At 42.3% G+C, this 144179-nt stretch overlaps 2 protein-coding genes and 1 non-coding gene across 11 annotated transcripts in view; 2 read left to right on the plus strand and 1 right to left on the minus strand.

Moving 5' to 3' along the window:
- Positions 1-11239: 11239 nt before the first annotated feature.
- PCYT1B (phosphate cytidylyltransferase 1B, choline) lies at positions 11240-56366 on the minus strand. 5 transcript variants are annotated; one of them, XM_048863305.2, is made up of 9 exons: positions 56152-56308; positions 52997-53126; positions 42615-42714; positions 38738-38854; positions 36134-36285; positions 33992-34070; positions 25450-25592; positions 20574-20762; positions 11240-14806 (listed from the first exon to the last, which is right to left on the minus strand). In XM_048863305.2, the coding sequence occupies exons 2-9, from the start codon at positions 53030-53032 to the stop codon at positions 14594-14596; spliced, it is 1029 nt and encodes a 342-aa protein (XP_048719262.1). In that variant the 5' UTR covers positions 53033-53126; positions 56152-56308; the 3' UTR covers positions 11240-14593. The 5 variants fall into 5 exon arrangements, with proteins under 5 accessions (XP_048719262.1, XP_048719272.1, XP_048719253.1 ...); XM_048863315.2 differs by lacking the exon at positions 52997-53126 and having other exon boundaries at positions 56232-56366; XM_048863296.2 differs by lacking the exon at positions 52997-53126 and having other exon boundaries at positions 56152-56366.
- An 18284-nt stretch (positions 56367-74650) lies between these two features.
- The window catches only part of POLA1 (DNA polymerase alpha 1, catalytic subunit), a 359222-nt gene continuing 289693 nt past the window's right edge, over positions 74651-144179 (plus strand). For 3 of the 5 annotated variants that reach the window (XM_048863346.2, XM_048863383.2, XM_048863372.2), the window contains exons 1-24: positions 74651-74794; positions 91800-91924; positions 98772-98868; positions 99685-99765; positions 103883-104001; positions 104311-104373; positions 105667-105765; positions 109619-109814; positions 110011-110167; positions 111199-111377; positions 114493-114605; positions 115056-115172; positions 120476-120550; positions 122362-122500; positions 126272-126426; positions 128923-129007; positions 130672-130733; positions 131488-131577; positions 132962-133078; positions 134347-134522; positions 134967-135096; positions 135568-135687; positions 142445-142541; positions 143520-143644. In XM_048863346.2, the coding sequence (XP_048719303.2) occupies positions 74767-74794; positions 91800-91924; positions 98772-98868; positions 99685-99765; positions 103883-104001; positions 104311-104373; positions 105667-105765; positions 109619-109814; positions 110011-110167; positions 111199-111377; positions 114493-114605; positions 115056-115172; positions 120476-120550; positions 122362-122500; positions 126272-126426; positions 128923-129007; positions 130672-130733; positions 131488-131577; positions 132962-133078; positions 134347-134522; positions 134967-135096; positions 135568-135687; positions 142445-142541; positions 143520-143644 (2745 nt within the window). In that variant the 5' untranslated portion in view covers positions 74651-74766. Of the gene's footprint in view, positions 74795-87973; positions 88083-91799; positions 91925-98771; positions 98869-99684; positions 99766-103882; positions 104002-104310; positions 104374-105666; positions 105766-109618; positions 109815-110010; positions 110168-111198; positions 111378-114492; positions 114606-115055; positions 115173-120475; positions 120551-122361; positions 122501-126271; positions 126427-128922; positions 129008-130671; positions 130734-131487; positions 131578-132961; positions 133079-134346; positions 134523-134966; positions 135097-135567; positions 135688-142444; positions 142542-143519; positions 143645-144179 lie in introns of all 5 variants that reach the window. The other 2 variants (XM_048863364.2, XM_048863354.2) reach the window with 2 other exon arrangements.
- LOC125630695 (small Cajal body-specific RNA 24) lies at positions 142949-143082 on the plus strand. Its single transcript, XR_007354748.1, has one exon.

The following is a 144179-nucleotide window of genomic DNA, read 5'->3' on the forward strand; positions in this document are numbered from 1 at the left end:
TGGCAGTAAGTCTTCCTCAAGGCTCAAGAAAGACACTGCTCCTCCCTGAGTTCCAGCCACGGAGAAACGGCACGTTCCAAGGCACAAGCATAACAAGAAGTTGCATAGAATGCTGGACACGCTGGTCCCGGTCACTGAGCCTCATACCCCCTCTTCCTTGGTACCACCAAAGTCATGAGACTCATCGGTTCCAAGACAGCCCTCTGCCCCCATTCTGGCTCTGGTTCCATTGGTGGAATACGTGCCGCTGGTACCAGGGAGACTAGTGTTGGCTCCTGGACCGCATGAACTGTTTGCCATAAATGAGGTGAGATTCCCGCATCTTCCAGTGCATTCGCCTCCAAAGGGACTCCGCTCTCCTGCTTTGCATTTGCCATCTTCAGGTCATGTTCCTGAGCACTCCCCTGCGGTTCACTCAGTTCCAACAGCTCCGTTGTTTGAACAAGGGTCAGGTGCACTTTCTCGGTGTCTGAGAACTCTGTGCACATAGTCCACCACTCCTGTACCAACAGCGAGAGCATCCAAAGTCTCTGCCTGCCCAATGGCAATATCCTCCCTTCCCTCAGCACAGGACCCATTGATACCCATCTCCATTGGGACCGCCCCAGCAACCGCCAGATTTTCCTGGTTGGCAAGACTGGGGATCTTGGCCCCAGTATCCACCTTCTCAATCCGCCTGAGAGGAGTCCCCTATCTCGCCACTCCAGCCTTCATCGAGTAGATATTCAGAACTGGGGTTGGCAGTACTGCCAGATCTGAAGTGGTTCCCTTCCTCGTCTCTGGATGAAGCAGCATCAACTCCTCCCCTCCCCGGATGACTACCACCAGTTTCAGGCCCTGTTACGAAGGTTGGTTAAGGCCCTCCATATTCCAAAATCCATTACTGGACATTCTGCATGAATTGGTACCGACCAGAGTGACACTACCAATCAGTGCTACCATTCTCCAACTGGCCCAAGCAACTTGTTTGTCCACCCCAAAGGTGTATACCAGCGAAGGGGTCTGAGTTTTTGTTTGCTTACCTCCACCCAAGGTTATTCAAGCTGCTACTGAGCAGGCCAGACAGTAACACCCATGTTCCACTCCCACTGACAAGGAGTGTAAAAAGACTGGACCTTCTGAGTTGTAAGGTCTTTTAGTCGGTCTGCCTTCAGTTCTGCATCTCAAATTACATGGTATTGCTTGCAAACGATGACTTTTTGAATTTTGGCCAATTACTAGAATTTGTGGATCAACTTCTCCAGCAGGACCATGCTGTGACGGGTTGGATCACAGAAACCCCCTTGGGGATGCCAAATGATGTGCCAAGACTACTTCTGCCCCTGCTTTCCCTGCCAGTTTGGGACTCCAGCACCCTGTCTTGCTGAGCCAGACATGCCAGTCTGCTCCAGCACAGACCCAGAGTCTGAACCATGTGCCCCAAAGCTGCAGACTTAACTGAAAGCAAGTTAAGAAGTGTTCCTGTCTTTAACACTCAGATGCCCAATTCCCAATGAGGTCCAAACCCCAAATAAATCCACTTTACCCTGTATAAAACTTATATAGGGTAAACTCATAAATTGTTCGCCCTCTATAACACTGATGGAGAGAGATGCACAGCTGTTTGCCCCCCTCCCCCTCAGGTATCAATACATACTCTGGGTTAATAAGTAAAAAGTGATATTATTAAATACAGAAAGTAGGATTTAAGTGGTTCCAAGTAGTAACACACAGAACAAAGTGAATTACCAAGCAAAATAAAATAAAACACGCAAGTCTAAGTCTAGTGCAGCAATAAAACTGAATACAGATAAAATCTCACCCCCAGAGATGTTTCAATAAGTTTCTTTCACAGACTGGATGCCTTCCTAGTCTGGGCGCAATCCTTTCCCCTGGTACAGCCTTTGTTCCAGCTCAGGTGGTAGCTATGGGATTTCTCATGATGGCTGCCCCTTTGTTCTGTTACACCCACTTATATATCTTTTGCATAAGGTGGGAATCCTTTGTCCTTCTGGGTTCCCACCCCTCCTTCTCAATGGAAAACCACCAGGTTAAAGATGGATTCCAGTTCAGGTGACATGATCACATGTCACTGTAAGACCCCAAGCCTTCATTCCTCCCAGCCTGACTCACAGGAAGGCCTGCCTGCAAACAGAGCCATCCACAGTCAATTGTCCTGGTTGATGGGAGCCATCAAGAGTCCAAACGACCATTAATGGCTCATACTTTGCATAATTACAATCGGCCCTCAGAGTTATATTTCATATTTCTAGTTTCAGATACAAGAATGATACATTTATACAAATAGGATGACCACTCTCAGTAGATTATAAGCTTTGTAATGATACCTTACAAGAGACCTTTTGCATGAAACAAATTTTAGTGACATCATATTCACAGTCATTGGCATACTTTCATAAAATCATATATTTGCAGGCTATTTTAGGGGAAAGCAAATTGGTTGCCAGGATGACACTCCAGGCCATGGTAGATTTGGTGGACATGTCTTTGAGCACTGTGGCCATAGGGATCATGATGAGGAGGGGGATCCTGGTTACAGTCCTCTGGTTTCCCAAGGGAGGTACAGAACACAGTCAAGGCACTTCCCTTTGATGAATCGCTCCTCTTCAACCAGAAGATGGATGATTCATTACACTCAAAGACTCTAGTGTGACCCTGTGATCGCTGAGCCTTTATACACCAGCACCTAAGTGCAAATTCTATTGCCACCTCCTGCACAACAGTACAGAGCTCCTCCATTTTCCCATCAGCAGCCCTATGAGCCTTCCCACAAGTGTCAAAAGACTCAATGGTCCCATCTACCTGGGCCATCACCACAGCCCTGGACATCACACACTCTATCTTCATGTAAGTGATATTTCTGAAAGCATCTAGGGAGCCATCAGCCACATTGCACCCCACTGTTCTTGCACCCCACAACCTTTGGGGGTCATCTAACTATCTTTCTATCAACCTGGAGTGCAAGAACAATGGACAAGTGGGTCCTGGATGTCATTCAAAAAATAACTATACAGTCAAGTTCATGATGCTACATCATCCACATTCCTGAGCCTGCCTCCAGGACCATTCTCATGATAGTATCCTTGCTCTGGAAGTGGATTCCCTTCTACAAATAGGGACGATAGAGCCTGTGCACACAGACTTCCAAGGGACAGGCTTCTACTCCACCTACTTCCTGTTTCCCAAGAAAAAGGGAGGATGGAGACCAATCCTAGATCTGTCATCTCAACTGCTTCATATGCAAGTCAAAGTTCCGTATGGTCACACTCATACCTTCATTAGAAAGAGGCACATGGTTTACAGCACTGGATATGCAAGACACTTTCACATAGTTATCCACCCAACCCACAGATGATTCCTGAGGTTTACAGTGGGCCCTTGGCACTTCCAATACAGGGTTCTATCATTCAGACTCACGACTTTTCCCTGGATCTTCACCAAGGTGGTCTCCATAGTGGTCGGCTACCTCCAGTGTCAAAGGGCCCTCGTCTTCCCTTTTCTTGATGACTGACTGCTAGCAGCACAGTTCAGACACAAGGCTCGAGCGTAGACTTTCCTGCTGCTTCTACTGCTCTCCTCCCTGGGAATCAGTGTAAATGTCAGAAAGTTGATGTTTGTTCCCACACAGCCTCAGGAGTTCATCGGGGCATGCATTGACATCATCTCTGCACATGCCTATCTACTTATGGGACAGATTTCAGAGTAACAGCCGTGTTAGTCTGTATTCACAAAAAGAAAAGGAGTACTTGTGGCACCTTAGAGACTAACCAATTTATTTGAGCATAAGCTTTCATGAGCTACAGCTCACTTCATCGGACGCATAAAGTGGAAAATACAGTGAGGAGATTTATATACACACAGACCATGAAAAAATACACATTGTAAGGAGAATGATCACTTAAGATGAGCTATTACCAGCAGGAGAGTGGGGTGGGGGGAGAGAAAACCTTTTGAAGTGATAATCAAGGTGGGCCATTTCCAGGAGTTAACAAGAACATCTGAGGAACAGTGGGGGCGGGGGGAGGAATAAACAAGGGGAAATAGTTTTACTTAGTATAATGACTCAACCACTCCCAGTCTCTATTCAAGCCTAAGTTAATTGTATCCAATTTGCAAATGAATTCCAATTCAGCACTCTCTCGTTGGAGTCTGTTTTCGAAGTTTTTTTGTTGAAGAATAGTCACTTTTAGAGTAGGGGCATTAGGGGACGAGAGCTGAGGAAGCATTGTTCTAAGTCAGCCATAAAAATTTTAGCATATTGTGGGGCCATGCGGGTACCCGTAGCAGTGCCGCTAATTTGAAGGTATACATTGTCCCCAAATGTGAAATAGTTATGGGTGAGGACAAAGTCACAAAGTTCAGCCACCAGGTTTGCCATGACATTATCGGGGATACTGTTCCTGATGGCTTGTAGTCCATCTTTGTATACATCTTTATAATATTCATAAACCAGTCGGAGAACACTTCAATCTCTCTGGTCACTCGATTTCTGATCTCAAAGTGACTATCCTTCAACAAAAAAACTTCGAAAACAGACTCCAACGAGAGAAATGGCCCACCTTGATTATCACTTCAAAAGGTTTTCTCTCCCCCCACCCCACTCTCCTGCTGGTAATAGCTCATCTTAAGTGATCACTCTCCTTACAATGTGTATTTTTTCATGGTCTGTGTGTATATAAATCTCCTCACTGTATTTTCCACTTTATGCGTCCGATGAAGTGAGCTGTAGCTCATGAAAGCTTATGCTCAAATAAATTGGTTAGTCTCTAAGGTGCCACAAGTACTCCTTTTCTTTTTACTATGGGACAGGTTCCTGATTCTGCTAGAGCTGATTGCTTTGGTAACCTGAAATCCTTTGGTCCCAGCCAGAACTTGCCTTTCCTTTCTTGGCCACATGGTGGCATGCACAAAAATGTCACTGCCTTTGTTCATCTCCGCTTCTGCTGTCTGAGAGAGCACATTCTCTGATGCTCCACTCGCTACTGACTGTGCCCCCAACCACCCACCCTGAAGCTCTTTCCTCCCTTTGGTGGTGGACAGACCCAGACTGTGTTCATAATGGAATGCATTTCCTTTCATCCTCCCCAAGCATGAAGATCATTATGGATGCATCGCTCAATGGATGAGGTGCCCACATAGGCAAACCTATGACGCAAGGAACTTGGACCTTTCAGGAATCCAGGATGCACATCAACTTTGTCCCTTGTTTACACATTTTAGTATAAGAGCATCAAAAAGTCAAATCCAAAATTCTATCGCAGGCAAACAAACAGACCTAAATACTAACACTCTTCCCTGCCCTAGGGGAACTGTATGTGCGGGAGTTAGTTTGTAATGCACTTGAATCCAGAACTTAGGTCTATGCTGAATAAAGTGAGAGCTGCTTTTCAACTTGTCTCTGCTTGGTGGTGTTCTTCCTCTTGACTGTATTTCCAGACTAGGTTGCAAGCTGGCTGTGTTGAAGCCCTGCCTTGTATTAATGCACATGCTCACATGCCCTGCCAAAAAGAGTGACGTTTGCCTGGAAAACATTACCAACCCACACAGCATACACAGTAGAAAACTGCATCATGTATCAAAAATCCGTTCCCAAGCAATTTGTTCATTGAAGCAATGGTTCCTGGAGCTCTTTAAATTCTGCTCTGTTCTACAGGTGTCACTCCACTGAAGTCATGGGGGGATGAGCATACCAAGGTGTATGACTGAAAGAAGGCCAAACCCAGGAGTACATTGTAACAAGGGGAGTTTTAATCTCGGCCACACTGTTTTTGGAAGGGGAGTATGGAGACTGTGCTGCTTCACTTTGGTTGATACAGGAGCTTTATTTTCTGTGGTCCACCCTAAAGAGTGGTTCTACTCTAAAAAGTGCCTTAGAGATATTTCAGTTGGTTTAAAATCCTCTTACTGTAGTTGCTCTTGCAATGACTCTCATGGCTATCTGCCCTCTTGCTTCTGGTTCAGCACAGCCACCAGCAGCATTTCCCCAGGTTAATGACTGGCGGGAAGAATGACCTCTTCCTGGGCTTCACAACAGAGAGGGCAGAACTTTGTGGTGGCAGAGCCACCAGGATGATTTTTAAACCAATTTAGAGCATTTCAATGTAAAACAAGGACAGAAAGGAAGGGGCTGACAGGAGGAAACACAGCTAAAGACAATTTGAGCAGGAGAAAGGAAGGGAAATGGTGTGAATAAGAAAGAGGTGACTCTATTAGTCAATCCTGCAGTCTTTATGTAGGCAAAACTACAACTTAACTTAAGGAAATCTTGCTTGAGTGAAGATGACAGGATTGGGCCCATATTAACATGAAAGAAGGAATGAAAAGGTCCAGAAGGAGACTATAACAGAAGATGAAAAGGGAAGAGTAGACAGAGCAACAAGAGGCGATCAGGCTGGCTGTATGCCTAGAATTCATTAAAATAATCACATACTTTGGAGATGGCAAAAAGTCCTGTTAGATCTTTGAGTCTGTATCCCTGCCTATTCAGGATTACTCCCTGCAGTATGCCATCTCATGTTTGACTACTTTAGTTTTAAATGTCTGTCTCTTGATATTCAGCTAAAATTTTCCTTGTATGACTTTCTGCCTATCAGTACCCTCTTACATTACTCTAAATATTTCCTTTCTTTCATTGGTTCTCAGCCCCTGAAATATTTGTAAATGGTCATTAATATTCCCACACAATTGTCACCTACACGTTATATGTGTTTAGCTCATCTTTAAAATGTTTCCTGATAAATTAAACCAATCAATGCATGTCTGTGTATATTAGATTAGGGGTGTGTGTATAGACAGATATTGTATGTGTTTAAATATGTATTACGCAAGTATACAGAACTGAACACTGTATTCTAGATGTTTTCACATCAGAGCTATGTGGAAAAGAGCTCTCTCCTTGTTGCTTTGTGATATGATCTCTGCCGATTCAGACAAATTATCATTAACCTTACACACCACACTGTGAATGTCTATAAATCTACTTATCTCTTCAATACATGCTTCTTCCTATTACTGATTTCCAGGTTTCTACCTCCAATGGGAGTATGTTTCATTTTATCCACCTAGCCCCACACTATTCATACACGTTGCGCCAATTTAAGTCAAATCAGTTTTAAAATAAACTTACTTACGCCAGCTCAAGCTCCTGTGTAAACACTCTTTTAAAAGTTTACATTTGGTTTATGACTCATTAACTTATTTTGGTACCTGGCTGAAACTGGAGGAGATAATTGATATATGTTGGGGCACCGGCTACCCTCAGTGCCTATTAATTTCAAGATTGTTCTCACCGGGGTTTGCAACACCCCCCAGTTCACGCTGGTATAACTGAGATAAGAATGAAGCTTGTTGTCTTCAAAACATCAGGGTCTTAAAGACAATGGGGTCAAAAACTAGTAAATGGTATTTGTGTGACAAATGTATTGAAGAATTAAGAGTGCAGCTCCCTCTCCTGGAGCTGGATTGGCTCTCAAGCAGTGGTTCCCAAACTGGGGTTCATGAAATATTACAGGAGGGTTTGGGGGAAAAATTCCCTAATGGCAGACAGGGCTGTCCCTAGGGACCCTGGGCAGCATGGGGCCCGGAGCCCCTGGACTTCCAAGAGCTAAGCAGATCAAAGCAAGCATATCTATCACACTGAGGAGATTTAAACTTCAAGACTCCTGATAAAAAATGGAAAGGGAGGTGGATATTTTTTGCTGTTTTTAAAATTAAATAGGCAGCTAGTATTGTTTTTAAATTATTATGCAGAACAAGTTTAAGCTTTGTTGTAACGTGCGTTGTTTGCCTGGACTGCTCAAGACCTGAATGCTTGTGTAGGAGGAGCTCTTTGAGTTGGCTTCTTAGATCCCTTCACGCTGTTTCGCATCTGATACTCCTTGATGAAACATAGGAGCCTTGTCTTAGAACAGGCTTATTCAAAGTGATACAACCTATGAAAGTGAGATCTTGGAAGCCGTTTTCATAATGTAATAAAAATACTGTAATGATAAATAATAATAATAAATAGTGTGTAATAAGCATGTCATAAAAACAAATTTTATATTTCCATGATCACTGCTTTTATCATTTATACTCAGGTAAAGGAGAAAATCCCTGGAAATATTCATTTTTAGGAGGGGGTTCGCAAGACTTGACAATTTAGTGAAAGGGATTCACAGGTTGTTAAAGTTTGGGAACCAGTGCTCTAAAGGGTTCCTATGAGTAAAAGTAATACAAATTATTTTGGTCACTACTGTTAAGCAACACACACAGGAAGCAGGTCTGCTGTGTGAAAGTCAGTTTTTTTAAAAATCCATCTTATCCAGGGGAAAAGTTTGTGTAACCAACGATGATTCTGGTGGGGACTTGTACCTTTAAATCATTTGTTTCTCTGCCCTTTTCAATTATTTTTAAAATCCTTATTTTTATTTTAGAGCATAAAATGTATCTCCAGCTCGTACATGCTCTTAGCTCTTCTCTGCAGCTTCCACCCCCCCCCCCCCCGCCCCCCATGCTCAGGGATAGCTATGACTGTCAGAAGAATGTTTCATCTGCAACTGCTAAAGTAAATTTAAGATCAAAGAAGGAAAAGAGTGAAATCAGGGTCATGAGATGTTTGACTAATTTTTAATGGGGAAGAGAAAGGGAAAGTCAAAAGTGTTGTGTTGTTTAGAGCTTCAGCCAGGCCAAAACTTTCCTATTGAGTCTTTAAATAATGGTAGTTTCAAGTAATCCAGAACACCCAGCAGTGCCCTGAGTGCCTCCACTGTGAAAGCTAGGGGAAGTGTGTGTGTGTGGGGGGGGTAAATCAGGATCAAAAGGGAAAGCTAAGAGTAGCTCAAAGGTTCCACTGCATCTGGGCAAAGACTAAGGAAGGCTTGAAACTCATGATATATGATGCTGCAGCATACCTGAATACCAATATCTAGGCACCAGCGGACAGAACTCTGTTGATTTTGAGTAAAACTGAAAAACCAGAAGGATGAAAATGGTGGACACATGGAGCCCATGGCATCTGGTTAGCAGAGCCAACAGCTTTAGCCAGTGTCTAATTGTCTATAGACCAAAGACCCGGTTGACGGCAGCCATTATTGCCTTCAAACATAACACCGCCTCCTACCCCAGCTCTGTCCTCCCTCCCAATAGTTTTAAAATGTTGACACTGAATGATTTGTCTCTCAGACCTAAGGAAGTGGGGAGTGGGGGTGCACACAGAGCCTCTGACATGGGTGGAATTGGGGGGCACGTGGCGCACCTGTGAAGGTGCAATGGCGGCATACATGGAGCCCCTGGGATGGTGGAGAGAATGGTATGGGAGGAGAGGGACAGAACCGTGGTATGTGGCAGAGCAGCAGATGGGGGGCACATAGAGCACCTGGCCTGAGGAGAGGATGTGCACAGAAGGGGCGGTTCAGGTTCAGGAAGCTCCTGAAAGAAATGTAAGGGGATGGGAGAGTAGTGCACAGAGAGCTTGTGTGGAGGAAGGTAAGGAGTCCCCTTGGTGTACACAATCTACTTGGCCTACAGAAACAACTGTGTGACCCTCTAGTTTAGAAAACACGTCTTTCACTAAATGTAATTGAATTTTCTTGTGGATTGCAGCTCTTCAATTCAGCAAGGTACTTGTGCACATGTTTATTTTTAAGTAAGTAAGCAGTCCCATTGACTTCAAAGTTAAACACATGCTGAAATACTTTGCTGAATCAGGGCTTGTAGCGAGAGGGGAGTGAGGGAGAAGCTGTAATAAAGAGGTGGGGGGGGAGGAAAGGGAGTAGATGAAATATCTATTTCAAAACCAGCAACAAAAGATCCTCCAAAACCCAGCCAAGAGCAAGCACCCTTGGCCCAAACCTAGTGGTGGTGAACTTGACAAAGGAAGGAAATAGTCTTGTATGTGGAAACTAACTTTTCCATGTCTACACTAAGGGTAGGGACTGATTCTTGAATATAAATGCCCAGATGTTTTAGAATTGCATTATTTTAAATTCATTGCACCTGTAGCCTATCGGATGGTTTGGGTTAAGAATAAGTAGAAGTTAGGAGCCTCAGTGGAGAGGAATACAGGAAACTGAAGATGCTAGTGTGAGAAGTTAAAGGCAAGTTGGAGAAAGTGCGTTATGGGAAAGTAAGAGTTAGCAAAGACATGACCATTATGGTTTTGTTATAGCTAGTTGAAGCAAGGTTTTTCAATGTTTTTAAGAATTATAAAAGTTTGATTAAAATGCTATCTATATTGATAGTATGGGAAGGACATTGATGCAGCTGTTAATTTAAATAATGTATAATATAAAGAGCCAATAAGTTTGTGGCAATATAATTATGATGAAGGGGAGTTTAATGTTAATTAGCAGAGTTATGAAGTATAAAAAGTAGTTTTGCTAATTGCATGGGAGTTCCAATTAACATCATGGGTAGGGGTGGGTGTTTCCAGGATTACAAGGTGTACAGTACTTCATTCTTGTCAGTGGACTGATCATTAATACACCATTTCATCTTTGAGTGTGAGTGTTTGTGTATGTGGTAACTGCATGCCTATCTGCCTAACTAATCATCTTCCTTTTGAATAAAGTTCAGTGCTATCCCTAAAGTGTTTCCTAGTGGTCCTCTCTAAATACATTTTCTGTAACTGACCTAGACGTTTGAACCTGAAAGCTAAGCTGGGTTTTATTGCGCCCTTATCTTTAACAACTTAATATTAATTGGAAATTAATTAAAAGGTTACATGCCTACCAATTATGGGTGCCGTCTAACAGAAGCTATACTGTAGCAGAAAGAGAGTAAAATCCTGTTTTCTACTCTTTAATTAATTGTATAACTATATATAAGAGATGGCTACTCCCTGCTTGAAGAGCTTACAGTCTATCTGGGACGAGACAAAACATGGGACAGCGGTGCAGGTGAGGGAGGAAGCAATACTGAAGACAGCCACACAGGACAAACTCCTGGAAGAAATGGGTCTGTAAGTGGTGAAGGCAGGTGCTTGGCGTAAAGGAAACACAAGGCATACACTGCAAAGCTAAGAGTAAGAGGAAGGTTGGCAAGGAGCTAATAGGAGAGACAATTGGGAGGTGGATGAGTTTAGCAGCAGGGGTTTGGACAAGTCAGAATGGCTGGCTGTGCTGTTTTTCAGCTCACTTAGTATTGTGGCTGTAGAGACAGGGGATGTCCATAATGGAGCCACTGGGGTTAGAACATGGGCTTGATGTTACCAAAGAACGTTCCGGCAGAGCCGTAGTAAAATAAAGAAGGCAACCTGCACTCTCTGTTGTATTTAATTTATTTTCCCCATGGAGCTTGGGCTTATAAATAGGAACACAATAAAGCAACACTTGTTAAAAATAAAAAATGAAACCCAGTGATGACCAAAAAGTGCAAATCATCATCTGTATGTCCAGAGATGGTAAGGAGGTTGCCTGTCTTCTCTGTGCATGGTGGATATACGCATGGAGGGTGGTATCCTTACTAAGAGAACAGGCGTTCGGGCTTAGTCTTATCCCAAACGCAGACCACACGTCTGGTACAGGTATATGGCTTTGTCACTCGGTAAACCACACGTGACTCTGGGAGCAATAGTTAAGCTTAAAATGAGGTCATTCTGGTGAGTGTCTGTCCTGTTTCCCATTACTAGCCAAGCAGTTTAATTTTCCTCCAAAACTTTGCTGAACAGAGGGCATTGTTTGAACAACAAAAAAACCACCAACCCTGACAGCCTCAATCTCATTTGGACAGGGCTTCTTGGTATAAACAGCACCGTAGAGAGCAGGCTGTTCTCACTGTGAAGGGGTGGTTTGTGATGGGAAAAACTGAGGAGTGGAGAAATCAGAAGAACAAACAAGCACACCCTAGGGATGAAATTACAGTAGCTGGTTGCCTAAGGTGAACAGGAAGGTTTTAATTACACTATCCTCTCTCACAGGGCAGGTGGCAGCCAGACACTGTGGCCCTCTTGTCATTCTCACTAGTAAAAAGCAGTGAGTGCCCCTGGTACCATGATAGCTGCCTGTTGTTGCAACTCTGTAAAGGGACTGGTGGTGTCTCCAGAAAACCAGTTACTCAGCAAGGATGTCTCTCCTGGAGAGAGAGTCAGATAAGGGCTGGGCTGAGGTTGCATATGAACAATCAGCTAGGCCTTGCTGGGTGGATAACGGAGTACTTGGCTAATAGAGGGAAAACACGGGGCTGGCTTGGGGGCCTGGTGCTAGAGTCCTTCAGTGGCCCACCTGGAAACCGCTGAGGGTGGGGCTCATTACCAATAATTTCTAACTCTGCAGGGAAAGGGAATGCAGCCAGAGGGTAAACTGCTGCCAGGACCTTGATATACATGAACACACACTGTACATTTACACACCAACACCTGTTTTTCACAAACTCCTATTCTTGATGCCTCTCTGAAATGTTACTGTTAGTCTGTTCTTCATGAGCTGGAGCAAAGTCCTCTTCTTTTGCTGGTTGATCTCACCCTTTTTAATCCCCCTGTCTCTCTCTCCTTCCCACTGGAGCTGTGTTGTCCTGTCTGTACAGGAAACCAACAAAATGAAGAATACTAAAATCTACAGTAACTTTCACACTGTGATGTGCTCGCAGCATGAAGGAAGCAAGTGAAGCAGTTGGCTTTTGGCTACTGTTGTCCATGCCATTCCTTGTTCTGGCAGCCGGGCAGGCTGCAAATTGGAATTTATTGCAGGTTTAGTATGCCTTGCTGGTTTGGTGCCCAAACCACTCAGTGGACTGGATGGAGAAACACTTGACATGCCAGCATAAGAACATAAGTAGGTCCAGTACAGCAGCCTCTAGAGCAGTGGTCCCCAAACTTTTTACCTTGTGCCCCCCCTTGGGGCCAGGAGTGGGGGACATGGACAGGAGTAAGGGAGCCAAGGCTGGGACCATAGCTAGGGGCGGGGTGGGAGTGGAGCTGGGTGGTGCTCCCTCGCTGCCCCTGTGGGGGCTGCCTCCCCCAAATGTTCCTCCTGGGCCCCCTAGGGGGGCATGCTGCACAGTTTGGGGACCCCTGCTGTAGAGGTGGATCGAGCAGATCATTTCTCTGTAGTGCTGTCTGATCAGTTTCTAATCTAATTTTCCAGGCTGGGAGGAACACGGGAATCTTATGGGAGGTAGTTCAGCCAGCCACAGAGCGGTATGTCACACAATCCAACAGCCACCCCTCCCAGTGGTTGCTGATCTGGCGTAGATGGAGTATGAGGGAAGTCTCATCTCATGCTGAGCTGAGAGGCTGGTGATTTCAACATGATCGTGTAAAAAGAAGGAGAAAATTTCTTAAAGTTGATGTTTTTGTGGCTCCGTTAGGGATATGAGGATGCTCTGAGGGAAGGAGAGAAAACACCAGCATCCAATTCTATGTATAAAGTTTCGTTATTTTCCAGCTGGGCTCCCCATGTTTGGATGTATTAAAGGCAGTTGCCAGCAGGAAGCTAACTGGATCCCAGACTGGGAATGCATATCCATGTGTGTGCATGCATGTACTGTATACATAGCTGTAAAAAAGTACAGTCCGTATATGCTTTTGTCTTGTTTAGAGATATGCCAAAAGTTTTAAAATTGATCTGATTGATACATGGGATGGGTAGAAACGCTGTTGCATAGACAGTCGGTTGATAACTGACATCTCCAAAGGCGTGGTAGTCCCAGGAGAAGTGTGGCTGAGGGGCTTTGGTTCCTGTGTATTCTTAAGGTGATCACTAAAACAGCCCAATTCTTTAAAATATTTTCCCCCCAGACAAGAAATCCCAGCTAGAACATTCACTGTCCTACACTGCAACCTTCAAAGCAATGTCACAAAGAAAACCAGAACACAACAGGTGGCTTCTGAGGCACTAGGAACAAGGAGTGAGATTTGCTAAAGCAAATTGGATTCACACTATATTCACCTTTGCACATGCCCTGACAAAGGCCTGGTCAGCAAACATTCATTAAACTCAATCTGTTCAATGCATCTCCAGTGCCGACTGGCCAGATCCCTGTTGCACTGGCCTGGTTTAGTTTTTTGGTGGCTTTTTTTATTTTGAAAGAAAAAAAACCACATTTCCTGTAACAAAGAAGCTTTTTGCTGCTGTGACATCACACTGGCAGGGCTCAAGTTTAGTAGGGTGACCAGAGAGCAAGTGTGAAAAATCAGGACACATTTTTTTTCCGAAGGTGGAGGTATAGATGCCTATGGAAGAGCAAGCCCCTAATATTGTCGGGTCACCCAAGGTACATGCAGAGTCCAGAAGTGGCTCAATTATCTCTTCACGCAGTGCTGCTGCTGTGCCCATGCTGACTCAGCCTAGCTCAGGGGCTGAATATTCCCCTGAGTGCAATTTCCCCGAGGTTCTTGTCTGGCCCTAGCAGCTGCAGCAAGTGGTGACTAGTGACAGGTACTTACTCCAAGGTCATGTGTGTGTTGGTTGTCCAGGTGTGTCTGAGCCCCCATGGGGCAGAGATGAGCTGTTCCTGAGATCTCGTCCCTTGCAATGCACCACTCTCCTTGCAATGCCTTTTCCTACAGTGCACTCGCCTCTGTTAGAAACAGCTGTATGTAGCTCCTCTCCTCCCAGCCACCTGCAGGTTATATGAGTGGTGGTATCTTTATTTTTTTTTAATTGTTTATTTTTCTTTACTTCTCATCCTCATCTCCTTCGCTCATGCTGCTGATGGAGGCTGAGGCCGCTTTCGGAGAGGAAGGGGGTGAGGCTTTATTGAACACCCAGGGGGAGGGCGGCGACGGAGAGCGGGATGGAGAGCGGCCGCGCGTTGGACTGCTGGTTGGGCTCTGCCTCGGCGACAAGGCCTGGAGCATTCGGCCACTTCGCTCCTGAAACATCTGTTTCTGAAAAGCAGTTTGAAAAAGAGACTGTGTGAGTCAGGCACAACAACCAGGGGGTTGGGTGCTGGGAGGCCAGTTGGGGATAGTTACCTACATAAGGGGAGAGGTTCTTTGACCTTGAGGAAAGGGAGAGGCTTAACATGCATTTCTGCTCTGAAATATGGCCAGTCAAAATGGCACCCTGGAGTCCCCTGTGTTGTTGCCTCTCACTCATTCCAGGCAAATGCTCACACTTTACAAGCCAAATGGTTTGGGTACCCAGCAAACTGGTGTGGATGCAAAAGTGCTGCTGGGAGCTTTCCAGCTACACTACACATCCTGCAGATCTCTGCAGAGACGCTGAGGGCAGAATTTAGTTAGTTGTTCGATTCCTGGGTGAGCCAGAACAGACTTCGTTTCACTCTCGCTTAGCTGGGCTGGCTCCACTGTACCAACAGGAGTCAGTCAGAGAAATATAAAGTCAGATTGGGCAACCTGGTGGTTATTCACAGAGTTGTCCCTTAGGTAGGGCGAATCGGGGCAACCACTCCGGGCCCCACACTTTGGGGGGCCATGTGGGCCAGTGCAATTAGCCGGTGCAGTCGGTCCCAGAAGTGACGGATTAGTCACTTCCACCCAGGCCCCGCACTTCCCTAGAGACGGCCCTGGTTATTCACATCTGAAGTCAATGGGACTACGCTTATGTGATGTGTGTACAAACCGGCCTTCACTTTGTTGTTGTAGCCAGCGGAGATGACTCTGGATACAAGTATGGGGTGAAATCCTGACCTTATTCAAGTCAGTAGGAAGTTCTCCATTGACTTCACCCATGGAATAGATCTTTTGAGCAAAACAAGATGCCACATTTTGGTGTAGTCACTTTTGAGAGCAGCAATGTACTGTTAAGTTTGTGACAAAGGAGACGTGGAGCTTAACCTTCAAGGTGGAGTGGGGAAGGTGCTGTCTGGGATACTTCTTTTGGAGCTCTTACTGCTGCCTGAGTCACTGAATTGTATTGGTAATTCTTTCAACAGCTTGCAGCTGGACTGTGCTCTTGTTCAGGGCAAAGTGTAGCTCAGGTGTGACCGTGTGTGAGCTAACACATTGTAACTAACATGTTTCTAAACAGCAGCAGAGGCAGGGTTGACACTTTTGACAACAATGTTAACAACCTTGTCCCCTTCTGGGCTTCCTTCGAGGATTGGACCACAACCCACTAACACGGTTTGAAAGGTGTTAAACCCTGTTTACACCATTGTTTAGAAAGATGGTTAGTTAAAATGTGTTTGCTCGCACATGCCCTATATTTTTAGCCTGCACAGAGCAAGTGGCTGCTTGCAGCCCGAGTTCTAATGAAAAGAATAAGGCCTTATCTACCTGCAAAAGTTGCACCACGAACCTGCTAAACTGGTGCAAACTCTTATTTTTGGCTAACGAACCTAAATAAGCCTAGTTTAAGCCAAAATAAGTGTGTCCACACAGCCTTTGACACCAGTTTAACTAACATGATTTAAAAGCACACCTTAAGTTTTTGCCCCAAGGCTTCCTCCTCCAGAGTATTTCCACGCAAAATAAGAAGAGCGCTTTCTAGCTAACAGTTCTGCACAGCAAGTCAAGGCCTTGTCAGCCAGCTCTTGTCCAACAAAACTGCGTGACTTGCTCTCTGCCAACTAGCCGCAACTTCATCTGGCAGTGTTAAGCTTTTGGGTCACCTTTTGTCTCATGAAGCTGGTTTTCTCTCTGTCCAAACTCTGAGCCCTTTTTGCTGCCAGAACTTCTCCTGGTCAGAGCTGGACAATAATCTCCAGATGAATCCTGCCCCACCCTCTCATGGCTAGCTTCCACTGCTGCACGGAAGATGGAGATGTGTCCCCCTCCTGCTCAGTGCTAGAGTTCCAATTCTGTGCCTGCCGAATACCAGCTGGATCTACACATCTAACCACAACACACATAACCCATACAAATACAGGCCAGAAATCGTAACAAAAACCTTGGGTTGGATTTCATTTTCCATTGCTCTAAAGAGGAATAACTGGCAAGGTGTGTTATGATTTGGTTTTTAACTTTCCTTTGAAATATGTGGTACTTGCCAGTGCTGGAGGCAGAATAAGGGTTAGATGAATGAATGACCTGCTCTAATATGGCACATCATATGTTTCTAGTGCCATGCATGGCCTCATGGCTGAAGTACAGGAATACAGGAGATCATCTATTTCAGCTGTGCCCAGACATCTTGTGTGGTTATGTAAATTGCTCAGTCATGCTATAGCTCTATTCTCTATCAGGGATAGCAATACTTTTCTATTAGACCAGTCATAGGGCTATGAGAAGGATAAATCTATGAATGTGTATGAGGTGCTCACATACTATAACAATTAGTATGATTTCAAAAACCATAAGTAGCTAGTAGCTAGCAATGTTCTGATCATACAGCTTGCTGAGTATTTTCTGCTTTTCTTTTCCTCTTGGAGGACCCAAGAATTCCATGATTTTTCTCAATTTGGTTTTTTCCCCCAAGTCATCAAGATCTTGTGCTGTGGTGACCTTCCTTCTGGCCAAGAAGGTTGGATGGCTCCCTTTGGAGCTTGTCAGATCTACTACAACAGCAGCGAGAGGCATTGCTGAAATGAATGGAAGGCCCTTCTGACTTCTGGGGACTAAGCTAGTTTCTTCCACCACGCTCCTGGTTGCTACTGGCCCAGGGAGTGAAGTACCAAACTAGAATAACAAATCTCAATTAACTCCAGAGCCCCCACACCAACCTTATATTTTATCTTCTATTTGAATAGAACTCTAAAAATTAACTAGCTATTATCAACTTAATGTCACACTCTGCCTTCAGCTGCAAAACCAAATGGTAGAAGAGGATACAACCCCAGTAAATTCAACTTCAGCACAATATTCAGGTTGGTATCCCTCCCACACCCATGGCCATGTGTCTCTACTCCTGTCCTGCTCTCTAGGTTTGAACTATTCAATGCTTTGTAAATCTCCTGGGCTAGCAGAAAGTTCTTGCTCTTTGCAGTAGCTTCCAGCCTGCTAAGTAGAGGACCGGTTCGGGCAGGAAAGGGTCAATAGTGTGACTAGTCCAGTGCTGTCAGAATGTAATCAATGCTGGCAAAGATCCCAAGCCTGTAGCAGCATCACAATCAGTTTCAGTAGCAGTCCCAATGAGGGGTTTTAGTGTGGAGGGTTAAGAGAGGAAAGTGATGTGGTCTGGCTCTGTAAAGTATTGGTGCAAGAGTCTTTGTTGGGTTTAGGAAGTTCTATGGGGCTGTGCAAAAGTTGCATTTACTGTGTATGGAAGTCTCATTTTCTTTACAAAATAAAAGTGACCAGGTAAAGAACCTAAGCATTGGAAAACTCCCTCTGAAGGTCTGCAGCTGCTGCTATTTGAGCTTCTGATTCTACAACACACTATGGACATTTCAGTGGGGTCATACTGCCACAGTTTACGGTCAGTCTAATCAAAATCCAGGATCCCGCATTTAGTGCACAATATACTTTCAATCTGGACCCTGAAGCCCACATATGACTGACTTCAGGCTCTGGCCAGTCAAACATATTTCCAGCAATGATCAGGATTGCTCTCCACAAGCTGAGATGTCCCAGTTGGGGAACTGAGCAGGTTGCTCTTTAAACTAGTTTCCTATAATGTTGCTCTATTTCTGAGGGACTTTTGTAACCATTTTTATTTTTTAAAAACATGGACCTTTTTGAACATCTTTCTTCAAATAGTTCAGCCCAGAGCAGCAGAGGCTGTAATACTCACACCACCAGCAGGTTTGTGCAGGGAACTTGCTCATTATCTGCTTTACGTTGTACTGCACTACACAAGTGTGAGATTGCAAGACCGCTTTCGGTCTGGCTCTTTTCCTAGAGTTTTATATCACATTCACTATTATTGTATCACAGCACCTGTGGGACTATCTGAAGGAAATAAACTGTGTATAAAACTATCTTGGTGAACAAATTCTCAAATGAATTCTATCCATCCTTTGCAATTTTGAAAAACAGCATTTTAACCTTTTCCAGAAATTATATATGATTTTAAGTGGGTTGCCCAGCCCTTAGTTTATCTTTTAGAAAAGGGATGCCAGCACAAAGTGTATTATTTCACAAATAGTAATTATAATAATAGCATATTAATGGAATGCAAATTACTGATCTAGGAATATAACATGCCTATAACTATTCCTGGACTTTTAATGTCAACATTCAAAGCAACATCTAACTAACAATGATGTGGCAAATTAATGTTAATAACAGTTTTGACACTAATAACAAGTTATCATTATTAAAAAAACCAACCAATTTCCAGTTGCCAGGCTGAAGATGATTTCTGAAAACACCTCAGTTCACTGTCACTAAAGCTTTCCTTAGAACAGTGCCAGCTCTGATTTCACTCTTTACCAGAGGCTTTTATGGGACTTTGCTCTGCAAATGTGTCTGCATAAAATTACATCTGGTTTCCTACTCTGCATCTGCCATCCTAAATCAGAGAGCCAACAAATATTCTTTAGCAGGAGTTTTAGCCAACTGCTTTTCACTAAGGAATTTCAGTCTATAAAAATATCTAATGTTGAAGATAAAATATTTCTCAATGGTATTTTTTCTAGTGCTTAGAGCAGGGAACTGAGTCAAGGCCCTGGCCTCTATTCCTAGCTCAGCCAATGACTCAGAGCATGGCCTAGTATAGTGCAGATGCCACTTATCTTAGCAAAGCAGTTTTGCCAGTAATGCTTATTCCAGCCACATGAAATGAACTATATTGGCAAAAGCACATGCTTGCTGGTATAACTGCTTCTGCACTAGGGGCTTTTGCTGGCACAGCTGCACCGATCAGCTCACATCTCTTCACACCCCTGACCAACAGAGCTATGTTGGCAAAAGTTTGCAGTGGAGACCTGGCTTTAGGCACTCTACCTAACAAATAAGCCACACTCTCTGTTCTGAACAGCTTACAGTCCAGTTTTAGACATGACACACTAAATTAGAGTAACAAACGTGGGGAATGAAGGAAAGGGTAGGCCCAGAGGTGCAATTTTGTGTGACTCAGTTAACCCCTCTGTGCTTCAGTCTCCCCAGCTGTAAAACGAGAACTGTAAATAATCCTATGACCACCTTTGGGAAGCTCCATGAAATCTCTGGATGAAAGTGGCTGGGTCAATTGTTCACAAAAAGAAGTGACTTACAAAAGTGCATCTTGAAGCCTGGCCTAAGATGTGTATCTCTCTGCAGGCATCCCTATGAGTCTGATTATTAGGGACTGAAATAATTTCTCAGTATAAATTTACACCTGACTACAACATGACCATTTTTATATTTATTATGCTATTTTAAAATATTGCCAAATTCAGATTTTTAATGTTTCCCTGTCTCTTTATTGCCATTTTCTGGAGTATAAGCTTTCCCTGGTATAGGTGCATAACTCCTGTTTATTGATGATGCGGGAGGGAGGGGGAAATAGGCCTCTGTGTATAAATGTACAATGTATCTGTTAATACACAGTACTACCTAATGCAGTCTTACACTGTAACATACTTGGTCACTACATAATGTTGGTAGTGCCTTTTAAAAATACAAACGCAGAAATTGGCCTGAAAAGGACATTGGAAGCGGGAGATGTTTGCACTGTGGTTCTAGTACATGTTGTGGGATGAAATGAGTGGAATTGGCACTGACCTGCTAGATTGGCTTTCAAAACAAAGACTGCAGCAAAAGCACTTGCTATGGGTCTGTGTTAAGAATAAATCGAAGGCAGACAGAATTCCTGGAATGAAGTACCTACCCAAGCTCCGTCGGGTCCAAACAGCTCTAAAAAGTTGCCAATGAACTCTCTGGACTTCTCTTCCCATTTCTGAATGAGGTCATGGCTCTTCTCTTCCACCTTATTAACAAATTCTTTTGATTTTTCCTCTACATTTTTCACCTTTTCTTTCATTTTGTCTACTTGGTTCTGAAAGCGATATTTCTTTTCCTGTTTGAAAAGTATGTGTGGACAGACAAAAAAATTATCAAGTGGGTTTGGGGAAAGAAGAAAGCTTGTTAATTGTGCTTAAATACACAGGGCTTTTTCTGACTACTATTGTGTAATATTTTAATATGTAAATGTATGGCTGTTCTGAAAATATTTATCATTTAGTGCTTATCATGTGTTATGTTCCCCAATAGAAAAACAGAGTTCTAGATACATTAAAATAGAGTGTTCTTTAAAAATAATGTCAATTTAGTATTCGTGCAAGTAAAGAACTAATACCCAGGCCTGTAGCAGGCAACATGCAAATTTCCCCACACTCTCTTGCCAGTGCATCCCAATACTGGCTTGCAGCCCTGATGCTATCCCAGTCCAAGGTATCTCCTGTGAAGAGATCTCTTCAAAACAGAAGAGAATCTTCATGATTGTGGCTTTGGATAATCAGCGGTCCCCTGGTTATACCTGAGAGGTTTGTCTAGGCCAGAAGGCTAGCTGACCAAACAGTTGAGGAGTGGAGGGAAAGAATCAATGTTCAGAGATCCGCTCAGCTCATCGGAAGAGAAAAAGAATGGGCTCTCAGCGCTGCTAAGTGCCTCAGATTCAAAGCTTTAGTCTTGAAAAGCTTCTAAACTCCTCAGAAGCACAGCCAGTCATGCAGAGCTTAAAGGCTCTGAAGCTCTGTCTCTGGAGATCTTATGAGCTCTGTAGGAGCAGAGCTTCAGTCAGTTCACAACCAACTTTTGGCGGCCTGGGAACTTCAGTTAACTGGAATTCGAGTAAATCTGGATTACACAGTAATTAACTAATTAATTTTCCTCTAAGACAAATGTTCTTTAGCTCCACTGTGGCAGCTTAACCTATAAAAGTGCAGCTTTGGTTGAAGAAGTGGGAGTGTAAATTTGGCATCTTATGACTCAAGAGAATCTACTTCCTATGTATAGCCAGTCATATTTTCCTTGCTGGTCTTGTTAGTATTGCAGTTAGGTGAGTGTGAGATGGATTTTATTCCAGCTCAAGCATCATCAGTAGAATTGTTGAAGTCCAGTTGCAGAATCTTTATTAGTTGTGAGGAAGAACAAGCCAGAAAATACGCAGCTTGACTTCCAGCTTCCAGTTTGAGTTTTCAGGGTTGGCATTCAGAAAACTTTTTGTAAACCTGTTAATTAATCAGATATGATAGGGAGTCATTGAGGTCTTGATTTTTCAAATGTGGCCATGCAAATGCATACACCAAAATATGTGAGCATTCACACACCTGATTTACATGCACAATTCCCACATTGCAGATGCAAATTAGTTTTGTGCTTCTGGTGCAGCTCGTTAGTTATCTGCATGCTTAAATATCCAATTTGAGCAGGCAGTTATGGTAAGTACACAAAGTAGACGCATGTGCACACACCCCACACACCCACCCACACACACACCTGTGCACTTGAACTTTTAAAAATTAGCACCATGGGACAGTGAAAAAGGAGCTCTACAATGCCATTTTAGAGCTACTTTCAGAGTTGACGTGTGCTTCAAAGTTTACAAGTTCTAACATAGGCCCATACTTTTACTAAGTCATTTTTATGCTAAACATTTAATGGAACTAGCAATTGCATTTTATCTTAAACTCAAAATATTAGCACCTCCAAGCTGTTGCTGACACAGAAATTCAAAAGGACACAGGAGCATTTGTTTTTCAGCTTAGTAGGACTAGCCAAAGTGGCTAAATCAGGATAACCCCACCACCCCAAACCCCACAGTTACATAAGCAACCAAGCCTTAATTTAGGAACGCCAGCATTTTGATTGTCTACTGGTCCCTTTTATTTGTTTTGAAACACTAGAAGCCCTTGGAGAAGAGCAGAGCGTCTCCTGTTAAACTAGTTTCACAGTAACAGCCGTGTTAGTCTGTATTCGCAAAAAGAAAAGGAGGACTTGTGGCACCTTAGAGACTAACCAATTTATCTGAGCATAAGCTTTCGTGAGCTACAGCTCACTTCATTGGATGCATCCGATGAAGTGAGCTGTAGCTCACGAAAGCTTATGCTCAAATAAATTGGTTAGTCTCTAAGGTGCTACAAGTACTCCTTTTGTTAAACTAGTGTAACCCTAGGCCAGCAGGGACTTCAGAACGCATTAGGCTAGGTTGACACCATTATGCTACAGACCTTGCAGCGACAGGCTAAGGTCATCCATGTAGCTGCTCTTTGCAAGCCTGAGAGAGCTCTCCTGTAAGCATAATTAAACCACCCCCAATGAGCAGCAGTAGCTATAATGGCAGGAGAGCGTTGCCCACCGACACAGCACTGACCACACCGGTGCTCCTGTCGCTGTAACTTATGTTGGTAAGGGGGTGTGTTTTTTCACACCCCTGACTGACAAAAGCGCTAGTGTAGCCATAGCCTGAGTCTCTAGAAGTGGGGTGAAGAAATGCCGCATGTGCTATGCAACAGTAATACCCTCTGACCAGTTAAGAAACAGATTTGATGAGCTCCAAAGCAAATTCACACCCAGTGTTCCTCTGTCTGAATGATGGCTGCAGTATTGATCCTCCTGCGTGGATAGTTACAGCAGGGAAAATATGGGGAAGCCTCTAGGTCTAAAAGAAGGATACATAAGATGCCCCTACTCCCACCTCAAACATGAACATAGAAACTAGCAGTACAGTAGACCTGGACTGAGAATGAAGGTTCAGAGGGAAAATCTAAGGATCCCAAGGATCCACCTAAATTGGAATGACCGATAAATCTTGAGTCACTGCCTGAATTAAATTAGTGAGCCCCTTCATGATGTGCCATTTCCAGGTGGGAAATATAAGATCCAGTGCTCCGAAATGAAATGAAATATGAAACAAAGACCAAGAAAATGCCTATGTCTGTGTTTCCAACTCCAGCTGAGAGGTGCATATTACAAAAAAATCTATAGACTGTCTGATTTATTCTATCTCAAGTACGGGAGAATTGTGCCACTCAGCCTGTCATTCCTTGGCTTGAGAAAGGGCCAGATTTACAAAGGTTCTTAGGTGCCTAAAGAGACAGACAGGCCTTTGGTGGGACCAGTGCTTAATTTGTAATGAAAGAGGTGCCAGGGCTCAAGCAGTTTTTTTTACTTTTTACTGACGCGGCAAGCCCAGAGGTGCTGGGGCTATGAACCACCAAGCCGAGAGATGCCGGGGCTCAGCCCTGGCAAGCCCTGATACAAATTAACCACTGAATGGGACTTACCAAAGTGCCTAATCAAGATAGGTGCCTAACTCCCAGTGCAAGTCCCAGGGTCTAATCCCACACACACAGTCTGTCCTCATTGCTTAGAAAATATTTAAGGGGGCACTCTTCAAAATTACATGTCTGTCTGAAATAAGTTTGTTTGCTCTTGGAACAAGTAACACTTCAGATTACTGTAAATGAACATTTGGAGGGAGAAAAATCTTCCCCCCCCATTGCCTACTTTGTGACCTGATAGCATTTTATTTACAGTTTCCCCTGTTGCTCATATGGCTCTTTGACACAGCAAAAGGGGGGATAGATTATTAAAGAAAAAGTAGGAAAATATAATTGCAATCCCACAAAAATTGGCAAGGTGTAAGACTTGACAATACTTTTTACTCATTTTTTTCAAAATTGGCTAGACATCTGCTTAAGTGTTTCTCTTTAGCAAAGTGCTAAAGTGAGCGCTAATGAAATAAATACAACGATCCTGTACATGGCAAATAAACAGGAGAAGGACATTTTGTGATGCACTGTCCTTCCTTTAACATTTTTTCTCATTAACTAGCTGTAGCCATTCACAATGTCCTTTTGTAATATGGCACAGGAGCTTTTCAGCATTGTCACTTTCCCGGGGCTATGCTGCTAAGACTTGAAAGAGAAAATGGCGGAAGGGAAACTTATGTTTCCTTCACCTCTTTACCCTTCTCCTGGACAGTACAGAGAGTTCTGTCATTAGACGCTGCTTAATCCTCCAGAGCAATCCTCAGCAACCTCTGAGCTTTCATATTAGCTCTCTAATTCATTCCGTTCTGCTTAGGTTTTGTGTCACATGTTATATGACTTGACACACTGCTCTCTGACTTCTGCAAAATTTGTCAAAACAGTGGCTCACCACAGATTTCCTTTTTCACCCCCTGGGCTTACACTGGACCCTTTAAGCTTACTATAACATCTTTTTTTTCTTTTCTTCAATGTAATTGCTTTGTAGAGGAAGAAAATTGATTGCAGACACTTGTGCTTTCCACGCCTTTTCCTTCTGATCTCTGGCATTTGGCCACATCACAGCAACAATAAGGAAACAAAGTCAAACTGCAGGCTGCTTTTTGGAGAGACTGTGACTGTCTTCCTTACCTGATTGGAAGCTTTTTTTAGCGGCAGTGTTATTAAATTATCAGCAGCTCCATGAGAAGTATGCAGTAGTTCAGAAACATAATGGGAAATTGGGAGTATTGGCTTTACTTAAAGAGCTACAGTTTCCAAGAACTATGCCAAGTGGTATATTTGAAACTGATATTTGCCAGGACTTCTTAAAAATAAATCTCAAGCCCACCAATGTTCATTTTTCCCAGTTAGTTTTAACTAACTCCTGCTCTGTTTCATCTCCCATGTCAAAGACACTAATTTTCCTCTTGTGCATCTTAAACCCTACTCCAAGGTTGGGCTTCTAATGGAAACCCTATCAGAAGAGGGAGAAGAGAAGATGTGCTTACTTACATTTATAAAACTAACATTCAGCTCTTTGGCGGTATATCCTCTTTGGAGGTTGCGTCGGGCATAGACATCATAGTCTCGTACAATTCTAGTAATGATGTCTGATGTTGAGATACCTTCAGTTCTCTGTGTTGGTACAAACATTCCTGGTGAAAGTGGAAAGCAAAGAGAGATGAATGACATGACAAGACATCACAGCAGTTAGGCAGGGATGCATGTTTTAGCATGAATGCTCCTGTGGATAAGGTGGGTAACTGGGAGCTGAGAGATATGCAGTGAAATTCTGAAGCTAATGGGAGTTTTGCCATTAATTTCAATGGGCCCAGGATTTCACTCATGTGTTCTAATCCTGGGTCTGCCACTGGTTTCCTGTATGACCTTGGAGAAGTCATTTAGTTGCTTTGTGCTTCATTTTTTCAGCCTGTAAAACGTGTATAATATTTGCCAGCATCCAGTGTTATTGTGAGGTTTAGTTGGCTGTCTGTGGCATTATAAGATCTTTAGATTGAAGATGGGCAAATTGTTATTCTCTATTGCTATTCTCATTCCCTTGAGCTCTTTGATTCTCTCGTATAGCAGAGATTCTCTATTGCGCTGAAGGGGTAGTACAAAGGAAGTGTTGTTTGCTTGTACTCTTTCACAGGAAGAGGAAGTACAACCGGGGTGGTGAAGAGCGCTACTTATTATTATTACTAGCTTATTTCCTCTAAATATTTGACCAGTTTTTAACTGTTTGCCATTAAGACTAGCCCATGAGTACTGTTAAATAAAGCCAGAGGCAGAAGCAATATTAGCAGTAAATGTGAATACATCTTCTGTACAGCATTGAGTGAAATAATGCACACCATGCAAAGATGAAAACTCAACTCGTAGAGCCAGTGTCTGGCTTATGAAGTAGAGATGACTGTGTTAAGCATTCCAAGCTCTCATCTAGGGATAGGCAAACTAGTTTGAATAAAATAATTCTACTGGTCAACCTGGAAAAAGAGTAATGGCTTTGATAGTTCAGTGTGAGTTAACGGCAATTAATCGACAGCCCTAGTAATGACCTAAGTAGGTAATGGAGACGGAGGTTAGGCCACCCACTACATGAGCCTTGGGCCAGCGGAGCTCAGGTTTCACACTTCCACTTGGAAGGGAGAGCAGTTTAAAGGCACTGTTGGTGAATGATTCACAGCCCAGAGAGGCATTATACTGAGAAAACACTGTTCTCCCACCTTCAACTCAGAGTGTCATAGAGATGGAAGGATATGTAAAATATTAAATAATAAAGGGAGGAGAACCTCAGGGCATTGTCTGGCCCAGACTTATGTAGGCCAGATAGAAATGCAAAGGGCCCGCACTTCGAGGGCCAATAGAGTAACCGTATCCAAACAAGCCAAATAAAGCTCCAGATCCAACCATTTGTTTTAACAGTTTATATAGGAAAGTGCAGGTGATACGGAGTTGTGAGGCTGGACTGGAAATAGTCTTGTGAAATAATAGTACTTACTACTTAACGACTTAAAGGATTGTACAAATATTAAGTAATTAATCCTCACAATGCCCCTGTGAGGTTGTCACGGAGATACTGGGCAATGCTCTGGAACTACTCCATACGAAGCCAGTCAGGACTCTGGGGGAGCTTCCTCTCTGTGAGCAGACTGTCTCCAGAGCAAGAAGCTTACACAGCTTCGACCTTCCTGAGTCTGACCTCAGAGCATTCAGCATCCCCTTCCAGACCGTGCACTTCCCACAGCGAGTCCACACAGGCGGGGCTCCTGGGGAAACCAGAGGATCCTGCACCCTAATTCCGCAGTCAGACTTGACTCTCAGCCAGCCAGTAAAACAGAAGGTTTATTAGATGACAGGAACACAGTCCAAAACAGAGCTTGTAGGTACAGGAACCAGGACGCCTCAGTCAGTCCGTCTTGAGGGGCAGGGAGGCCAGAGCCCCAACTGGGCCCCCCTCCATTTCCCCAGCCAGCTCAAAACTGAAACTCTCCCATCCCTCCTCTCACCTTTATCTCTTTCCCGGGCCAGGAGGCCACCTGATCTCTTTGTTCTCCAACACCTTCAGTTGGCACTATTGCAGAGGAGGGACCCAGGCCATCAGTTGCCAGAAGACAGGGTGTCGGCCATTCTCTGTGCATACACCATCACACTTGCCCTCTAGGGCTCTGCAACAATCACACACCCTTATCCCACCACCTAGATGCTTAAGAACTGCATAGGGGAAACTGAGGCACCCACACAGTATTCAGAGAAAACATTAAGAACATTCCCACTTCGTCACAGAGATAAGTAAGCATTGTTAGCCCAATTTCACAGGGTTCAGGGAGGGAATCAAGAGGCAACAACCTCTCATGATTTAATGATGAGCACATCATTTCCCCCCTCTATATTCTGATTAATATTCTGCTAAACAGTTTTAATCATTGTCACAATATTCTCCCTAGCATGCTTTTCAGAATTGCAGCAGTTGCTAAGGAAGCTATTATGGGAAGCAGTAAAACATATCTAAGCACAGGTTAGAGCTAAGAGCATGCCTGAAAAAATACTGGCTTACAATTGATTTAGCTTAAACCACATTTTTAGTCAGGTTTCACAAACAGACCCTGGCATGTAATATTGGTAGGAGAGCAATGCTTATGTTTCTAGAATGAAAATGACTCTTTATTAAGGGAACTATTTGCAGACATGCTGCATCTGCAGCTAGCATTCTAGCCACGTGCACACAGACTGACTTCTTGGCACCTCCTCCAAACCCTCCCTCCTGTAACCTGTGTTCCTCCTTCCAAGTTTCATGCAGGTTGCTACGAAGTTGAAATTTTTTTATTGTCTTAAACAAAGCTATCTTTACAATAGGAGATCAAGAATCACCCTTCTGACCAGCTTTTACCTGCTGTTAATCTCTGTTACCTGTCCCATATTCATTTTGTGTGTGAACCTTCTACTGCTGTCCAAGGTAGTTTGGTGCAAGAATCAAGTGCAAAACATCCAACAGAGATCCACAGTGAGGATAAGCGTGGACGGGAAAGGAGAATCAGCCCATACTTTTCTTAAAATGGGAAATTGATGCTGGTTAGTCATTTACTGAATGGTCTTCAATGTTACTAGCTAAACAAGTCACATTACTGACTGTCTGGGGCATATGTAGGACAGATAACCTTGCAAAACTGAGAAATAAAATTAAGCATGGTTCAATACAACTTTCTGATCTATTGCATTTCTATCAATCATCAATTAAAAAAATTAAGGATTTTCTGAGCCCACTGCATAGTTCCTTTAAAGCTATACAGTCCGTTTTTATTAAGGTTCTCCTCATCTATTAAATCTGGTTGTCTCCTTTTCTTCCATTCCCCTCACCTGTTCTAATGCTATTGTTCTTCAGCACCAAACCTAGCCTCCTTTCCATGGTGTTGAAGACCCAATTTGCTGCAGAAAACATGGAAGGGGAAGGGGTGCAGACCATGGAGAACTTTTGTAAAGGGCTATACAATCCCCATACACAGCACTGCTCCCCAACAACTCTCTACATGGCAATGTGAAAGGGGTTGTGGGGCTAAGGAAAGTGAGAAGTGACTAGGTTCACAACTATGCAGGTTCATTGACCAAATCCCACAGGCCAGGAGGACTGACTGCAGTAATAATGTTTTCATATGGTGGCCAAGGATATCACCTATGGAGATTTCAAAGCATTTTACAAAGGAGGTAGGCATCACATGTGGGAACTGAGGCACAGCGCAATGAAATGACTTGCCACACACCAGGCCAGTAGTAGCTCTTGGAATAGACACCAGTTCAGTGCTCTCTTCACTCAGCCATGATGCTCCATAGTCTTGGGGAACAGATTCCATCTCCCTCCATCCCTTCAGAGATCCCAAACACACATCTGCTTACTTCAATTATCTAGTGAAACCCCTCAGCCAGAGCCAACGTGAGATTTTAATGTAAAATTAAATCTGCAAGCTGGGCTGACCATAGGAACAGGAGAGGTGGCGTTACTGGGAAACCTATGGACACAGCACTGATTCCAGTTACAAATAATGGCCATTAAAAAAATTGTAAAGGCTTTTTCTGCTCCCTTTTTAACCAAATGTACCTGAGAAAGCTAACTAAGGTCATAGGGGAAGAGTGCAGTATGCAATTGTACCAGTAACCCTTTGTGATGGGGACTGGCCTTTGAAACCTGACCTAGGTTATGTGACTTAAGTGAAGAAAAAGTTACAATTACTTGTCAGAACTGTGTCACACCTTTGTTTTACAGTAATGGAGAAGTAAGTGTTGGCTCCATGCAGCAGCCTGAGAATTGCTAGATTAGCCCTCACTGTCAGCGCTTGCCAAAGACTGATTAGTAATGATACTGTAATGTTTGACTAATAGGCTCTTAATCTGTTCATTTTTGACAATGTGAATTCCTCAAGGAATCAACACATAATTAACCTGTTGGTCACTGCATATTGTGTGTTCTCCTCTGTTCCCAATCCTCACAGGTTGTGAGTCTGTTACAGCGCCCTGTTTGACAGCCTGGCACTTTAGCTCAATCGTACAGGCTCATGCTTTTAGCTCACTACAAGGTAATAGTTACCAAACACAGTGAGCGTTTCACTTAACACTTGCAAATTACCGCATAGTAGATTCTGAGGCCCTAGGAAATTCTCGAGTGCACACATTGATGTAGGCTGGGAAGAGGGAGAAGTCTCACGTGCCTGAAGCAGTCTGCTCCAGAGAGCTGTGGGAGGAAGGTTTAATTGCTTCCCTCTTCTGCAGTGTTCATTGTGTTATGATAGCTGCTCAGGATAAAGAGGCTTTTGACATCACAATGGTTTAAATTTTTGTCACAGGGCCTGTCAAGTTTCCTTCCCCACTCTGAACTCTAGGGTACAGATGTGGGGACCTGCATAAAAGACCCCCTAAGCTTATTCTTACCAGCTTCGGTTAAAAACTTCTCCAAGGTACAAACTTTTCCTTGTCCTTGAACAGTATGCTGCCACCACCAAGCGTTTTAAACAAAGAACAGGGAAAGAGACCACTTGGAGACATCTTCCCCCAAAATATCCCCCCAAGCCCTACACCCCCTTTCCTGGGGAAGGCTTGATAAGAATCCTCACCAATTTGTACAGGTGAACACAGACCCAAACCCTTGGATCTTAAGAACAATGAAAAATCAATCAGGTTCTTAAAAGAAGAATTTTAATTAAAGAAAAGGTAAAAGAATCACCTCTGTAAAATCAGGATGGTAAATACCTTACAGGGTCATCAGATTCAAAACATGGAGAATCCGTCTAGGCAAAACCTTAAGTTACAAAAAGACTCAAAAACAGGAATATACAATCCCTCCAGCACAGCTTATTTTACAAGCCATTAAAAAAAACAAAATCTAACACATTTTCTAGCTAGATTACTTACTAATTTTATAGGAGTTGTCAGTCTGCATTCCTGATCTGTTCCCGGCAAAAGCATCACACAGACAGCGCAAACCCTTTGTTCTCCCCCCTCCAGATTTGAAAGAATCTTGTCCCCTCATTGGCCATTTTGGGTCAGGTGCCAGCAGGGTTACCTTAGCTTCTTAACCCTCTACAGGTGAAAGGATTTTGCCTCTGGCCAGGAGGGATTTTATAGCACTGTATACAGAAAGGTGGTTATCCTTCCCTTTATATTTATGACAGGGCCCAATCCATCTCCCATTAAAGACAAATACAAAGAGTCCCATTCACTTCAGAGTTGGACTGGATCTACTGCCTCTGAAGCCACAGATCACATGGCAAATCATTTGTCCGACGTGGAGGAGACATAGGTGCAAGAGAGCAGACTCAGCAGATCTAGTGAGTCAGCGAGCATCACAACAGTAACAGAAGCCAGCAAGGCATTTAAAGGATTGATTTTTTTAAAATAGATGTAGGATGGAGAAAAAGAGCAACATCCTATCATGATAACATTCATTTAGAATGGCAGGTGGAATATTCTGTCAATTGTCTGACTTCAAGGTGGCATGAGAAGGGGGGAAAATGGGTTTGTGTCTTTTATTTTTGTTGCTTTATGATACAATTTTCAAGCCTTCTTTATGCATTTGTTTTTTTCTCCTTACTGATTTTTGTAATAGAAATTGGGGCCTTTTCTGCCTATATTCCATGGCAGATTCTATGGATGAACATACCTAGGGTAGAGGCAGTCCAATATGGACCTCCCAATGCAGATCTAGTTTACCTGGGTACTTATTAGATACTATGGTGCTGAGTACTATAGAAATAAACAGTTTTTGAAATATATTTAAATATCTTTTTGCTAAAGAAAAGGAGAGGGAAAACTGCTGGGAAATAAAATGAACTCGGGGTTTGTATAAAAGTTGGCATTCCTACCGCAATGGGAACTTTGCCCATGCTGCACATTGGTCAGATTTTCAAAAGAGCTCAACTTGCTCTTAGTAGCGTCAGTGTTCAGCACTTTTGAAAATCCAGCTAGACATTTAGATGCCTGAATGGGATCTGAGGTCTTCTGAAAACCTGACCCACTGTGTTTGTATATGCTACGCTCACCAAAACTATACGAAAAGAACAGTATTGAGGTTACAAAGTCAAGCACTCAAAAGTTAGGAAATGCCAGAATTAAGGTCGTCTGTTCAATCTTAATTCAGATCTCTTGTTCAGTAGAGATAGTTCAATTCCTATGAAATTCTGCCAGAAACCAGGCAGGTTTCCAACAGAAGCCTTCCTGCCAGGCAGATTTTGGAACCTTTCTGGTTTCCTGCCACCTCTCCTGCTGGCTCCTCAGCAGCCCGTGTGGTGGACTGACAGGGAGCTGAGAGCCTGGGCGCCCCAGCTCCCAGTTGCTCAGCAATCTAGGCTTCTCGGCTGCCCAGCTTGTCGAATTTCAAGTCCCTGCTCCAAAGTATAGAGGCACAAGAGCCTCTCAAAGAAATGGTCACCAGAATTTATTAACATGGGTAAAACAACATGTATTTCCCTCGCCTTTTTCTTGGAGAAGGCCAAACTGTTTTGGCTGAAATGTTTCAAAAAATTCAGCCTGAGGTGGATACCTTAGCATGGAAAGCTTCAGCCCAAATGATTACGGTTTGACAAAGTTATAAAGCAACCAAAACCATGGTCTTATAATGGGAAGTGTCCGGCAACCTTCATAGTAGGTGGTGCTACCAGTTCTGCCTATAATATCATTGTGTAATGTATTGTATACCTTTAACAGCATACACATACAAATCCATACTCACTCGTTAGCTATCTGTCATAAACTAAACAGTTAACAAGAAAAAAGAAAAGGAAAACAAGATTAGCAAATACTATATTCCGCAGTGGCCTTGATTTAATATTGGGTTATGGCTGCAAGGCCCTGGTGTTGAAAAGTAGGCCTTTGGAGGGGTGGGGATTGGAATGGCACAACCGCCAGTGGCCCTGGAGATGGCCAGCATACCCCAAAGAGAACAGTGTAACCCAGGACCGGATATGGCCAGGACAACTGGCGGGCGCACTGATTTAGTTTATCCCGGTGGGAGACAGCTACCAAACCCTGATCAATTACAACATGCGCTGACAGAATTCATTAAGGCCACCAAACTGAGTCCCTGATGGACCAAGGGAGAGAGCAAATTCGACACCGTGGGACTCTGCACTGAGAATACCTAGACACCTATCCTTACACCCCAGGAACGAAAGCTATGCTCAGCTGGTCTCAGCTGTTACCATGGACACTGAGGAAGATGCAGGGCTTGATTCTTTATTGTCTTACGCCTGTGCAAAGTGGCTAAACAGTGTCATCAGATCAGATTAATCCATTCATTTACACCAGCAATGTGATTTACACCCGCAAATGTAAATGGTGCGAGGCAGTGGAGAATCATGCCTGTTCTCTCTGTGGCAAGAACAGTTACTATTTGCTTCATTTAAAATTAAGGGTCCTTTCTGTTTTATATGTTTGAGCTGCACTATGGTTGGAGAAGGAATGTGAAAGGGGCTCACACTCAAAGACAGACATGAATGAGCTTCTTTCTCACTTATCCTAAGGCCACATTAAACTCCTTTAAGGCCCTCTTGCAGTGCCAGAGTCATGTAACAGGGTCCTTGGTGTAAATGCGTATCTGGTCCTAATGATTTTTAATTGCTAACTGTACATTTTCCCCATAATAGGAGTCACACTTGTGGGTCAGAATAGAGCTGCACCTTAGCCTAGGGAAAACAGATGACTTAATGTTGGCCATGGTACTATAGGTACATGGGAAGTAAACTCCTTTTCCAGCATTTCAGTACTACTTACGAACCATCACAAATCACAACAGTAACCAAAGCAGGAATGTTTACCGCCAAACCAAATGGCTTCCGGAAGGTTACAGTTGTAACCTATTTTTGTTTATCCAGCCCAGGGCATCACCGGTGGTTTCAAGAACCTTTCTGCTGAAGTCAGCAGCACTTACTTGTTGACTGGCCAGAAAGGAATGTGCATTTATCTCTGTTTTCCCTCCTCCAGCAGGTGTGGTTACACGGCTGTAAAATACATAGATGGGCTTTAAATAAAGGCTGAAATGGAGAGAGTTAAAACAGAAAATTGCCCTCACCTGCTTCCTTTATGTGCTTGTACACATCGTCCGAGCCAGCGGAGGAGTATGGAATGTCGTCATGGGCTACAAAATCAATCTGCAAAAGATACAGGAGAAGAAACAATCAGATGCAGCCATCAGGTAATCTGCACTGGTTTTGGAAGAGCAGTTTCTTTTCTGAACTGTGTTTGCCTGCCTTTGAAAGTCTCATCTGAAAGGTACTACTCAAAACATTGCACTAGGGGCTGGGGCTACAACAGAGCGCACCATGTGGAATTACGGTAGCACTCAGGACTTTTGGCTCCAAGAGCACAGGTATAACATACCCTTGCTTTGTGTGTGATGTCATTCTCTATGCACAAAGGATAAGGGACCTACTGCTGCTACTGTCACCTACAGGAGATCTCCTTTTAGAGAGTTGACTTTTAAAACTGAAGGAGCAGGGTTTCTATTCCCAGCTTTCCATATTTGTATGTATGTGTTTTGTTTATCTAGAAACTGTCTATCAAACTGTAGATTCATTACAAAGGACTATTTCATTTGAGCTAAAGTAAAGTCCAGTGAGCTGTAGCTGCATTTGGGGTTATATACACTGTAGGGCAGTCAGTAGGGTGCTCAAAAACTCACATGCACTTGACCAGGTCTGAAGTTCTATCCATTAGAGGACAATGGCACACGTACATACTTTTGACTGATGATGGCAAATCACTGGGAGATTTGCCTTTGATTTGGTGGGAGCAGTTCAGGGGCATCATTTCAGAAAAATTCAGAGGCAGGGGGCCAAGTTCTGTCAGTGTTTAGAAGATTATATGTGATTGTATTATATCCTGCAAAATCTGGGGGGAAGGACAACAAAAGTGGAGCTCAAAGAGCTATGAAAAGTTTGAGGAGGTCAAACCAAGGTCGGGGAGAGCACTTGTCCCTCTTACCCCACAGCAAATGATGACCCTGCTGCAATTGATTCTTCAGCAGCTCTATGCCACCTGAGGATCCCCCATGCAAATCAGCCCACGCACACCGAATAACTGGGCCCCAGGTTTTTCCTAAAGAGAGACTGAGCCCTGGTCTACCTTACAGAGTTAGGTCACTGAAAAGTTTACATCGACCCAACTCTGTGAGTGTCTACGCTAAAATTTTGCTCCCGCCAACCTAACTCGCCTGCTATACTGACTTAATAGCTCCACCTTCGTGTCAGTGTTGACGTAGTTAGGCTGATGCTGTGTCAGTGTAAACATTGCATTGCTTACATTGACAGTTGCTAGCTTTCAGAAGCCGTCCCACAATGCCCCACACTGACAGTTCAATTGGTGCTAGCGCTCCTGGTGAGGATGCACACTGCTGACAGAAGGAGCAAAGTGTCGATACGCACAAGCAATGAAATTACTGTATGCTGACATAAATTGGATTAACTTAATTTTGTAGTGTAGACATGGTCATATATAGTTTGTTGCTAGAATAGTCCCTTACATCTGCCCCTGAACATTAACACAAAAGAGTATTCTTATTTGTTACAGTTAGGCTAACAAAATTAATCTAATCATTATCCACTTGATTAATCCAGATGTGGGACACCACCATGATCTCTCATCCTATTGCTTTAATCCAAATCCTAAAAAATGCTAACTCTGTTCTTAGCATTTATTTGGTGGATATCACTTGCCATGGCATCAAGAAGATAACATGCACTTCACTTATAGTATAGCCTCAGGAGTTAGACTTTAACTGTATGAAATAACAACTGGATGCCTCCGAATATGGGAGTACCTGGCAAGTTGTGGGTATTTTCAATCCTTAGTCACTTTCTAACCCATGGAAAGTCTCATGATATAAATCCCTGATGTATGCTTAGCTCCAAAAGGCAGGAGATCTGAGAAGAGTGTCCTGTTATCACAGGTCAATGAGTTAAGTTTGCATTATTGACGCGCTGGTACTTTGAGTCAGTCTCCAAAAAACAGAATACGTGCCCACTTCCACTTACATCAAAAAGAGCTAGAGAACAGAAAGTTTTCTGATTTAGAACTGGCAGGTGATTTGTAATAATTGGCTGTCAGGAATTGAATTACTTAATTTATTCCAGCTAATAGAATCTCATATCCTTGTTATGTATTCCCAGCAGTTAATTTACAGAAGGAAGGGAAGGGGTCTGGAGAAGAATGGTACCTTATGTTTTTCTAGGAACTCCGGTGTGAGCGTCCATGGAGCATCTCTGATGACTTCATCTACATAGCGACAGTGTCTGAGTGCCTCATACCGCTCGGTTTCATTCATTACAGTGAAGCCTTTGAACTTGTGGGTTAGATCATCACTGCAAACTGACATAAGAAAAATCAACAAAATATTTCTATGTTAACTTTGCACAATTAGCGCATCTGGCCGGTAAGAAGTTTCTGATCAATATCCTTATTTTAAAGTTGTTTGTTCAGTTACATTCCATTTTCAACCCAAATAAAGATGTGCCTCTTTCTGTCTTTAGAACAGAGACCAGAAGTTCACGCTAAATAGGAGGAATGCTCTGCAAAGTTCCAGAAATTTGCCTACACGTCTCTAAATCACTGTTGGACAGCTATATTGAAACCAGCACAAATTAATAGCAAACAAGTGCAGTCATAGTGGCCTGGGCTATGGGTTCAGCAGATTTCACAGCATTTGAGGTTGGACCTGATCCGTATTCAAACAGGAAATCTCTGAGGAAAGCCCAGCTGTGGGATTGTAAGAGGCAGTGTGCTCTTGAGGAATGTTGCATAGGATGTGGACTCAGGAAATTTTACATTCTAATCCTGGTTTTTAAGAAGCTGGGAAAAATGGCCTATGTCCCGGGGTTGTTGTGTGGATTAGTTAATGTTTGTGCAGCATTCTGAAGGTGTAAAGAACTATACAAATGCTAAATCTTATTATGGCTGCAGGAAGGGTTATTGATGACTCACCAGCTGGACACTCTCCCCTCTGTATCAGCGCTGACCTAACACTCCAGTATGGTGCTGGTGGATGCTCTTCTGCTGAAGGTGTCATTTTTTGAATAAGATGTAAAATAGAGGTTCTCACTACCATGATCATTAAAGATTTTAAGGCGCTTATACATAAGCAGGAGGAGTACCTTATTGCTGGAGTCCTGGCCAAATTCTAACTCAAATAGTTATATACTCATCTAGACTTTCAAATGGGTAAGGGATGCCTCACTTCCCATTACGGAGTTGTGGTGTATGCTGGCAACAAATGTGCCACAGGTCAGTGCATTTTCAATAATAAGTGGAAATATCTCTCCATGTATTTATTTTTATTTACAGTCTGTAAATCACCTTAGGGTCTGGTTCTCCTCGAAGAGACGTGCTCTATCAATGTTACTGATTATCAGGAGGTAGCATATTTAGTTTATTTCTGATTTGTAGAAAATATTTCCTTTTAATTGTGCCTGTCCACCTATGGTACACACCCATCAGCCACCAAGGGCTTCTTTCTGGTTACCACACTCTTCTGGGCCTATTGGTTTGCAAGTTATTAGTGAATTACTTTAAAAAAAAATCTTAACTCCAAATAAATGTTTCCACAACAAGAAATATGACAAGATGCACACAGTAAGACAGGTGACACCAGACTTTGATGCAGTGCAAATTTTATGTGGGGATTGATAGTTGACAGTTTTCCACACCCACCAAGAGACAGCACATTATTCGGGGAAACTGATGAAGATGGTTGAAAGCTTGCTCCCACACCCAAAGAACAGTGGGTGAAATGCTGGCCTCACTGAACTCAATGGAAATTTTGCCATTAACTTTAATAGGGCCAGGTTTCACCTCATAGCTCCCTCCCCAGTTTGAGACAAGGTCCCCGACAAAGAGCAGCTCCCCTATGCATTCCCATCTGCTTTCCCTCTACTCTGTCTGGGTCAGCTGGAAGAGCATGGGAGAGCTCTTAAGTGTTTCCTCCATTATGGAACAGATCTTCCCACTACCTACATTTGAACTGAAATAATTTAAGTATAAAACCAAAGTGTGAATAAGAACAAGATGCTGCTTTTCTAATTTTTTTTTTTTTTGGCAAAGCTGAGGCAATGATACAAAATAATTCCTCACATTATTCATTTGAATGTTTCAATGAACTCATTTGAGTCACACTTTGTTAATGTTTGAGCAGTAGAGTTTTATTTTTGAAAACCAAATTTCAAAGCAACATGCACTAGTGTTCAAAGACACCAAAACTTAAATGCACATGTGCAAGTATTCACATTAGATGTGCTTGCACAATCATCCAGTCAGGAAACAAAAACAATACTTCTCTGATATATGACAACTTTGGAATGTATTTTATCAATCCATAGACTAACAAATTCAAAAAAGTTCCCCAAATAAATGAAAAAGAAATCAAAATCAGCTCATGGATGTTTTGTGAGCTGAAAAATATGCTAAAAATCATTAATTAGATTATTAGTTATAGATTATTCACTCATCTCTACCATTTTATACTCCTGAGACTGTAAAAAAAAAAAAGATAAACACTGGTATGGAGACATTCTGCCCTCAGAGTCATGCAGGCATCTCCCTTTAACTAGACTGGGAACTGTGCATATGCAGCTCTATGACTTGACTCTTACTTTGTTTGACATCATTTTAAGTCCAGACTATTTTTTTAAGGTGTAAAATACCATCAAAACGGGAAGTAGTGCTCAAAGTCAGAGTGTATAAACAGCTGCAGTCGAGAACGTGGCAATACGGCTCCTCTGCTACTGCATAATAGAGCCCAAAATCCAGTAAATAGATGTGTTCTTACCTCCTACTAATAAGTAGCTATTTGGGAAGAGAGTTTTGGCTTGCATAAGAGCTCTAGCATGGCCGGAGTGGAAGAGGTCAAATATCCCATCTGCATACACTCTAACTGGTCTGTCAACTGTGGGGAAAGAAACACAACAATGATTTTACTGGAGGATAGCTAATATGATGACAATTTTTAAAAAGGGCTCCAGAGGTGATTCTGGCAATTGCAGGTTGGTAAGTCTGACTTTAGTATCGGGCAAACTGGTTGAAACTATAGTAAAGAACAAAATTGTCAGATGCATAGCTGAACATAATTTGTTGGGGAAGAGTCAACATGATTTTTGTAAAGGGAAATCATGCCTCACCAATCTACTAGAATTCTCTGAGGGGATTGATAAGCATGTGGACAAGAGGGATCTAGTGGATATACAGTACTTAGATTTTCAGAAAGCCTTTGACAAGGTCCCTCACCAAAGGCTCTTAAGCAAAGTAAGCTGTCATGGGATAAGAGGGAAGGTCCTTTCATGGATTGGTAACTGGCTAAAAGATAGGAAACAAAGGGTAGGAATAAATGGTCAGTTTTCAGAGTGGAGAGAGGTAAATAGTGGTGTCCCCCAGGGATCTGTACTGGGACCAGGCCTATTCAACATATTCATAAATGATCTGGAAAAAGGGATAAACAGTGAGGTGGCAAAATTTGCAAATGACACAAAATAGCTCAAGATAGTTAAGTCCCAGGCAGCCTGCGAAGAGCTACAAAAGGATCTCACAAAACGGCGTGTCTGGGCAACAAAATGGCAGACGAAATTAAATGTTGATAGATGCAAAATAATTCACATTAGAAAACATAATCCCAACTATACATATAAAATGATGGGGTCTAAATTATCTGTTACCACTCAAAAAAGAGATCTTGAAGTCATTGTGAATAGTTCTCTGAAAACATCCACTTAATGTGTAGTGGCAGTCCGAAAAGTGAACAGAATGTTGGGAATCATTCAGAAAGGGATAGATAAGACAGAAAATATCACATTACCTCTATATAAATCCATGATATGCCCACATCTTGAATATTGCATGCAGATTGGAATTGGAAAAAGTTCAGAATAGGGCAACAAAAATGATTAGGGGTATGGAACAGCTTCCATATGAGGAGCGATTAATAACTAGGACTTTTCAGCTTGGAAAAGAGATGACTAAGGGGGGATATGATAGAGGAGTATAAAATCATGACTAGTGTGGAGAAAGTAAATAAGGAAGTGTTATTTACTCCTTCTCATAATATAAGAACTAGGGGTCACCAAATTAAATTAATAGGCAGCAGGTTTAAAACAAACAAACGGAAGTATTTTTTCACACAATGCACAGTCAACCTGTGGAACTCCTTGCCAGAGGATGTTGTGAAGGCCAAGACTATAACAGGGTTCAAAAAATAGCTTGATAAGTTCATGGAGGATAGGTCCATAATGGCTATTAGCCAGGATGGGCAGGGACGGTGTCCCTAGACTCTGTTTGCCAGAAGCTGGGAATGGGCGACAGGGGATGGATCACTTGATGATTACCCAGAAGACAGGATAGTGGGCTAAATGGACCCAGTATGGCCATTCTTCTGTTCTTATGATTTTCAGCTTTAACAGGAGTTATGTGTAAATCCAGCTGATAAGTTTTGGCCTCTGGTAAGAATGTTGTGTTTTTGTTTTTTTTCTCCTCAGATATGCAGAATTACAGTGGGTAATTTTAAAATGTTTAGTCTACTTACTCTTCTACATCCTTTGGAGGCTTCACAGGAGGTGACCAATCAGAGAGGGGCTGGGCTGACCCATATAAGAAGGGCTGCAGAGCAGTTTTGGTCACTCCCTGGAGCTTGAGGAGGGAGGTAGACTGGCTGCCTTGGAGGTTGAAGGCAGTAAGCACCCTGGATAGAGCAGTGCTGCAGGCAGCGATCCAGGGATATAAAGGCAGCTGCTGGTGGGCCACAGGGATCTGCAGGCTGAGGCCCTGTGGCAAGGGCAAAGAGGGTGCTGTGGCCGTGGGGAAGTGGCCCAGGGAAATCTACTGAGGAGTAAGAGGGGGTGCCACAAGCAGTGGCCATCTACAGGATCCTTGGGCCGGGACCCGGAGTAGTGGGCGGGCATGAGTCCTTCCCCTGCCCTCACTTGCCACTGAGGAAGTGGCTAGACTAAGGGACTGTAACATTCCCCTGGAAGCGGGGAGTACAGAGTGCAGTGGCACAGCTGGAGGGCTCTGTCACGAAGATAATGCCCTGGTCCTGGGAGTGATGTGGGTCCCTGGAGCAGAAGTGACTGTGATGAGATGCCACCAGAAGAGGGAGCCCTGGCTAGTAGAGCTGATCCCCAGAACATCCAGCAGGCGGTGCCTCAGTGGTGAGTCCCATCCCATCAGAATCCTCTTTACTGTGTTCTCCCCAAGTTGGCCTCTTATTATCCTCCCTTTTCCCTGAATTCTCACTTGGAAAAAAGGTCTTTTTCCTGTCTCACTCCCTTTGTGTCATTTCACTTTTTTCTCTGCTCCCTGCCTTTTTCTTTTCCTCAGCTTAATGCTGTACACACGTTTGTTTCCTCTTGCAGCTACACCTTTCCTTTTCCCTCAGACGCTTCTCCTTTCTGATTAACCTTTCTATCTTTCCCATTCTTATTGCCTCCTCCTGTTTGCTCCCTACGACCCATCTCTTCCTGAGCCCCACTCATCATGCCCTAGCACTGGGCTGCAGGCCTAAAGGGGTCACTGAGCATCATGCCTGGCCACTTTGCTACAGATAGGAAGTCCCTGTACAACTGAAAGACAAACAACTGGGGCTCTGAGCTCCAAAGCTGCTGCTGCAGTGCAGCAGAAAGGCAGGTCACGGCTCAGGATGACCATATCTCCCATGACTCAGGTGAAATGTGGAGAAAACCATGTTTCTTGGAAAACTCACCGGGAAGATGGGGATGCTTCCTCAAAGCAGGGTAACAGGCAGCTTTTTGGGGCCCCCTGTAAAACCATCAGCTGGGATCCTCCCCACCATCTGAAAGGTCCATGATCGAGAGTATTACCTACCCTAAACTCCTCTGCCATGATACCAGATTAGAGGGGAACAGGTGAAGTGTTTAACACTTGTGTTTGTATTATGTAGAAAAATAGTGGATCAACATTTCCATTTAGACAGGTGGAGGGAGGAACTTGTAATGTGGCCATCCAGAATCTCAATAAAGGGAAAGGCTCCCTGATTCCCTAGGGCTGTAATTCCTGTCAGTCATCATGAATCAGCTCATACCCCACACCATTTGGAACTGAAGAATGGGCGCCAAACATCATACTATCATTGTGGGGGGCCCTGATGCTATAGTATTGCCTGCACTGCTGGCCTTGACTGTCATGGTAATGTCAGAAAGCAAAAAGTGATTTCTCACCACTATAGATACTCAGGCAGAGTACATATATACACTCATAAGCTGTGGTGCTGTCAGAGGAGATATATCACAGCTGTGATGCAGAAGCCATGAAGTGTGTTTCAAAATGTGAGGAAAACACTCATTTTAGCCAGTATCCCATATGATTTCGGTATCCAAATAACCTGTGTGTTGAGATTTGCTGAGTTACCTCTTATGTCCAAATCTCACTCCCCAGCATTTTTATACCTGTTGAGAAAGTAACCCTGTACATTTAATAACTACATTAAAGTGTGTGGGCTGTATCATTAAGAAACCATAAATATCCTTTCGTTACACCTCCCTGAGCCCCAAGGCAGCACACGCTGCTCCTCCTTCTCCCAAATGAAGAGTGCTATTGTAATAGTGAAATACTTTCACAGCTGAAAGGCCATGTCTGTGGAAGCTGCTCTTAGTCCTGTTAATGCCGCTGTCGGCAAAGTCTTGATTAATTGGATGTCTCACCTGGTGTTCCCAGACGGGCCTGAGTGATGGTTAGTTTCTCATGCGGGGCTTGGCACTGACAGCTTATTTCATCAGCAAATGGAGCAGGTGCAATCAGAGTCTGGAAGGCAATGGAGGGGTAGAGACAGAAAAAAAAATTACATGAGCAAATATCTAGTTCGTTCTTCAACTAGGAAGACAAACCTGAATCATTTCATTGTATGTCAGCAAGTCCTAACTGAGCATAATGATGGCTTGTTTCCTTTTTGAAATCACTCATGAGCTCACACAATTTATACAAAAAGTGCCAATTAACCACTGAAGAGACTATGGTGTTTATAAAACACCTTGCAAACTAAACCCTGGTCTTAGTCAAGAAGCTCTAATGTTTTGGAAATGGTTCAGGAAAATAAACAATCTATCCACACACTGAATTCAGGTCTCTCTGGCTACAGGCCCAGAGTGTAAGAAGCTTAGTTCTTGGACTGTTGATTGTATGAGCTTTCTCTTTCCCTGGGCTATGTCTTGTGTACTGAGGAAATCCAAAACAATCAGCTGGCACAGTAGCTTGTCTGCTGGAGAACTCAATCAGGGTGAATAGGGTTCCATTTTCCTTAGCATCTTTCCTGCAATTTTCAGATAAAACATCTACTTTTTGCTATTTATCATTTGTGAGCACGGGATGGTTGTACTCAGATCAGTGTCCAAATGCCCAGAAGATAAAACACTCACATATATACTAGAAGTAACTGAAAAACTGATTAGACCCTAGGATTTTGGAAGACACTGACTGACTATCTCCTCACTAGCTTTTGAGTGGATTGGGCACAAACTCCACCCACTGACAGAAATTAGATATAAACTACCTGTGTTGAATTTTTCATCAAGCAAGGATCCTTGATACTTCATTTTATTATTTATAAAGGGCATAGAAAGCTAGGGCTGGACTAAGGTAGGAAATCCCAGTGAAATTCTGACTGATTTATCTGGAATTTCTTTCATTATTATTTTTTGTATTGAAGTAATACTTAGATACCCTGAGATCAGAGCCCCATTTTATTAGATGGGGCTATATATACATATAATAAGAGAGAGTGCTTGAAGAGTTTATTCTTGAAAAGTACAAGAAAGACAAAGGGTGGGAGAAATGAGGTGGTATATCCCTATTTTACAGATAGGAACCTCCTGATGCAGCGAGAGATTAAATGTTTTGTCAGGAAGTTGTCAGCAATTATAACCTCTGGTATTATATGCCTGGCACCTTGTGATTTGATATGGGGGGGAAATACCATTTGCTTGTTAGTTTTGAAATCTCCATTAGTTGAAAGTAGTAATCAATTAACAATAAAAAGGTTTTCTCCTTTGTCAAATGCAAATACATCCCCTATTAGTCTTTGGGATTTCATGGCCTTGCATCATCTGTCTTGTTTTATTGTTCTTTGGAAGAGACTGAATGGAGCACACTAAGTTGTCCTATCTGTTATTTGAGCACTCATCATTGGCCATAACAAAGTATTTCTTGCCCTTTATTTACATTTTTCAATACTTAGAAGACTGCTGTGTCATTTAGTGGGCATTTCTCAGCAATGCTAGAACACTGTGTCTGACTCCTTTTACCAAAAATTGCCCACTTATCTCATTTATTTTCTTGGAATGGCTGATATGGTTTCAAGTTGATGACTAACTTTGCTCTTAATTTAGGCCATTCCTGTAAATATTATTTTTTCTTGATGATGAATCTCCATACTTGACAGGCACTTGCAATGGGACCCTTTGTTTCTTGAGCTGAGAGGGTGGTTTCCACTTTACATAAAAGTGAACTCTAGGATTTGTTTGTAGCCTATCTTGGTTGGGATTCACCACCAATATTGCTTTTATAAAACTCTCATCACTCCTACAGATTTAAAAAATCTCATGTATTGCAGTGAAGCAGCCCTACTTTCACTGATGCCTTCATCATGTTAAATGTAACTGCCAAAATTAAAAATAAAATATGGGAAAATCAAACTTTCTGTTTGGGTTCTGTGGAAGGGAATCCTGTTCAACTAGCTGCCTACATAGCACACTGCACACTCGTTTCTTTATTTTCTAATCACTGTCTTTTTGCTTCTGTCTCCGTGATTGTTGAGTGCTAAACTGCCTTTTTATCTCCAAGCAATGTCAAGTTACACAACATCCCACACAGGCTGCTTCATACTGGGATAAAGAGGAAGGGAGGAATGTTAAAACAATAATGGCCATGGTCTGAGGCCTGCAACTGGTAATCACATCCTAGCTAGGTACAGGCTGTTTCCTGGAAGATTATTTGAAGAAAATAGGTCTGGTTTGCAGCAAGAGATTTTTTATTTCTTTATTTATTTTTTGCGAGTCAGAGTAAACCTTTTACCCATATACATGTCTTTTTCAATACTGAGCAGCTTTTTCTCTCAGCCCCTACTAAAGCCAAGGACATCCTGTTTTAGCTTCCCACTAGCCTGGGTCTTGTTAGAAAAGGTCTTGCCAATTCTTTTCTTACCATGTGCCCTCTTGACCTTCAGACATTAAAACAGACAGTAATTAGGGACAAGAGACTAAAATCAGGAATATGTCAAGGAGGAACACACATTCAGAAATGCATAAAAATGTGCTTCTAGATCAAACAGAATACAAAGAAGACTCTCAATTGGTACCTGAGGCTGTGTCATTGAATCTAAACTAGGAAAAACTTTCGCTGAACCGAGTCACTTTTGAAAATGGAACTTGGCCATCCAAGTTACTTAGCCCTGAGAGGAGCAAATTGGAATGCCGAAATACCTTTAAAAATCTGGGCATAAGTGCCCAATTTAGCCCTTGGCTATAGTAATTGTAAAAACAATATGAAATCATCCTGACAACACTGAAATTCCCGCTCCGTTCTAACCAGCTTGAAAACTGTTTCAGCTATACTGGAGCCATAGTATAGACCAGGCTTGGGTGGCCTGAACTGTTTTTATTGAATTGGTTTCAAAATCACCTTAAACCAGTTCAGCAAAATCAGTGGTTTTGAAATCAGGTGAGTATAAATTTTTCAGGCCACCCAACCCTATAGCTCCAATTAGTTTTTAAAATGGTTAGAATTTGTGGGGAAATCTCCCTGGTGTAGACAAGCCATCTCTCTTTAGCCTGAAGATCCCTGTGTACCAGCTGAGCAGTGGATCTAATTTTGCATGCTGTCTCCCGGCCTATCAAATTTGGGTGTGGAGGATCTGGCATGATGATTGGTTTGAGATCCACATTACCACTGCACCTGGTTTCTGTCCATTCAAATAAGTAATTTCTAAGGCAGTGTTTCCCAAACTTGTTCTGCCGCTTGTGCAGGGAAAGCCCCTGGTGGGCCTGGCCGGATTGTTTACCTGCCATGTCCACAGGTTTGGCCGATCACGGCTCTCACTGGCCGCAGTTTGCCGCTCCAGGCCAATTGGGACTGCAGGAAGTGGCGCGGGCCGAGGGACGTACCGGCCGCCGCTTCCCGCAGCCCCCATTGGCCAGGCACAGCGAACCGCGGCCAGTGGGAGCCGCGATCCGCTGAACCTGCGGATGCGGCAGGTAAACAAACCGGCTGGGCCCACCAGGGGCTTTCCCTGCACAAGCGGCAGAACAAGTTTGGGAAACACTACTCTAAGATACCCATGTGTTCTTGGCTCAAATCACTAGCTGTGGCTGACAACACAGATCAGATTATTTAGTTTCTTTTTATTTGAGTGTACAAAGAATGTTGCAATAACAGGGCTTGCTTGCTTGCTATGTCCCCACCAAGGAAATATCTCTCTCCATCCATTTGCCAGCATATTATATTTCAAAGAAATTTGCCAACCAGGACACTGAAGGTAACTCTTTTCTCCCCATTTATCCACCTGTGCCAGTGACTTCAGAAAAACACTGAGCCAGAGAAAATGTAAACAAATAATATTTTAGTTCAAAAACAAGAGTACTAATGAACAGTGTGGTTAATTCTGCCATGGTGGCATCTACCCGGATATAGTTATCCAGGAACTGCCTTCTGTTTCTGGTGCAATTCCCATGCCTGAAATTTGCAGTGAGAGGGTTGCAGAATATAGCCTGGCTCCTTATTTTTCTTTCATCTGTCTCTTCATGTTTTATGCCTTGATTGTTAAACCCTAGCTGATTTACTGTTGAAAAGGACACAGGTGAACAGAGACAATTTGGAGGCAATAATTTATAGAAAATTTTGGAACTGACTTCCTCATTCCGCCCCCCCCCCCCCAAAAAAAAAAAAGAGAATAGTTTTTATAAAGGGTTTGAGTTACCTTCATCTGACTCTATGTGCTAGCGAAGAATTCAAATGTCTCCAAAGGGGAGGAAAAATCATCAGAACTCTTGCCAGGAGAAGCCCCCAGTCCGGATTACTTCCTTAAACCAGTAAGAATAGACCTGTAGGCCCAGCTTTCCCCTTCTTGCCAGGGAAACTCTCCTAGAAAGTTTCCCTGATCTCAGATTATGAAGCGTTTGCTGAGATTTCTCCAATTCTCTAAATAAACTCATTCAATACAGTGAAACTGGTAGAGCTATACAAGGAGGAATTTGGCTTGTGGATTCTAAATCAGATGGCTGTCCAACAATTATTAAAGGCACACTGTCTAAATATATTTTACAAAGTGCTGTTACTTGTAACCCCTACAATTTCTGTAACTTTATGAGAATGGGGTGGGGAACTGATGTAAGGAGCTCTCTCCCCTTCCATCTATTGAAAAACTGAGACAGAAGATCTGAGGAGCCGATTATATTTGCACAGATGCACCTACTTTGTGTAGGTGATCAGCAGAGAGACCTATTTTAAAAAATGATCAATTTTGGCTGCTTTGGGTTAAAATGTACTTTAATTTTGGGTGCAGAGGTAATGAAATGTTGATCCTTACTGTATAATGAAAGGGCAGCAGAACTGTCCTTAGCCTGCCCTAACTGATGGGGGTTACCCTAAGTTTACCTCATTTGCTAAGCAGGGGGTAAGGATGCCAAATCCAAGTGAAAGTCAGAGGGCGTGGAGACAGGGGTTTCTACCTAGTGGTATGACCTCTTTTTAAGGAGTCCTAGATATCATTTGATCCTCCCTCTCCAGTGTTTAAAAATAGACTCCACTGAGAGTCCTTATTTCTGCTCAGTAATCACTACCACTGAAATCATTCAGCAGGTCTAGGGGCCTGAACATTAGACCTGGTTTGTGGACAGTGTCGTGGTGAAAAGCAACACAGATTCAGCATCAAGTGAGGTTCCCCACTACCCAGTGAAATCACTAAGAAGTGGGCTAAGTGGTGGTTAGCATTCTAGCATTGTGGCTAGAGGCAGTGAGCAGTGTAAGTGGCAAGCGGAAGCAGCAGTGAGGAGTGGCAGGGATGACAGCGGCAGGGGTCACCCGTGGCAACGCAGGCATCGCTCAACCATTCCCCTCCCTTCAGGGGTGGGAGGTGAAGCTGTATCAATGCACCACTGGATTCTGGGACTTTGCTGACTTCACACAACAAACCGTGAGTGGGTGCAGTGGAGGGAAAGGGGAGTGGCATGCTAATGGCCATTTGTCCATTGGACTTTCACGCTGCACGGTGGAAAACTGAGCAAAGGACACTGCCCAAGATACCGTTGAGGCAGGTGTTTACTTGTAGTTTGCATGCTTTTGAATCACTGTGGTGTTTTTCCAAAGTAATACTGTGTTCCCTCTCTCTTGTAATAAGTTTTCTTTTGTTGTGCACACCCTCAGTGCTTGTGAGCAGGGAAGTCTTGCCTCTTAGTGTATGTCTACCCAGCATTTCAAAACCCACAGCTGTGAGTCTCAGAGCCTAGGTCTACAAATTCGGGTTTGTGCTACGGCATTAAAAAAAGCTGTATAGGCATTTGGGCTTGGCCTCTGAGGCCCAGAGAGGTGGATAGATTTCAGAGCTCCAGCCCCAGATGCAATGTCTACAGTGCTGTTTTTAGTGCCATAGTGTGAGTCCTGTGAGCCTGAGCCAGTAGTTCTGGCCTCTGAGACTCATTCCTGCAGATTTTAAAACGCAGTGTAGACATTCCCCTGGATGCCTCTACGGGTGGTGATTAGTTTTCCCAGTTTTCTGAGTGGGGATTCAAGCTGGTTCTGGTTTATATTGTTAAGAGGAACATTATAAAAATGTTAAGAGGAACTGTAGATCTTGAACTCGGCCCTTTTTGCTGCCACCACCACCTTGGAGGTTTTCAGTTGGTTTACTTGATATGTTTGATAGCACTTAGTGTACAGTCAGTTTCATTATATCCCTTAGAACAGGGGTGGATTGGGTTTGTTTGTGTGGGTCTTTCACACAGCAACAAGGGAGAGAAAACATTTTTGAAAATAGGAAAATGTTGTAAAACCACAGAATTAGCAGGAGGATTCAGGGACAATACTTTACACTACTTTTATCTCATTTTTTAACTCCCTACATTTCATGTTGACAGTCTCTTAAAAGCAGAGAGAGACTTTAGACCAGTTCCAAACTGAACACTGATTTCAATGGAACTAATCCCATGTATATAGACTACTCATGTAAGGACCTGTAGCACTGGACCCATAGTTTGCAAACAGTGACTACAAATCAGGAACATGAAAATCTGAGGGGAAAATTTAAAGCAGTTTTCAACATGTTTGTTAATAATAAAATACTACCAAAAATCTTATAAGTAACTGAAGAATGAGAAATATACACATGCTGGGTCTATAAAACATTAGGCCTAAAATATGAGCATTCCTTGCAGATGAAGAATCTCTTAAGGCAGCGGCTCTCAAACTTTAGCAACCCAAGGACCCCCACTTTGATTTAAAATTTTTCACGGACCCCCAGGCCCCACCTCCACACCACCCATTCCCCCAAGGTCTCACCCCTGCTCCTCCTCTTCCCGCTCCTCCCTTTCCCCTCCTTTACCCCAACTCTTTCCACCCCTCCCCCAAGTACCCCCATCCCCACTCCTCCTCCTTCCTCCCAGTGCCTCCTGCATGCCACTGAACAGCTGTTCAGCGGTGTGCAGGAGGCACTGGGAGGGAGGGGGGGAGTTGATCAGTGGGGCCCATGGACCCCAGTTTGAGAAACACTGCCTTAAAGACTATCTAGGTCTGCCTCTGGGTAGTCAAGGAATGCCTCTTGAAGGACCAGGTGTTCAGGGAGTGAATTTTTACTCCTGGGGGTAGGTGTCTGATTTAAGATTCTTTTTTGCATCTATTATTTCATGATATTACCTCACAATTATAAATTAAAACTAAATTACCAGTAACCATGACCCAGCTGAGGTGTATTACACTGCAGTTACAACTTAACTGCTCCTTTATCTCTGTGTACCTCCAGGTAAAGATTCTGCAAGTGGAATTTAGTTAAAAGTTCTGTTGATGATGCATGAACCAAAAGAGAATCCAGCTCATTCTCACAGATTTCTATTGACTCTGCAGTGCCAATATGAATAAAGAGTAATTCGGAATAATCTATTTATATTTTTAATAATATTTTTAAAAAATTCATCCAATTTGCAAACAATCCAGACAGGCTTTTTCCCAAGTACTATCTGGGTTCATCCTCCATAAAGTCATGTTATGCATTACTAATCTTTGTGTAATAATTATTGACTGACTAATAATCACAAGATGCAAGTATAAGTTTCAGAAAGAAAGGAACAATGCAGAAAATTCTTCCCATCATTTTACAAAAGCACATGGTGATATGTATAGATTCATAGCTTTTTAGGCCAAAAGAGATCATTATGATCTAGTCTAACCTGCATTTCAAGAAGTGGTTTCTGCATCAAGCCCATAGGCTCTAGCTCAAACAGAAATTATCTTTTAGAAAGTATGATATATTTTAGAGGTATGTTGGGTCCCAAACTCAAACAAAGCACAAGTGAAAGAACCAAATATGTACCAAACATCAGGTACACAAGATGGAAACAGGCACAGTTCTGCAATTCAACACTGCCTCGGTACAGACAAGCATTTCATGGGAGTTAGCCACCAACACAGAGCCACAAAAGAACAACCCAAGAACAATTCTTTCATCAACCTAGCAGCATCTACTTCTGGTCTTAGGTTGGCTTACTTACATCACACGGGGCATGAAGTTTTTCATGGCCCTGATCAATGTAGTTAAGCCGACCTAACTTTATAGCGTAGACCAACCCTTAGTTTTGGCAAACCTTTGTATATAGAGCTGGCTGTGTTGGTGGTTTCTATATATGTATTCTGACAAATGTGAATAGTTCTTAGCTCCTTCCTATGGGTTTTTTCTGCTTTAGTATTTTTTATGTAGTAAATGCCTTGCTTTTGTTGTCTAGTTACAGTAGCCTTTTTACTCATCTTCCTTTAGGCTGTGATATAGACATTCACAATAACTGAAAAAAATATTGTTTGAGAAATAGACAATGTTCAACTGAAACAGCAAGTTCCAAATAGCATAACACACATACATGTGAGCAAGAAATACAATACATTCTGTAGTACATAATATTCGCACCAGTTCTCCTATGCTGTGTGTGACTCTTGTAATGACATCTCAGTAGTTCTATATATCTGATAAATGATGCAACGTCTTGTTGCCAACATAATTTAGATATGTAGCAATGGTGTGACTCTTAGTGAAGTGAAAGGCAAATCACACTCTAATTTTTCGTGGTGATGTGCTGCAGGCAAAGAAAAAATATTTTAAAAGTGTGCCAAAGAAAGTCATGGACATACAAAGGAAGGCCAGATTTGACATCCTTTTTAAATTTTTGGTCCAAAACAGCCAGAATTCATGAATACTAGTTTCGGGTCCAAATACAGTACACACCTTGTGCAGGGCTAAGATCACCTACATTTAGTCAAACCATGTCTCTTTTAAGCTTCAGGCACAGCCTTATTACTCAGTCATCTGTTCTAATGCTCCTTTTCCATGACAGCTGTACCTCAGCATAGATCCAAATTGAAGAAGCGCTGATGGCAGGCTCCCTAAATCACACCACATTGTGGAAACACAAAAGGATGGCTGGTTTTGTAACTATAATAAAGCCCTTTATATCTATAATGTTACTAACTATAAAAGTTAAAATCATATGCATTTGTTGAGGAGTTTACTTGTGTGAACTGGTAAGAATATCTGAAATACTTCTAGAGCTGTTATGTATGAAGCATCCTGAATCACTATTTAAATATCAAATCAGACAAAAAGGAAAAAAAGTCAGAGATCAAAATATTGAAAGTCAAGGCCAATACAATTTTTAGATATAGCTTCTTCAAATTTCATACTTAGTCGCATCAGTGGGAATAATCTCTGCAGCCATTATAGCTCTAGTTTAAACCATTATTATAGCTTCACTGAGTGAGACTAATATATACTAATCTTTCTCATCTACTCTTAACTGAAATGTTAGCATTTTTCAAAACTCCTGAATAATTTCACCAACACAACTAGCATATTTTAAAAAAAATACTGTAAAAATTATTAAAGCCCCTAAGATCAAAAATTTCAAAAGTTTCTAAGTGACTTGAGAACCTAAGTCCTCTTTTCTAAAGGAACTGAAGGCATTTAGGAACCTAAGTCTCATTGAAAGTTAATGGGACTTAGGCTCCCAAGTCATGTAGGTGCTTTTGAAAATTTTACTCCAAGAGACTTATTTTGGAAGGAAGAGACAGACAGTATGAGTAAAGAAAACTCCCACTGCACTTCAGTGAAAGGTCAAACCAAGTGGTAGTCCTTCAGGATTGTTTTCAGGTAAGTTTCTATGTGTATTGTTTTTTAACTTCAGAACTGTAATTATAAATTGCCATTGCTTCTTTTTGTTACAGACACTGTCTGGGATTGTCTCCAACCCCACCCGTGAGCATGTGAATTGTCGTTATTATTTAATATTTAGGTTGTGGTAATTCCCACTGGGTGATAGATGCTTTCCAAACCCGGATAAAGACACAGGCCCTGTTCCTGCAAGGAACCAGGAGCTATCCACAGGGAATTAATTGCAGAATCAAGCCCAAGACTGCATCATCATAAACAAACTAAATAAATAGGTTCAAACTGCTGCATCTTCCAAATTAACTCCCTCCCTCTCCCTTTGATCTTCTCTATTCCACATGCCTCTGCTTCCTAGCTAAACTAAGAGCCTGCTTATACTGTGGATTTTTAGCCACCTGAGGCTAAAGGTCACTGAAGGTGTGTGAAGAACGGAGCTATTAATTGGCAGGCAGATGCATGAAAATAGGGAACACAGAGTAGGAGAATTAGAGGGAAGGATGGAGCAGGGAGTATCTACTTCAATATGAATTCTTAGTGGAGCCTCTGACTGACTTTTTTTTTTTAGTTCAAAAATCCCAGACAGCATCTGCAAAAAAAAGAAAGTCATGGCAATTTAAATAAACAGTCCTACCTATAGGAAAACCTCATATTTCAATACACATTGAAACTTACCTGAAAACTGACTTCAGTATCTCCTGCTTTCCTCATTCACTGAAGGACACAGAAGTTTCCTTTAGTCCTACTGTGACACTTCCTGCCAAGATGGCAGCCTCCATGACATAAAGTCAGAGGGATTGACTGACTGAAAAAGAAATATTTACATTGTGACAGATATTAATTAAAATATTTGCTGTTTTGGGGTATCAAATAAACAATTCTTTTTTTAATTAAAAAGCCAATAACAGTAAATATCTACAATACAAAATATCTATTTATGAAGTCTACTAACTCCAATTCCTTCTGTGAAAATATGTATTGACCTATGAAAGTTTCATTATTAATTAGTGGACACTTTCTTCAACCATTTCATGTTTTTTGATCTAATTTTGAATTATATGTATATTTAGATTTAAACAGTAGTTTTTTTTTAAAAAACCTGCCTATACAAAGAGTTCTGGGTGCCCTGACTATTCATTACTCACACACCAACATAATGACCATCCAGCAGCATGAAAAAAATAATTTGAAAATAACACAAACTCAGCTCACTAATATTACATAATCGCCTGATAGCAAATTAAAATACAGTGTAATAAAATTATAGTAAAGTTCTTTTAATTAGGACTCCCCAGTGGACAGCCTTGTATCCCGGTTAAGTGGCTGTCCTAGTTAATGGTCCAACTCAACTCCCATTGACATCTTAGGAGTTGGTTCAGCAACTAAGAGAAGAGGCTATTTAAAAAATCTGAAAAGACTTAAAATGAAATCCAGTACTGGACTGACTAAGAATAATGGACTAGATCCTCAGCTGATGTAGTGGCATAGTTCCATAGTTTTCAATGGAGCTATGCTGACTTACACCAGATAAGGATCTGGTCGCATATACACTACTTTCCATGTTTAGTTGATCTTTATTAGTTCTTTTAATCTTTATCATTTTTGTACATAAAGAACAAAGCTTAGAAATTCAAGCCTTTTATTACTCTAAGTTCCATTTAACCCTTCTGGGCATTGGCTATCAATATTTCCCCTTTAAGACACACTTTTGCCAAAAGAGTTCTGATTAAGCAGCAGTCAGGACCATTCACTATCATGTGGATAGTGGATTGTATTATTAAATATTCAGGACTATTAGGTAGACTATATTGTATTCTTAAATATTCTGACTTTTCCTCTATTTCAACATTGGCACATTTATTTCAGCAAGTATGGAGGTAAGGTAGATATGAAGTCCCACAATCTCATCTTGGAAGTATGAGTTTTCCATAAATCTTTATTCCAAGTATCTCTATTGTCATTACTGATTTATTAATACTCATGAAGCTCTAAAACAGATCATTATGAGTTCCTGTTTTGCTATGTACTCTGGTTACCACCTTCATTTCCATAGGAATTCTACTGGAATGACATACTGTAAATACCTGCTTCACACTGACATTTCGTCCTTTAAATTCTTTTTATGTGACAGGATAGAAGGGATATAATGTATTCAAAAGGGCTGTATTATGTGTAAGAAAAACCTTAACAAACAGCATTAGTAAACACAGTGCAGTACAAACATTTTTAAAAAAAAACCCACCCAAAGCCTTTCCATTTATAAATTAACAGGTTTTATTTTTAAAAGTTGTTAGTTCATTATAAGAAGAGCTAGTGGAAAATGTTAATTTAGGCCAACTCCAGCAACTGTTGCTATTTGTCAGAACAGTATAATATTTGAAATATAGTGTTAAATGTAATTATTGAAGTTGGATTCTTTAAAATTGTTTTAATTAAGGTTGTGTTTTAATTCTGGTGGTAAATGATCTCATTTCCAGTGCTAAATTATTGCATAAGTCATACAGTGTCACACCTTACTGATATCCATTTCTTGGGCTTCTTTCATATATATCATCATTATCCGGGCCTTGTGGTAACACATATAGGGAAAGGTTAACAATTACCCTTGTCAAGAATAATAAACCAGACAGTCTTATATGCAGAACAACAATAAAAACATTCCAAATGTAAGAAAGATTAGCATATGAAAATACACAGCTCTAGGATGTTTGCACTTAGGATGCAGCACCCTGAATGGAGCCTGTGCTTGTTTGACTGTGAAGTGGCCTGGTCTGCCTGAATGAGCCTTTTGTCACCTTCAGTCAAAAACTAACAACTTGTTTAATTATTACACACCTTCCCAGCCCCACAAAGTCCCATTTCTCCACACTGCACCTTCAAACAGCACTCTTTTAATCAATTGGCAAGCTCCCCTCTCAGATATAAAGGATGGGTGGCATTTACCATAATTTAGAGTGCTAAATTCCATTAGAAGCCTGTCCTCCAAAGTTCTTCATGACTTTAGAAAAGCAGCAAGTAACACTTCATTATCTTGTCTTATTTGTTAAAAAGCTGAATCCTGCCTGATGCAGAATGGACCTGCAGAACGCTGGGAGTGAAACTGAATAGTGATGGTGGACGAGGGTTGAATTCAATACATCAGACATACAGGGATAAAGGAATGCTCTACCGTATATGCAGCCGGCTTCTCTGAATGCACTGTTGTCATACACTAATTAAGACCTGCAGCTCTTCTTTTAATGCAGCTTTCCCGAGTCACATGCTTTCCATACCCTGAAGTGAAATCATGGATGCGTACACTGGCAATCTCATTAGAACCTTTTAGAAATGTGGGTGATCTTGCCATATCATTCCGTCCCCTGGCCACCCATGCATCCTTAATTCACTGTCTTTTATTTAGGGATATGGCAATTCTGCTTATCTGTCATTTTATTTCCCAAAGTCAGCACAAAGACAAAGAACAAGCAAGGATACAATGAACAGCTTGCTGTAAATCTGAACCTAAAAAGGCTAAAGAAAAATGCCATTTTTACATTTTCTGACAGGTTTTGTTATAGAAAGAGACCTGCCATAACAGAATATTAACCTCTTCCTCACAGTCAAAAATACAATAATCCTATATCGTCTGTAATTTTTCCACAGCTGGTACAATAGTTTTTTGTAATCCAAGTTCTCCCAGTGCAGACCCTAAACACAATCAATTGAGATAGATTAGGCTGCAGCTGAATTCATATTTACATGTTAAATCTTTGAACAATTGATTCCTTTACATTCTAATAAGGCAAAGAGCTCTTGGGTGACAAATACATGCATCCTTTGTCTTTACTTACCAACCGAGGCTGAGGGCATGTGTGTTCTATCTCCTCCATGGTTTCTGAAAGAAGCTCATTAGAAAGGGATTTTGGGATACCTGTTTCTGACTCAGCATCGGTGGTGAGCACTGGCATGGCCAGTGAATGTTTGTTTTTCTCCGCGATGCCCTCTCTGCTGTTCTCTTCGCAGACAGATAATGTTTTTCTTTGTCATGTAATTCCCTCCCGCACCCCCTCACCTTTCTTTTCTCTCCCTTCCCTTGAGGAATTAAAGGTTTTTCTTTCAAGGAGAAGTGAAGAGGAAAGGCCTCAGTTTATCACTATGACAACCAGCCAGCAACAGAGCAGCTGGTGTGGGATACAGTATTCCCATTTGCATGATGTCTTCTGGTTGGTTCCTGTCACCATAGTACCACTCCATCTGATTTATGTGCTGTATTGATATTAGATGATACACACAGCACCAGAACTTATGGGAGGAGGGGTTGTTTAGCACTATAAGACTTTGTTAATGTGAACAAACACAGTTCACTCTACATATCAGACAACCCCCCCTTCCCAAGATACATATTAAAATTCTCTCAAATTATACCCCCCTCTGGCATGATTAATAGAGAAAGGTACTCATTTTTTGCATGTAACCAAGCTTTAATTAGTATTGCACTCTGTTGGAGATTTATAGACAAAAACTGAGGACCACATTTTTATATATGGGGGACTAAGATGCATGTGCAAAAAAAGTGTGCATTTATTGCACGTACAAAACCCATACTTGCAGGCACAATTATAAATTGTTACATACAGATACCAGATATGCATGTAAAAGCTTATTCTAGAGTCTAGGTGATTCCTTAAGTCCTGGCTGAGACACAATGGTAAGCTGATGTAGTGAAGCTTGCATTGCTACTGTCCATGCACAGGGTGTAAAACTGGGAGTCAGCCAACTGGCCTGACTCTGCCATTAGCCTCCTATGTGACAGGGATAAGTCACCTAACCTACATCTGCTTTGATTTTCACGATAAAGTGGGATAATAATACTTTACTTTGAGATCCTTTACTTTATTTCACTATAACAGTGCAAAGTATTATTTTTCTAAATTGAAATCACAAGGCAATTAACAGCTTGATATATCTGTTAACTAAAGATCAATGACCTATACAGCATTCTGTGTTGCAGAGGATGTGTTCTACTGACATGGTAATGCTGTTTATAAAGAGAGTCTTAATTTACCCAAAAAGAAAAGGAGTACTTGTGGCACCTTAGAGACTAACCAATTTATTTGAGCATGAGCTTTCGTGAGCTACAGTCTTATATGGCTTTGCTGTTCTTACTTGACTTGTGTCTTTGTGTTTCTTTGGTGCTGAAAGGACAGCTCCTCCAAGTGGAAACTTTACTTGTGGCATCAATTGGTGAAAAATAGATATAGAGAGGGACAGGTTATCCGGCCCAGTTCATGCTAACACTTACCGTATTGCACTGTTCTTAATACTCTATTTCCAGTGTCTTCAATGGCTTTGTCCACTGGTGATTGATTATTGATAGAGCTCCATTTTTGCGATTCTTTGTGAGAGCGCAAACAAAGACCAACTACTACTATTTTTACCACCATGTTATCTAGACCTGCTCATCTAGCCACAGCCACTCACACTAGTAAGCACTGCACACAGTTGTAAATGTTTGAAGGCTTGGTCCCTAGCACACCACTAAAATCTGCAATGCTATGTTTTACTAAAGGGACTTGAGAGTTGGACTTTCAAGGTAGCTTGAAAGCAAAAATCTACTGCCCTTCTTTTTTGACATTTTGGAGGGAAAACAGTCAACTCATATCTCTTACATAATTTCAGACTCGGGTACCTCTCCAAAGTCAAATGACTCAGAATACAAATTCTTATCTGTGTTACAGTCCAAACCCCCGGCTGGACTTAGTACACAGAGAGAATGAGAAATCTGAGAAACTCTGAGTGGCTTGTCCTTCATTGAGTTAGTCATGGAGCCAGTAGTAGAATCTTTGATTAACATGTTTATTTACTTCTCCCCTTGATGGAATGTATTTCCTTGTAGTTCCTGACACTTGTACTTAGACCATTTATAAGGATGTATTGAATATGATGATATTGGCATTTATTATCCATTGTAGCAAGGTAAATTGGCCTTCCCCGACATAGACAGGGAGGAACCACTTCCCGTCCCCTAGTGGGTGAAGCCATGCTGGGCCTGCCCCTTGTGCTGGAAGTGGAGGGCGGAACAGGAATTATAAGAGGACAGGCCTCCTACTCAGTTGAGGGAGAGCCAGTGACGGAGTCAGACGCTGGTCCCTTGCTGTTGGCCCGTGAACCAGGGACTGAACTGTATCAACTCTGCTTCTGGAGGAACACGAGGAGGAACTGCCATCTGGCGAATACCCCAAGGAGCTGCTGGAATTGCCAGATGCCGAGTACCCCAAGGAGCCCGAGTGCCTGTGAGGAATGAAGCCCTATGACTAGGTAGGGGAAGGAAGTAGCCCAGGGAAACCAGACATTAGTCCGGTTGTGTTTGCTGAAGCTACAGTCAGCATGTTTTTTGGCAGGATCCCCGCTAACCCAGTGGTGGGATTTCCCGCCACAGTTAGGGCCCTGGGCTGGGACCTGGTAGAGTAGGGTGGGCCCAGAACCCTCTACCCCCTGCTGCCAAACCCACCCCTCAGATGGCAGCCTCCCACCTTAGGCCGCATGGCCTGTAATTGTTTGCTGTCTACCCCAGCCAGGGAGTTCGGCCATAGATTGCTTCTTCTCTGCCCTACCCAGGGGGCTTGAGCCTAACTGTTTACTGTCTGCCACAATCTACTTTTTCTCTGCCCCGGATGTGGAGCTGGGCCACAGACTGCTTCTGCTCAGCTCCAGCCAGAGGGCTTGAGCCTAGCTGTGTTTGCTGCCTGGCCCAGCCAGAGGGCTGGCTATAGACTCCTTACTGATTTACAGTGCTAATCCCCTGTTGATTGGCCCTCAGCCGTTAAGTGGCGTAGTGAGGCATAGTGGCCTCCCTCTGATGCAGACAGGGAAGAACCGCTCCAAGCCCCGACATCCATAGTTGTAGATTTCTTTCCTGCTTTGATGTATATACTTTTTTATAAAAGACAGCAGGAGGACACAGGGGTTAATAATGTATTCTTTTTCTTTAAAATGTCTTCACCTTATGTGGAAAAGTCTTATCATTATATATGCTTGTAGTTTTTGGTAATAAAAATTGCTATTTTGATGTAAAGGAAATTTATATAGTATTCAACAAAAAGTATTTGTGTTCTAGATACACAGAAAGTGGCACAGTTTTAGGAATTAGACCTTTGATCCAAAATATGCCCTCAGCCCAAAATATAACCAAATATTTTTACCACAGCGAAATATGAATTAAATCTCTAACCTCCAGTGAATAGGGTAGGAATCTGGACAGTGTCTTAGGAATTGACTTGTTCTTTAGTCATCCTGTACGGCCATTTTATGACACATAGGTTATGGGTTTTCACTACTGATATACCAGATTTTCTCAGACTTGTTGTACATAGCAGTAATGTCAGGATAACTTTGAGTTGATGCTTTTGTAATGAAGAAAATACATTGGTTGGCTTGAAATGTAATAGGCTGAAAGATGTGGCTTTCAGTAGCACTTAGCCACTGTGGCTACTTTTAACTTTTATTTAAAAAATAATTTGAAGATTTTGTTGCTCCAATTCAAGCTTAATAAAGGAAAAATAGAAATTAGAGTGAGCTGACACCATGATGAACTATAAGAGAACCATGACTCAAAACTGTTCTTCATAAATAGGCAGCTTTATTTAAAATGTCATATCAGACATGGCACAGGCTGTAGAGAAGAGGAACTCTTCAAAAGAGAAGGGGAGGTGTGGATGAAGAAGAGGAGATGAGACATGGGAATGTAAACCCGTGAAAATGCAAAAAGAGAGTACAAGGGAGAGACTGGATTGGGGAAAGAAAGGAGAAAACACATAAAAAAGAGGCAAACTCTGAACAAGGCAAAACATGTTTTGTTTTGTTTTTTGTTTGGGGTTTTTTGTTTTTGATGTCACTAAACCCCCTTGCTGAATCTTTTCTCTTGTAATTAAGTTGCCTATCATTTATTTTCCCTATATACAGGTCTCAAAACACTATTAAAGACATTCTCAGGGGAAATAATTATAAACATGATTAATGAAGCACCATGACCTTAATTTGTTACTCATTTCCTTAAGAAACAAATGCAGTGCTTTTTAGGGTAATACTCACCCAGATATGGAAAGTAAATGCAGGGCCCTTCACATCATGCAGTGGGGCTGAGTAAGGTGGGGACTTGGGCAGAGTGTTGACATAAAGCAGTCCTCTGCAAACTTTTCCAGGCATGCCAGTTCTTAAAAGACCAGTGTGGAGAGAATAACTGGCAGAGGCGGGAGTACCACTCGATGTCTACTCAGCTGGACCCAGTGGTCCAAACCCCTCTCCATCAGGGAGTACAGAGGGGACGTAGCTATTCTTCCAACTCATTGGCTGTGTGTGAGTTGGCAATGTAAATTTCTTCCCATCCTTTTCACTCTCCTCTTTAGTTAATTGTGCAAAGTCCATTACTCTAGCATTGTGCAGGGAAGGGTGAATTATACCCTTATTTCATTTAAGGTCTGCATGTTAAATCTTGTCCACATTCTGATTTAGTAAGTTTACAGTACAGCTATTTTTTCATCTTATGGTAGCATTAAAGAATAATGGTTCTCTCTTGCAGTAATACTACAGCCTATCTAAACTATACCAATGATGCAAGATGGAAGTGGAATATCCTCTTGCTGCTGCTCATTGTATATCCCGGTCTGGGGAAAAAGTCTTGATTAAAATCTTTTGTCATTTGCCTGAACAGAAAAAGTAATTAATAAACATATGTTGCCCTTTAATAAAGGCTTTTATTATGGATTAGGGTTCTATAGAAATATGATAGGGTTCTTTAGAAAGTATTCTAAAATATATAGAATTGTATACAGCATGATATCCTTTCTATAGGCTTTTTGAGTCATTCTACAGAAGGGATACAATTTTCTATAAATTCTCTAGACTTAAAGGCCCTGTGAAAAGGTTACCAAATTAACTTCTGTCAGATTTTTCTATAAGCATTTCATCCAAAGATTTACATAGGGTTTATAAGCATTATTTAAGCCTCATAAAACACTGAGGTAGGTAATGCTATACCAATTTTACATATTGATAATGGTCTTGATCCCAAAAAGCATTTAAGCATGTGCATACATTTGCTCATGTGAGTAATCCTATTTACTGCACGGGGGCCAGACTGAGAGACAGTAGTTAATGCCCCAATCCAGGACAGAACTTATGCACATGCTTGCTTTTAATCATGTGTTTTAGTGCTGTCCTCAACATGATGCTTTAGTGAATTGGGTTCTGACTGATTTGCTTGAGGTCACAAAACAAAGTGATTTTCTCACAGACCTTAGTTCTAACCCTTGGACAACAAAGGTGGCATTTCCATTATTTAAAAATAATAATATGACCTAAAGTGAGAAGTCAGGAAATTCCAAGTTAAGAGAAACTCACATCCTGGGGGAAGAAAGGGAACAACAGTAAAGGTAGAATAGCAGTCTTCTATGAGTTAGTGAGTTTTGTTTGTTACCACTTGGATATCATTTTTAATGGCGATTCGGTAGTCCATATTTTTGGGTTCTTGTTTTACATACTCATGTTTATGGCTTTTGAGATATCTTACATATTTTAAAATCTGAGTCTACTCTGGAAAGTAATGTAAAAACAGCACCTGCCTACTCAACAGATTTGCCTCTGAGTCATATCTGCTGACTGTAGTGACAAAATAAGATTTTTATGTCTTTTTACTCCTGCTAGCTCTGTACAGCTAGCACAGCAAGGAGAGTGAGTTGGATTCTATTCCTTCTTTTGCATCAACAACAGGGCCACTGATCAATTTCCAGTCATTTGCCCTAGTACAATCCCACTGGACTCAGTGTGTGTGACAAAACGTGTGTGTATATAAATAAAGTTTGCTTATTTTCCAGTATTCCTATTTATCTGAAAACATATTTTAAATGCACAGTTGAACTAGGTATGGTCAGAAGGCACAAAGCCTGTAAGATTTAATTTACTTCTAATTACACAATTTAAATTTATAGGCATATTCACTTTGTACAAATAACTTTATCGCAAGGTGAATTATCACAAGGTCATAAACTCCTGAAAATAGGGGCTTTTAATAGCGGCCCTGATACACATTTTGAAGAAGTTACATGAAGATCTTTGCTATGGTAAGGGGTCATGCACTCTGCATTTTTTGCGGGCCAAACTCACTGCACACACCAGGGGCTCTTCGCTTCCTCTCTACTCCCACCCACCCCATAAACACACAAGCTCTGATGTGCCATTTTCCCATTCACCAATATTTAAGTAACTCAGTGCTACTCCCCACCCCTTCCCCCAGGCCAAGGTTCTGTGTGCCCCCTATTCCCCTTTTCCCCTCATACCAGGGGCTCTGTGTTCCTCCATTCTTCCCTTTCTCCCTCATATCCCATTTTGTCCAATGTACCAGGTCCCCCAGTCTCCCCCTGCCAGGGGTTCTGTGTGACCCTATTTCCCACTTTCCTCCATATCCCCCATTACCTCTTCCACCACAGCAAAGTTTCCCAATCTGCCCCTGCCAGTGGTTGTGTGTGCTGCCCATTACTCTTTCCCCCATATGAGGGTTCCTCATTCTTCCATCCCCATGGCTCTGTGTGCATGTCCTTCCACTCAGGTCAGGATTCCCCAATCTCCCCCTCACCATGCCAGGAGCTCTGTGTGCCCCCATTCCCCCTACTGCAGAGTTCCCCCATTCTACCCATGCCAAGGGATCTGCGTGTATCCCCATTTCCCCTTCCTCCATACCATGGTCCCAAACTCACCAGCCAGGATGTGTGTGTGTGCCCTACTCCCCCTGTACCAGGATCCCATATTCTCCCTCCCCCATGCTAGGGCTTCTCCATGTATCCCTATTCCCCCCTTTCCAACTCCCCCCCCCACAAGGGGATTGGACTGTATATGCACTGCTTTTGTAAACTAATTTGGAACAAAATTCCAGTTGATGAGCAATTATAGTGGATTTCCTCCCGAGAGGATAACAGTTTGAATCTTACACTTGCACTTCTTTCAGATACATAAATAGCTGACCAATTAGTGTTAAGACCAAGTAGACCTACCATTTCTGTCATTAGCTGAGTGGCTGGCTTGATTCTCTTTTCTGATTTTAAAAGCAGGTTTTAACTTATCTGTTGTCAAGGAAGGACAGATTGCCAACCAAACATTTCTGCAGTCAGACTCATCTGTTGAATGCACAGGGATGAGACTATGAAGCATTTTGATGAACTCAGCTAGCTGTTAATAGGCTATTTCCTCTGTAGAACCAAAGACATGGGTACAAATTATATACACACGTACAACTGCCACTTTGGCTTCAGAATTTGGCCCCAAGTTAATACTAGAGTTGCACACCAGAAATTTACAACACAGCATTTCAACATTTCCAAAATTGGAGGCCTTAAGAAGAGTTAAATTAGAGCCTTTATCTCCCTATTGGTTTGAAGAACAATGATTTCTTCTTTTCTTTGAAATGCTCTAAGACCTCCCCTGCTTTGGAGCAAAGACTCAAAATTCTTCTTCGTGTCCAAATTCTATTGCTTATTCCTCCTCAAGTAACCCATAGTGGCATCTCTTACTCAGTGTGCCACAGACAATTCAAAGCTCAAATTGGCCTGATCACCCACTCAGGTGTTCACAAAAACAAAATCACTCAATGATGTCATGGTCATCTTTGAACTCAAAGGATCAACAACAACTATACTCATATATATATATATAAAATCTAAATAGCACAGCCTATTATTAAGGTTTCCTGACACTTCCTATTCTAAGACCCTGTGTCAGGTAAAAAAGGTAAAAATCACCTCTGTAAAATCAGGATGGAAAATAACTTTACAGGGCAACAACAGATTCAAAAACACACAGGATTTCCCTCTGGGCCAAACTTTAAAGTTACAAAAAGAAAACCAGGAATACATCTTCCTCTCAGCACAGAGAAAATCACAAGCCAAAACAAAAATAAGCTAACACATTCCCTTGCTAATACTTACTAATTCTAATGGAGTTGGTTTGCTTGCTTCCTTAATCTTTGTCTGGCAAGCACACACAACAGACAGACCAAAACCTTCCCCCCCCCACTCCCCGATTTGAAAATATCTTGTCCCCTTATTGGTCCTTTTGGTCAGGTTCCAGCCAGGTTACCTGAGTTTCTTAAATCTTTACAGGTAAAAGGATTTTGTGCCTCTGGCCAGGAGGGATTTTATAGTACTGTATACAGGAAGGTTTGTTACCCTTCCCTTTATATTTATGCCTGTTTTCAGTTGCCTATAATTTTGCCAATCTTTAACCATTTGGGCTGAAATTTCCCAAGCCTGGTGTCTGCATCAGGCTCAGTATTTTTTAAAAAATTCAGCTAAAATCATTTAGCAGTTTCCAAGAACAAGGCTAGGAGCTAATATGTTGGTTTACCCATGTCAAATAATTCTGGAGACCTTTTCTTTGAAATGCTCTAGGACCTCCCCTGCTTTGGAGCAAAGACTCAAAATTTGATAGGGGGAGAGGCATCTGTGTCAGGGAGGTATCTTTTGCCATCCTCACGCAAATCCACCCAAATTTGGGCAACTTATAAACCTTTGAAAGGTCACAATTTGTACATGCTCAGTAGAGACTTGTTAGGTTTTAGCTGCTAAAATCTCTTAACAGTCCACTCTTAATGAGTATGTTTGAGACTTTCATAGCTCCTAGTGCTGACTGGACTGTGTGTGTGTCATTCCCAAAGAGCTGCTCTGACCTAGGGTAGGGCTGGGCACTGGCATTGAGAACAGAGAAGAGACAGGAATGGGACAGGGACAGGTTTTAGGAGCAGAAGGAGTCAAGCTTGGGGGAACTGGGCAGAAGAGTCTGTGCCCACTTCAGCACACAGAGCCTGGAATGGGATCCAAGATTTCTGAGTCTCAGCGTGCATCTGCTGTCTGAATATATTTGTGAAAACTACTAGCTAAGTGTATTCCTCCTCCCTTTCTAGTGGTAGTCCACATAGCAGATGACAACCTACTATTGCTCTTAGTTACTCCTGTAGCTTATGTAGCAAAGGTCTGTGTAGTGGCTATAAATGTTCTAAGCCAGAAGAAGAACCAGATAGTGTCAATATGATGGCATGACAGCTTTTTTTCTCAGCTTACAATTTAATAAATTATGAAATTACACACAAAAGCTATGCTAAAAGGACATTTATTAAGGTTGCAAAGTCAAGCACCCAAAAGTTAGGAAATACCAGAATTAAGGCTGCCTGTACACCCTTAACTTGGCTCTCCTGGGAATATGTATAATGATGGTTTTTAATTACATGATCATATACTATGTTTCCACAAGACTTTGCCTCATTCATTGAATAGAAAGTCCTGAGCTTCTTAACTTTGTGTGTAGACAAGGCCAAAGGTAGAGCACAAGAGACTGTCTACTTCTACTAAATAGTGGTGTTTTGGATAGAATGGAGTGGCTGGAGAGAAGGTGCTGTGGGAGATGGGAAGGAACATAGTACAATTTCCAGCTCGCAAATACTAAATGTAAAACACAATTTTAATCTAATATAAATTCCTATCCAACACTAGGCTTCAAGTATGCAAGCAACATTATAACCCTCTACACTGATGATATATTATTTTAGTAAAGCTTTACTTTAGTAAAGTGCTGGCTTCATCCAAGCACACTCACAGTAACTTCATGAAAGTTCCAGGACTATTTTTATAGTTTATTTTTTGCATTTTACTCAGAATGGACAATAAAACTAGAACATTTTCACTTCCTCGCTCTCATGTACAAACACAGTGTTGGTATTTTTGTGGATTTCACAGCTGTGTTTGAAGTGAGCTAATATGGGCTGGTATGCCACACTGGTACATCCCACCTTCTGACAAATCAAAGGAGTCATGCCGTAGAATTTGCAGAAATGGTCTTCTTTAAACATCAAGAGAGGCCATGTGGAACCTGAGAATAGAATAAAACAAAACAAACATGGTCTGAGACACTGCCCTGAGCATAGCCACATTGGGAAGACAGTTTCACAAAGAAAAGGCTGCAGCAAGAGACTGATACAATGTAGATAAAGCAAACCATGATCCTGATGGGAAGGGAGGAAGACAGACATACGAAGGGGTTTGCAAGCCTAGCTAAAGTGTGAAGGTTGGGAGAGGTTGGCAGGCAGAGGGAAAGGTGGAGTGGGAGTCATCATTTTCTTTTTCCAGTTTTAGCATGGGGAGAATTTTTGAATAAATAAAATAGCAAACTATTGTCATTAGGCTAAGTTTTGTTTAAAAAATACCAATATCTATATGTATGAACTAGAAAGTTCAACAAGAATGAAGTTTGGCTTGCGTAGTTTCACTGTCCAACTGATTGAAATGCAAAAGTAACCGAATATAAATGGTGGAAGCAATTCAGTGTTTAAGTTTTTGTTTTGATAAATTAGACCCTGATGCTGCAGTAAGATCTACAAGGGAATGATGGTCCACACACACAAATCTAATGGCAAGTCTGGAGCCTTAGTGTGTTTAGTAGTAAGCTACTAATTATTTGAAATATGTTATTTGAAACTACATGTTTTATCATGATGATCTCCTTTTATCTGCTGAAAAAACTTGAATTAGTGAGCACACAGATACTGAGCTAGCTCAGAACTCACATCTATTTCTAGTTCACCAGTGGGTGTGTATTTGATCTTCAGCCAGGTCTTGGATTGTAACAGCCGCTCTGCAATAATGTGCTACTTATATATTAATTGCTCATTTTTGTGAAACTGTAGAGTGAGAGTGCTGAAAGTGGTTAAAACAGAGATTTTCATGCTGTGGCAATAACTACATGCTTTGAAAGACATTGGCACCAGAATTAATTGTTAGACATTACAATAATGTAAAGGTTCATTCTCAGTGAGTTTGCACTGGCTTGTCTTCCCTATTTAATTTACATTATAATATTTTGTACTTTTCTTCTCGGTTTGGATGGGAATAGAGTTTTAAATAGTCAGGTGGCCAGATTCCGATATCTGTTACAGCGGAGGTTTTCAAACTGTGGGGCATATTCCACAAGGGGGGCACAGAGCAACATTCCGGGGGCTCAGGGAGGGAGTGCTACCTCTACCCTCTGACTCACAGTAGGCCACCCAGCCTGTGGGTCAGTATCAATGCCTCCATGCCCAGTGCTGGCTCTGACCCCAGAAACCATCACATGCACCTTCTGCAACCCTAAAAACCTGAGAGGGGAAGGGTAGGTATTGGGGAGCGAAACCAAACATTGCAACTCAAAGGGGTGGGGAGCTTAGCTCAAAAAATTTGAAAACTGCTTTGTTACAGTGATGTAAATCCAGTGTCACTCCATTAACGTCAATGGAGTTATTTGGATTTAGTCTAATGTCACTGCACTAAGAATTTGGCCTATGGTTTTTAAAATGTGTTCTCATCAGGCTCAGTCCATGCTCTTACTCTTCTTTGACTCTTTCAGTGTCACTAATGCAGCCAGGCCATAAAACAAAAAACTGTGGATGTCACCATGCCATCTTGAACTTTACTTTCCAGCTTGATAGTCTACTGCATTAGGAACAGTTGGAATTTAATGGCTTTAAGGCTTCATGTCTGCACTTCAATTTCCATTTCTCTTCAACCTGACCCTAACAGGTGATTTAAAGTGGAGTATGAAGACAGTGTCTAACAGACAGAAGACCTGGTAAGCAGGTAGATTGCTGCAGTTTAAATATAGATGTTTGACCATAATATTACATAAACATAAATGAAAAAAATACACGCTTCTTTGTGGTGATTCAATCAGTTAACTATACATGAAAAATAACATGTTTTGGAAACAAACATAACACCTAAGTAGGTGGCACATATACGGGAGGAAACCTTTCTTATCAGGATCCTTATCTGAAACCTGTTGTTTCATCTATTCTTATTTTAAAGGTGTATTCTTCTAAAAATTCCTTGCAATACTTCATTTTTAAGGGTTATGTTAGTTTAAATAGGTCACGTTGCAATGTGGTATAAATAGCACAGTTTGATAAGTCATTCCTTGATTAGTTACAAAGTGCCAAATTCATCCCTGATGATAATGGAGTTACAGCAAGTCTGAATTCAGACCAATATATAGAAGAGATAAAAGAATTACTGAACTATACACACTCCGTATGTGTGTGCATGTGCATATATACACATGCACTAAAAGTTATATGGTATATAAAAGTGATAAAATAATGGTTAGACATTTCTAAACAAAGTATGGCAGTGAAATTTGCTAACACTGCTATAATTTATGATCTGCCTGCATTCTATTAATATATTACTCCTGCATTTTCAAGAGATTCTAACATTTACAAGTATAAACTTGGTGTACAATACCTCAACCAGGAAGTATTATTTTAACTATTTATCTTACAATAATACTTAAGATAAAGTACATACTACAACAATAGACATAAAGATGAGCTGATGAAAAAAATCTCTTTTTAATTATTTTATTTGCTTTTCTTAAAGCTGTAACCATAATTCCTAATTTGTTCTATTCATAACCTGTATGTTTGTTATAGTTTGCAGAAAAAACATGAAAAAAATCTAAATCACCTTTTGTTGAAATTTGGGTGCATAGGTATCCTGAGTTTCCTCCTCTGTCCTGCGTTTTTGGCAGCCTACTATCTTCCTTAACTTGCTTCTCTCACACTTCTCTTTGCAGCTTTCACACTTTCCCTTGACCGAACCTTGAGTTACTTTGAGCACACAATGAAATTTCCACTTCTTGCACTTAAAACAAAGGTGATGCAAAATAATTGTTCAAGAGAGGTTAAAGATCAGCTCCAACTAATCTGCTGTGATAAGGCCATTTAGCATTTGAAGACCCAAGTCTGACTAGCTGTTATTCTTTTCTGCAGCCCACAGTCCCTTTTTCTGCAGCACTTGTTATGCTCTGGGAAACAAACTCATTGCTGTTGTGCCAGAGCTGAATGTCAGAACTGGCCCGGCATTAGTGAAAAGGACATTGTTTAATCTGCACTGTCCCACGGTAGAGCTTTGGCAACAATTTGTTTGATAAATTAACTGTGCCATTGTGTACTGGCTCAAATGCTGGTACTGCCTGAATGACAGATGTTCTTCTGGTTGTATGACAGATGACAAAGAGCCAGAAATGGATTTACTTTGCTTAAATTAAAAAAAAATGTTTCAAAATTCAGTTCAAAATTCCAAAGTATTTTACAAAGGCACTGAATGAACACAAACTGTTGAAATGGTTTACATATTTTACACTGAATTGATCTGAGGGCAGAATTTATGGGAGGGGGCTGAGAGACGGGTAAAACTGATGTTGGGGTTGAAGTGATGAGGGGCCTGGAGGCACAGAACTTATGTGAAGGGAGAGCAGAGATATGGGCAGAACTGGTGTGATATGGTAATGTGGCATGCAGTGTTGTTGTAGCCATGTTGGTCCCAGAATATTAGAGAGACAAGGTGAGTGAGGTAATATCTTGTATTGCACCAACTTCTTCTGGTAAGAGAGAAAAACTTTTGAGTTTACACAGAACTCTTCTTCCTGAAGCTCAAAAGCTTGTCTCTCTTACCAGAAGAAGTTGGTCTAATAACAGATATTACCTCACCCACCTTGTCATGCTAACGTGGGGGCAGAATTTACTTGGGGACTGGATGGGGACAGACTGGTTTGAGGGTTGGCAGCAGGATTGCCAACGCTCCAGGATTGGCCTGGAGTCTGCAGGAATTAAAGATTGTCATGTAATGAAACCTCCAGGAATACATCCCACCAAAATTGGCAACTCTAGTTGGCAGATGTAGGAGTGAGAGCTCCTGCAGTAAGAGCTACAATCACTTTACTCAATAAATTTCAGAGAGTTGGCATCAATAATTGTCATTCACACACTGAGGCCAGACAGAGGTAGTTCAAAAATCGAAAAGACCAAAAAACCACAATATAATCTTCTCTCTCAAACACACGTGTGCGCACACACAGAGACCCCCAACATGATGTTTTGGGGTTTGACTCATGAATTTTGAACCTTTGGGATTGGCAGTACTGGACTGATTTCTTTTAATGTCTAGTTTGCTTGTCATCCACTTTTCCTCAATGATATGATCTTGTGTTGTACACACATTAAAGAGGCAATGAATACACAGGGGAAAATGTGCACACATCCAAGTGGAAGAGGGTTATTTATAGGTAGCTCAAGAATTTGTTTTACTTGTCTTCAATGTTCCTTCATGCTCTAAGACTCAGTATGGCAAGGAGAGTCTGATAATGTTCTGATAATGGTAGGTAAAACACTCGTAAACAGGTAAGAAACTAGGATTAAAAATTAGCATTCCTTCTTTCCTCACAGCACAGGTTCACTAATCTACATAAAGGAATGTCCAATCCATTGGCAGAGAAGTAAAATAGTTGTTATCAGTCTGTTTTAGAACCATAAAGAGTAGCTCTTTTAGATTTTGGAGAATAAACCATCTTGTCCTACTTACCATTTCTGTAATGACCTAGCACCAGCGGGGAAACAAGTATATGATGGTGCACATCCTACTCATTCAGATGCTGAAAAGACTAAGGGCTATAAACAATCTGCGCATCTAGGAATTCTCACACCATTTCTGGAGTTACCGCATTTCTCCCTTTGTGAGCAGCATGTGCATCTCAAATGAACGCAATCTGTATACAAATGAGGGATTGAGTAATATGGGTAGTGATTGGTCAGCACTGTTGGTAAACTGCCATTCTGAAGAAAAGTCAAAGGTCACATCGCAATAGAAAATGCTGACCACAAAGCTTCACTAGGGCCCTAAATATCACTTTGTTACAGGGAGATCCCACCAGTTGAATCATAGTAAAGGTTTAGCAAAATCTCAACTGAGTCTTTTAAAAACCATTTCAAATAATTTTTGTGTCATTTCAGGTTAAATGTATGATTTTCCAGACCCAGCTTTGCTCCTGAGTTGAAGCTGGGGCACTGATGCATGTGACTGAAGACATCTGCGTAGCAATAGGAGTAACACAAGCAAAGTCGAGGTATGCTCCTGCAGTTGTGGGCAGGGAGAAAGGAGACAAGGCTCTTTGCCTTGTCCCGAGTTACTTGGTCACTTTAGAAATCTGGTGCTAAGCAACAGGAGGAAATGTCTTCCCCCGAATGAGCCCTCTGCCAAGAGTCAGCATCTTCCATTACTGGCAAGATTGATGCAAAAGGCCAGTGCTCTGCTTTGCTTTCTGACTTAGTTCCAGATAGTCCTTCCTACCTCTGCTCCCACAGTGTTGTGTTCAGCCATTGAAATGATGAATTGGAGTACTTGTGGCACCTTAGAGACTAACCAATTTATTTGAGCATGAGCTTTCGTGAGCTACCGCTCACTTCATCAGAACTTGTGGCACCTTAGAGACTAACCAATTTATTTGAGCATGAGCTTTCGTGAGCTACAGCTCAGCTCATGCTCAAATAAATTGGTTAGTCTCTAAGGTGCCCCAAGTACTCCTTTTCTTTTTGAAATGATGAAGTTATACAAGCCACAGTTTCTGCTGATTAGGAATCCTGCAGCTTCTTTTGATTTCAAGGCTATAAGGCCATTAAGGACCCAACACCTCTGCCCTGTGGGGATCCCACAGGAGCTGGAGGGCCTTTGCTACCCTGACTTTATTGCACTGGTGATGTAGCACTGTGCAATTCCACAGGTGCTAGTGAAAAAAAAGGCTGCATCCTGCTTACCAGTATTTCCTGTAAACCCTGCTCTCAGAAACCTAGGAGGGGAAGTATCAGAGGGGTAGCCATGTTAGTCTGTATCCACAAAAATGAGGCGTCCAGTGGCACCTTAAAGACTAACAGATTTATTTGGGCATAAGCTTTCGTGGGTAAAAAACCCCACTTCTTTCGATGCATCTAAAAAAGTGTGGTTTTTTTACCCATGAAAGCTTATGCCCAAATAAATGTTAGTCTTTAAGGTGCCACCGGACTCCTGGTTGTTTTTCTAGGAGGGGAAGTTAACATAGTGGGTCAAGTTAATCCTTGGTGTAACACCACTGATTTGAATTGGTTTACACTGCAGCCCACGTTCAAATGGCTCAATCTCTTCTGTCAGGTCTGTTCCTATGGTCAAATGGTGAGGATGAAGACTTCATTTTCTATCCATACACCGAGTGAGCTGTGAAATGTTAGTTTTAGTGTGTACACACGTTTATTATTCTATGACTGTAGCACCTAAGAGCCCTACCCAGGGGCCAGCAGGGCACGTGCATCCCTCTGGGCTAGGTGCGGGCTGCAGCAAATAGCAATGCTGGGCCGAAATAGCTCTTTTCTGAAGCCTCCAGCATGAGTTTACAAATTGCAAATTATTTCCCCGGAGCCAGGACGAGAAGAAAGCCCCATAGCTGTGTCTTTTCACTCCCTTCCCCGGACACAAAAGGCCTCCCCCGGAACTCAGTGGCGACCGTCCCCCAGGAACGCCTGTCCATAAATAGAAAAGGAGTACTTGTGGCACCTTAGAGACTAACCAATTTATTTGAGCATGAGCTTTCGTGAGCTACAGCTCACTTCATCAGATGTTTACCGTGGAAACTGCAGCAGACTTTATATACACACAGAGAATATGAAACAATACCTCCTCCCACCCCACTGTCCTGCTGGTAATAGCTTATCTAAAGTGATCAACAGGTGGGCCATTTCCAGCACAAATCCAGGTTTTCTCACCCTCCACCCCCCCACACAAATTCACTCTCCTGCTGGTGCTAGCCCATCCAAAGTGACAACTCTTTACATAGTCAAGTCGGGCTATTTCCTGCATAGATCCAGGTTTTCTCACATCCCCCCCACCCCCATACATACACAAACTCACTCTCCTGCTGGTAATAGCTCATCTAAACTGACCACTCTCCAAGTTTAAATCCAAGTTAAACCAGAACATCTGGGGGGGGGGGGGGGTAGGAAAAAACAAGAGGAAACAGGCTACCTTGCATAATGACTTAGCCACTCCCAGTCTCTATTTAAGCCTAAATTAATAGTATCCAATTTGCAAATGAATTCCAATTCAGCAGTTTCTCGCTGGAGTCTGGATTTGAAGTTTTTTTGTTTTAAGATAGCGACCTTCATGTCTGTGATTGCGTGACCAGAGAGATTGAAGTGTTCTCCGACTGGTTTATGAATGTTATAATTCTTGACATCTGATTTGTGTCCATTTATTCTTTTACGTAGAGACTGTCCAGTTTGACCAATGTACATGGCAGAGGGGCATTGCTGGCACATGATGGCATATATCACATTGGTGGATGTGCAGGTGAACGAGCCTCTGATAGTGTGGCTGATGTGATTAGGCCCTATGATGGTGTCCCCTGAATAGATATGTGGGCACAATTGGCAACGGGCTTTGTTGCAAGGATAAGTTCCTTTATAAGTTCATTTATAAGAATAAATGGACACAAATCAGATGTCAAGAATTATAACATTCATAAACCAGTCGGAGAACACTTCAATCTCTCTGGTCACGCAATCACAGACATGAAGGTCGCTATCTTAAAACAAAAAAACTTCAAATCCAGACTCCAGCGAGAAACTGCTGAATTGGAATTCATTTGCAAATTGGATACTATTAATTTAGGCTTAAATAGAGACTGGGAGTGGCTAAGTCATTATGCAAGGTAGCCTGTTTCCTCTTGTTTTTTCCTACCCCCCCCCCCCCCCCAGATGTTCTGGTTTAACTTGGATTTAAACTTGGAGAGTGGTCAGTTTAGATGAGCTATTACCAGCAGGAGAGTGAGTTTGTGTATGTATGGGGGTGGGGGGGATGTGAGAAAACCTGGATCTATGCAGGAAATAGCCCGACTTGACTATGTAAAGAGTTGTCACTTTGGATGGGCTAGCACCAGCAGGAGAGTGAATTTGTGTGGGGGGGTGGAGGGTGAGAAAACCTGGATTTGTGCTGGAAATGGCCCACCTGTTGATCACTTTAGATAAGCTATTACCAGCAGGACAGTGGGGTGGGAGGAGGTATTGTTTCATATTCTCTGTGTGTATATAAAGTCTGCTGCAGTTTCCACGGTAAACATCTGATGAAGTGAGCTGTAGCTCACGAAAGCTCATGCTTAAATAAATTGGTTAGTCTCTAAGGTGCCACAAGTACTCCTTTTCTTTTTGCGAATACAGACTAACACGGCTGTTCCTCTGAAACCTGTCCATAAATAGCAACCCTCTCGCCGCTGGCGCTAAGCCAGGTCGTAACTTGCAAGTCAGGGCGCAGCAACCACCCACCTCTCCCCATGAGGCACCCGCCCGCGCCTCTCTCCTCCAGAGCCGGAGCCACAAACACATAGATTACTCGCAACACCCAGTGCGCCCGCGCGCAGCTGCGGCTCCTCCCCTCGACCTGCACGAGAGGGTGGAACAGGGCGAAGGGGCGGGCTGCAGACAGACGGGACTCGCCGCGGCTTTTGATTGGCTGGCCGGCCGGCCGGGGCGCCTGGGTCGCCTCTCTCGCGCCACTTTCGGGCGCGTTGGCGCGAGCGGAGGGTGCGTGGTCTGGGCCATGGCGGAGAGCGAGAGCCGGCGCGGCGGTGAGAGGCGGGCGGGGCTGTGCGACTCCTGCAGGGGGGCTCGCGCAGCCGGGGGGCAGGGTCTGCATGGCGGCGGTGCAGGGTGTTGCATTTGGGCTTCCTTTGAGCTTGTCTCCTGAGTTCCTGGGCGGGGGTGGCCGTGCTGCAGGGTCTGGGTGGGGCAGCTGGGAGTGGCCGCTTTTGGTTTTTTTTTTTTTGGGGGGGGGGGACATACTTCATTGGTGTCTCCAAGATTCTCCTTGGAAGATGACAGGGAGGGTGTGTTGAAATCGAGTCTGTCCTAAAAAAATAAACACACCGGCGTGTTAAAAGAAGCTAGTGCTGACACTGGTCTCCGTCGTCCTGCTGAATTTGTGGTTTTGCATCACTTTTTTGTTTGGTTTGGGGTTTTTTTGGGAGAATGTTTTTTTTTTTTTTTTTTTTCCCGGGCTGGGTTTTAAGCTCCTACATAGAGGTAAATGTCTGTACCCGAAATGCTGTCAAGTGCATGGAGTAAACACAGGGAGGAGAGAACTGTAATCCTTTTTAATTTTAAAGAAACCTGCTGTTTCATGAAAACATAGGCATGATTTTCATCGACACTATCAGACGTGTACTCCTTCCCCCCACCCCATCCCACAAGATGTCATTGTTTTTAGGACAGTTGTCTGTACTTGATAGGTTGTGACTTTCCTCATTATCATCACTGTTTTGAGCCCTGAATTTCTTCACTCTCTAAATCTAGTAAAATCAAAATTGGGGTACAGAGAAATTGTATTCAGTTTGCTTAGAGTGAAAATACCTCGTATATGCAAAAAAAGTTTAATTCTGTGTATTTTACGTAAATATTTTTTGAATGGCTGTTGTGGCTTAACAATAACTAAAAACCACTACTATTTATATTATAAAAGGAGTACTTGTGGCACCTTAGAGACTTGCCAATTTATTTGAGCATAAGCTTTCGTGAGCTACAGCTCACTTCGTCGGATGCATCCGATGAAGTGAGCTGTAGCTCACAAAAGCTTATGCTCAAATAAATTGGTTAGTCTCTAAGGTGCCACAAGTTCTCCTTTTCTTTTTGCGAATACAGACTGACATGGCCGCTACTCTGAAACCTATTTATATTATAGCGCTTAAGAGCCCTAATCATAGATCAGGTCCCAATTGTTCCAGGTGCTATACAAACATGGAACAAAAAGATGGTCCCACCCCTAAACAGTTTACAGACTAGTATAAGATAATGGACAATATGTGGATACAGACAGACTGGGGGTACCAAGAGAGAGTGACAGTATTGGTTAGCATGATGGGCAATGGCCTCAACATAATAGCAACCTAACCGTTATCAAGTTTTTATTTTGGTAGGTATCACAGCAAAGGAGAGTTTTAAGAAGATTAATGTGCTAGTTTTGCAAATGTTTATGGGTAGCTTCTCCTAAGCATGAGGAGCAGCATAGAAGAAAGCATGATGTTGCTTGATCAAAAATTTAACAAGTGGGCAATGGAGGCTGGCATCGTGGGCGCATTGGAGGCGGGAGTCGACAGCTTGATAGTGAGGGAAAGATGGTAGGTAGAGTGGGGACAAATAACTTATGTTTGATGCAATAGAGAAAGAGGAGCCAGTGGTTGGGTGCAACAAGAGTGGTGACATGGTCAAAGTTAGGAAAATAATCTTTGCAGCAGTCTTCTGAATGGTTATAATTAGGGCCCTACCAATTCACTGTCCATTTTGGTCAGTTTCACGGTCATAGGATTTTAAAAATTGTCAATTTCATGGTTTCAGATGTTTATAGCTGAAATTTCAGGGTGTTGTAACCTTGAGGATCCCAATCCAAAAAAGTGTTGGGGTTGGGAGTCGTAAGGCTATTGTAGGGGGGATCGTGGGTTTGCCTTCCTTACTTCTGTGCTGCTGCTGTTGGGTGCTGCTTTCAGAACTGGACCGCAATGGCCAAGCTTTAAAGTCCGCACCACCGCCAACAGCAGTGTATTGGGGGGTGGATTACCATACATTTTGGTTTTCCCGGCAGCCTCCCACACGGGCTGGGGCGGCTGACAGCCACCCTCTCTTCTACACTGCCTTCAGAACTCTGCTCCTAGCCAGCAGCCATGGGGGACGCATTTTCTCCCATGATGCTGCAGCATTGCCCCACCCCCTGCCAAAGAAATCCAAGACCTGCTCTAGGGGAACCCAAATACAACACCTCCATATAGACCATGCCCCCCCCCCCCCAATTTTTGATGTCTGTGCTGGTCTCCTCTTTCTGTAGCTTTACAGAGGCAGAGCAGCATTTTGATGCTGCTGCTCTGGCCATGCCCCCTCAGCCCTCCCGCTCATGGGCGGACAAATTATTCCAAAGCTGTAAAAACTTGTATCAGTATTATAACAAATACTTCAGAGGCAACTGACCAACTATGTTCAGTGGACCAAAAAAAGAGGGGGGAAGATCACACGGTAAAGATACTACTCAGCATCAGACATATTGGCTCATAGCCATTCAGGTTGGGTAGCACTGTGGGAGATGCTATGAATTTGATAGGGCCCTAGATATAAGCAGGGCAAGATTGTGCAACGAGCTTTTTGAAGGTGTACCACTGGGTCTGCATGAGCCCCATTAAAGTTAGTGGGGGTTAACCTCTGTTGATCTTTTTGTGGGATCTGGACCTCAATGATAGTGCTTTGCGAACAGTAACTGACAATGTGCTACTTTATTACCTAACTATTTTGGTTTAGAACAGGTCTTTACATTTTTATCAGTTGTGCCGGCTAAAAGAATAAATCTGTTAGTCTGACATTAACATGGGGGCAGGTCTACATTAGAAGTACTACACTGGTATAGCTGCACTGATACAGCTATGCTGCTGTAATGTGTCTGGTGAAGATACTCTGTGCTGACAGGAGAGCACTCTCCCGTCAGCATAATTACTTCACCTCCGCAAGAGGCGAGAGCTATGTTGGTGGGACACCCACTAGTGTCCGATCATCAGCCATTGGAGATATTTGCTACTAGCAGTCACAGATGAGCTACATGCCATTGTAGGCAGTCTCATCATACCATCCCCTCCATAAAGTTATCAAGCTCAGTCTTGAAGCCGGTTAGGTTTTTTGCCCCCACTGCTCCTCTTGGAAGGCGTCAAGGTTCCTTCCCCACTCTGAACTCTATGGTACAGATGTGGGGACCTGCATGAAAAACCTAAACTTATTCTTACCAGCTTAGGTTAAAAACTTTGCCTTGTCCTTGAATCCTATGCTGCCACCACCAAGCATGTTAAACAAAGAACAGGGAAAGAGCCCACTTGGAGACGTCTTCCCCCAAAATATTCCCCCAAGCCTTACACCCCCTTTCCTGGGGAAGGCTTGATAAAAATCCTCACCAATTTGCATAGGTGAACACAGACCCAAACCCTTGGATCTTGTCAAAGTTTGACTCAGACTCACAATTTATCAGACCACTCTGTTTTATTAGCAAAGCTGCTCTGCTAATACATTTAGAAGTGAGCCCCCCGAGTGGGGCTTGTCTCTTAATTTATACAGTTTTTTGGAGAACAAGTTACAGAGAAGTTACAGACAAAAGAAGAAAAAGATTTTAGTCACCACCCTTTGAGATCCCTGAGACCAGTCACGTATCTTCAATTACCTGCTACCCTTAACAATCTCCTTTAACAGCTTCCAGTTAACTTAACTAATTGCCCTTCACACCTTCCATTCTGATGCCTGCTTCTTAGACGTGCTGGCTCTATCTTAATTGCTTTTCCATTCAAAAGCTAACTGTCCCTACCTGTGCTCCCTCAGATACTTTGTAACATGTTTTGGCATGCCCTCTCATATACAATGTATCCAGCATGTCCCCTTATACAACATTATACTTATACAATGTTATACTTCCACAATCCCCCCTTTTGGTCAAGGCTACGCCCATGACCAATGACTTACTGGATTCCATACATCAATCATTCTTTTTCATTACTTTCACTGGTGACATTTAACAACATTAGATTAGCACTCTGGTTAGCAGTAACCTGATGGATGGTGTGTCTTATGCAGTTTTGGATACAACAAGAAATCAATTGAAAACACACCAAGATTATTAGAATTCCAAATAGGAAAGTCAGGATTCCTTGAAACAACCAGTTTCCCAGACTAGAGAAATTGAATAAGTTACTTATCCATTTCCACAAGGAACTTGGTTCTTCGTGGGGAAGGTATGCAATTTGCTCCAGATGGCTAGCACGATTTATTACCTCATTAGTATTATCAGGTACGTATACACAGCATTCTGTTCCAGTTAAAGCACAGGTCCCTCCTTTGGCTGCCAGTATTATATCTAATGCCCGACGGTTTTGGAGGGCCACTTGTCGTACCGCTCCTGCTTCTTTGGCTAGAGCTTTTAAGCTCTCTCCTGTTTCATTGGCCATGATCTCAACCACCGCTTGTAACCTTAAAAGCCTTTTTGCATGGTGGATTACCCTCCTACTGGGACTAAAGAAATGGCAACAGCTTCTTCCCAAGTTAGGGGGCTTATGTTATCCACATACCATTTGGCAAGTCCCTCCTTTTTCGCCTGAAATTACAGAGACGATTTTGTGGGAGGGATTGAAGCACCCGGAATTGTGGGAAAAGCTGAGCAGGATAACAGATACCTGACCAATTTGCTGGTAACACAGTGTAAGCATTTTCCCCACAAACCCAATGATGTCCCATGAAAGCTGGGAAGGGTTGACTGCAACCCTTTGACATGTAAGAATTTACGAAGGAGGAATAGTATCCCCCAAAGGGCACAGGATGATTTTCACTGGGAGAAGAGGTAGCATTCACATGACATTTGTAGATGGTGCTGTTTTTCTCAGGGAGGCTGTAGGAGGAGCAAGAGATTGAATCTTTGGTTTGGTCCCAGGTTGAGAGGAAGTTTATCTTTCCATACCCGGTTCGCCATTCTCCAACCTTGTTTGAATAGTCCCATACACCATGGGACACGATGTATTGGAGACAGCTGCTCCTCCCTAGATTCAGCCCTGTCCCATTACACACCCAGCACCAGTGGCCCTTTCCTTTCACCACACTTATAAGTTTAGGAACATATGTTTTTCCCAGCCCCCAAGTGTCATTTTCCTTCCATGTCCTTTTAAGTGGATAGGGTTCTCCAGCAAGCTCTGAGGAATTCAAAGGGATTGCCATGGTGGGGATACTAGCTTGTGAGTGAGCTGGGATGTGGCTGCAGACCCAGCAATTAGAAATATTCAGGATCTGAGCTATCTGCACCTGTTGTTGGATGAAAGAATGGTCACTGTCACTCTGGATTCCCCAGACCTTCAGGACACAGTAGCTGAGGATTAAGCTTCTCAAAGGACACATGTTGGAAGCAGGACCCTTTCTGGTTCCGACAACCCCTTTCGAGGGAACCGCAGTCACGGTTTTACGTCCACCAGGCAGCAGGCGCTAGGCTCACTACTGCTTCTTGTTTGTTGGGTCCTGCTGTCTGTTTACACTCTGCTTCTGGCAACCGTTACGAGAGCGCAGATTGTAAGGTATTGCAGGCTGTTCCTCTTTGTCTTCTGGGGTTGAAGCTGGTTCTGCGTGGTCTTGCAGAGGTGCTTGGTCCCCTTGAGGTGGCGCTGGCTTACACTGTGAGGCGTGGATCCATGCAGCGATGCCGGATAATTTCACTGCTGTCTGGGTGGTGAGCAGTACCTGGTATGGACCCTTCCACCGGGGTTCCAAGGCGTGCTTCCGAAGGTGGTGCCGCAGGTAGACCCAATCACCAGGCTCAAGAGTGTGACAGGCAGCAGAGGTGGGTTCCGTCGGCCAAGCTGCTCGCACCTGCGAATGGAAGGAGCTCACAGCTTGGATTAACCCTTTGCAGTACTGGAGGAGCATGCTGTTAGTTAGGTTTAGGTCTGGGGCTGGGGTAATAGTAGCCATTGTTCGCATAGGGCATCCCATGATGATTTCAAATGGACTCAATTTGTGTCTCTGGGATGGGGATGACTGAATTTCCATAAGGGCCAGTGGTAAAGCCGCTGGCCAGTTTAACCCTGTGGAACTACAGATTTTTGCCAGCTTATTTTTAAGCACACCATTTCGCCTTTCAACTGCCCCTGCACTCTGTGGATGGTAAGGGCAGTGCAACAGGTGGGTGACATGTAATACCTGGTTTAGATGTTGAACAATTTTTCCAGTAAAATGTGTTCCCCGGTCACTAGACAAAGTGGCAGGAATTCTCTTGGTAGGGATAATGTGGTTTAATAGACATTTTGCAACGGACAATGAATCAGCTTTGCGACAGGGAAAGGCTTCAATCCAACCCAAAAACAGACATATTATAACTAAAATGAATTCATATTTCTGACACTTTGGCATTTGTACAAAATCAAGTTGCCAGTGTAGGAAAGGTGCTTGAGGCAAACCCCGGTACCCTTGTGTTACTTTTACAGATTTGCCTACATTGTGGCTTTGACAAGTAACACAAGCGGCACAGTGGCGGGTTGCAAAGGAGCTGAAATGGGGAGCCCACCACCCCGCCTTACTCATAGCAGAGGCCATCCCCTCCTTGCCGACATGCGAAACACCATGTAGCAGGGCGGCTAGAGACAGGTAGAGTGAGAGGGGGGCTACAAAGGTACCGGTGGGTGATCGCCAAAAGGGATCAGAATGCAAAGAGCAACCCAAAGCACTCCAGGAGTCTTTCTCTGTTTCTGGGGCAGAATCCTGGAGCTGAGCGAGATGAGACAGGGATGGTGGCGTTACAGAGACAGAGAGGGGACCAAGAAACGCTTCTGGTGAAGGTTTTATAGTGGCGGCATGTTTTGCAGCAGCATCAGCAAGTGCATTACCTTTTGCCACCTCGGTGTCTGCCGCTGAGTGGCCAGTACACTTAACAATTGCCAAGGTAGACGGTAGTAAAACTGCATACAGGAGGGCGGCAATGTAGGGGCCATTCTTGATAGGGGTACCAGTAGAGGTAAGAAAACCTCGAGCCTGCCAGAGGGTGCCAAAGTCATGCACAACCCCAAAGGCATACCGAGAATCAGTAAAAATAGTGGCAGAGAGCCCCTCGGCTAGAAAGCAGGCACGAGTTAGAGCAATCAGTTCAGCCACCTGGGCAGAGGTCACAGAGGGTAAGGGCGCAGCTTCTGTGTTCTCAGAGAGAGAGACCACAGCGTACCCTGCAAGAAGGTGGCCTTGGTCATTTCTATAACAGGACCCATCAGTGAATAATACCAGGTCAGAGTTAGGGAGAGGTACATCTGAAAGGTCGGGGCGCGGGACAGTGATGGCGGAGACAGTTGCAAGGCAGTCATGGGGTTCACCATCACTAGGTAAAGGAAGGAGGGTAGCAGGGTTTAGCCGGGAGCAGCGCTTAATAGTGATATGTGAGGCTGAAAGCAGCAAAAGTTCATACCTAGTGAGGCGAGCAGAGGAGAGGTGAGCAGTGTTGCGTTGCAGAAAGAGAGTTTCCACAGAATGGGGAACCATGAGAGTGAGAGGAGAGCGGAGGACAAGGGACTCAGACATCTCAACCAGGCGCGCTGCAGCAGCTACAGCGCGTAGGCAAGGGGGTAAACTCTGGGCTACAGGGTCCAAGGCTGCAGAAAAATAAGCCACCGGGCGATTTCTGTCACCGTGCTCCTGAGTAAGAACCCCGAGGGCACAAGCAGATTGTTCGTGACAGAAAAGGGTAAAAGGCTTGTCATAGTTAGGTAACCCTAAGGCAGGGGCAGAGGCTAAATTCTGCTTAAGGGAGATGAAAGCAGCATTTGCTTCAAGTGGTCATTGCATGGGGTTAGGTACAGAGGATCGAGTGAGTTCTTGGAGTGGTTTAGTCAGAGAAGCATATTGGGGAATCCATTGCCTACAGAACCCTGTCATACCTAAGAATTTTCTGACCTGGTGTGGAGAGCAAGGCTGGGGAAAGCTAAGGATGGCTTGTACCCGGGCTGGATAGAGTGTACGGGAGCCCTGGGAGAGAAGGAAGCCTAGGTAGGTGACAGAGGTTTGGCAGAGCTGCAATTTTGTGCGAGAAGCCTTATGACCCTTGTTTGCTAAAGCTGTGAGAAGTGTTAGTGAATCAGTTTCTGAGGCAGACAGAGAGGGGGAGCACAGGAGTAAGTCGTTCACATATTGGATCAGTGTGGATCGTGATGGGAAAACCAGATCAGCGAGATCCCTGGCTAGGGCTTGAGAAAAATAGGATGGACTCTCTGTATACCCCTGGGGAAGGGTAGTCCATGTATATTGCTGACCCTTGTAGGAGAAGGCAAAGAGATACTGGGATTCAGAGTGAACTGGGACAGAGAAGAAAGTGGAGCACAAATCTACAACAGTAAAGTGGGTTGCATTTGGAGGAATAGACGCTAGTATTGTAGCAGGGTTAGGAACCACTGGAAAAGAAGGTCTGACAATACGGTTAATAGCTCGAAGGTCTTGAACAAATCACCACGATTTGCCATCAGCCTTTTGAACTGGGAGGATAGGGGTGTTACAGGGGCTGGAACAAGGGACAATAATTCCTTGTTCTTTTAATGCAGATATAACTGGAGCAATCCCAGCCTCTGCCTCAGGATTCAAAGGATACTGAGACAGGCGAGGCAGAGGATTGGAATTGTCTACAGTAATCCGAACTGGGTCAGTATTTAGTCGGCCCACTTCAGATGGGTGAGATGGCCATAGGGAGGAAGGAACCTGAGAGATTAGGTGCTCTAGGGATGGAGTTAAGGGACAGCAAGGGACTGGAGTGGAGAGGGAAGTTTCAGACAGCAGGGAGGCTACAGAATCTCATACGGAAGACTGAGGGATTTGCAGATAGACACCATCTGGGGAGCAGTAAATAGAACAGCCAAGTTTGCATAGCAAGTCCCGTCCCAGAAGGTTTGCAGGGGTGGAATCAGAGAGAAGGAATGCATGCCCCTCAGAGAGGGGACCGACCTGAACAGACAAAGGTTTTGAGAGGGGAAAAGAGGTAGGGATCCCTGTAATGCCAACAGCAGACACAGATTTTCCAGATCGGGGAACCTCAGGCAAGTCAGTGGTGCGGATTGTAGAAAGAGAAGCTCCAGTATCAACAAGGAAAGGGAGAGAGAGATCATTTACAGTCAGGACACATTCTCCAGTAGGGGACAGAGGTAATAAGGGAGCTAAAACTTTGTGAGGTTCCCCAGCATCCCGTCATTGTTGGGGTGAAAAATAGGGTTGGGGATCAGCTGGAGGAACCAGCGGGGGGTTCACTTGATTTCCCATACAATTATTAGGTCGTCTTGGACACTTTTTTTCCAGTGTCCAGGCTGTTTACAGTAGTTACAAACCCCAGTTAATCCAGCCCCCCGCCCCCTTCCGCAACCCCGTCCCTGTCCCCGGTGTGGTCTGCTTAGTCCTGAATAATGCTGTATCTGCAGAGCCATTAACTTTTGGGAGGACTGCTCCTCCTTTCCTTTTAAAGTGCGGTGGCAATGCTCTGCTACTGCCAGCAATTTGTCCATGGTTTCAGTCTCCCATCCCACACTTATTCGTTTTAACATGCTGCCTGTGGCAGGGAGAAGACCATCAACAAATGCATGTGCCAAGGCCCCCTCCCCATTTACATCGGGCTCTTGTATTCCTGAATGTTGTAGGAAAATATCAGTTAGCCGGGACCTATAGTCGCCTGGGCTTTCTCCTTGCTCTTGCTTACAGCAACGTATTGCTGTCCAGTTTGTTTTAGGAGACCACACTTTGGGAATGGCTTGATGCAGGCGCTTCCAAAGAGCCATACACCGGTCTCTGTATGCCGAATCTGGGCCAGTACTTTTTATGGTTGAGTGGCGTGCCTCAGCTGGCCAGTCTGCAGCAGCCAATCATTTTTCATAATAACTGGCAGGAGCTAACAATTTACACAGTTGGAGGAGATCTGTCTCAGAGGGTTCATAGGTTTCACAGATTAACAGAAACTCCTCAGCAAATTTGACAGAGTTTTCCTGTGGTTTGGGAAAACTTTTAACTATAGATAAAAGTTCCGTACGAGTCCAGGGTTTATAATCCCATATGGACTCACTTTCTCCCATCTCTCATGGCTCCCAGATTCTCACACACACCACGGGGAAGACGGATAGACACAAAGACAAGACAGTCCTCAAACCGGTTAAAGCACAAAAATAATAATTACCTGAGACGTCTGATTCCAGAAGCTGGATCCAAAGACCCCTACCCGAACAGAGTGGGAACCAACAAGTTCAATGGCGTAGACTGCGCTGCTGCTGTGTACCTTTCTGTCTTGTGGAGGATCGCTTGGACTAAGCGTCCAGGCGCCGGCTGCCACGATCGTCCTGCAAGGCAGTCAGGGATCGCACAGCCTCAGTGAAGCTGCTTGCCATCTCGGTGGGACCTCCAAATTGTCAAAGTTTGACTCAGACTCACAATTTATCAGACCACTCTGTTTTATTAGCAAAGCTGCTCTGCTAATACATTTAGAAGTGAGCCCCCCGAGTGGGGCTTGTGTCTTTTAATTTATACAGTTTTTTGGAGAACAAGTTACAGAGAAGTTACAGACAAAAGAAGAAAAAGATTTTAGTCACCACCCTTTGAGATCCCTGAGACCAGTCACGTATCTTCAATTACCTGCCACCCTTAACAATCAAAAGTAAAAGAATCACCTCTGTAAAATCAGAATGGTAAATACCTTACAGGGTAATCAGATTCAAAACGTAGAGAATCCCTCTAGGCAAAACCTTAAGTTACAAGAAGACACAAAAACAGGAATATACATTCCACCCAGCACAGCTATTGTACCAGCCATTAAACAAAAGGAAATCTAACGCATTTCTAGCTAGATTACTAACTAACTAACAGAAGTTCTGAGAGTGCATTCCTGATCTGTTCCCGGCAAAAACATCACACAGACAGACCCTTTGTCGTCCCCCCCGCCTCCAGATTTGAAAGTATCTTGTCTCCCCATTGATCATTTTGATCAGATGCCAGAGAGGTTATCTTAGCTTCTTAACCCTTTACAAGTGAAAGGGTTTTGCCTCTGGCCAGGAGGGATTTTATAGCACTGTATTCAGAAAGGTGGTTACCCTTCCCTTTATTTTTATGACAGAAGGCTGTTCCAGAGCTTCACTCCACTGATGGTTAGAAACATTTGTCTAATTTCAAGTCTAAACTTGATGTCCAGTTTATGTCTATTTGTTCTTGTGTCCACATTGGCGCTTAACTTAAATAACTCCTCTCCCTTCCTCGTGCTTTTATAAAGAGCAATCATATCTCCTCTCATCTTCTTTTGGCTGGCTAAATTCTTGGCATCTCCTTTCATAAGACAGATTTTCCATTCCTCTGATCATCCTAGTAGCCCATCTCTGCACCTGTTCCAGTTTGAATTAATCTTTCTTAAACATGGAAGACTAGAATTGCACACAGTATTCAAGATGAGATCTCACCAGTGTGTTGTATAATGGTACTAACACTTCTACGTCTCTGCTGAAAATACCCTGCCTGATGCATTCAAGCACTGGTTGTCAGTGAAATAAAAGCATAAAGAAGGAAGTTAGATGTCTAAAATAACCTTCCTTTCCAAATCATGGATAGTGACAGCTGATGCACCCCTAAAGGAAGTTGGGTGGCAGCTTAACAATTGTCACCTTTCCCTTCCTGAGTCTACTATAGGTGCATTATTACCACAATCTACCTATTCTGCAGCTCAGCAGCTCCCACAATCCTTGATGTCTGAGCTACTCTCCTCACTCAGCAGCTTCATGGCGCCGGATCAGCATTTTGGCGCCACTGCTTTGTTCATGCCTCTTCTGCGCCCACTTGCAGCCAGATTCTCTCCCTCCACAGCAGCGTGTGGATGGCAGTTCTGTTGCACCCACCTATCTTCTACCTTCAGTGTGGTTTTTTTTGGAGGGGGGGGCAATGATGAGCCGTGGTCTCACACTAGCCCTTTCCTTCTCACTGGGTGGTTTTTAGTCAGATGACTGAACCCACCTGGAACCTTCTTGCTTCCAAACCTTCCTTTGCACCCTTTTGGTATGGCTGAGCAGTCTAAAAAGCACTGAACAAAATCTAAACAGTGCTCTGTCTATGAGACAGCCTTTCTGGCCTTGGCAGATGATGAGATGTGCTCAGCCTTCGGTCCCTAACTCTGTTAGGTCCCAGGGCCATGAGTCGGGCAGACAGGTGGGATCCCCTGCTCACCAGAGCAGCTGCAAGTCCACCGGGAGGAAAATAGACCAGGAGTTCCTGAGCAGAGCAGGGAGAGACTCCAAAGAGAAGGAGTACCCCATGTTGTTCATTGTTCAAAAGCATACGGGAGGAATCCAAGCCATAGACTCAAGTGATTCAACAAGTGGATGAAGAAAACAAAGTTTCAGATGGAGACCCTGACCTCTGTGGTGTCATGCCTGTCCAAGGAGGATTTTCTGACTTCAGTGGATCTGGCAGACGTGTACTATAGTGGTCCCTCGCTCTCCAGTGGGGAGGGAGGTCACTCTGCCTCACTGTATTGGGCGGTAACTCTCAGGCTTGGGTCACGCTGGCGGGGCCGAGCCATAAGCCGTCTATAGTTCTGTGGCCTATAGAAGCAAACAAGCAATAACAGTCTGGGGCACTTGTCCCCACCCTCAGTTGGGGCAGAACACTGAGTAGTTTTTAGCATGTAGCCCCTCAACTGAGGCTGGCAGTACTTAATAATCTAAAACTCTGGCCCTTTGAGTGAGGCAAAGCTAGGGCAGGCTGTAGCTTCAGGCTCCTGGCTAAGGCAACCAGCAAACATACACAGTCTGGGGCCTCCAGCCCTTTGGGCAGGGCCAAGCAGGGAGGAGGCTGTAACCAATGTTCCCTCTAATTTTTTCAATCCATGCAGAGAATGCATTTTGTTATGTGCAGCACCAGTATTGAGGTAATGTGTGGATGTGTGCCACCGGTAGAAACAAAAAACATATATATAATTCTTTAAAAAGTTACCATAGGTATGGCCAATGGTACATGTAAAAGGGGCTGTAAAGATTTCCTGGAATCTGACATTTTAGGACCAGATCCTCAGCTGGTGTACAGCAGCCACGAAGACACTGGAACTTCTTCGATTTACATTAGCTGAGGATTTGGTTCTTCAAGTATATCATATTAGAACGGCTTCCTTATCACTATTGCAAACACATAGACTGAAGTCTTATGCATATAAGAGGCTTTTCTGAAGGGCAGAAAACAATGAAATCCTATAATGTGCTATCATATTTCAGGTTGCAGTTCCCTTTCCTCAGAATTTAATCTGGTGGCTGGCAGTGCACAGCTGAACCTAAACTGAGATTCCGCACCCAAATGAAATGAAAACTCCATGGTATCTTGAAGGTATTTTTCTTTGCCTAAAGGTAGTAAAGTGTGGCATTTCACGGTCTTGTATCAATCTTGGTTTAGGATGAGGATCAGGCTCAATAAGGTGTATATTTCTGGCAGATAAAATACTGCTTATCCCCATAAATCTTGTGTAAACAGAGGCATTGCAGAACAAAGAACAAACATTTAATTGCTGTAACAAGATCTCCCTAAAAAAAAAGGGGGGGGGAGGCTGGGGCTGAGGGAGAGAAATGCCTGTCGTGCTGCAGCCCTGGCCGGGGCTGGGGCTGGGGCTGGGGCTGTGGGAGAGAGGTGCCTCTCCTGCACTCCCCAAGCTCCCTCAAACCCCCATCACCACCCCCCACCTCACCCTACTGCCCTCACCCACACTCCCTGCACATTCTCCATGCTCACCTGTGTGTGTGGCCCTTGATGGCTCTTGTGCGGCTGAGCAGGCATGCAACTTAGAGGGAGCACAGGCTGTAGGCTAAGCCTCCTGGCTCAGGTAGGGATGAGCACCCACACAGTCTAGGGGCTCAGGAAGGCGGGCGGCACCAACTGAGTCTAGCATCCTAGCTTGACGGACAGTAGACGTACATAGCCCTCCATGGTGGGGAGTCTGCCACCTCGGGTGGCGTGGCAGGGGGACGCGGGCCCACCTGACTCCTCCACATCCCAGCCCAGGGCCCTAGCAGTGGTGGAGTGATGCGCCACTGGGTCGGCAGGGATCCATCCGCAACACACTGACCTAGAAACAGTCAGCAATGAAGCCAGATAATCGTTGTCTGCCCTGGACTACTTACCACCCCCTGGGGAGGTAGGATCTCTGGAATCCGCAGTCCTCTGGCTCCTCTGGCTACGTGGCAGATGGCAATCCTGGCAACTCTTCTGGGTCCGTCTCCTCTGCAGGATGCTGCAGAGTTCAGATTCAGCTGCTGGGAGCTGTAGCAGAATAGAAGCGTCCATCTCCTTTCCTGGCTGCTGCTCACCTGAGCTGTAGAGCCCTCCCTTTATACTTGCTGTCCCATCCTGGCGTGGCAAGCGGGGTCAGTTTGGCTCTGCCGACCAGGGAGTGTAGAGGTCCCTTGCTCTCCTGTCCAGAGGGAGGCCACTCTGCTTCGCTACACATACCTCCACATTTGTCAGCCTTGCTGTCACAGGTTCCTAAGATTTGCTTGTGGCAGGAAGTAACATCAGTACCGGATGCTCTCATTCGGCTTGTCCTCTGCTCTCAGTGTGTTTAGAAAGATGTTGTCAGTAATGATAGCCTGACTCAGGTTGCAGGGTATCCACCTGTGCCCCTTCTTGGACAACATTTGATCAGAACGCCATCCCCGGAAATAGCACAGAGAGCCACATCGCTGACACTGAGTCTCCTATAAGCACCTGGCTTTATCATTGTCAAAAAAATAACACACTTCGGAATGGACATAGATACCTTGATAGCAAGGATCTATCCATCACTAGAAAGGTTCAAGAAGATTCAGAACCTCTTTACGTTGTTTGGGACCTGCAAGAGGCCTGCTATAGCACTGGGCCTTCAACTACTAGGCCTCCTCCTATCGTGCATAGGGATCACTCCCTGGGTGCAATCATGCATCAGGTGCCTTCAGGCCTTCATCATAAAGGTACAGGACCACTCCTTTGGAACACGTGAAGGATCACGTAAGGGTCTCAGCACAGGTGTTCAACTCCTTAAAATGGTGGTCAGCCCAGGGCAATGTACACAAAGGTATACTCATATGCTGCCCAGATCCTCAGGTTCTCATAACCAACTCCAGCCTGGAGAGCTGGGGCTCACACCTTGGGGCCCAAACAGCTCTAGGCATCTGGAGCCTGGAGGAAAGGGCCCACAGCATAAACCTTCTAGAGCTAAAAGCAATCAAGCTGGTGCTGTGAAGGTTCCAGCCCAGCCTAGAGGGGAACACTGTCCTGATTCAGTCAGACAACATGACCACCATCACTTGTGAACAACCAAGGGGAGCAAGGACCCAAGTGATACATGCAGAAGCAGTGGAAATTATATGGTAGGTAGAGAACTGTCTCTTATTCCTCAGAGCAATTCATGTAAAGGGAGACCCAAACCAAAAGGCAGATTAGCTCAACAACTCTGAGTGGTGTCCGAATTAGGGAGTCTTTGAGTTAATTGTCCAAATGTTCAGCGTTCCCTCAACCGATCTATTCATGAACCATATGAATGCAAAGAGACCAAAGTACTTCACCAGGGAGGTAGATCCCAGATCTGGGGGACAGATTGCCTGTTGCACAGATGGCTGCAGGGTCTCCTCTGTGTTTCCACACTTCCCATTACTAGGGAAGGTGGTTGAGAAAATAAAATGAGAACAGATAGCAGTCATATTGATAACTCCACATTGACTGAAGAGACTGGTTTTCAGACTGAAAATAGGACCTCCACTACAACTCCCAAAGAGATGGGACATCCTCTCACAAGGTCGTTTTCATCATCTGATAGCTAGTTGGCTGCATCTAACAGCCTGGCTATTGAAAGGGAAGTGCTGGTCCCACTGGGTTTGTCTTTCGAAGTCATCAAGACACCGCCTTCATCTAGAAGGGTATCGACATTGCAAATGCATTTTTCCATCTGGGCCAAGTTCTGGTGCTAGGAACACAAATCAAATCTTAGAAATCCCAGCTATTTTGGACTTTCTCCAAAAACGCTTTGACAAAGGTCTCCAGCCCAGCTCCATAGCATGACAGGTATCTGCCCTCAGTAGCACGATGTTTGTGGGATCCCTGGGTTCTCTGGCAGAGCACCCCCAGGTAGCCAAATTCCTCAGAGAACTCTGATTAACCGAGTTAGCAGTCAGGCCACTCAACTGATTGTATTGAGAGCTCTGACAAGCCATCCCGTTGAATCACTGACATCAGTGTCGGCATTCTATTTGTCCATCAAAACTGGCTTTCTGATACCCATTATATCTACCAGGGGAGTGTTGGAGCTGGCAGTCTTTTCTATGCAGGAACCTTACTGTTTGTTCCACAAAGACAAGGTGGTGCTTAGGACTCTGGAATTGTTTGGTCTGAAGGTAAACTCTTCCTTCCATGCTTCCCAACAGGTGGTTCTCTTATTATTCTGTCCAAGGCCACAACATCTTACTGAGAGGGAGTGGCACACCTTAGATCAGTGGTGGGCAACCTGCGGCCTGTCGGGGTAATCCGCTGCTGGGCTGCAAGACAGTTTGTTTACATTGACCATCCACAGGCAAGGCTGCCTGCAGCTCCCAATGACCGCGGTTCGCCATTCCCGGCCAATGGGAGCTGCGGGAAGCACCGGCCGTCTGCCCAGGGCCCTTCAGAGTGGCAGGCGGTGTGCGGCCCCTACTCCCCAGCACTGGAGCACTGGGCAGCACGGCCCCAGGGCCAGGGGACCCCAGCACTGGGAAGCCCCAGCTACCCCAAGTCCCAACCACCCTAGCCCCAGCTGGTTTCCCTTCCTGGAAGAAAAGCAGCCTATCTGGGCTGGGGTCAACTCGCGGCAGGAAGGGAGGGGGCCTGTGGGCGGAGTGTGGGCAGGGCCACAAGGGGCTGTTTGGGCAGGTTCAGTCTTCCCCTGCCTATTGGACGCTCCACCCATGTTTTTAATGAATAATCAACAGTGAAATCATTGTTTCTCTAAAACTAATATTAAACAGTTACTGTAGATTAAATGTCTGAAAACAAGAACAATGCGTAGTTGAATTGTACTTCTGATGATTTTAATATTCATTTCAGCTACATCAGACTCTGGAAGTTTTGCAGTGTCACGTTCTCGGCGTGAGAAAAAATCTAAAAAAGGACACCAAGAAGCTCTAGAACTCTTGAAAAAGGCCAAGGCGGGTGAAAAAGTAAAATATGAGGTAAATAGGTCAATCTTTTCTCTTGTTTAGACTTTCTATATAAAAACCTAAGTTGAGTTTTGGGAATATTGATCTTTGTCCTAACCTGTATAAAGCTGATCACTTGCTTCTGGAAATTATGGGGAACGTTAGGAAAACAATATTCATTCAAGACCAACTTGCCTGAAAGGTGTTTTCTTAATAAAATTTTTCATGAGACAGTAGTTATTTCTGTATTTGCCACTTCTCTGACCCTTGCCATTGGAAATTAAAGAAATTGGTGAGCAGCATTTAATTTTCAGTTGTTAAAATGGCTTATTGCTTGAACATAAAGTTTGATCTGCCTTGACAATTATTCTGTAGTGAAAGGCTTGCATTCAGGACTTCAGCATGTATCAATTAAATAGTGGACTAGGAAACAACTTAACTTATGATTTTCAAAGTATTATGTGATCCAAGTGTGGTAATGTTAAGGCACTGCATCTTGGAAGGAAAGGAAAAGTCAATTTATATTGAAGTATTAAACTACTACAAAGTACAGCAAAATGACATAGTAACTAACCAGATATGCAATCCCAAATAGCCTTTTTTCACCCACCTGGATGTGGACAGAGGTCTGGGATAATCAGACCACTTAAGATGCATGTTCAGCTTAACAGTGCCTTGTTTCTCAGTCCAGGTCTACGCTACATACTCACTTCAGTATAACTATGTCACTCGGGTGTGAAAAATCCACACCTCTGAGCGACATAGTTATATCGATCTCAGCGCTGTCCACACAGGAGAGGGGTTATGTCGTTGACGGGAGAGCTTCTCCCGCCAACGTAGCTACTGCCTCTTGCAGAGGTGGAGTTATTAAGCCAATTGGAGTCCGCGCTACATTGGTACAGCTGTGCTGATGCAAGTTGGTAGTGTAGACCCTCTCTCAGTCATAACTTTTTTTGTTAAATTAAAGTGTTTGCTAATATTACATTGCAGTTGATATACCTTGTGAAGCTTCCTGGTGGTACCCAGGGTTGTGAGGCACCTCGCTATTAATTCCCTTAGCTGAGGAAGCCTTGTATGTTCCTTCTGTTGGTCAGTTCCCCAGCTCCACGAGCCTCAGGCAACACGCACACTGCCTTCCAGGCCTCTGCCAGTCTCGCTGTTTCTTAACAGGTTAAGGGTAGTAACCACTCCAACCCCCGAGTCTCCCACTGCAGCACCTAGCCCCTGATCCACGGGACACTCTCACAATTCCCAGATCTTATACTCCCAAAGAAACAGTATACATAGCACTTAGATATGTGTATAGTAAAAACAGGAAGAAGGGTTACATATAAAGTGAAGTCATAAATGCATTCTGGAATCTAGACTTACTTCACTAGATACTCCCTTGACTAATACAGTTTAGCTCACATAATCTTTCCAGTGCTTGTCAACCAACCCAGGCTGTGATCTGTTGGGGTGTGTGGTTTTCTTTCTTTTTTTTTTTTTTTTACATGAAGTAAGCTGATGTGTTTGCAGAGTGAGTCCTAGTCTCTACAGTTATAGTCCAGAAATCTCTTGTCTTCACATGTAAACAGGACTCCTTCCTGCTGATTTATTTTTTCTTGTAAATTTCCTCTCTGTAAAATCTTCAAATCTCTTCATTAGCATTCAGCTCAGACTGTAAATGGGCATCCATTGTGATCCATAGTGTTCAATTACATATAGCCAGGCACATAAACATTTCTTTCCTGACAGAAACTTTTTGGTGCTCAGTGTGACACAGGCTTCCAGTAGAGATCTTACATGACATCCTTTGGGAAACTAGTATGAAGATACTAGACCCCAAGGATCCCAGTAACCCTTAGGTATTCCTGTGTTCTCTGCCAGTTGGCACCAAGAGGTCTCTTGGTGAGGTACTGTGATGCTTCCGTGGAATGCCCAAGGTAGTGAGGAACTTCACTACCACCTGCCCTAAAAATGAGGAAGCCTTGTCTGTGCCTGCCAAGGGTCAGGGCCCAGACTCCAGCAGCCTCAGGCAATATATGCACTCTCCTCTTAGCCTGCGTAGGGTCTGCTGTCTCTTTGGAGACAAGCAGTAGGCGCACTCCAGCCCCTGAGCTTCCCGAACACCCCCTTGGAGTATCCAGCCCCTGTTCCACTGCATACTCACAGAATTCATAGATCTGCTATTCCCAAAGGAACAGTACACCTCAGAATTCTCTGTTCTCAATTTACAGCACTTACGCTTGTTTTCACTATAAACATATCACAGTTTTTATTTAACAAAGAATAGAGATTAGAAAAGAAGCAAGCAGAATTAATGGAAACAAAAGGTTACATGTAAAATAAAATCATAATACTCTTTCCCTAGAGCCTATACTTAACAAGACATTCTCTTGTCTCCTAAAGGTTAACTCATCCAAAGTCTTTCTCCCAGCATTAAACAACCAGACTGGCTGTGATCCTCTTGTCATAAGACAAACCAGCTGGTCCCCTTCGTGTAGGATACCTGGGTTTACTTCTGCAACCCCACATATAGTTCAAAAGATCCATTGTTGTCACTTGTCAACAGGGCACCCCCTGCTGCTTGCTTTTTCTTGTAGAAAATCTCTCTTGGAGGCTTCACAATCTCTTGACTTGATTAGCATTTTGCTTATACTGTAAATAAGCATTCATTGTGAAGTGTACAGTACCCACTTTACGTATAGACAGACACATAGTCTCCTCCCTGAAAGAAATTGTTCGTCATCTTCTGGTGACCAGCCCCAACTCCGAGACCTTAAGAGCATAATTTTCACTATACATTCACCTAACTCCTTACATGTTATCTGTACATATGTTTTGCAATGATTATGGTGATCATTGTGACACAAATCATCAGTGGAAGCCTTATGTGACATCCTTTGGCAAGATATTGTCTAGAGACCAGACTTGGAATCCCTATAACCCTTATGCACCTTTGTGTCCTCTGCCAGCTGGCACCAACAGGTCCCCCACACTCATACCTCATCTTCGTGTTTGAGAAAAGAAACCCAATCATTATAGCTCTTCTTTCCCAGGAATCCATTTCTTTAAGGAAAGCAGATAGTCTCATATGAGCATAGAATCATAGAATATAAGGGTTGGAAGGGACCCCAGAAGGTCATCTAGTCCAACCCCCTGCTCGAAGCAGGACCAATTCCCAGTTAAATCATCCCAGCCAGGGCTTTGTCAAGCCTGACCTTAAAAACCTCTAAGGAAGGAGATTCTACCACCTCCCTAGGTAACGCATTCCAGTGTTTCACCACCCTCTTAGTGAAAAAGTTTTTCCTAATATCCAATCTAAACCTCCCCCACTGCAGCTTGAGACCATTACTCCTCGTTCTGTCATCTGATACCATTGAGAACAGTCTAGAGCCATCCTCTTTGGAACCCCCTTTCAGGTAGTTGAAAGCAGCTATCCAATCCCCCCTCATTCTTCTCTTCTGCAGGCTAAACAATCCCAGCTCCCTCAGCCTCTCCTCATAACTCATGTGTTCCAGACCCCTAATCATTTTTGTTGCCCTTCGCTGGACTCTCTCCAATTTATCCACATCCTTCTTGAAGTGTGGGGCCCAAAACTGGACACAGTACTCCAGATGAGGCCTCACCAATGTCGAATAGAGGGGAACGATCACGTCCCTCGATCTGCTCGCTATGCCCCTACTTATACATCCCAAAATGCCATTGGCCTTCTTGGCAACAAGGGCACACTGCTGACTCATATCCAGCTTCTCGTCCACTGTCACCCCTAGGTCCTTTTCCGCAGAACTGCTGCCTAGCCATTCGGTCCCTAGTCTGTAGCTGTGCATTGGGTTCTTCCGTCCTAAGTGCAGGACCCTGCACTTATCCTTATTGAACCTCATCAGATTTCTTTTGGCCCAATCCTCCAATTTGTCTAGGTCCCTCTGTATCCTATCCCTCCCCTCCAGCGTATCTACCACTCCTCCCAGTTTAGTATCATCCGCAAATTTGCTGAGAGTGCAATCCACACCATCCTCCAGATCATTTATGAAGATATTGAACAAAACCGGCCTCAGGACCGACCCTTGGGGCACTCCACTTGATACCGGCTGCCAACTAGACATGGAGCCATTGATAACTACCCGTTGAGCCCGACAATCTAGCCAGCTTTCTACCCACCTTGTAGTGCATTCATCCAGCCCATACTTCCTTAACTTGCTGACAAGAATACTGTGGGAGACCGTGTCAAAAGCTTTGCTAAAGTCAAGAAACAATACATCCACTGCTTTCCCTTCATCCACAGAACCAGTAATCTCATCATAGAAGGCGATTAGATTAGTCAGGCATGACCTTCCCTTGGTGAATCCATGCTGGCTGTTCCTGATCACTTTCCTCTCATGTAAGTGCTTCAGGATTGATTCTTTGAGGACCTGCTCCATGATTTTTCCAGGGACTGAGGTGAGGCTGACTGGCCTGTAGTTCCCAGGATCCTCCTTCTTCCCTTTTTTAAAGATTGGCACTACATTAGCCTTTTTCCAGTCATCCGGGACTTCCCCGGTTCGCCACGAGTTTTCAAAGATAATGGCCAATGGCTCTGCAATCACAGCCGCCAGTTCCTTCAGCACTCTCGGATGCAACTCGTCCGGCCCCATGGACTTGTGCACGTCCAGCTTTTCTAAATAGTCCCTAACCACCTCTATCTCCACAGAGGGCTGTCCATCTCTTCCCCATTTTGTGATGCCCAGCGTAGCAGTCTGGGAGCTGACCTTGTTCGTGAAAACAGAGGCAAAAAAAAGCATTATAAAAAATTATATAAAAGCAGGATAACAGTAGTGGGGGGAAAAACGGTCATTTGACGAATGTATTCACTGCCATAGTGAACTGGAGTTTCAGCATCACGCGATAGCTGTTTTAATAACATCTTCCCTATTGGATCTGTAAGTACTTGTGACTAGAGCCCTGCAGATCCGTGGGTATCCACTTTATATCCATGGACCATTTCTGCAGATAGTGCGGATGCGGATACAAATTTTGTAGCCGCGCAGGGCTCTGACGGTAAGAGCCAGGCGGGCAGCTGTGAGGAACCGCGGCACGGATCCTCCGCCTGCCCTGGATGAGGGATTTGAGGGGCTGGGACACTGGGCGGGGGCTGCTTGGGCCCCCAGGGCAGGTGGAGTATACGCTGCAACTCCCCACAGCTGCCTGCACGGCTCTCCCCGACCCAGCTCCAGCCGAGGAGGGGGCGGCGGCTCGGAGCCGTAGCCTGGCCATGGTGAGAGCTGGGCGGGCAGTTGTGGGGAGCCGCTGTGGATCCTTCACTAGCTTTGGGGAGCCTCCGGGCAGCTCCACAGGTTTCGCTGGCCAGGCCAACGTGGAGCCCAGCTGGGGAGCTGTGGCGGACCCTCCACCTGCCTGCAGTGCAGATCTCCGCGACCCAGGCTCCCTACCCAGCCAAGGGCAGGTGGAGGGTCTGTGACTCCATGCAGGCTGCCCACGTGGCTTTCCCTGACTGGGCTCTGGCGGGGGGATGCCTCGGAGCCTCAGCCCAGCCCCTAGTGTAGAGCCCTGCAAATCTGTGGATATCCTCAGATAATTTTTGCAGATAGTGGATCAGATGCAGATACACATTTGTGTACGGTAATTCCTCACTTAATGTAGTTATGTTCCTGAAAAATGTAACTTTAAGTGAAACTATGTTAAACGAATCAGGGTTAGGTTCCAAGGGAATTTTTTTTTTGCCAGACAAAAGGCGTTATATAGATAAACAGTATAAGTTTTAAACAATGATGTTTGTACTGCTGCAGCTGCACCAGTGCAAAGTCTCTTGTGTAGCCGCCCTATGCTGGGGGGAGAGAATTCTCCTGCCGGCATAAATAAACCACCCCCAATGAGCAGTGGTAGCTATGTCGGCAGGAGAACATCTCCTGCCAACATAGTGTTGTCCACACAGGCGCTTTTGTCTGTGAAACTTGTGTCAGTCAGGACCGTAGTTTTTTTCACACCCCTGACTGACAAAAATTTTGCCGACAAAAGTGCTAATGTAGAGAGAGCCTAAATCTTAAACCTTATTAGACTAGGCAGTATTTAGAGCAAGTAGTTTTTCTCACCCCGTTGGATGTTGCAGGTAGGTTACAGTTCTTAATACACAGGCTTCCCCTTTAAGCCTAGGATGAGTCTCCTCAGTTAGTCTTTTTCTTCCCAGTGTTCTTGTTGCTTCCAGCATAGGTGGGGGAGGCGAAAGGTAAAAGCATGGTGCCACTGTCCCCTATTTATATCCTCAATCCAAGTGCCTGGAAAATACTAGCTCAGACATATCCTGGTGGGCTTTGCTGAGTCAGAGTGGAGCAATCTCCCATTGTGTGATGCTTGTGCAGCTCTCTTACAGCATTGTAAATTCCTTGTTTACAACTCCCCTGCTGATTTAATGGTCATTTAACACCCACCTGGAAGTGGATCACCCCCTTTGTTGTCAGGGAGAACTGGCAGTGGATGACCCTGAAACTTGCAACATATTTCAGTAACAACCATACAGTAAAATGTCATAACTTCATACACGTAAAATCTCATAACTTCATAATAATATACATATTTTGACAGAACAGTCTGTTTCAGCATATCATGACCTTTCATATGATATCTTACATGGCATGCCTTGCATGAAATAAATCCTAATTATATGATAGGGTGAATACAGGGGCTCCAGGGTGCTGTTTTGAGGTACATGGTGCCATAATACTAAAAAGGAAAAATGAAACACCTCAAACTGAAGAAAGACTTTCACTTGCTATTTGTGAACAGTTCACCCTGGTGTGATTAGAGAAGAAAAATCCAATCTAGTCTGAGTCCTTGATAAAGCTGCTTTATTAAAAATATGGTAGCTTGAGAAGTGTTAATTCTAAATATGCCTTGCTTGCAGGTTGAGGAGTTCACAAGTGTTTATGAAGAAGTTGATGAAGAACAATACTCCAAGATGGTCAGGGAACGCCAGGATGACGATTGGATTGTAGATGATGGTGTGTAAGATGAATTTAGGGGGCTCCCTTAATATGCTGAGTAGAAGCATAAAATGTGTGGTTATTCTTGCATATATTTCTAAGCCACAGGTTGAATGGCTAACAAGTTCCAATATCTTTTGTATGCATTTTAAAACACAAATAATAAAAATTTACCCTGAAATTATCTTAACTCCATCAGGTTTCATGAAGACCTTGCCTCAAAATGTAAATGCCTCAGTGCCCTCTATAGATAGGTTATAATACAGACCAAAAGAATGAGCTTCTACACAGAGACTTTTGGCCTAGATTTTTAAAGCAATTTAGGTGTTGCGGCACTCAACATCACAATGCCTAACTGATTTAGGAGACCTTAGGAGACTAAGTGCCTAAATCTCTTTTAAAAGCAAAAATCAGAGTCCTAAATCAGTTAGACATTGTGTCACTGAGTGCCGAAACACATAAATAGCTTTAAAAATCTGGGTCTTTATGCCAAAGCATTGTTGAGTTTATAATAACGCATTCAAGATCAGTGATTCAAATATTTTTACATTGACTGCAGATACAGTGACTTTGTTCCATTTAAAAATGGTTCTCTATTGCAAACTACAGATATTTTTTTAGTTGATCATGTACTAAAGGGAGTTACTTTGATCCGAACTTGGTATGTTTTTTAGTTTATTTTTGTACTCAAAATATATAAATTTATAAAGTAATGAAAAATTGAGAGCTTGTTAAACAGAGGAAGCCCCTTAGCGATGAAGATAAAGTTTAAATTTCATCTTTCTAACTTTTGCAAAGGGTCACTTAAAGTATATTTTTAACCTTCTTGTACAGATGGGATAGGTTATGTAGAAGATGGAAGGGAAATCTTTGATGAAGATCTAGAAGATGATGTCCTTGGTTCCAAGAAGAAAGGTAAATGAATTGAACTCTTGAAAGTTTCTCTGGTTGCTTTTTTTAAAAGGTGCATACAATTGGGTACTTCTGTTGACTTCATGCAGTCAAAATGGGTCAGTAAGCCCAAATATTAGCACAATGAGCATAGCTTCCTGGGAAGGACAACTTGTACAGGTGTCCCTGATACCGGAAGTGACTGAGGTTTCATAAATGTGTCTGGAATCAGGGTTTGGCCTGCAGAGCCTCCTTTTTATTCTTGGTGATCATGTGTGAGATGAAGTGATTATCAGAGCTTAGGGTGAGCTATAGCCAGGGAAATCACTCTCATATAACTACATGCTCCCTCCCCTGGACATCAGGGTTTTTACCATCCCTTCCTCCTTTAAGGCTCTCTCGTAGACTCCTGTTTGCTTCTTTCAACCTGCATCTGGGAAATCTTTTGTTCCCCTTCAAATATCTTTGCTTTCTAAGATAACTCAGGATTACCTTTGGACACAGCTAATCCTATGTCTCAAGCACTGTCACCTCAGGGCAGGCATAACATCTGTTGCCTTGTCTATAGTATGAAATTGAACCATAATATTTGTACAAGTGGGATATTACAGAGTCATAGAAATGTAGGGATGAAAGGGACTGAGAGATCATCTAGTCTAGCCCCCTGCACTGAGGCAGGACCAAGTATGCCTAGACCAGGGGTCTCAAACATGCGGCCTGCAGGATTCTTTCATGTGGCCCCTCCAGCCCCCCGCGCGCCCCTCTGCCTACCCCATGGCGCCGTGAGCCCCGCGCCGCTCCCTGAAGCGGCCGGAACCATGCCCCTGCGGGGCCCAGAGAGGGGCAGAGGGCTCTGTGTGTTACTCTCACTTCCAGGCACCGCCCCCCGCAGCTCCCATTGGCTGGGAACGGGGAACTGTGGCCAATGGGAGCTTCGGGGTACCTGGAGAAATGGCAAGAGCAGCACCCAGAGCCATGTGCGACCCCTGCCCCCTCCCACCCCGGGATGTGGTTCCAGCTACTTCATGGAGCAGAGCGGCCAGGGCAGGCAGGCAGCGAGCTAGACATCACGCTTTCTGAACAGTTTTCATTTGCGTAGTACAAATGAACATGAATAGTATGAATATGCAATTAGAGTGTTGATAGTAGTAATAGTTACTATTTTGTCAGTAAAGCTGTTCCTTTCAGTCGTCAGCTGTGATCTATGTTGGTTCACAATTGGCAGGTTAGTTCATAAAAGTTAATGTTGTTACTACAGGTTTGTATGTGTAAAAACATTACAATGCCTTGGTTCTAGCTGTATCCTTAATAGTTGATTAAGTTTCTATTAAGTGTGTACACTAAGTTATACTACATTATGTCCTGCTGTGTCTTCTCTACTGGGCCAATGAGGACTTCCTTCTGCCCTGCCAAGCTTGGGAGCACCATCTGCTTTAGGTCCATAGTTGCTCCTGGTTGAGATGGTGTGCTATTCCTACTGCTCCCTATCTGTTGTAGCTGCTTTCATAGAGCTCATCATAATATTATGTAATTGTTGCATACAGACTGTACTTATATTGAGATGTTCACTGTGGATTCACCTCTGTACTTCACCGTGGATCCCTAGAAAGCTCTGCTAGGGAATAATGTGGGTTTTTCAAGTACAAAATACCGTCCTGTTATGTTGGGGAAAACTCTATAAACATTTTTATCAAGAATGCTTTGTCCCTGGTTTTCTTAGTTGCATTGGTCCAGAAGAAAGCAGCTGCTTTGGGAGGTTGTGCAGATTTTTATAAACTGCATGTGACTTTACCAAATGCTGTGGCTTATTTTGTTTAAGTATGGGTCCTGGATTTTAATGGTATTTAACTATAAGTGGTGACATAAGTTTTACAGTTCTCTCTTTTTATCTAGAACATCATGAAAAAGCTGCATTTGAGTAAACTTCAAGTTTCACTTTTAAATCACTATGAAGTATTTTTCAGCATGTATTGAAAGCAATCACATCCTTTTTCTGTACAAAAATAATTCATTTCCCTTATCAAACCTTACGTGCAACCTTTTTTGTAGAGGTTAGTGGAGCAATATTCAGGACAAATTTGTGTAGTCTTGTTACTCTACAGTCTACGCAACTTTCTTCAAACTTACTGTTCAACCTGCAGAGTAAAACCGGCTAACTTTCAGACCAAACCAGTGTGGCTAGCCAAAGGTTTAGTAGGGCAAAACAACGCTTATAATAAAGCTCTGTAAATTTCTTGTAGCCATTTAGATATTTGTCATCTTTTGGCACTGTTTATAAAATATGTCTTAAGTTAGATAAACATTCAGTGCTACCTGCATGAAGCTGCATCAGTGGTGGTTGGGGTCTAATGTTTTAATGACCAGCTCTTTAACTGAAATAACTTTAACTTTTGAAAGTGAGCCAATGTTAAGTCATACAAACGTTTTCAAAAATCTAGAAAATCTTTGTCTTCAAACAAGTGTAATTAATTTCTTAAATATGGAAATGTCTGTTCATTTTTTTCCGTATTGGTCTACTTTAAAGAGGTTGGGACTTTACACATTTCCATATGTAACTTGCATGCTTAAACCTGTGATTATATATTCATGAACATAAAGTAAATCTAATTTATACTTCTGGTTCCATTGTGGACAATCTAAAGAGATTTACAAATCATATACAGGGATCCCTTTCTCCACTAAAAAGGTTAAATGTTGCAATTGTGTAACGTCATTTTGCTGCTCTAGCATCTTCAGATGGAATGTGCAGGATGTAATTACCCAAACTGGATTTTGACCAAGACAGCAGTTTAATATCTGCACTCTTGTCAAAAATGCCGTAGGATCTCCAGTGGCAACAAATGATCAGAATCTCTTACAGCTCATGAAAGATTGCACTTTCAATAGCATAGTGCCCCTAACATTATGCTGGGCTCAATACTGACTCCCAGGAAAGAGTGCCTTTTACTGAAGTATAAACATAGTTTCTTCTGACAACTGCATTTACCATAGAGGCTTTCTGTGCTAGTACTGGGCTACTCCTAATGAGCTTGTGAGATCAGACAGGATTTCAGAATAGGCAGGTTTAAAACAAAAGAAGTATTTTTTCACACAACACACAGTCAACCTGTGGAACTCTTTGCTAGAGGATGTTCTGAAGGCCAAGACTATAACCGGGTTCAAAAAAGAACTAGATAAATTCATGGAGTGTAGGTCCATCAATGGCTATTAGCCAGGATGGGCAGGGATGTTTGCCAGAAGCTGGGAATGGGGGACAGGGGATGGATCACTTGATTACCTGTTCTGTTCATTCTTCTAGGGCACCTGGCATTGGCCACTGTCGGAAGACCAGATACTAGGCTAGATGGACCTTTGGTCTGACACAGTATGGCCATTCTTATGTTCTTTAGTGGTTTCTTTGACTGAATCTCTCTTGATTCTTGTGAAAGCTACCAGTTAATAGCCTTGAGGACAGAGGTCATCTGTTTATCTGCAGGATATGTACAGGGGCAAAGGGAGCTTCTGCACAGCTCCCTGTGGGCAGGTCTACACAAACATAAAGTTTGCAGCAAGCTGGGGTATGAATCTATCCCACACTAGCTGTCCATGCGGACCCTGATGATGTGCATTAATGAACTAGACACGCTAGGTAACTTGATTAAGGTCACATAGGAAGTCATTGGCAAAGCAAAGAATCACACCTTGTCTCCATAGTCCTAGGTTGCTCACTAACTACTGGACCATCTTTCCTGTCTGCAAATACTAGTATGAAAAGCGCCTCTGCCGTACCATACTCGGGAGCAGTGGTTCTCAACCTGTTTACTGTTACAGGCCACATATGCAGCCCACAATGAGTTATCTGGGTCGCATCCAATACCACCTGTATGGCCCTGAGGATGTCACATGGGCTGCATTACTGCTCTGGAGTGACCACGTTTTAGTATGAGAGAGGTGGTTCAGTCATTGGCCTCTGTGATATTTCCAAGAAGGCTACAAACTTTGGTGATGTAACGCCTTGCATGAACTGCCAGCTTACGCTGGATTTAAGCAAGTAGCCTAAAGGTTAAAGATGGTCCCTTTACCAATTTCATCAACTGTCCAGCCCCCACTGATAACTGGACCCTTTAATTATTTGAGAAATCACTAATCTCTCTTGCTCCAGTAGGAAAAAGTGACAAAACATCCACAAATGACAAAAAGAATGTGAAGAAGTCTGTGGTGTCAAAGCCAAACACTATCAAGACTATGTTTATGGCTAGTGCTGGGAAGAAAAACACAGATGTAAGTTGTATTTTTATATTTCAATTTAAATGTCCTACATTCAGTTAGACTTGTAACTTTATTTTTTTCGCTCAAAGTGACAAATGTTTTGGTTACTGCTGTTTGACTTTTTTTTTTTTTTAAAATCAATTGGCACACAAGCCAGACTTATCAAAGCTCCCATTGGGAGTTTCTGGGTGCTGGTCACTCTTGAAAATCTGGCCCATGGTATGTGGAACCTCCTTATTCTGCATGGACCGAGTCTTTCGGTTCAGTTAAATGCATATAATTAAGTCTATATAGCTAATACAGCTGTCTAATATTTTACAGAAAACTGTAGACTTGTCCAAGGATGATTTACTCGGGGATATTCTTCAAGATCTGAATGCTGAGGTAAGTAGTTGAATTTTGAGGGGTGTAATGTATTGAACCCCCTAATCAATGATGCAATTCATCCAGTTGTCAGAAGTTTGTAAGAAGCATTTTTTAAAAAAACTGGACCACCTAAGATTTTGTTATTTTAATGAAGTCATTCCCAACTCTTGGCTGTGACAGTTTCTGTCCCATGAGTCATCTTTAGGTACCCACGAAGTCAGGTCAGCCAATGACTTTAGTTAATCAGCATGACAGTACTCGTTACTGTATTAGCAGACTTCCTTAAAATTGTAAAGACTAACACTTTCAACGGCATGTATCACAATGTCCTTTGGGGTTACTGAACATGACACGTCCATGCGGACCCTGTATTTGGGCATACGCTTTCGTGGGCTAGAACCCACTTCATCAGATGTAAGATCTGATAAATTTGTTAGTCTCTAAGGTGCCACAAGGACTCCTCGTTTTCCCCCCCCCCCACTATTGACTTTACAAACTGTTTCAGTAGACAACACGTCACACTTATGACTCTCAGCCATAACTGATTTTTTAACTTTTTTTTGTCATACTTCATATTAACCGTAGTCTAAAAAAAATCTACGGTGAGGGATGTGAAGCATTTGAAAAACTTTCCATTGCATCCACACATTTTTAACTGAATTTCTCTGGCTCTTGTGGATTCCCCAAACTTCATCCAAACCAAATTCATGAAGACTTGTGTCATCAAGATTCCTTCTTTTATTTAAATGCTAGCAGTCTGCTTGATGCTGTATAAAATACAAGGAAAGATGGTCCCTGTCCTGTGACTTACGATCTAAAATTTTTATTGACTTTCTTTTCACACCAGGATTTTGTATAATAATATATTTTCAGTTGGCATCATACTCCCACTACTGCTTTGGCTGTTCTGGACCCTCTGGGTCTTTGTTTTGCATTCTCCTCCAGTTTAGGAGCAAGCTATGTAGCTGCTTTTAATGATTTTTTCTTTTTTTGTTAATTTTTTCACAATGTTAACACTCAAAACCAAAACCTTTATTAGAATCCTTGTGGCCTTATCACTTTAAGTGAATTGGGGGGAAAAAGTGGCTTAGTTGGTGCGGAAGGATTTCTTACTTGCTTTGGGAGCGTTTCCCCAAATTCCCTAAGTGAAGACACTTCATAGTATCACTTTTTGTTGGGACTCTGATACTTTTGCAGAAGCTGATGCAGCATGCATGCAGGGTTAGAGGGAGAAGAAAAAAATTGGGTGGCTTTTTCTGTCTTTGTCAAATTCTAACGGGCCATTCTCATGTTCTCCATCCTCCTTTTTAGACCGTTCAGATAACTCCACCTCCAGTTGTAAAGCTAAAAAAGAAAAGACCTGTTGGAGCTTCACTGAATCCTTTCTCTGTACAGTCACAGGCCCATACGGTAAAGTTGCAGATCCAAATTGATTTTTTTTTTTTTTGGCTTATGACTAACTTATGTTTTGAATAAGTAAGCTCCTGTTTTATTAATGGCTTCCTTAGTAAAAACAAGGTCTGTAATTTCCTTTTTGGTACTCTAATATAGAGATGAAAATACACTTTTGCCTCTGACTATCTTTGTAGTTGAATGAGTACATGCTGTAGCTTCAGTTATCACTAAACCATTCATACAGTGCTGTAGAGTTACATAACACTTTACACATAGATACTTCATATGCACTAAAAAGCTTATCTAAACAAGATATGAGGAAAGGATATTGAAGGGTTTATTAAGGGAGGATGAATTTTTAAATGAATTTGGAGGAAAAGACACTTGTCAGATGGGGGCACAATGAAATAGGCATGAAGTGAGGTGGGAAAAGGAGATAAGGCAGAAAGATTGCAAAGAGCTTGTTCAAAAAGTTGAAAATGGAAAGATGTAAATAGGGGAAATATTATTTAAGAATGTGGGTGCGTATACGGACCTTCAGTTTTGTAGAAGGTGGGGAACCAGTGGCAGTCTTCCGATAGGGGTAATATGGTTTGAGAGGAGGCATGAAAGATGACTCTAGCAGCAGCTTTTTGGAGAGACTCACTGCTAAGAAGCAGGGAGACTGGACGGTAGGCTATTGTTATGTCAAAAGCCTTGATATATGGGCAGTGGTTTTAGCAGTGGAGACAATGAGGTGAGGACAGAATTTTTATGTGAAAAGACTTAGTGAGAGCTGCAAGGAGGAGAGAAGAGTCAAAGACTGAGGTTCAGGAACTGGAAAGTGGGACGGATAATGGAATTGTTGATGGAGAGATACATAAACAGGAAAGCTGAGAAGTTAATGTTTGAGGAGGTGAGTTTGAAATGGCAGCTGGGCATCCAAAAGATGTCAGGCAATAAGATACAAGACTGGGTGAAGAGGAAGCCACTGGAATTTGAAAGTCCATCTTGTGATGAAACCGGGGAAGTAGATAAGATCACTGAGGAGAAAAAGAGGGGCCAGAAAAGAGAAACCGAGGAACAACAGTAGGGAAGAGGGTCAAAGGGATTTGGAGGTGGCTGATAAATGTTCATGGGCGTAGAAAGAGATGTAGCATACAGGGACAGTTTTTAGTGAGGGATATGATTGAAGTATACAAATGGTATAGAGGAGGTAAATTCTATTTACCATTAAAATACAAGAATGACAGTGCAATTGAAAAACAAATTAAAAACTGAAACATACTCTTACACCATGAATAATGAACTTTGTGGATTTGTCACAAGAGATTATTGAGACTAAGAGTTTAATAGGATTAAAAAAATCACCCACATATCTAAATAAGGATCTAAACCCTGATGCTTCAGGGGTGTTAGTCAACTACTAGCTGACATAGGTTAGGAAGAAGAGACATGCTCTTCCATAATTGTCCGTGCTACTATTTTCCTCTGAAGCATATGATACTGGCCCTTGTCAGAATGCTGGATTAGATGGGCCACTCGTCTGATGGCCCTAGAACAGTGATTCTCAAACTTCTGTATTGGTGACCCTTTTTACACAGCAAGCCTCTGAGTGCAACATCCTATCCATCCTCCCCCCCCCCCCCCCCGGTAAATTAAAAAACACTTATAATAGCGTTAAATAATGTTTTTTAAATGCTGGAGGTGAAGCCGCGTTTGGGGGTGGAGGTTGACAGCTTATGACCTCCAAACCCTCCCCCCCCCATGTAATAACCTCGCAGCCTCCTGAGGGGTCACCACCCACCGTTCGAAAACCCCTGTCCCAGAAGGAGCAATTAGAGGTTTTAAGAGCTGTCCACAAGGTAGAATGAGAACCAGGAAGACAGTCTTGGAAACTAAGTGGAAGAGAGCAGGTAGTGACTAACATTTTCTATTTCAGTAGGCAGATCTGGAAACATAAGTACAGAGAAGTGTCTATTTGGTTGAAGTAGGAGGAGTCATAAGTACCTTAGTGAGGGTGGCTTCAGCAGAGGGCAGAAGCTGAATAAGAGAGGATGAGGTTGGAGAAGGTAACAGTCTAGGATTTTGGAGAGTAAGAAAGGGACTAGGCAACTTTGATCAAAGGAAGGCTTATTTAAGACAAGAATAATGATTGGGCATCTGGGGTAGACGAGGTAAAAAGAAGTAGAGAGAATAAATATTAACATCTTTTAAACTCTATTTTAGTTTACAATAGTTTATTTTGATTTACAATAGATCAGCTGCACAGACCTGTATCATTTAGTGGCTGACAGTGGACCTTTAGAGCATTAGATTGGGACTTGGGAGACCAGGGTTCTATTCGTGGCCGAGACTCTGGCCAGCTGTGACCGTGAGCAAGTCACTGTTCATTTTCCTGTTCCTCAATTTCCCCATCTGAACTATATGATGACATTAGTGAGGCTTTGCTCAATAAAGTGCATAGAACTATCACCAGTCATTGGAAGGTCTCATGACTCCCAGCTCAGAACACCTTTTTCAAGGTTAAAGGAATGGGGGTAGGATGAGGTAGCTGCAGCTGTTCCTACGTCCTATCTGAAGCTCTAGCTCTGAGCAGACCTTGGAAGCTGAAGAGAGGGTTTGGGAACATGCGAAAGTATAGTGAGAACATTTAGGGATTTTTTTTCATAGCAGCAAGCCTCTACGTGCCTTGAGTGTGTGCAAATGGCAACTTTTGGAGGCTTATAGCTCACCTAAATCTAAGCTGAATAACAAAAGGGGCCTGCCCCCGATCAACTTCTGAGTCTCTGCTACAAAGCATAGGGAAGTTGGAACTCTTCAGTGAAATGATTGGAAACCAGTTTTAACATTAGGAAGACAACCTCTTTTCTCCTGATCTTGCTGTTGGAAATTAATGGTCTTTGCTGAAACTTTAAAAAGAGGCATCAGCCGGAGGTAGAAAGAGCCTGTAAAACTTCAGTCCACACAGTTAGTTTGGCCAAGTTATAAACAACTGAAAAAGTGCTTGGGCTGCCTTAACATGGGCAGGGCCCCGTGTAGCCTCCGTTGGGGTGGCTGTGGGATTCATTCCTTTACTACATAACAGTGCTCCAGAACTGGACCTTTCATTGAAAAATTGTTCTTCCCTTTATGGTTTCAGTGACCCTCCCCCCAAAATGTAAACAGTCTTAAATGATGCAGTGTCCTATGTCTGCATCTGTAGAGACCTCTTCGGTCTGAGGGGCGTATTCATCTCAATCAGGGCCCTGTGGAATTTGGATACTATGGTTACATAAACTGGCATTCACCAATTTGCTGCAGCTAGGCTCACAACTGTATTTTTCCCCTGCCATACCATACCTACCGCTTCCCTTATAATTGTGAGTTAATTGGAGTACAGTACGCACTCCCTGCACTGTTCCATGGAGTAAGTCAGAAGAGAGTTGTGGGAGCGAGAATTTAACTTCCTGGCTGTACCAATGTATGCTGGCAAACTAGGCTGTCTGGGAAGCTGTTGAAGCTGACAACCAGCTCCATTCTTGCCTGGCCCAAATGGGGAGAAGGAGGTTCTGAGGTCAGCCTCTTAGCTCCTGAGCTGAGGCCTGGGGAGAACAGCACAAAACTCATGGCCAAAAATAATCAACAAACGCTGTCTATTAATAGTTTTCAACTCTGACCCATAGAACTGTCTTTTTTTTGAGTGTGGGGTTGGGAATAGAAATGGTGGTAGAATAAATGTTGCCACGGAATTGAGAAGTTGTTGCTGAGAAATTTGGTATCGTGCTGAAGAGTGTGCAAAACCCTGACTGTAGGCCTTGTTGCCAACTTCATGTGTAACTAAACACTGTAGTTCTCCTTTAACTTAAGGAAGATTAAAGTTTAATTCGTGCCTAAAATATTTTTTCAGGTAGTAACCCCTATGGAAAGGAAAGCTCCCACTACTGTCAGAAAGGAAGTTCTTTCTCCAACTACCTCTGATCCTAAGCATACGACTTATGCAGCAAAACCTGCTGCAGTCCATAGAGAGAATGGTGCTGAGTATACAATAAAAGCTGCGGAAAATGAAGAGCTGGTGAAGGCAAAACCAGAGAAAGCTATTCAAGGTATCTTAAAAATTCTGGCAATGGAGACAGCAAATGTAGAATGTTCTAAAATATTTTAGTTAACATTAGGGCAAAGTATGAAAATAGCTTTCAGTGATTCACAGTAATGTTGTATACTATGTGTATGTACGTACTAGAATGATATATTATATTGTATTAATGATTAAACCCTTAGTTCTTTTTACAATGCTTACAGAAGATGATCAGGGCATGATGGATTTTGAGGATGGGGATTTTGATGAACAGATGGAAGCGGATATACCAGAGACTGCCGGGGCCCTGAAGAAAGAACAGAAACTAGAAGAGAAAGAGGCACAGAAAGTGGTTTCTGTGAAGGAAGATGCATCCTTTTTGTAAGGATCTGTGGTTGCAAAAAACCTTTTTTGCTGAAAGATATTCTATTTATGACTTTATTATATTTGGACTTGATATTTACATATTTATTTTTTCTCAAGGCACTGTTCTGTGATTGCACTGTAGGGACTTTAAAAATGTGCAGGCTGAAGGGAGTAGATTGGCTGACTGCTACTTAAGAAAAGGGATATTTCATGTTTCTGGGGATAGACCATTCCTGTCTGGAAAAAAGAAAAGGAGTACTTGTGGCACCTTAGAGACTAACCAATTTATTTGAGCATAAGCTTTCGTGAGCTACAGCCGATGCTTATGCTCAAATGAATTGGTTAGTCTCTAAGGTGCCACAAGTACTCCTTTTCTTTTTGCGAATACAGACTAACACGGCTGTTACTCCTGAAACCTGTCATTCCTGTCTGGGTAAACAGTGAAATGTTTTAGGTTAAGTGCTCAATGTATATTGCAAAGAGCTGGTGACATAATGTGGAATACTTAGTGCTGATGAGCAGGAATCACTAAAGATTTATATTACCAAATACCTTATAATTGCCCAAAACATGAATGATCGTTAAAGCCAGTTTCCCATGGCAAAGAGTGATGCCATTGAAGTTAAAAATGCAAAAGTAATGACTTCAAAACTCTCCTATATAAGAAAAGGACCTTAAAGCACATTTTTAATACTGTTTCATGACTGAAAATTATGAGAAGTCAAATCATGGTTTGAAGTGTACAAAGTTTTTCATAGAAACAAGTAATGACTCTGTCCCACCCCAAATAGCTTACAGTTGAAGGTAGCCTTGCAAACTGATGGGATTATTCATGCTGTAACGACTTGCATGTCTAGGGTCTGTCTAATAGTCTAAAGCAACTTTCAATGCCTGTCTGCTGGATATACGAGAGCTATATTTGTGGGGGAAATAATGGAGTATTCCATATTAGCTAGTTCTGGTGACGGATCTTAAGTCATGCCTTTTCAAAAGTTATGGTTGTAGTGAACATACAACCTTACTCATCTGTTTTTCAATACTTGCAGAAGTTCTTTTCTCCCCGATATGTCCTGTTGGACCAGAATGGATAAGGATGAAATTGATTTAGTTGCCTCAGAAGTTCAAGTGGACCCCAGTTGCCTGCCACTAGTGAACGGGGAAGATGGTGATCAAGTCTTTAGGTTTTATTGGCTGGATGCTTACGAAGATCAGTATAGTCAACCAGGTATCTACACATTTAAAGATGGAAAGTAACTCTCTCGTTCCCTTCATTCGATTCTCGCCATTAAGGCTGGGATTTTCAAAGGAGCCCGAGGGATGCCTAGCTGCCCTCTAAGCCTGTTGAAGTTCTCCCCCGGAAGCTGCTTTGTAACTTGCACAGGGTTATTCCTCCCTCTATATGATATAACCACTTGACAAAATGAAAGTCTTGTCTATTATGTTTGGTCTGTTATAGTGTTAGGGGGAAGGAAAAGGATTTTAGTGCTGTTAAATCAAGGGAATATGCCAACATTCTTTACCTCTGGGTGCTAGGAATGAGTTGATGTCTCTATCTTCTTGGGTAAGTGGTACAATAGTTAAATGAACTGGTCTCTTGCTTTTGAAAATCTAATCTGAAATCCTGATTAGATCATTCGTTTGGTCTCCTGTGACCTGATAAACCTGTCTCTTTGTATTACAAGTCACGTGTGTTGTAGGAGAGGAGGCAGACTGGTTGTGCAATAGATGTTGTGCAAAAATCTTCATAAAGCTCTGCCAAGATACCTCAGTCCTAGCTCGCTTATTTCATAGCTCTAGTGCTTTTGGAACCTGTCTTTCATGCATATCAACCTCATTCAAACTCTTAGTGGTAGAGGAAAAATACCTATTTTGGAGGCTTTGGACTAGTGCTCCAAGTGCTAAGTATAATGCATGTTGCAGTTACACCTTTCTTAAGTTGTGGTGCCAAGGGGTTAAATAGGAGTCGGTCTCTTTGTATGCTGAGTGCATTGAAAAGCTTCCTCATAAGAGCAGCTAGTGATCACTGAAGTCATGGTGAAATCAGTTATTCTAATATAAAATAGCTACTCTTAAAGACCCTGCTATTGTTTTTTACTTCTATCTTGGCTTGAAAGTCAGTGGTTGCTGAATGGAACATAATTATGAAAGGATTTATTTTTCTTGCATATGAGAAGAGATATCCTGTCCTTATTGTGACATTTTCAAGGTTGAATAATAGACTGCACCTGGTTTCAATTAGTAGTACAGGGGGGGAGTAAATTTTGACATTGTTTATGCCCATTTTCCATAAAAATCATGAAACTATTAAACAAAAACAATGTCAAATACATTGCTTGAAATGAAGCTAGACTGCAAGATAAATAAGACTCTAAAATCATTTGTAACTTTGAAATAGACTCTGTTTTCCTTCATGATTCCCTTTAACTGTTTTATGGAGAGAATTGGAAGGCTGTACTCCTATCTTAAAAATTCAAAGAAATGAATAATAAAATAAAACAATAGGTGTCCATCTGGTGCTCTGGTCACCTGTCCCATAGCTTAAAAAGCTAAGAAGAAACCAGGAACTACTCATAAATATCTCAACCTTAGCTCACACCCTTATTAAAAGCTTAATGAAGGAGGAGGGGGAGAAAGAGAATCTGGGCTCTGGTAGATCAAGGGAGCAAGTCCTGAAATTGAAGGTCCCCCCCCCCCCCAAAAATTGTTTATTATTGAAGGAGCTCCAGCTCCCACCCCTCTAATCTCAGTAATGGCAGCATGTTGTAGGAGGAGAGAGAAATCTCCAGTAACCAAGTCCAAAATTATGTAGGGATTTTTTTATAGGTGAACACTAGGCTTGTCGGAATGTGATTTTTATTTTTTAATAATTTTGGGTGGGGAATAAAATGTTTGTTTTGAAGCATTTTAAAAAATTTTTATCAATGTAGATTTTCATGGTTGTGGGAGATTATGGGAAGAGGTTCAGATGACAGTGGGGAGTCAGACAGTGATTGAATGACAGAAGATCTTGAGATTCAAAAAGTGATGGCTTTATAACTTGTTAATGTTGTATAATGTTAAAACACATCGTTGACATCATGTCAGACTATACAGAGTAAACATTCTTGTTCTTGAGCAGCAGTGTTCTTAATTTTTACTGTCTGTTAAAATCTACCATTATCAATAGAAATATTTGTGTGTGTGGGGGGGAGGGTGGAGGGGGGAGTGAAATTGACGTTTACGAATAAAAATGTAATCCTTCCAAGCCTAGTTAAAACCAAACTCCTGAATTCTACCCAGAAGCTGATTGAAAGGTAACAGCACTAGTTTAATGTGCTCCCATCTTACAAGTCCACTTAAGTTGGCTGCAGCATTCTGTGCTAGCTTCAATTTTCAAATATTTCCAAGGTGTAATTCCATGTAGCGTGCATTATAGCTGGTTCGTGATACCTTACTCTTGCGGTGACACAGATGTGGATAATTGTGGCAAGGTCCACAATGAAAAGAAAAGATTGGTGAAAAAGCTGTTTTGGCTACACCTGTTACCTGGACATCCAGGAGCACCCTGAATTTAATAGCATCCCCAAGTTGTCCACTGTACTGTCGCACTCCCTTTGTGAGGGGTGCTGATGTAAATTCCACCAACTTCCAGTTGCTTCCCCTAGCCTCACTGTTCTCTCTCTATTACCTGGATGGAGTCACAACCAGCTAGCTGTCATACAAGACCTAAGTTTTCTAGGCACTGGGAAATGCATCCCATTGTTCCACAAGAGTCAGATGTGATGGGGATGTAGAGCTGGGTACCTTCAGCATACTGAATGCAATGAACTCTCCTCACTAACCCTCCTAGTGGCCCCGTATACACACTGAAAAAGACAGGTGACCAGCACCGTGCAAGAGAGCCCTTGGGGCAGGGGAATTATTTCATTGATTTCATTGATCTGGAGTTGTAGGAAAGATTGTTGTACTTGTGGGGTCTTGTTTTTTGTGTGTGCTTTTTTTTTTTTTTGAGTAGTGAATTGTCAAATATAAAACTTTCTGGATTTTACAATGGGAATTATTGCTGCTAAAATTTGTAAGTTTGGGACTTGAAGCTGATAAATACTATTAAGTGAAATTTTCAGTGGATTGCAGAAGGCCTTCCACCGACTTCATTGGGTACAAAGGAGTCTTAATTTTGGAGAACTGAGTAAGGAACTGTCAGCAGATGGAACTGTTCAAGGACTACACATTGGAAATTACTTTGGTCCTGGGGATGAATTAATCTTTATTTAGTTATACTTAAAATGGCAGCTTTTCTGCTAGCAGCGTCTTTGAGAATTTTTGGTTCCCTAATATCTAGTTTTCTCTTCCTTTCTCAGGTGTGGTATTTCTGTTTGGTAAAGTGTGGATTGAATCAGCAGAGACCTATGTCAGCTGTTGTGTGACAGTGAAAAATATTGAGAGAACTATCTATCTACTGCCACGTGAGATGGTAGGCCTGAATTTCAGTGGTCTGCTGATAGGAAGCTAGTGAAGTAAAATGCCTTTTGACGTGTTTATATGGCTGAAACAAGCTGTGCTGATCATTGCAAATGTGATATTCATCATGCGAAAAGCAGAGTAGAATATCCCTGATTTTCAAGCTATAATGACGTGGCTAAGAAAAAGACAGTTCCTTTACCTGAAACTAATGGTGGCAGTCTTCTTGAGTGACCTCCTGCTTACCATGTTAAGTTTCCAAGTCCTCTGTTTTCAGTAGTATTTCATAAATTTGATGTTTTGTGAACTAATATATTTTGGTGCCATAACATTCCTTGGCTACAAGCTTTGATTGTATGTCAAGTTTACCCATTAAAACAACTCTGAATTTTGTTGGCTTGTTAATTTCGTTAATGTTGTCAGAATCTGTAAATGAAATAATTTGATTTGACTGTCTTTAAAGCAAATGGACCTAACTTCTGGTAAAGAGATGGAGAATCCTGTGACTATGATGAATGTCTACCAAGAATTTAATGACCAGATTGCTGTAAAATACAAGATCATGAAGTTCAGATCCAAGGTTTGTCTCTCTTGTACATCATGCTCAATCCCCTCCTATTTTTCTGTTTTCGGAGGGCAGAAAACTTTCAGTGGATAGCAATTCTGGTTGGTGTGTGGGTGGAAAAGGCAAAGTTATAACTGGCGTGCATGTGTCTGTTTTCCTGTAACAGCCAAGCAGTGACTGACTGAATCTTTCTCAACTCAAGAATAAGTGAAGCAGAGTTTGGAGATGGGCCTAGTATAGAACAGAATTTTAACCCCAAAGCAAATATGATTAATGGCAGAATGTTGAGATCTAAGGCTGTATCCTGACTTTTCACACTGCGACTTGTTACATTGAAAGCAGTTTTCAAATATGGTTATGACCAAACAGTTTGTATACGTGCCATCATGATTATAAATGTCAAACCCTGCTAAAATCCTGCCAACGGATTAGTTAATAGAACAGTTTTAGCCAACACAACTTTGTGAATCAGTTTTGTTTCTATATTGTGGACCCCAAACCACTAATGGAACTGTTTCAGGGTCTTCCTTCTTCCTCCCCATCTCTGCCACATGTACTAGGAGTCAGTGTAGTACATTTATGTAGCACTTCCTGTTTACTGTAATGCACTTTTTGCCCAAAGCTTGCTGAGGGATACACGCAACATGGCTTCGCTTATTAGAGAAAATATACATGCCCAGGTGAACTAGCAACTAAATGGCAGTCCTTTTGTGATGCTCACAGTACTGATTTCTGGACTGCCAATATTCATTTCTCTTAAACATCCTAATTTTTGTAACGAATATTGAGCACAAGAGGGAAAACCACCTGTGGCCCTCTGGATAGGGCACTGGGCTAGGACTCGAAATTTGGTTCTTCCATTGACCTGCTGTGACACTGAACAAATTGTTTCACCTTGTTGCTTATTTTTTCCCTTCCACTTTTTATCTGTTTTTCTCTTTAGACTTTAAGCTTTCTTGGGCAGGAACTGTTTATTATGTGACTGTACAATGCCTAGCATATTAGGGGGTCCTGATCTTGGGTGGAGCTTCTAGACCCTACTGTACTGCAAACCATTAATAAGGCAGATAACGTTCCCTTTAGGATTAGGATGCCATCTTGAGATCTACACCGTTCATTGGATCACTAGTTGTGCTTGACATTTGTGATTCCTCTACGTATTTGAGCCACTCCACAAGTAGTTAAGAGAATGGTGAAACGGAAAAGGTTGCTCTATCGGAAAATAGAGGCAGACACGATGTGGGATAGAGAATTGGTGTCAGAGAAATCTGTTCATAAAGGTACAGTTCTGCAAAGCAAAATATGCAGAAATTGTGCTAGCAAGGGCATCACAAATCTGGACTGAAGAGCATTGCTTGAGCTGTGTGAGGAAGCTTATTCAATCACTTCACAAACACTCATTAACTTTTTTTTCCCTTTTCCCTCTTTTAATATGTGTGGATAAAATGCAAGTGTGTCTTTGCAGTCCAGACTTGGATGAAGATGAGTGCAGTGCTAGCATCATGTTTCTTCAATTAAGTGCTCAGATGGCTCTTCCTACTTTTTGGAGTATCTTGGAGTATCAAGTTGAGAGTTCACAAAGAATTACAGTATAATTTTGGGATTAGTTTTGATTTTCTTGGATTAGTGATCAGTGCTGTCATTATACCCTTGTGTAAAATGTTTGGCAAGTGGTTTGAAAGGCAGAGGAAAACAGAGGAAGAATGAATAAAAACACAAGTGTGTAAAATGAGGGGAAAATCAAAATATTGATGGACAACTCTAAATGTTCTAAAGCATGATGCAAATGCAAGTGCTTCCCAAATGCCTCTTAAATAGCAAGTTCACCCAATAAATATCATACATCTGTGCAGCAAATATGTAACAGTGCAGTATTTTCAGCCTTCAATAGTGGACAGATTGTATGATTCTTTGGCACATTCCAGCAACACATATTTCATCTGTTTCAGAATTTCTTATGATCAAAATAATTCTGACAAGTTTACCTTTGAATTTTTTTCACTGTTTCTACTTGTGTGTTCTCATTATAATGTACTTGTAAATGAGAGATGTAGGTGGGTATTTTAAGATTGGGTGTACAGCAAGGATATGGTAGCTCACTGCTCAGGAAGAACCCTGAAGTTGAGAAAATAACTAAAGTTTAATGAAGCGGGCTTCAATAACAGTGACTTGGAAGCATATGCTTTGGATTGTCCTTTGAAAAGATGCTGAAGGATCAGAAGAACTCTTTTTTCTTTTTTTTTTTAAACTTGTGCACGTGCAAAGTGACAGTTAAAAGATGATACGGGAAGAGATGATAAAGATTAAAATAAAGATACAACTGCGGGTAGAGATTATAGATGTTTGAAAGTGGGGTAAGCCACAGTGCAAAACCCTCTTTTATACAGACACAGTGTGTCTAAACTGGGTGTTGCAGTTACCCCAGTACAAGTCTTGTCCGTATAGACAGGCCTGTATTTCAACATGATGATGATAGCTTTATTCATTGCATAGCAAGATATCAAACAGAGGCCTTCTGTGTGAAGACGAAATACTGATCTGAGAGAGGACAAGCAAATGTTGTATCTTACTGTTCAGATGGGAATTTGCTACTAGGTCTGAATTGACTTTTCTCTGTGTATTAAGACTTTAGCTAGATGGGGAAGGCTAGGGGGAATGGTCTCCTATAAAGCTTTAGCTAAAGTATGCTTATGTAGTGTTCAATCATAGTTCCTGCATTGCCAAAAAAGGATGGGAAAAATTAATACCTTCAATCATATGATATGCCTCTTTGTGAACTTTTTTCAAAGAACATGCCTTTTATTGAGGCATTAATACTTCAGTATTAAAACATGCTTGGCCTGTTCTTTATCTTTCAATAAACAAAACTACAGTAGTAAAAGGCTTGCTTTCTAGTCTATGAAAGTTTGCTAATTCTTTGAAATTCTTCTCGCTCAAGTTGCCTTTGATTTCAATGGGAGCTGCAGGATTAGGCCTAAGAAACAAATACAGCTTTCCTTGAAGTCGATTTTAAAATTGTAAATCAGCTTCTCCAAGGCCATTAGGCTTAAACAATGACTTTTTTTAAAAAAAGGATTGGCTCTAAAATTTTGCCCTGTAGCTTTAATGTTTTATATTCAGTTCATCCATTAACAGTGCTATTTTTGAAATATTTGGAGGAAGTTTTCATTAATTTTATAGCAAGTTGACTTCAGATACCAATGCCTTTTTCAAAATAAATTGATTATAATGGAGGAAATAATTAATCTTCTTTGTTTTCATGTTGAAGTGACAAAGCTACAGTGGCTATGTGCAGAGCTGGCTGAAACTCAGGATTTCTGGTTTGTGGGAAATATTGGTTTTGTTCCAGTTCAGATCAAAAATTGAAACTTCCCAGAAACTGGAAATTCCATAAGTTTCATTTTTGGAAACACTGACACATGATGTTTCTGAAACAAAATATGATCTTGGATACCCCAACAGCTGCTGACTGAAATTGATGTGATTAGCAGTAGTAAAACTGACAAGATTTTCTGAATAGCGGCTGTGAAACTGACAAGAATCCTGTAAATTTCAGTTGATAGCTGCCAGCGCTTGCACTTTTGTGGCAGCACTGCTCAAAAACCTCTCCTAAAAAAATGATTGAAAGTATTTAAGTGAAAATATTGCTACATACCAAGCTGATGTGACCCGCTCAATAGAACTACATCTAATCCATGACCCGATAATTTATATTGGAACAAAGGGAAGATAACGTCAATCAAGGAAGTGCGTGCTTTAAAAAAGTAAACTGTAAAGTCTTAGAATCAATCTGGGAAACTTTAAAAGATGATCCAAAATGGATGTATGGGAGCGCTAATTTTGTGCTGGGAGTAACTTCATGGACACAGAATTGTCCAAGTAGAGTGACTTTTGTAACACTTTGAAGAAATATAATAGGTATTAGATAGTGAGAGAGAATAATATGTATTATTGTAACACTTACAAGCTCCACTCATGAACCGGGACCCCATTGTATTAGGTGCTGTACAGAACACAAAGACAGTAAAGGGTAAGCTTTGCCAACAGAACCGTCACACTTGGGAAGTTCCTGCCATGCCACCTTTTATGTGGGCCCAGCGGGGCTTCTCGGACACTCTGGCTGCTACTGGAAATAACAGTAACTTAAATCACTGGTTATATTGGAGATGCTGTGAGAAGTGATGACATCTGGCATTAGCACACCATTGCTTGTGGCAGTAATTTTATATGTGGCCATCAAAGCTTTGCCAACACCAAACTTGGGATTGTGAGTAGACTCTGTAAGGCATAGCATTTTCCCATACACCTGCCACTGATTGTGGCAGGAATGGAGCCTGTTCAAGCCAAGTTGGGCAAGTTCTTAACAAATCAATTTGAAAGCAACATGACTCCAGTCTGAAACTTATCAGCCAATCATTGCTTCTCCATGTCTAATCTCTGAAAGGAACACTTCATGGGCAGATAGCATTTTTATGGCTCTTTACACGTCACTGTAATTATGATCAGAGGGGCTCACATGCTCTCTTTTACTCCATCGGCGGGTTAAATTCACAAGAAGTGGTTTGAACCTATGTGTTTAAAAAGACAAGACAGTAGTGGACAAGTCCTGGTTTATGACTAGGGCCAGTAGGACCTCTGGCAATACAAATAACACACGCCACAAGTGACTCCTCACCATCCATTTGCATAATGGCTGCAATGTGCTGTTCTCCAGCTGGTGCAATAGCATAGGTTAGCCATGCAAATCCAGAATCCTTAGCCTCCAGGAAATTTTAACATAGTTTTGAACAGTAAGGCTATATCTACACTGCGCACCTAACAACAGCATGACTGTGCCACTACGGCCATGCCATTGTAAGGCATGTAGTGTAGCCACTCTTTGTCACCAGGAGAGAGCTCTTCTGATGACCAAATAAAGCCACTCCCTACGAGGGATGGAGAGCTGTCTACACTGGTGCTTTTCATCATTAAAACTTTTGTCATTTGGGGGTGTGGTTTTTCCCCCCATACCTCTGAGCAACAAAAGTTTTAACGCTAAAAGTGGAGTGTAGACAAGGACTAAGTGTGGTTGCAGCCTGCTTTAGCATCGCTGGTAGCTTATGAACATGACGTTAGAGACCTACTTGTCCAATAATAAAGCTGCTGCTTTATTTAGCTGCTGTAAGGAGAGTAATGAGATCAGATGAATGAGCATTTGCATCACGTTTGGTTTTTATTCCTTTCTTTCTCTTATTGGGAAGAATGTTCAGTATGCTGATATTTTAAAAAAAATCTTAGCACTTAATACATAGTATTTAAAATGTATTTCTTTTGCATAGAAAGTTGAAAAGAATTATGCTTTTGAGATCCCGGATGTTCCAGTGAAGTCTGACTACCTAGAAGTTAGGTACCTGGTGAGTAAAACTAATCTGATTAGAGGCCACATCACTGGAATAGTTCTGTTGAACTTAATCTTATTTAAGTACATATATTAACATAATTTTGTCCTTATTTATGGCTACACCCACTTCACAACGTGTAAACTAGTTGCTTTTTATTTTTAAAATTTGTCTTTTGAAGCTTATTTAACTTAGTGTTTTTTGTTTGCTTGTTTTCCTTATATCATTGATGTGCTGGCCAGTCCCTGCCATAGCTAGTTAATTACAATGAAACTAAAAGTGAATAACAAATTAAAACATTTTAAATCCATATATCATAGATCTACTAAAGCTTTCTATATATCTCGGTGTTAGCTGCACTCCCCAAAAAATAAAACATCAATGTTAATGACTTATTAATTATGGAGATATCTATTCCTGATTAGTCAGGCTTTCTTTTTCATTTTTTTGTTTACTTTTGTGCCATTTGGGCTCAGTTAAACAATGTATTTGAATATGTGTAACTTTAAACACCCACAGGGGACTGTTTTCAAGCCTAAAATCAGGCATATGCTTAAGTGCCTTGTGATAGCAGGACATTTGTGTGTAGTCAGTTTAATCATTTGTATTGGTCTTTTATGAGGCTCCTTGGCAAGAGAAACTTTCTTTAGAAATGAGGGAAATGGAGTGACAGACCCACAAGTTCCCAGCAGGACTCTGGGACAGGGATAGTAACAACAAATTTTAATCATTTAAAAAAAAAAACTGACAAGGTTTCAAATTGACAGTGTTCCCTTCTAAATACATTTTGTTAATTGCTGAGAAGGGGACATTAAAGGCACCATCTTAATGCATTCAGCCACTTTGCAGGGATTAAGGTCATATCTGAAGGGTGAAGTAAATGCATGTTAGCTGCCCAAAATGCTGCTTTAGCACTTCAGGAGCATTCTAATCTTATTGGTCTGCAAACAGTGGCTGTAGCTGGAAAGCTGTCAGATGCATAAAACAATATAATTAACTTGCAGTATTTACTTAAGCAGTTTCTATATTAAAAATGTTGAGTTATGTGGGTCATGGCTGATACCAACACACTCTTGTTTCCTATATGGACACAGATTTTGGCATTTACATTTTTGGATCAATTTCCTGGCTTATGTGTAGGCTTGCTGATTTTCCTTTTTTTTTTTTTTTTTTAAATATATAATTTCCACAGATAATATGGGTTTATTTTTAAGGATTTTTTTTTATTCTTTTTTTCCTATTTAAATTTTCACAGTTGGGGAAAATTAAAGAAGAGGCCAGACAATTTTTTAATTACAGTAGACCTTGAGTTTCAAAAAGTTAAGCTTTATAAATCATGAAAACACAAATTGTTAACATCACATATCAAAATATACAGAGTAAATATCTTTAAGTCAACAAACCATACCTGTTTTTACTTTTCATTCACTAGTTTGTAACAAGCCTAATTTAAAATTCAGTGGATTCTGACTCTAAGTTCTCAAGCAACATTTTTCTTACTTTTCATATCGGTACATTTCAGTTGTTGTTATTGATGGGAATACTTTTTCATTGGTTTGTGTAAGGTCAGTGAAATTGACGTTTGCAGATATTTACTGATAAAAATGGAATCCACCAAAACCTACTTATGCAGAGTTTTGTTAAAACAATAGTCTGATACTTCTTGGGTTGCTATAATACATTCTGATGTGATGGAGTTTCACTCATGTGAAACTGGCACATTTCAGATATGGTTTAGTTTGTTTATACTGCTGCTTGAGCATAATATGTTGACATGCCCTTTTTTTTTTAAATAAAATGACATCCCTTTCTTTTGATTATGTCAGGCTGAATTCCCCCGGCTTCCTCAAGATCTGAAAGGAGAGACGTTTTCTCATGTATTTGGAACTAACACTTCTAGCCTGGAAGTTCTCTTGATGAGTAGGAAGATCAAAGGACCAAGCTGGCTGGAAATAAAAAATCCACGTATGAGGATTTGCATGTCAAATACTTAATAAATTGCTGAAAAATAAATTTGGAGGGGGATGGTAGATGAGTTGACCAGTACAGTTCTATTTTGTCAAATCTTTTAGAAGTTCTTGAGGGCAGTATTCTGAGAAGCAATGTTTAGATTTCATAAACAGGACCTATTAGAAAGCAGTTTATTTTGAGAGGCAAGCAAGATTTGCTTAATTGGTCTCTTTTCAATGTTGACAGCTCTTGAACTGATTTCTCCCCTCGCTTCCTTCACCCTTTCCCCCCAATTCTGTACTCTCTGTTTTGTGCTCTTTGGGACTTGATCCTTCAGAATGTCACTTTTTATACAAAAGTGGGCAACGGCACCACAGTAGTAAGGTAACTGGGCTTCTTGTGATACCCCCCCCCCTTAAAGAGGAGAGGGAAGGAAAAACTTGATTTGATTCTGCGACCAAATTTCTAAATGGTTCTGAGTGTCCGTTTAGCTCCAGTAATGCCTAAATTCCTGTAACATTTTACACTGTGGCAATCGCCATGCTTGGCTCAGAGACCGTGTTTGATCATAAGTGTTTAATTTTAACTTTACTCTGAGTTCTGGAACTGTTTCTGGGTAACACCCAGTACAAATTACTCCATCAATAGTTTATACAAAATGACATGGTTGGAAACACCCAGTGTGCTTTCAACTTAAGTCATTGATTGAGTGTTTGTCTATGGGGATCCCACTCTGTGTGCATGTGCACCTCATACACATTCAGAATCTTTAAACATTAGTGTCTCTGGAGCCATGCCTTCTCCCTACATGTCTTCATGCTCCCAGCAACCACAGGGCATAAAGGGCAGAGCAGCTGCAACCATCTCTTAGTTCTCTCTTACCAGCTTTGGCAGTGAGATGGAACCAGGCAGTGTCTGCCTACTGCCCTGTAGTCCGTTCTCTATCCTTATCTAGCTTGTTAGGGTTAATTCCTTAAATGTCTCCTGTGTTTTCTTCAACTTTTTCTTTCTTTGTTCTGTGTTTTTAAAAAACACCTTATTTTCTCTCAGCACCTTGTGCCACAACCACTTAAAATAGCAGCTTCAAATCCTGCCCATCTTGTGACTGGCTTATTCCCCTTCTAGACAGTTTGTTTTTGTCTTGGTGAGAGCCTTGTACCTAATTGATGCTCCATCTGCCAGTTGTCTGTTCTCCAGAACAAGAAAATTGAGAGAGGCTAAAATTGTGTCTTCTGGAGCAGCCTGTGAGGAGCATTTCAGACCCACAAGAATGGGCATGGAACTCCAAGATGGGACTTTCCACCTCTTAGTCTGTGTGCTCCCATGATATCCAGGATGCAGCTGCAAAGGCTGGTATCAGTAAGAAGTCAAATTCGGGACTGACTGGCCAAAAGCCTTGGTAGCCAAAGACATGCTCAGTACTATTAGCTGCTCCAGCAACAAAGACAAGTACTGCCTCTTCCACACAGAGCTAAGGTAGATCAGAACATTGGATCAAATCTGGTACTGATCTTACTTCCTTGAGAAAGGAAAAGTTGAGAGGCCTCAGGAGAGCTATTTCTTTTACATTCAGTTCTTTGGAGGAGAGTGAAGTCCTCATACTAAAGGGGCAAGTGACACTGATTCAACTTTCTTCTTGGCACTGAAGGGCTCTGAGGCTACTCTGGTCCCTACATCTGGTACGGATTCCTACAAAAAATTGAAATAGTTCCTCAGTTGATAGTGTCACGAACTGTTCTGGTTATTGCATTATTGGTGATGGAAGTTATCTCTTCTCCCATACCATTTTTGCTGTTGAGTGCACGTCATCCGGCACTGACTCAAATGTCTCAGCTCCTGGTACAGACGTTGCCTGAGAGATCAGCACTGCAGATAGAGGAGACCTTTTCCTGACCATACTTTCTTCCCCATCCAGTGCCGCTGGGAGCCTTCACCTCATCACTCTCCAAGATCAGGAGATGATTCATTCCTCCAGTCCAGAATCCCTCATTTCAGAGCCCCAGCTTACCCACCATGTGGATGGCATATGGCGGAATCAAAGTCTCCTGTATGCATGTCCTCCAATTCTCTCTAATATCCAGGATGATATGGAAAGTCTGAATGCAGCAGATCCTGATAGTTCCTTGTTGGCTGAGGCATTTTTGGCTAATGGGTCACTTCCAAATGTCAACTCAGCCTCCAATAGCAATTCCAAACTGTTCAGAAATAATATCACAGGACAACGGTCACATTGAACCCAGACTTGAAATTGTTACACATGACAGCTTGCATGTTGGCTGGGTTAAGTGCCACTGACAGAGACTGTTTGTTATATGCACAAGAAATCCTGTGGTGAAGCAGGAGTCCCTAATGAGTAATGAAAAATGTACTCCTCGCAGGTGAAAAGATTTTCTTTTTGGGCAGCCCAGCACAACCTTGATCCATTTGGAGATTCCTGTTACCAAGATCCTTAATTATATCATCCATCTACATTTTTCTGGATTCTCATTCTGTTCAGTTACAGTCCCACCTTGCAGTAATTTCGGCATGCCACCCACCCAGAGTCATGTTTGTTTTTTTCTTACACTTCTGCATCCAGATTTTTAAGAATTGCTTCCCGCTTCCCACTGATTTAGGAAGCCACCTCCCAAATGGGATCATAATATTGTCCTTTGAGGACTCCCTTTGAACCCTCTTCTGAATACTCTATACCACCTTACTCTCAAGATATCTTTTTATCATCCCCACTGTGTCAGACAGAAGGGTCCGTGAACTCCAAAGTCTCACGGCCAACCCTTCTTGCATAACATTCCACGAAGATAAGATGGTTTTGAGAAGCCGTCCTAAATTTATTCCCAAACTCGTGTCAGACTTTCAGTTAAATTAATATTAGTCTCCCTCTTTTTCTTCCAAAACCACACACTTATCCAGAGGAGAAGAAACTTCATATTTTAGCTGTAGTGAGGGTCTTGCTATGCTACCTGACCAGGACAAAGCCCATTTTCAGCAATGCCCCTGCCTTTTTTGTTGTTATAAGTGGTGATTCCAGAGGACATGCCATTTTTTCCTCTGAGATTATTTAAATGGATCACCTAGCGTATTTCATTTTTCTGTCATATGGCTGCTGTTCCTTTTCCTCTAAATATCACAGGTCATTTGACTAGAGCTCAGGCTTCAGCAGACAAGGAAGCATCCCCATTATCTCAGAACTGCAAGGCAGCCATTTCAAATAGTCCTCTCATTTTTGTTAAACATTATGTCCTTGACCTGGCTGCAAGATCAGATACCAAATTTGGGAGGGCAGTGTTAAAATAGCTGATTAGTTAGTGGTAGTCTGGACTCCTCAGTTCAACCTTCCAGATAGGACACTGCTTGCCAGTCACCTAGAGGTGGTATCCACATGGACAAATGTTCAAAGAATTAAAAACGTTACTTATCTTATAGTAACTTTGTTTTTTCATGATGTTTTGTCGGTGTGGATCCTACAACCTACTTTTCTTCCCTGTTTTTTCAGAATCTCCCTTAAATGGAGATTCTGAATGAGCAAGGGAACTGACTGATGGTTACGGCTTCTCTGCCCTTGGTTAGGGGACACGAGGACAAGCAGGGCACAGACATTTCAGTGACATTTCAGTTTCACTAATAACCTGGTATTCAGCTGTTAGATGAGTTTCATCTCACAAGCATACTTAAAGGGATATGCATGGACAGAACAACTTGGAGTGCCAGTTATTGTAAGGTAACCATTTTTTTTTTCTCCTCATGATGACCTTATCATTCTTGTAAGTGGCTCGTTTGTTTCCACAGAGCCCTTGAGTCATTCAGTCAGTTGGTGTAAGGTGGAGGCAACGGCCCTGAAACCTGACTTGGTGAATGTAGTTAAAGATCTTCCTCCTCCTCCTCTTGTGATCATGTCTCTCAGCATGAGGACAATTCAGAATGTGAAGACTCACCAGCATGAGGTAAATCATCAGTTTTGCTGATGTTTGATTTTTTTCTATGGCATATGCTAAGTAAGAATTGGTAACTGGAAAAACTTCACCAACCAAAAAGCCTTGATTGTGATGTCTGCAATAGACCTGATTCTGTGGATCTGATTCCGCAGTGAGATCTGTGCAGGTGAACCCCTCTGTGGGCTGATGTGTCCATCTGCTCAGAGCTCATTACAAGATCAGGGTCTCAGTTTGTATATAAAATTTTGTTCTTTTATGGAAAACACCCCAAAATGCAATCTTTGGTTATAGAAGACTAAATAAATCTTTTTCTTTTAAAGAAACACACAACAGATTATACACACCCAATAATGTGGCTTTTAAGCATTATGTATTCTGGGTAAAATAAAGGATTGCCTCTGATAAACAAATTTTTAAAGCAGAATGGGAAACAGATTTAAACTCTCATACTAGCTGTTATGCTGCCGCCACTTTTTATTCATCAAGATAGAATACCACAACAATAGACTCTTGTCATAACTATAAAGGGAAGGGTAACCACCTTTCTATATACAGTGCTATAAAATCTCTCCTGGCCAGAGGCAAAATCTTTTCACTTGTAAAGGTTAAGAAGCTAAGGTAACCTCGCTGGCACCTGACCCAAAATGACCAATGAGGGGACAAGATACTTTCAAATCTGGAGGCAGGGAAAAAGGCTTTGGTCTGTCTGTCTGTGATACCTTTGCCAGGAACAGATCAAGGATGCAAGCCCTCCAACTCCTGTAAAGTTAGTAAGTAATCTAGCTAGAAAATACATTAGGTTTTCTTTGTTTTGGCTTGTAAATTTGCTGTGTTGAAGGAATGTGTATTCCTGTTTTTGTGTCTTTTTGTAATTTAAGGTTTTGCCTAGAGGGATTCTCTGTTTTGAATCTGACTGCCTGTGAGATTATCTTCCATTCTAATCTTAGAGTGTTTCTTTTCTTTTTGTTCTTCTATTAAAGTTCTGTTTTTTAAGAATCTGATTGTGTTCTTAGGGTCCTAAGAAACCCAAGCTAGTCTGTGCTCAAGTTGTTTGTTCTCAAGCCTCCTCAGGAAAGGAGGTGTAAGGGCTTGGGGGGATTGCTGGGGGAAGAGGAACTTCAAGTGGTCCTTTTCCTCGGTTCTTTGTTAGAGCGCTTGGTGGTGGCAGCCTACCCTAGTCCAAATGCAAAGATTTTGTGCCTTGGGGAAGTTTTTAACCTAAGCTGGTAGAAATAAGCTTAGGGGGTCTTCCATGCAGGTACCCACATCTGTACCTCAGAGTTCAGAGTGGGGAAGGAACCTTGACAACTCTAGACCAGTGGTGGGCAACCTGTGGCCTGGCCTCATGCAGCCCGTCAGGGTAATCCACTGGTGGGCCACGAGACAGTGTTTACATTGACTGTCAGCAGGCATGGCCGCCCTCAGCTCTCGGTGGCTGCGGTTCACTGTTGCTGGCCAATGGAAGCTGCAGGAACCAGCGGCCAGCACGTCTCTGGCCATTGGTCAATGTAAACACTGTCTTGTGGCCTGCTGGTGGATTACCCTGACAGGCTGCATGTGGCCCGCGGACCACAGGTTGCCCACCACTGCTTTATACTACCCACTGTAATTAAATGCTTTAAACTTTATATTTTAAACATGCTAACAAGTTGTTCTCACCATGTTAACTTTCTAAAACCTGCATTAACCAGAATAAAGTTCCAAAAAAGCTAAAGCTAATACTGACCTACTAGCCTGTAGTACAAGATACCAGTATTGATTATATGTGCAGATTATTTGTACTGTTTCCAACAAACTCTTTTATTGAAGCTGGTCAGAAACATTCCGGCAAAGTGTTTTTTGTCAGAGTTTGGCCAATTCACGAAAATTGAAAGATTCTGTGGAGAGCAAGTTCCAACGGAATCTGCCAGCTTGCCTGCCTACCTCCTCAACAGCTGGTCTCGTGGCTTGCTGAAGAGCCTGCTCTTTCCAGGCTTCTGGCTCCTCAGCAAGCCGAGTGCTTGTGTCTTTTTGGCACCCCAGAGTTCCTGGCACTGAGGCAGTCCTCCTAGCAGAGTGTCCCAGTGTTGGGGACAACAAGCTCTGTCCCCCCCATTCACTGGCGCTTCATTTTCTATTTGCAGAAAACGTCAAAATTTTGGAGTTTTGTTCCAAATCTGAACAAAACTCTGTCTTGAAATACCAAAATCCTTCATGAAGCAGAGTTTCCTCTCTCCACCCAGTTCTGTATTTGATATCAAAATCAAATAGTAGTATTTCTTGAATGGTGGTTTGTGCTCCTTAAGATCAATAAACAATGCTGAAGACTTCAGCAATTTGCAGCTGCAATTCACGTAAAGTAGGCGATTGCCTTTTTTGAAAAAGGAGGAGCAGTTGGAGAAGGCTGTTCAAAAGAGAGTGGAGGGATAGAAGGAAAGGGGTAATTTGATACTGTTAACCTGATGTAAATATGCAGAGGCACATCAGTGTGTTTATTATCACAGTATTTCTCATTTCTTGGTGTAGGTCATGGCTGTTGCAGCTCTAGTCCATCAAAGATTTTGTTTGGATAAAGCACCTCCTCAGCCTCCTTTCCAGACACACTTCTGTGGTGAGTATCTGGACCAGGTTATGGGTAGAGCAATTTTAAAGATTTGCTTCAATAACTTCACTTGACTCTTTTTAATATCTATTTTTAAAATCTTTATTGGAAAGAAGTACAAGCGAGAATTTATATGTGAACAGCGCTTTCCCCACTGTCTGTCAGCAGTAATGGTATGATGCCTGAGTGGTGGTGGGGAGAGAGTTAATTAGGTGAGGTGAATAGATTTTTTTTCACTACCCAACGGTTTCCTCCTTATTTTTAAACTTAGTTGATATTCCATTTACTTGGTAGAAATCTTAGGGTTTTTCTATGAAGGCAAAGTAACCTCCCTCCAAATATCCTCTGCCTCTTTCTGTCCTCTTTCTCCTCTCGCTTGTTGCTTTTTTTAAAAAAAAGTTTTTATTTAATTTAAAAACAGTTCAGTCTTTTAAAGTAAAAGTTCAGCTAGAAGTGGGCCAGCAATAGCTTCATTCAGTTCCTTTTTAAAAGTCTGAACTGAGATCTCAAGGCAGTAATATGAAATTAAGAAACATGAAAACTTAAAAGATGCACAGTTGAGCATGTGGGTGTGATCAACTGTATTATCAACCCAGAATGCCTTTATGTAGCCCCAGATCCCAACTGATAGTCATGCAGAGTTTTGGATGCCCTTAGAGGCAGGGGTCCAGGAGCTAGCATGTAAACTGCAAGTGCTCCATGGCACAGTTTGAGAATGGGGCTAATGACATATAATTAGGGTTTAGGCTTGCAAGGAATAGATTTTTATTGGTAAAGGCTGATAAACATCAATTTCACCACTCTCACAAATGACGAAAAAATATTTCCATCGATGATGATCAAAATTTACAGATAGGCAAAGTAAGAAAAATACTGCTTGGGAACTTACTAGAGTATGATTTATGGATATTAATTTGTATATTTCAACACGGGATGTTGACAATTTGTTTTAACAGTTACAAAGATTTAACTTTTTGAATCTCAACATCTACTGTTAAATCATTTTGCCTGCCCCTCCTCTTTTTTTCCTGATTTTTCCCTCATAATTTCCCACAACTGTGAACATTTAAATAAATAAAAAATAGAAAAAATGCTTAAAAATATACCGATACTATCTTCAATTATTAAAAAAATCTAATTCTGCCAACCCTACATCTAATAGTTTACTTTTATTGGATTTATTTATTGCTAATTTCTTTTAAAATAACTACCACTCTGAAAAACAAAATCCATGTAATTTTAACTCAAAAGCCATGGCAGAGTTTAAATTTCTTTAAACATAGCTGAGACTTCTATAAAAAAGAAGTCCCTGTTAAAAGCAAGATGTTAGATTAGATTGTCCTCTGCTTGTCTGTTCTTGTTCAGTGACAACTCAATTTCCATCCCAGAAAACTAGCTTTTTAATCAAGTTTAAACTCTTAAATTTAGTTTTAGAGTAGATAGCTTCATTTTAATTCAGTTGTTGAGTCTTGGCATGGTTTTGACTTCATTTTGTATCTTGTACAGTGCCAAGCACAGTGTTACTACATAATAAGATAAAGGCGGCATTTCTTCTAGACTGTTGGTCCAAAGACTCTTAGATAATCTTACCCAAAAAAACCTTCTAACAAATGACATTGTTTTTCATACCATATGCTCAAATGAGACCAAACCACTTATGATTTCTTTTGCAGTTATTTCCAAACCAAACGATTGTATTTTCCCTTATGACTTCAAAGAAATCATTAAAAGCAAGGTAATTTATTTTCTTAACATTCAGAATAGAATGCCTTCTGAGATACTGCCTTTGAATTGTGGGGGAAGAGTTTTACATGGAGCAGGCTAGTGCACTAGCTTTCGTCTCTGAAAATGTACATTCAAATCTTTACATCATCTTTGAAAACATACCTGCTGATCTGTCACTACTTATATTACAAAACTGTCATATAATTTGGCACAGTTAGCAGTTCAGAAGGTTCAGGAAGAATGTTGCAGGTAAGATTTGAGGTACATTGGCAGAGCTTTGTGCGGCAGTTTACATTGTATTTTATTTTGTTATACTTATTTCAAGCTGGTTGTGTTAGTCTCTCATTTTCATGTGTGGTAAAGTCCATCCAAATTTCTTTTCAAAAATCCTCTTTTCATTTTAAAAGAGGCTCTAAAAAGGTTGGCAGAACAAAAATGTAACCTACTCTTTTTGTGTGTGTGATATTAAACCTGTGGGCAAATGTTATGTATATCATATGTAGCACTGTCATGCTGTTCCTGACTCCTAGCAAGATTCTTGAAACACTTGTACCCGAAAGCAAAACAGAAAAGGGTATGTGAGAAAAGCTTTCTGTAGTCTTGTGCATGAGAACAAGAAGCCTTTAATTATGAAGGAAAAAACTCTGCAGTGGTTTATTATTATTGTAGTCTTGTAACTCATCAGTGAAGGATCGGGTTTTTATTTTAAACTTTTAGTATTTATTGGGTCATTGAAACCAGGTACTCCCTCTTGCTCCTCTTAGAACGCTAACGTAGAGATTGCTGCAACGGAGAGAACGTTGCTGGGTTTTTTCCTTGCGAAGATTCACAAAATTGACCCAGATATTATTGTGGTAAGTAGCTATTAACTTGACTTTTTAATAGATAAGAACTAAGAAATATGTTGACTGGGCAGATGTTAACATAATTCTTGGTTTCTTTGTGCCCTTAAAGCTTTTACATTTATTTCACTCTGCATCATGATTTTAACTTGCTTTAGTGGTTATAAAATAGAGCAGGTGTACATACTTACACATGTGATATTGAATTGCTCTTCAGGAGTATGTTGTAGCCCTTATCACTTTAAATATTATTAAAAACATAACGACCTTCCTTAATTTAAAAAAAAAAAAAGCTTTTGGGTTACCAGAGAAGGTGGAATATTGATACTTATGGGTCTATTCATCATCTGTCCAAATACTCATGTAATTTCTGTTAATGTCATTTGGATAGTTTGATACCAAAATCAAGACACAAATATATTTTTTTAAAAATCCATCGGTCAGTTAAGTTTATTTTGTGGAAAAATAAGCCTTTCTTTGTACTTGATAAATGCTTTATATGGGAAATGTGAGATTTATTTTTCCCAAATTACTGAAGTGAGCAGTGCTGGCAAAATTAATAATGGCTGGCAACAAATATCCTCTTTAATAGTTTTATAATTGTTGCGGAAAGACTCTCTCAGTGAAAATGCTGATATCAACACTTCAAAATTTTGGATACTGCAAGTTAGGTAACTGAGTGGCCTGATTTTTCAGAGCTAAGCACCTGCAGTTCCCATTGACTTAAGCCTGGTGCACAATGACCCTTCTTTAGGGGAGCAGAAAGGTGTCTTTTAAAAATACTTCTGCATTCCCACTTCCTGAGTTGTGCTGTGTTCTTTCTGGTTTCAGCTGAGGATTGGGACTAGTACCTTCAGGAAACAAATGGTTATGTTTCTCTTGCATTTCTGAACTTTAAAAGGCATTATTTAGCTATGTTTGATTTTAAATATGTAAGAACTCTGCCTTTATGTACCATGCTGCATGGAATATGGTACAACTAGGATACCATGAATATATAACTTACATCAGTAGTTGGAGGGTTTTATGAGTGGAAGGAGAAGGAATTATTTAAACATGTCTTCACATGTGGTTAAATAGAGAATTTAAATTGAGATCTGTCACTAGCTGTGAGGCATGAGAATGAAATTGAAAGAACCTGTATGAACTGTGAGCCAATTATAATGAAACAAAGTTTATTTCAGTATTCTGCTGAGCAGTGTTGTTAATGTCAGGACTAATGAGTACTGCTGATGAATAAATTCCCTTAGAATTTCCAATAAGAGGTATGCTGATGATGCCATCAATTAGATTAGAATTCCTTTGCCCTTTATATATTTTTTTTAAACACATGAAAGTAAGTCCTTTAATTTGCATTTGTTATAACCTTTTTCTGTTGCTTTCTTCTTGTGGCAAGGGTCATAATATTTATGGCTTTGATCTGGAAGTGCTGCTGCAGAGAATTAATGTGTGCAAAGTCCCTCACTGGTCCAAGATAGGTCGACTGAGGAGGTCCATCATGCCAAAGCTTGGGGTAAAAGATTGCTTAAGTCTCTCTTAAGTTCTTTTACATTGCATGTGATTAAAATGAATTAATTTAGCTAATGTATTTTGAATGCCTCTCTGATGTATTTTGACTGTTGGTCATGTTGGATTTCTTGCATCCCAGTTCAGACATAATGAATGTTTGTATGACTATTTTATTATAGTAATAAGCTAAACTAATTTTCAAGTTAGGCAAATTTAGTTTACATTTCTCAACTAGATGGTGGTAATGACAGATTAATAACTGTAATAGAGAAAAGATGTCTTTGTCTTTGTGTCTAGTGCAACTGTATAATGAGGGGAAAATGTGGCTTGGATTGACTGGTGAATCATCCCATAGAGAGTAGTTAAATTATATTTCACTAGTTTTATTACGTTCTTGTTCTGAGAACATGACATTCTGAATACTTAACTACAGCACCTCCCTCTTACATAGGTTTTTTTTATAGGCCTATGCTTTTTTTTTCTATTTTCATCACAACCAGAAAACTCTTCAGTGTTTTAATTTCTCTTTTTCATAAGGATTTTTCTTCTTCTACATAGATACTCTCTTTGAAATTGGAAAAGGTAGGGGAAAGACAAATGAAATACTTTTTTAAGGGGAGGAGTTATTTTTGTCTTTTTATTAGCTGTAAACACGATTAAAATATTTAATTAAATTGATAGCAAAAATTCCACTTTAAGTTAAACATTCAATTTTGTTTCTTCTCTCTTTCTTCTTCCCTTCACCACACTCTCTGCTGATACTTGTGTTCACTTCATTCCCTGTTTTTCCCCACCAATGTGTCTTTGTTCTCCTCACTTGTTGTTTTTATGACTTTTTTGTGCTGTCAATTACTAAACTGCTTGTTAATATGCAAAAATTATGGTCTTTAAAAAAAAAAAAATTCAGATTCCATGCCAGACATTCATTTAGTTTCCTGATCCTGCAAACCCTTATGCATGTGCTTAATTTTACTACTGAGAGTTGTAAAATTTCAATGGGACTACATAATAACAGAATTAAGCACATACGTAAGGATTTGCAGGATTGAGATTGAGTCTTAGCTATTAAAGGGAGTCCTGTGCCCAGTCCTTCATATCCACAGGCTTTGATGAAATATATCTAAAATTCCTTTAGGACCTGATCCAAGGCCCATTGATTTAAATGGAAGATTCCAACTGCCTTGAGTGGCCTTTGGATCAAGCCCCGTATGCATATATTTGAGTATGTGATGTTACATATTATTATTATTATTATTTTTTTGCATGGATAAGGGTCGAGGTGGCTTTGCTGAAAGGAATGCAGCCTGTGGTCGGATGATCTGTGATGTGGAAATTTCAGCAAAAGAATTAATTCGTTGCAAGAGCTACCATTTATCTGAATTGGTCCATCAGATTTTGAAAACCGAGAGGGTAACAATTCCACCAGAAGAGATAAGAAATATGTACAGGTATATTGCTCAGTGTTTTGTTTTGTTTTTTTTTAATGCAGTTCTGTGTTGGGGAATGGCGCAGCATTTAATTTTTTTTAGTTTGTCTCTATATATAATTTTGTACTTGGTTTATCAGGCAGATGTGGGATTGAGTAGCAGGGTACTATACTTCTGTGTTTTTCATCTTAAAAGTATTTTACAAACACCGTTTCTCAGAACAGTGTTGCTGATCATGGCTTAGTCGTTCAAATAGAGATACAGTGTGAAAATGTTACTTTAGGTACATTAATAGAATAAACAATCTTGAATTACTATTTGCAACTAAATGAGTTTGCTTCATAATTTGGCACAGGTACACTGAAGAGATCTTAGAGCCATTGTACAGAATTTAGGTCTACTCTTCTGCAAAATTCGTACCGACATGTTTCAGGTTTAAACTTGACATTCTTCCTCTCTTCCCAGTGATTCGTCTCACTTACTGTACATGCTGGAGAACACCTGGACAGATGCCAGATTCATTCTGCAGATCATGTGTGAGCTGAATGTTCTTCCGCTAGCCCTGCAGATTACAAACATCTCTGGGAATGTTATGGTAATTTTGTTTTCGTTCCCTTCACCTAAAAAGCAACTATTGCCTTGTGCTTTCTGGGTTTGGTATGGTTAATGCCTCAGCTGAGTCAGTGCTTGTAAATTCCTTAACTATGCACTGTGAATAGTGTGCGTCATTTGTCCTTCAAAGAGATGAAAACTATTAGTTGGAGTACATTCAAATTTAGATGACCTCCATGGGATTTTTCTTTCTGACGTTAGAGTTTGTGCTATGAAAGTATTTAGGTGGAAATGGACAGATGGTTGTATCATTTGGTAGATCTGTTTATGTGTGGTGCAAAAGCCCCACAAACAAAATTACATAACCCTGAAAATAGATATTTACCTTGTAAAAGAAAATAGCATATATGAGAAGACTGTATCTGGTTGAAATCTATGTCTTAATTCATTTTTGTGCATCAATATTTTGGTTTCTCCAGTTTGTTTTGAATTCTTCTGTTTTTTTCCTCCATAGTCAAGGACAATGATGGGTGGGCGATCAGAGCGTAATGAGTTCCTGCTGCTTCATGCTTTTTATGAGAGAGACTATATTGTGCCTGACAAGCAAGTTTTTAAAAAGCCTCAGCAGAAGCTGGTGGGTCCCAAATATATTCTTGTTTTGACTTACTTCTTCCATGATCTTTTTTAGATAAATTCTTATAAAAACACTAATACTTTTTTCCTTTGCACATCATTTTCTTTACGAAAACATGAAAAAGTAATTATATCCAATCACAGGAATAGTTTAACATCAGATCAACAAGAACTTTTTCCAAGATATAATAACAATTTGTCTTAAGTGTGAAGTGAAAAGCCTGTGGTTTAAAGGGACACTGTCAACTTGGAAAAACACATTGCTGTCTGAAGTTTTTTACCTATTATAATTACAGGAGCACTTAACTTCTTTCAAGATCAGTAATCTTATCAAATATTTTTTCAGGTTTTTTTTGTGTTTAATTTGTACATTTAATGGTACCTGGTATATAGCCAGTTCCTTTATTTTTCTGTGAACCAGTCAGTTTCTCCCTTGTTGAAAAGACCCTTATAGATACCAATAAGGTTTTTAGAAAAAACTTAATATCTTAATATCTTCTTCACACATGTGTCCCGCTATAGGTGCGCATGCAGTTTGTGTGCAAATGTGACCAGCGTTTGAGTGTGGGCCAGCTATGGTCATTCAGTTAGGGTGAACAGCAAAGAATGGGGCAGACAATCCCCATAAAGCTGGTGGATATTCCATTACTTAGATTTACCAAGCCAGCAAAAACAGCTTCTTTCTTACCTTACTGGTTATTCAGAAGTCCAAACAACACAGTTCCCTTAAAGTGATCCAGCCTCAGGCTTCCATCTAGGTACCTAAGTCAAATATGATGATTTCTGAAAATTGTATTTCATCATATAAAAGAAAAGGTTTTACCAGTCCCAAAGGATTGAATACATTATGTTTCAGATCTTGCCCAAATACATGCTACAGCCAATTCTTATTAACTAAACTAAAATTTCTTAAAAAATATAGAGAGAGTATGGTTAAAAGATCAATATGCATACAGACATGAGTTCAGTTCATTTAGGTTCAGATTCATAGCAGAGATGGTGAGCGTAGTAGTTGCAAAGAATCATAGAATCATAGAATATAAGGGTTGGAAGGGACCCCAGAAGGTCATCTAGTCCAACCCCCTGCTCAAAGCAGGACCAATTCCCAGTTAAATCATCCCAGCCAGGGCTTTGTCAAGCCTGACCTTAAAAACCTCTAAGGAAGGAGATTCTACCACCTCCCTAGGTAACGCATTCCAGTGTTTCACCACCCTCTTAGTGAAAAAGTTTTTCCTAATATCCAATCTAAACCTCCCCCATTGCAACTTGAGACCATTACTCCTCGTTCTGTCATCTGCTACCATTGAGAACAGTCTAGAGCCATCCTCTTTGGAACCCCCTTTCAGGTAGTTGAAAGCAGCTACCAAATCCCCCCTCATTCTTCTCTTCTGCAGGCTAAACAATCCCAGCTCCCTCAGCCTCTCCTCATAAGTCATGTGTTCCAGACCCCTAATCATTTTTGTTGCCCTTCGCTGGACTCTCTCCAATTTATCCACATCCTTCTTGAAGTGTGGGGCCCAAAACTGGACACAGTACTCCAGATGAGGCCTCACCAATGTCGAATAGAGGGGAACGATCATGTCCCTCGATCTGCTCGCTATGCCCCTACTTATACATCCCAAAATGCCATTGGCCTTCTTGGCAACAAGGGCACACTGCTGACTCATATCCAGCTTCTCGTCCACTGTCACCCCTAGGTCCTTTTCCGCAGAACTGCTGCCTAGCCATTCGGTCCCTAGTCTGTAGCTGTGCATTGGGTTCTTCCGTGCTAAGTGCAGGACCCTGCACTTATCCTTATTGAACCTCATCAGATTTCTTTTGGCCCAATCCTCCAATTTGTCTAGGTCCTTCTGTATCCTATCCCTCCCCTCCAGCGTATCTACCACTCCTCCCAGTTTAGTATCATCTGCAAATTTGCTGAGTGTGCAATCCACACCATCCTCCAGATCATTTATGAAGATATTGAACAAAACCGGCCCCAGGACCGACCCTTGGGGCACTCCACTTGATACCGGCTGCCAACTAGACATGGAGCCATTGATCACTACCCGTTGAGCCCGACAATCTAGCCAGCTTTCTACCCACCTTGTAGTGCATTCATCCAGCCCATACTTCCTTAACTTGCTGACAAGAATACTGTGGGAGACCGTGTCAAAAGCTTTGCTAAAGTCAAGAAACAATACATCCACTGCTTTCCCTTCATCCACAGAACCAGTAATCTCATCATAGAAGGCGATTAGATTAGTCAGGCATGACCTTCCCTTGGTGAATCCATGCTGGCTGTTCCTGATCACTTTCCTCTCATGCAAGTGCTTCAGGATTGATTCTTTGAGGACCTGCTCCATGATTTTTCCAGGGACTGAAGTGAGGCTGACTGGCCTGTAGTTCCCAGGATCCTCCTTCTTCCCTTTTTTAAAGATTGGCACTACATTAGCCTTTTTCCAGTCATCCGGGACTTCCCCGGTTCGCCACGAGTTTTCAAAGATAATGGCCAATGGCTCTGCAATCACAGCCGCCAGTTCCTTCAGCACTCTCGGATGCAACTCGTCCGGCCCCATGGACTTGTGCACGTCCAGCTTTTCTAAATAGTCCCTAACCACCTCTATCTCCACAGAGGGCTGTCCATCTCTTCCCCATTTTGTGATGCCCAGCGTAGCAGTCTGGGAGCTAACCTTGTTAGTGAAAACAGAGGCAAAAAAAGCATTGAGTACATTAGCTTTTTCCACATCCTCTGTCACTAGTTTGCCTCCCTCATTCAGTAAGGGGCCCACACATTCCTTGGCTTTCTTCTTGTTGCCAACATACCTGAAGAAACCCTTCTTGTTACTCTTGACATCTCTGGCTAGCTGCAGCTCCAGGTGCGATTTGGCCCTCCTGATAACATTCCTACATGCCCAAGCAATATTTTTATACTCTTCCCTGGTCATATGTCCAACCTTCCACTTCTTGTAAGCTTCTTTTTTATGTTTAAGATCCGCTAAGATTTCACCATTAAGCCAAGCTGGTCGCCTGCCATATTTACTATTCTTTCGACTCATCGGGATGGTTTGTCCCTGTAACCTCAACAGGGATTCCTTGAAATACAGCCAGCTCTCCTGGACTCCTTTCCCCTTCAAGTTAGTCCCCCAGGGGATCCTGGCCATCCGTTCCCTGAGGGAGTCGAAGTCTGCTTTCCTGAAGTCCAGGGTCCGTATCGTGCTGCTTACCTTTCTTCCCTGCGTCAGGATCCTGAACTCAACCAACTCATGGTCACTGCCTCCCAGATTCCCATCCACTTTTGCTTCCCCCACTAATTCTACCCGGTTTGTGAGAAGCAGGTCAAGAAAAGCGCCCCCCCTAGTTGGCTCCTCTAGCACTTGCGCCAGGAAATTGTCCCCTACGCTTTCCAAAAACTTCCTGGATTGTCTATGCACCGCTGTATTGCTCTCCCAGCAGATATCAGGAAAATTAAAGTCACCCATGAGAATCGGGGCATGCGATCCAGTAGCTTCCGTGAGCTGCCGGAAGAAAGCCTCATCTACCTCATCCCCCTGGTCCGGTGGTCTATAGCAGACTCCCACCACTACATCACTCTTGTTGCACACACTTCTGAACTTAATCCAGAGACACTCAGGTTTTTCTGCAGTTTCGTACCCAAGCTCTGAGCAGTCATACTGCTCCCTTACATACAGTGCTACTCCCCCACCTTTTCTGCCCTGCCTGTCCTTCCTGAACAGTTTATATCCATCCATGACAGTACTCCAGTCATGTGAGTTATCCCACCAAGTCTCTGTTATTCCGATCACGTCATAGTTCTTTGACATCACCAGGACCTCCAGTTCTCCCTGCTTGTTTCCAAGGCTTTGTGCATTTGTATATAAGCACTTGAGATAACCTGTTGATCGCCCCTCATTCCCAGTATGAGGCAGGAGCCCTCCCCTCACAGACATTCCTGCCTGTGCTTCCTCCCGGTATCCCGCTTTCCCACTTACCTCAGGGCTTTGGTCTCCTTCCCCCGGTGAACCTAGTTTAAAGCCCTCCTCACTAGGTTAGCCAGCCTGCTCGCGAAGATGCTCTTCCCTCTCTTCGTTAAGTGGAGCCCGTCTCTGCCTAGCACTCCTTCTTGGAACACCATCCCATGGTCGAAGAATCCAAAGCCTTCTCTCCGACACCACCTGCGTAGCCATTCGTTGACTTCCACGATTCGACGCTCCCTACCTAGGCCTTTTCCTTCCACGGGGAGGATGGACGAGAACACCACTTGCGCCTCCAACTCCTTTATCCTTCTTCCTAGAGCCACATAGTCCGCAGTGATCCGCTCAAGGTCATTCTTGGCAGTATCATTGGTGCCCACGTGGAGAAGCAGGAAGGGGTAGCGATCCGAGGGCTTGATGAGTCTCGGCAGTCTCTCCGTCACATCGCGAATCTTAGCCCCCGGCAAGCAGCAGACTTCTCGGTTTTCCCGGTCAGGGTGGCAGATAGATGACTCAGTCCCCCGGAGGAGAGAGTCCTCGACCACCACCACCCGCCTTCTCCTCTTGGGAGTGGTGGTCGTGGAACTCCCAACCTCAGGACAGCGCATCTCATGCCTTCCAACCAGCGGAGTCTCCTTCTGCTTTCTCGCCCCAGACATATCATCTGGTCCACTCTCCGCAACGATACCTGTGGAGAGAACATGAAAGCGGTTAGTTACCTGTGTCTGTGTTACTGGAACCCGGACATTCCGCTTACCTCTTCTGGAGGTCACATGTTGCCAAGCTTCTTCACTGGCCTCTTGGCTCCTCTGTGCAACCTGCTCTATATCTGTAGAGCTTTGTGCCCCTAGAAGCCTATCCTGAGTTTTGTCCAGAAAATCCTCAGTTTCCCGTATGCAACGCAGGGTTGTTATCTGTTGCTCCAGACCTTCAATCTTCTCTTCCAATATGGAGACCAGCTTGCACTTTGTACAGACAAAGTCGCTTCTCTCCTGTGGAAGAAAGACAAACATGGCACAAAGAGTTCTTTTTCAAATAGTTCATAGGTTATAGTCCAATGTCCAAATATCATATTCAGGGCATACCAGCATAACTGGGACCTTAGTCTTGTGACTCCAGCTTCCTCTGCTGAAGCCTAAGCGGATCTGAGATGACAGAATCAGGACCCAAGAATCTTTTGTACAATTTTATGTTCTCTTTGGCAAATTGGAGTTCCTCAGGGAACAAAAGGTAATTAGGATGACTTTGAAGGAGGTTCATCACCAGTACTTATAGAATTAACATAAGGCAATTTGCTTGTTCCTCCACCAATTACAGATTATCTGCTATACATTTCAAAGAGAGATGAATAACGAGATATCCTGTGTTTATAATTCATTTAAATGCTAGGATGTTCTTTTGATCTCTGAATTATCAGAATACAGCATAGACAGAGACTGTTCATTACATTGTCAACCCTACTCACACATATTTAAATACACAAAACCACAAACATTATCTCCCCACGTCTTTTGAGGGTTATTTATTTTGCAGGATATTTAACCCTTTCTAGCCATGTGTCACAGCAAGACTGGATTTTTCTTGACTATCAGTGTGCAGGGGGGCACATGTACCCTGTGCTCCTCATTCTTAGAAAGTTTAGCTTGAGCAGTTAAGCAGGTTGGACATCAGCTAGGTTCCTTCTTACTACCTGTGGAAGACTGAGGGCTAATCCTCCTGAAAGACTCACATAGAAGGGCCTATTCTGTCTGGGAGAATCCCGTATCCCTAGCAGATGCTTGGGCTGCCTATTTTTCTCTGCAGCGACTTCAGGTCGCAAGATGTGAGGCTGAAGCGCTTTCTTCTGGAATGATCCACGAAGGTGGCATTGGCTCTGGAAGAGCTATGCTTCAAGACCTGTCTAATGGGCAGGTCTGTATTGTCCAGCGGTCCCTTGGGCAGATAGGCAACTTCAAAGATATCCGCTGGGAAAGTGGCACTGGGGTATCAAAAAGGGTTGCTCTGAGCAATGGGGTAGGAGCTCAGGAAGGAGCTTAGTGTCCTTACACAAAGAGAGGCACAGGAAAAAGTTGTCGTGTGATAAGCCCCCCAAGTCTGAGATGGTGTCAAGCATGAGCAGAAAGGAGCAAACTGTGGTGCAACTCGCTCTGTTCATACGGGGCCTGGTCCTGGGAGCACCCATATCGACTCTGGCACCAGGAGAACAGATTCAGACTATACCAGGGACATTCTCGGTGCTGAGATGCCCAACAGCAGCAGTCACTTTCATGGTTTGATTATAATCAGTTTCACTTTCTCCCTTACTTGCATTACTACACTGAAGCAATGTTTAATTCAAAAAAAAAATTCTTATCAGAATAAAAATTGCAAGCATTGCTATTGATCTAAAGTGTATTGTTTTTTTTTTTTTTTTAAAAAAAACACTATTTTTGTAAACTAGATTTTGGGCTTAAATTAATTCTATAATATTCTTTTTAAGTAACTTTGCTTTCTCTCCACCGTTGGGTGTCAAACACAACATAGACTAGTGCTCTGTTCTATGGTGACGATTCCTAAAAGACTGTGTAATCTTTTGTGATCAGTCTCTTCCCAGAGCAGTGAATCATAGTGCAATTTTGTGATGGAAAGAGCCTTAATCAGGATATTGATAAAAATATTCATGTAGTAGATGTCTGTTAGAAAAAAAACTCCATTCTTATCCCACTCATTCCAATTTTTCTTTTGTAAATGAAGACTTCTAAATTAGAAACTTGATATTATTTTTAAAAGAGGCTAGATGAAGGAATTTTTTTATGCCAAATACAGGTGGATGAAGATGAAGATGTTGAAGATCAGAATAAATCAAAGATAGGGAGAAAGAAGGCAGCATATGCTGGGGGTCTAGTGTTGGATCCAAAAGTGGGTAAGATTTGGCAATTTTACTGCTCAAAGCAGTATATCTGGTCATAAATGTGAAGGTTAGCTCCAGCTAAACTAAAATGCTGTTTCATTGCTGTTTGTTCAAAAAGTTTCAAAGCAAAAGGCAGGGAAAATCTGCAACCCCTTTTATATGAAAGGAAAAGAATCCAGAATGATGATTATTAGGCCAGAATCTTGAGAAGGTCGGGGGGAAGCAATGTAGCACAACTTTCTTGTAAGGATATAGACACAGAAGTAACTTTTATATATGTGCTTTTCATTTTGGGTACAAACAGGAAAGAATGCTTAATTTTGTTTGCCAGTAGAGTAGTATCTCTTTCATGCAACATCATGGATAAATTAGGGGTTTTTCTATTTAGGTTGTGTATAGCATGTGTATATTTTTGCTAGTGGATGCTTAAGGTTTTTCTTTGTTTCTCCTATATGTGGTGATAACTGTACAAAAGCATCCTACAATAATACAGAAGCTGTCTGTTTAACCCTGGCAAGTTAAGAGGGGTTAGATCGTTCCACTTCTGACAGTCCTCAATCACTGGCTAATAGCACATCTGAACCTTTTCTTAGGACTGTTGCTTAGACACATCACATAGTGCACTGGTCTCTGAATTCAAGCTACTTCTCAAGCTTTTACAAAACTGTGTAGACTGGCAACACTCAGCTTAGTCTGGGTTCAGCCATGTAATATGGGAGTGGGGGTCACTTCTTTTCCTGCAAAAACTTCTGACACTCACAGCCCTGTCCCAAACCTCCCCACTTCACTGTATGAAGTCTTCTCCTTCCCCACCACAGATGCATCCATATTAGTCAAATTTCTTATTTATAGTTACTGAATTGGGCCCTGAAACTCAATGGAAATCTTTAATTTGGCTTTAATGGGCATTGGATTAGGTATCTAGTGGGGATGAATAATTATATGGATCCTCACACTGTATTATACCTTCTACTCTGTATTCTATTTCAGGTTTTTATGACACATTTATTTTGCTTCTGGACTTCAACAGCTTGTACCCTTCAATTATCCAGGAGTTCAACATATGTTTTACCACAGTGCAGAGAGAGTCATCAGATGCACAGAAAAGGGCAGAGGTTTGTGTGTGCTTTATTAGTGTTCTGATTTGAGGTTCAAATCTTCAGTGTGTTTCATGTGAATTAAATTGTAACAGCATCCTGGCTGGAAACTGATCCTACATGCTTATCTCAATACCCTGTCGTCATTATTTTTACTTTTGGTAGCACTCACTATGTGCTAGGCGATTTCCAAACTTGCAAGGAGGACAATTCTTCCTGCAAGGAAGAACACAATATAGGGAATTGTGTTTTTGCTTCCAAGTTCCTTGAATGCAACTGTTGCATCTATTTCCTTTCAATAATACTCCTCGTGCTTGCACCCCTGGCATGTTGTTCCATTCCTTATCCTCTCCCATACAAGAGGATTTATTGAAGGTTTAGTTAATCCTATCTCTTGTTCCTCTACAACTTCTTCTATACAATCCACCTTTTTTTATGCTGCTAAATCCCTTTTCTGTGCCTTGTCATCGTCCAAACTAATGAAGCATTTTTTTTCTCATCCCTGGCCTCAATACATGTCATCTTGCATCTGTATAAAAGCACTACAGAAATA

The sequence above is a fragment of the Caretta caretta genome, chromosome 1, assembly GCF_965140235.1.
Source record: "Caretta caretta isolate rCarCar2 chromosome 1, rCarCar1.hap1, whole genome shotgun sequence".
In the NCBI taxonomy this organism is placed as follows: domain Eukaryota; kingdom Metazoa; phylum Chordata; order Testudines; family Cheloniidae; genus Caretta; species Caretta caretta.

Coding starts and splice junctions, on each gene's coding strand:
- PCYT1B (XM_048863296.2), bottom strand. CDS start 56,268: ATGCCAGTGCTCACCACCGATGCTGAGTCAGAAACAGGTATCCCAAAA. Junction 38,855..42,614: donor GGCCCGTCTGGGAACACCAG/GTGAGACATCCA, acceptor CTTTCCCCACAG/TTGACAGACCAGTTAGAGTG. Junction 36,286..38,737: donor TAGCTACTTATTAGTAGGAG/GTAAGAACACAT, acceptor TTCTTATGTCAG/TTTGCAGTGATGATCTAACC.